This window comes from Eschscholzia californica, unplaced genomic scaffold (genome assembly GCF_041429995.1).
Source record: "Eschscholzia californica isolate CP2 unplaced genomic scaffold, dmEscCali1.0.p SCAF_5, whole genome shotgun sequence".
NCBI classification, from domain to species: domain Eukaryota; kingdom Viridiplantae; phylum Streptophyta; class Magnoliopsida; order Ranunculales; family Papaveraceae; genus Eschscholzia; species Eschscholzia californica.
Window position 1 is genome coordinate 32486138 of NW_028238472.1, and position 116272 is coordinate 32602409.

The 116272-nt window shown below is 37.4% G+C and overlaps 6 protein-coding genes and 1 non-coding gene across 16 annotated transcripts; 5 read left to right on the forward strand and 2 right to left on the reverse strand.

The window, feature by feature from the left end:
• The first annotated feature begins 9716 nt into the window (after positions 1 to 9716).
• On the forward strand, positions 9717 to 13108 carry LOC147538655 (uncharacterized). The gene has a single exon (XM_086644624.1). The coding sequence runs from the start codon at positions 10131 to 10133 to the stop codon at positions 12837 to 12839; it is 2709 nt and encodes a 902-aa protein (XP_086500750.1). The 5' UTR covers positions 9717 to 10130; the 3' UTR covers positions 12840 to 13108.
• A 7411-nt stretch (positions 13109 to 20519) lies between these two features.
• Positions 20520 to 24662, reverse strand: LOC147538656 (transcription factor bHLH79-like). The gene is made up of 7 exons (XM_086643467.1): positions 24582 to 24662; positions 22548 to 23401; positions 22114 to 22317; positions 21680 to 21745; positions 21394 to 21462; positions 21236 to 21307; positions 20520 to 20848 (listed from the first exon to the last, which is right to left on the reverse strand). Exons 2-7 carry the CDS (start codon positions 22881 to 22883, stop codon positions 20735 to 20737), a joined length of 861 nt encoding a protein of 286 aa, XP_086499593.1. The 5' UTR covers positions 22884 to 23401; positions 24582 to 24662; the 3' UTR covers positions 20520 to 20734.
• Positions 24663 to 30416: 5754 nt separating this feature from the next.
• Positions 30417 to 30500, forward strand: TRNAL-CAA (transfer RNA leucine (anticodon CAA)). The gene has a single exon. It is a non-coding gene; the product is annotated as a tRNA-Leu (tRNA).
• Positions 30501 to 34857: 4357 nt separating this feature from the next.
• Positions 34858 to 47093, reverse strand: LOC147538658 (kinesin-like protein). Of its 2 annotated transcripts, none has more exons than XM_086641814.1 (5): positions 46579 to 47093; positions 46373 to 46473; positions 45421 to 45584; positions 45155 to 45268; positions 34858 to 35524 (listed from the first exon to the last, which is right to left on the reverse strand). In XM_086641814.1, exons 1-5 carry the CDS (start codon positions 46959 to 46961, stop codon positions 35366 to 35368), a joined length of 921 nt encoding a protein of 306 aa, XP_086497940.1. In that variant the 5' UTR covers positions 46962 to 47093; the 3' UTR covers positions 34858 to 35365. The 2 variants fall into 2 exon arrangements, with proteins under 2 accessions (XP_086497940.1, XP_086497937.1); XM_086641811.1 differs by having other exon boundaries at positions 45412 to 45584; positions 46579 to 47079.
• Positions 47094 to 60673: 13580 nt separating this feature from the next.
• LOC147538659 (uncharacterized) lies at positions 60674 to 65100 on the forward strand. 4 transcript variants are annotated; one of them, XM_086643653.1, is made up of 5 exons: positions 60674 to 61867; positions 61930 to 63015; positions 63197 to 63285; positions 64002 to 64115; positions 64750 to 65100. In XM_086643653.1, exons 2-5 carry the CDS (start codon positions 62826 to 62828, stop codon positions 64933 to 64935), a joined length of 579 nt encoding a protein of 192 aa, XP_086499779.1. In that variant the 5' UTR covers positions 60674 to 61867; positions 61930 to 62825; the 3' UTR covers positions 64936 to 65100. The 4 variants fall into 4 exon arrangements, with proteins under 4 accessions (XP_086499779.1, XP_086499777.1, XP_086499780.1 ...); XM_086643651.1 differs by having other exon boundaries at positions 60985 to 61142; positions 62800 to 63015; XM_086643654.1 differs by having other exon boundaries at positions 61007 to 61116; positions 62800 to 63015.
• Positions 65101 to 66119: 1019 nt separating this feature from the next.
• Positions 66120 to 71306, forward strand: LOC147538660 (MLO-like protein 4). 6 transcript variants are annotated; one of them, XM_086641595.1, is made up of 15 exons: positions 66120 to 66640; positions 66722 to 66779; positions 66881 to 67128; positions 67605 to 67721; positions 67846 to 67906; positions 68238 to 68329; positions 68912 to 68986; positions 69131 to 69216; positions 69339 to 69398; positions 69495 to 69535; positions 69668 to 69798; positions 69886 to 69921; positions 70250 to 70317; positions 70629 to 70689; positions 70777 to 71306. In XM_086641595.1, exons 1-15 carry the CDS (start codon positions 66512 to 66514, stop codon positions 71134 to 71136), a joined length of 1623 nt encoding a protein of 540 aa, XP_086497721.1. In that variant the 5' UTR covers positions 66120 to 66511; the 3' UTR covers positions 71137 to 71306. The 6 variants fall into 6 exon arrangements, with proteins under 6 accessions (XP_086497721.1, XP_086497720.1, XP_086497722.1 ...); XM_086641594.1 differs by having other exon boundaries at positions 69339 to 69388; positions 69631 to 69798; XM_086641597.1 differs by having other exon boundaries at positions 66333 to 66640; positions 66992 to 67128; positions 69339 to 69388; positions 69631 to 69798.
• Positions 71307 to 95063: 23757 nt separating this feature from the next.
• On the forward strand, positions 95064 to 99240 carry LOC147538661 (26S proteasome non-ATPase regulatory subunit 4 homolog). The gene is made up of 11 exons (XM_086640932.1): positions 95064 to 95195; positions 95326 to 95439; positions 95614 to 95719; positions 95891 to 96005; positions 96117 to 96326; positions 96443 to 96743; positions 96915 to 97035; positions 97495 to 97589; positions 97678 to 97746; positions 98635 to 98707; positions 98990 to 99240. The coding sequence occupies exons 1-10, from the start codon at positions 95184 to 95186 to the stop codon at positions 98671 to 98673; spliced, it is 1182 nt and encodes a 393-aa protein (XP_086497058.1). The 5' UTR covers positions 95064 to 95183; the 3' UTR covers positions 98674 to 98707; positions 98990 to 99240.
• Positions 99241 to 116272: the final 17032 nt, after the last annotated feature.

Genomic DNA, 116272 nt, shown 5'->3' on the forward strand with positions numbered 1-116272 from the left:
AATCTATTTCGCAGTCTGGTAGTCATTCTATGACTAGATTTAGGAGGAGGAGCCAAGGTAGTTTATGAACTCTCCTTTAGATAATTCAAGGGCTCTACCGCTTTAAAAGTACTTAATAGATGTGGAGAAAAGATTCTCATGATCAGTCTTGAAATATTTTAAGCTGTCTGACTTATACTTCAAAGGGTAAATCTATAGAAATCTGCAGAAATCATCTAAGAACAAGATAAAGTACTTGTCTCCTAGGGAGATCAGTTGAGTAGAAGGACCCTTAATGCCACAATGAATCAAGTATACTGGTGACTAGAGCTTTCAGATGTAGGGAATGTTAAAAGCTTACTCTTCACCAGAGAACAAGAATGACAAAGACTCTTGCTTGGTTTATCTTGAATAGAGATAAGTTTGTTTCTGGATAATAGATGGAGAGAATTGTGTCTAAGATATGACCCATCCTTGTATGCCAGATGATGTGACATGAAAATGTCACATTTGGAGAGTCTAACTTAGACTAACTAGTCATTTTCGAGTGTTGTGAATAATATTTTATGTGTTTTTCTTGTTTAGGTACCATATTTGGAGCTAAACATGGAATTCGGAATAAAGAGAGTGAATTATCGCTATCATTTCATGTGCCCAAAATGAGAGAAAAGGACTTCAAGCAAATCATATGAGAAGAGGAGTCAAAGACGAGTCCAACGGTGAAAACGGAAGTCAATTCCGAGTTCGGACGGGGAAGTTGTGAAAGAAAGAAGTCGAGGTTTGGTCTTAAAACAAAGATTTTATGAAGGCACCCCCTTGATTCCTATGTGAGAAGCAAAGCCCAAACCCAAGCCCAAAGTCAAGAATACTCAAAGATGAAGGAAGGTGTAGAGATTCTAGGAGCACTCACTTGGGCCCAAGTCAACAAAGTCTAAATGAATTGACTAAGTCAAGCGAAACCTAGGGTTTTTAGTAGTGTAAACTATTCATCATCTTCTCCATTAAGAAAATACACAAGTTGGGAGGAGGAGAGAGAAGGTGGCTAGGGTTTCTTCACCAAATCATCAACTTTTTAGGGTTCTTAGGGTTTGGTTTAGTAGTTGAGCTAGAGAGGGAAAAAGAGAGAAGAAGGAGGGGTCGGCCAAGCTTTGGCCGGCCATCACTAAGGCCGGCCAAAGCTTGGCCGACAAAGTCAATGGAGCTGCTCGGGTAGTGCACGGGACGGCTAGGGACATGGTGCTTTGGCCCGGATCTAAGTTTATTTGGCCGGATTTCATGGTTGGCCGGAATTTGTGTTTCTTTGACCAGATTTTTCATGGTGTTCCGGCAACTTTCTTGGTCTAAAACCATAAGGCTTTTACTCCCCGTGTCTTGATCTATCTTTCCATGTAATTTGATTTGATTTTGGGTGAAAAATCTTTAGAGAGAGAAAGCTTGGTGAAGCTTTAATGGTGGATGTTCTTGAGATGGAGAAGATGATGATGGGTGCTACGGGGAAATCTGATTTTTACTCGGGGACACCCAAAAGTGCCATATTAAAGGGAAATCCGGAAATTCGCTACGGGGAGATCGACTACACTTAGAGACTTATTTTTCTCGACGAACCTAGCCTCGAAGCACATCGAAAAAGGGGGATTTCTCATCATCTTCTTTACATTTATTATTCAATCACCATGTTAGCTAAATCAAGTGTGTCGAATATATGAGATGAAATGTGATGAATTCGTGATTATGTTTAATATGATTTGATGTTTTGATTATGAGTTGATGTTCATTTGATTCGATTATCGTTTTGATCATAATTTCATGTGTCTTGTCATGCATTTCACATAGTTAGGCGACTAGAATACGATTTCGACGACTCGGGATTAACCGATTTAGGACGTTTATTTAACTAAGTATAATTTCCGGATATACGTAGTACTTATAGACATCACCTTAGGAGTCGAACATCGCTTGTATTTGACACATTAAATCGGACAATCATAGTTGTAGATTTATCATTATGGATTCCCGGATTTCGATACATGAACTCTCGTATTCGGATACTCTTGAAGTATGATTTGAATGTGATGATTGGCTTATTATTTGTTTACATGTGAGTTTAATTGTCTTCGTCTAGTTTTATAAACTAGAAGCCTCGATCTTAATCGTCTAATTGACATGAAGTTCGATAATGTGTACTTAGTGGATAATCGATACTTAGTGACGTTTGATCGATTACACTTAATTGGACATATTATGCTTATTAGTGTCATACATGTTCATTCTCAATCCATTAGATAGTGTGTGTAAGTTTGATAGTCGATGCCTATTGCTTGTCATGTCATGTTGAATCTATGATCTCTTTCTCATTCATGCATTATAATTAGATATTTCATGTTTTTATTAAGTTATTAGATGAAATATGCTTTTTAGATAATGAATGATAGTTTAGGAATTTAGATTCATATGATAGTCAATCAAACATTCTTGATTTTGAGATGTGTTTTTAAAGAATATCTTCCGAAATCTAAATAGTTCATTATGTTAGATTTCGAGTTATATATGACACCTAGGATTGTCAATGTGGGTGAAGTTAATTACATTTTCATGCGAATAAATACATAGTATTTGTCATTGTCAATCTTGTAGATCGAAGTATCCGTCTCACTTAACTTTTGCCCGAATCAACTCTTGCCGTCTCCCGACTCTTGTTCCTCCGACTCTTCTCTCGAATCTCTCTCGCCCGTTTCACTTAGATAGTTTAGTTAGTTCTTTTTGTTTTCTTATTTCTTGCAAATCAAATCAAATTTATGAGTGGGGTGTGTGTGTGTTAGTCTAAGTTAGCTATTGACATTTTGATTATTGGGTTAAACCCGCATTCAATATCTGAAGTTACCTACCTATCTCTTGGGACGATACTCGATCTTACTTTCAATACTATAACTTGACCCCGTATACTTGCGGGAATAGACCTATTTTAGGCCCATCACCAGACTGTGGCAACAATTGCAATTGATAGACCACTGCCAACCATTATAGAAGTTGAGCCTCTATATTCTTGTTGATTCAAAATAGTAGAAGAATCATTGGTCATGTGACTGGTTGCTCCAGTATCAGCCAATCAAACTTTCTCGGTTGTTGTGTGATGGACCTCAATAGGTGTAGCAGAAACTTTATTGTCATTTGAGTGAAGAACTATAACCATGTTTGCTTCTTCAAATGCAAATTCTTCTGAATTATAGTCAAAATTCCTCTCATATACCTCTTCATCTTAAGGAGAAATATTCTCAATTTTATCTTCTTCACTGTATTCTGTAGTTTCATAGAGATGTATTCCAACAAAAATTCTTTTATGTGGTGTATATTGCTGATTATATCTTCTTGGCTAAGCACTATTTTCAATATTAGTTTGTTGAGGTCTATTGTTATCATCAAGTGCATATCTAAACCAACATTTAGAAGCAAAATGACCCCATCTTCTACAAATCCCATAAGGGACAGTGGAAAAATCAAAATCAAAAGCCTTTTCACCTGGTTGAACTGAGTTTTGTTTATTTGAAGAAGTTCCTTTTTTATATTGATTAGTAGGATATTAGTTTATGTGGCTCATATGATTGAGTTTGTTTATAAAGCATATAAGATTGATTTGAAGGTTTAGGTTGAAGTTTCTTTACATAATAGGCTGTATTTTCATGTTCCCGAATTTGTGTATTCATCCATTGCTCATGATGAATTATTCTAGTTTGTAATTCAACAAAAGAGATTGATGATCCTCTATTATGAATAGCAATAACAGATGGCATATATTCCTTACCTAAACCTTCTAGAACAATTCTACTCAATTTCTTATCAGATAATTTCTCATTAACAACAATTAGAGAATCAGTAAGTACCTTAGTTTTCCAAAGATACTCAATAGCAGTAGAATCACCTCTTTTAACATTCTGACTTTGCTCACGAAGATGAGCTATCTTAGCTTCATATTCGTCAATATAATTCATCTCAAAAAATCTCCAAATCTTTCTTGAAGTAGTAAGACCGAGCACATCAGATGAAACAGAACGAGTACATGTTGCCTTCATACATGATTTGCCTTCATACATGATTTGCCTTCATACAGGATTAGGAACTTCAATGTTGTCCACTATAATAGTTTTGATTGGTATAGCTACAGATCTATCTACGAAATCAAAAAGATGATTAGTATAGTCTCGAACTAATATTTCCAAATTAGATAATTCGCACCATCGCCTTTTTGAGATACGAAGCTCGCAATATTAGAGATTGAGGTGTTTGGTTACGAAAAATTAGGAGAAGAAACAGATTGCGATGCAATTAGAGGTCAATGAAGATTAAGATAGTGATTTCTAGAGAGAGAAAGTGATATTGATGAAAAAATTTCAGAAGAAAGAATTCACTAACGTTGTGATACCATGAAGAAAATAGGGTTTGATAGAGAACTCCAGCTTATTTCATTAATCTCAAAAACAAAGATTAGTTTTGAAAATTACAACTTATTTAGCTTTTATAAAAGCTATAAAAGCTAAATAAGTTGCGGTGGTGGTGGTGGTGGTGTAGTTGCGGTGAAAGTGGTGGACTGGTGGTGGTGGTGGAGTTGCGACGAAAGTGGTGGTGATGCAGTTGCGCCGGAAGTGGTATGGAAGTAGTGAAGTGTTGGTGATGGTGGTGGAATGGTAGCAGAGATGGTGGGGTGATGGTCAGAGTTGGTGGAGTGATTGTGGTGGCAGAGGCAGGGTCGTGGTTGAGAATTTGGGGGCCATGTGCCAAATTTGAATACAAACTTTTCGTACAATAAAAAATTACAAGTAGAAGTTAATGAGAGCGCAAGATAATTTAACATCTATATGAAAATCATAGATGAAGCCAGATGTATTTCGAAAAAAGAGTTACAGAAAAAAAAAAAATCAACTTTTTTTGTAGGAAATCTAGTCTAAAAATTCACAATCACTTGTGAATAAAAAAAAACTGTGTGTTATATCTTAGATTATACGTATATAACTACAAATAACACAACGAAATTTCATACTCTTATGGATTGTTTGCGTTTTAATATAATATCGTATTAAATATTTTGTTTACAAGTTAAGATGCAAACAATTTATTAAAAAAAAAGAGTGTAATGGTGCAGAAATTAAGAGTTAGTTAATAATTGTGCTAGAGTTAAAAAAAAAACGAATTTGGAGATCAAGGGATTTGAACCCGAGCCACAAATATGGAATTTAGGATGACTTTTCAATTGATCTAATAGGCTTAATATATCAATTTAACTCTTCCTCTACCTATATATTATGTTATTCAAACTTCAAAAAAAATGGGCCCTTAATGGTGGGGGCCCAGTGAGGGAACGGGCCATGGCAGAGGTAGTGGGGTGGTTGCGATGGTGGTCGATGTTTATTGACGGGGACAAAAAAGATAAGGGTTATTTCCCAATAACCCCCAACTTTGTGACTGGTTTCCTGCCTAGTCCCCTATTTTATCAAATATACTGAGATGGCCCCCTTTTTCAGATTCCGTTACAACACCGTTACCTAGTCATCACCTCTCTCTTATCCAACTCATCGCCTCACTCTACCACCTCATCTTCTCGCCACCTCATCATCTTCCCCGACGAAGGTCGCCGGCCGACGACCTTCATATATTAAAAAAAATTAACTCTCCTTGTAACCCGACGAAGGTCGCCAGACGGGATCTAGTTTGTAACCAGACGAGCTCCGACGAAGGGGGGGAGCCCCTTCGCCGGAGATGGAGAGAAGAAAGAAAGAAAAAGAAAAGAAAGAGAAAAGAGAATAAAGAAAAACAGAAGAGAGATAGAGAGGAGAGGGAGAGAGAGGTGGGGGGGGGAGAAAGATAAAGAAAAAGGGGAGAAAGAGAGAAGATGATGATGTCGCCGACCGTCGCCGGCAATTTCCGATCGACGACTTTCTGGCGGCAACGTTAAGGTGCATTTGGTTTCATCTTTTATTCTTTTTTTTATTTACTTTTTTGACCTTGTTATATCTGATATTATCTCTCTTTAAAAATAATTGTTGTTCTTTCTATTAGTGAAGAATAAGTGTTGATTTTATTATTTTAAAATTGGCTCGTAAGAAAACAACAATTACATCCTATAAGTGTATTATTCATTAGATTATGGGTGTTTTATTTAAATTTAATTTTTCTACTTTAGGTTCAATTGAAAATAGTGTGAAAATTAAGAGTACTTCGCGAAAGCCTTTTTTTTTACAACCGAAAAATTCTACAACCGTTAGTTTTAATGTAAAACTTACCGATGTTGAAGAAACTGTCAACAGAAATGTCGTTGAAGAAATAGTTCGTGAGAAAGTTACGACAAAAACTTGAATTTTTTGTATAGTTAGTTTAAACAGGACCCCAAATTTTTATTCGCTTTAGGCCTCCCAACTACTTGGGCCGGTCATGCCGGTCGGCGACCTTCTTCGGGAAAGATGATGAGGTGGCGAGAAGATGAGGTGACAGAGAGAGGCGATGAGTTAGATGAGAGAGAGGTGATGACTAGTTAACGGTGTTATAACAGAATCTGAAAAAGGGGCCATCTAGATATTTTTTATAAAGTAGGGAGATAGGCAAGAAACCGGTCACAAAGTTGGTGGCTATTAGGGAAATAACCTAAAAGATAAACATTTTATATTATTTCATAGCTAGCTTTTAATAAACAGCTATAAAAAAGCCACAAAATCGCGGCTTGTGCTTTTTGAGAAAATTGGTTTTTCTAGCTTAAAATAAGCTACCGCTTTTTTGAACCAAATGTGCAAAATACAATTGTTGCTAAATGATAAATCTTCTTCTCTCTACATGTATCTCTTTCTCTATCGATCTACTTTATTTTCGCTTTCTATGTTAATCTTTCTAAAGTGAAGAAATTAGGGTTATTTCCCTAATGGCCCCCTACTTTGTGACCAGCTTCCCGCCTGGCCCCCTACTTTACGAGAAATACCCATATGGCCCCCTTCCGTTATAACACCGTCACTCTCTCTCCTCCATCATGTTTTCTCTCTCTGCCAACTCACGCCACATCACCTATTACGCCACCTCATCACCTTCTCCGGCAAAGGTCGCCGGTCGGCCAATTTTCCGGCCGGCGACCTTCAAACTAAAAAAAAAAAAAAAAAAAAAAAAATTTCCTCTCTCTTCCTCTCTCTCTCTCTAAAATTACTCCGGCGAAGGGAGACCTTCGCCGGAGTGGTCTGTTCTTCACTGAACAGATCGAGTCTGTTCTTGAAGAACAGACCCGGGTCTGTTCTTCAAGGAACAGACCGAGGTCTGTTCTTCACTGAACAGACCGAGGTCTGTTCTTCACTGAACAGACCGAGATCTGTTCTTCACTGAACAGACTCGGTCTGTTCCTTGAAGAACAGACCGAGATCTGTTCTTCACGAACAGATCTCGGTCTGTTCTTCAAGAACAGACCACTCCGGCGAAGGTCTCCCTTCGCCGGAGTAATTTTAGAGAGAGAGAGAAGAAGAGAGAGAAAAAAAAATTATTATTTTTTTTTTAGTTTGAAGGTCGCCGGCCGGAAAATTGGCCGGCCGGCGACCTTTGCCGGAGAAGGTGATGAGGTGGCGTAATAGGTGATGTGGCGTGAGTTGGCAGAGAGAGAAAACATGATGGAGGAGAGAGAGTGACGGTGTTATAACGGAAGGGGGCCATATGGGTATTTCTCGTAAAGTAGGGGGCCAGGCGGGAAGCTGATCACAAAGTAGGGGGCCATTAGGGAAATAACCCATTATTTTTTTTATTGAAGTTTTGATTTTCAATCTTTTTGTATCATTTCTACTAGATTAGAAAAGCATCTATTTCGAAGAGTTAGTTGTTATTCATTCTCTGATTTTACGATTTAAATCTATTATTCTTTTTACTTTTCAAAATTTTTTTTGAGATGAGTAAGAGACAATTAGGTGGTAGGTGGTTGCCTTATAATCTTTTAACTAGACTTTACAAATTATGTATATATATATATATATATATATATCTTTGCCGGTAATTTTTTAATAGGATTTTCTTTGTTATAAATTTTCTCTTGATTTCTTCTTTAAATTTCAATAAAAATGAATTTTTTATCACTTCTTTTGAACAATTCGAATTACCTCTTATAAAAGTAAAATGAATTTGTACCTTCATTATACGACCCGAAAACATCTGGGAATTTGTAACTTTTTATTTATGATCTTATGTTCGTCAATGTTCTTCTTTTTTCTTATTGATTTGCAAGACACAATTCGTCAATATTTAAATATCTATATAATAAAATAGAAGGGGAAACGATGACTGGGACAAACATTCTTTTTTAATAAAAGACATTGTCTAGAAGCCCTTCTCAAAATTTAAAATATAGCCCTTCTTAGAAATAAAATAACCTATTTGAAGGAAAAAAATTCGTGTCCTTTAACAAAAATAACTAATTTAAAAAAAGGAAACAAAAGATATTTCAAAGATTAATAAAAAAGGATTTTGGTATAGGAAGAGCATTTTTTAGCAAATGCAGTGCATTAGATAAGGAGAGCACTCTTTTTTGAATAGGGAGGGCTAAACATTTTTGTAAAAATATCTCAAATTTATACTTTGGTCCCTCCCATCAAACTATTTTGGATCAAAAGAGAAAGAGAAGAGAGTATCTTCCAGTTCGACCAGAAACTTTCGAGAGAGAAATAGTATCCTCCTGTACGACCAAAACCTTCGAGAGAGAAGAGATAATCATTTTCAACCTAAAACCTTCGATCAAATTAAAGAGAGAAAAAGAGAGATAAACATCCTGAAAAGGAGAAAAGCCTTAAATCTGTTTGATTCTATCAAAAAGAGAGATATAGAGATAGAAACCTAAACCCTAGATGACTAACACACCACTTATCTCCATAATTCTTGTTATTGCTTGATTTCTTCATAGATTTTTAGAGTTTTAACACTAATTAAATTAACTTTTAAAGATTTCAAGTATCAATATTGCAATGAAGAATACAAACAAGGATGTAACTCAAAAAATATACAAGCAACATTTACACAAAAAGAAATTTCGCTTAGCATAAATAAAAATTCATGAATACCAAAAAATTTTAAAAAAATTCGGCCAGAGCGGTTGAAAAAACAGACTAATTTCAGGCATCTCAACCGAAGTTTATTACTATTTTCAGCGGACCGGTCGAAATTTGTTATCTTTTTCAATCGATCCAACCGAAATTTGTCATCTTTTTCAGCCGTTACAACCAAAATTTGTTGTCTTTTTCAGCCGACCCTACCGAAATTTGTTGTCTTTTTCAGTCGATCCAACCGAAAATTCTTTACGAAAAAAAAACGACCTAAAACTCTAAAACGTTTGTTTAACCATAGAGGAAGACAAGAAAATGATATTTCTTTACCTGAGACATATTATCTTCATTGTAAATGTCTTTGTTTAAGTCGATATCTTCGTTTAAGTCGATGTCCTCGTTTAAGTCGATGATTTCGTTTAAGTCGATGTCTATGTTTAAGTCAAAGGAATCTTCTTTCTTGATGTAGGTTGCCTCCTTCTTCATTAACGGTGGTTCCTCATTCATGAGATCTTTAGGCATCATTAAAAGCTCGAAACTAAGACTATAGTGATGGTAAACTTTGCAAGTTTCTTAATACTCATGGTGATGTTGATAGTAGTGACGATATTAGGGGTTTGGTTGTTTATGTGAGAGAAACTACAAGTGAATAAAATATTAAATTTATTATTAATTTTTATCTAAGTCTGATGCAGGGGCACCCGGCGTGGAGACTATTTCCATGACCGGACCCGGTCATGGACCAACCGGCCAGAGATAGTAGATTTAGAAAGTCCTTATTTTAGTATGAGTATTAATTAATTTAGGTTTAGGAATTATGCTATTTTAATATTTCCAATAATTGGAAAGGTCCAGATTTGAGTCCAGTTATTTAGGCAGTTGCAGTATTTAATTATTTAGGAAGTCTAATTCAAGTCTATCTAGGAAAGTCCAGAATCCTATAAAAGGATATCTAGTTTGTCTATTATTTTCATATTGAAGAGAAAAAACCCCATTGAAGTTAATCAAAGTTTACAGTTTATTCAGTTATTTACAGTTGTTTTCAGTTATTTTGATCGTTCTTCGTATTAGTTTAGTTTATTCTTAAATTCCGCTGCGTTCTACATCATGTGGTATTCAGAGCCACCAAAATTTTGGGTGAATGATTCTGAATTTTTTTTTCCAGACCAGTTACATCAGTATCGATCGTATTCTATCCCGAAAGAAGATTATAATCAACCAGATTATACTCATCAAGAGATAACGAATCGATGTTCATGTTCATCATGTTTTTATGCGAATAACGACTCGTACAATTATCATTGGAATCCGGGAGAAATCTTACGAGAAAACCCTCCACAACCGTCTCCTCGTCAATACCAACCGTCACCACCTCCGTACTCTTGTTATACACCACCACCGTATTCAACAACGTATTCACCACCACCACCTCCGTACTCTTATTATTCACCATCACCTCAATCATCTTATTATTCTACACCTACGACAGTTACTACAACTTTCAGAGCCGAATGGGAGAACATTGAAAAAGAACCCGTAAGAGACATTTCACCACCACCACCTCCGTACTCCTATTATACTCCACCACCGTATTCAATACCAACTTCACCACCACCACCACCTCAATCGTCTTATTATTCTACACATCCATATGCTCCAACTTGCAATTCTGAATGTGAGAATATTAGTCAAGGACTTTCAATAATAACAAAATTGGACAAAGATTGGGCTCCATCCAATGAAGAAGACATCGAAAAGTTTGAGGGCATTCATCACCAACTTCGTGAACTTAAGGATACAATCAAAGATATCGATGAAAAACTTAGCGATATGTGTTCTAACTCAATCCCATCTTCCGAACCAAGCAATATTGTTGAAAATATTGAAAAGAACGAAGATGAGCGACAAGTTCCTACTCCTCGTCCTTTTCGTAGTCTCAACATAGAGATTGAGAAAGACTCATATGTGTCGATGATTATTTTAAAACTCCATCACTCAGATCTCCCAACCGAGAATAATGTTATGTTAGATACTGTGGGTCTTGAGTTGCAGGTTGTGAACAAGAGTGAACATTCTTTTTCACTTAAAGCTGGGTCACTTGTTGTTCTAACTCCTGATCAAGATAAAGAAGCAACTTCAGAGCTCTTGCCAATCAACTACGGTGGGTTAGCTAAGGCTGTGAAGAAAGGAGACACTATCTTTATTGATCAGTATCTGTTCACAAGAAGTGAAGCTACTTCGGTTTGGCTTGAGGTAGATGAGGTGAAAGAAAAAGATGTGGTTTGTGTGATAAAGAATTCTGCTACACTTGCTGGGTCATTGTTCACTTTGCACGTCTGTCAAATTCAATCTCTCAAAACCAAATCCAAATGGAAATCCTCTGATCAAAACTCACTTACAGTTTCTTACTTGATTGAATCATGTGGTCTTTCATTAGAATCATCAATTAAAGCTTCTAAAAAGATGTTCTTTAAAACCACTGAAAGACCAGACTCTGTTCTTGAGCTCTTGAAAAAACATGGATTCACTAAAACCCATACAACAAAACTCTTCACTAAGGATCCACTGATGCTTCTAGCTAACCCTGATATTCTTAAACCTAAATTGGAGTACTTTGAATCATTGGGTATTTCAAGTTCTCATCTTGCTAAGATCTTATCTTCTGATAGGGGTGTTCTTAGAAGTAGCTTGACGGAACGTATAATCCCTAATTTTGATTTCATTAGAACACTTGTTTATACTAATCAGAGTCTAGTTGCTACTTTTAAACAATGTAGTCGAATTGCTACTTGTAGTTTGACTATAATGGAGTCTAACATCTCAACCTTGAAGTCTCATGGTGTTCCCGAATCAGTCTTGGTGAAATTGATCATGGCTCAACCTATAACACTTATGCAAAACCCTAGTCGATTTAATTGGGCTGTGAATCAGGTTAAAGAAATGGGTTTCGTTCCTTCAAGTAGGATTTTTTCTTTTGCTGTTCATACAATGTTGGGTTTGAGCAAGTTGAATTGGGAAAAGAAAATTGAGGTATTTAAAAGTGTTGGTTGGTCTGAGAAAGAGGCTCTTTCTGCATTTAGATTGCAACCTAATTTTATGCTAACTTCTGAGGAGAAGGTTAGGAAAATGATGGATTTCTTTGTTAACAATCTAGGTTTGAAGCCTTCGAAAGTTGCGCAATACCCTAATTTGCTATTATATAGTTTGGAGAAGAGGATTATTCCAAGGAGTTCAGTTCTTCAAGTTGTCAAATCGAAAGGATTGATTAGGAAGGATTTAGGTGTGATTACTGCTTTTCATATATCTTCAAAAACTTTTGCGGAAAGATATGTGACTAGATTTCATAAGTTGCCATATTATGATAGAATTATATTCTATAAACTTCATGAAGATGAACGTGGGAAAGTATATTTTGGGTTTCATATCAATACTACACGTTTCCACCTCGAAATCATAATTGAAGTTCGTTACTTTTATATTTTGGATCTTACTGACAAATTTTGGGAAGATGGCGAGATGAATGTTCTTGAATTTCTAATGTTAATATTGCGAGAATCAGTGGCATATGAGATTGGGAACGAAGTTGGCGATTTCTTGCAATTTAGTATTCTTCACATTCTTTGTAAAATTCGTTCGAAGTGGGAGTTACGAATCGCCTTGGTGGTATTCATCGTATGCGGGTCCATCAAATTAATTTCTTCGTCGAAACGGTTCGGGACGAACCTCGTGGGAGAAGGGGAAGCTGATGCAGGGGCACCCGGCGTGGAGACTATTTCCATGACCGGACCCGGTCATGGACCAACCGGCCAGAGATAGTAGATTTAGAAAGTCCTTATTTTAGTATGAGTATTAATTAATTTAGGTTTAGGAATTATGCTATTTTAATATTTCCAATAATTGGAAAGGTCCAGATTTGAGTCCAGTTATTTAGGCAGTTGCAGTATTTAATTATTTAGGAAGTCTAATTCAAGTCTATCTAGGAAAGTCCAGAATCCTATAAAAGGATATCTAGTTTGTCTATTATTTTCATATTGAAGAGAAAAAACCCCATTGAAGTTAATCAAAGTTTACAGTTTATTCAGTTATTTACAGTTGTTTTCAGTTATTTTGATCGTTCTTCGTATTAGTTTAGTTTATTCTTAAATTCCGCTGCGTTCTACATCAAAGTCCTTCTGTTTTAGCACTATTTATTAAATGACCCTTATAAATCCCTCCTTAAACTAATTTGGTAAAGGAAGAGCAAATACATAAATTGACCTTTCAAACACACTGCCGTTACTAAATAGTGTTCTTCCTATACCAAAAGCCATAAAAAATTTTAAAATTTCTTTCAACAAAATAATAACTTATTTAAGAAAAAGAAACAAAATAAAATAATACCAAAAGATTAGAGTATTTAGAATATAACAATACTAAATATGGAAAGTCGGGTGAAATTAGAGTTAGAATTTCGTCACATTTATGTTCGTGCCCTGGGACATGGGATATACCCTAGATTTTATGTTGACTGGGACAAACATCCTTTATCAAGGTTTTTGGTATAGGAAGAGCAATATTTAGTAAAGACAGTGCATTAGAAATGTCCATTTATGTATTTGCTCTTCCTTTACCAAATTAGTTTAAGGAGGGCGTTATGATCTTTTAATAAATAGTGCTAAAATAGAAGGACTTGGATTAAAAATAATAATACACATAATATTTTATTCACTTATAGTTTCTCTCACATAAACAACCAAAACCCTAGTATCGTACTACTATTAACATCACCATTAGTATTAAAAAAATTCCAAAGTTTACTATCGTTATAGTCTTAGTTTCAAGCTTTTAATGATGCATCAAGATCTCATGGATGAGGAACCATCGTTAATGAAGGAGACAACCTACATCAAGAAAGAAAATTTCTTTGACTTAAACGAAGACATCGACTTAAACGAAGCCATCGACTTAAACGAAACCATCGTCTTAAACGAAGAAGATAAGATAATACTGAGAATACTGATTAAGAATATATCAATGGAAGCTAAAATACAAATTACACAAAGAGGGGGACTTTAAATTTCTTCCAAAACTGAGTTTTCAATCTCATCACTGGAATCAGATGCTGGCACAGGAGGATCCTGCAGTACTGCAATTCTGATTGCATCTCTATTTGGAATTCATTCTTCTTTTGGTTCAATAGGAATTTAGGATTATTCTTAAAAGACAACCATTATCTGGGTGATAATGGAAGCTCTACCCCACCCGTATTCTTCCCTCTTGGATGAAATTTCTCTTCTTTTAACGACTGACTGCTATTTACATTGAATTATAAAACATCCAAATTACAAAGATGAGCAAGTATAGCCAAAAGAAGTAGACAAAGTGAATTTGTGACCTTGGAACCTAAAATTATAGAAATTTACAAAGGTTCCAACTGAAATTATAATCAAAACAAATCAATCACTTCATAAGATAATGAATAACTCTTACCTTTTCTTGTTTGTACTCGCCATTGCAGTATTGATTAGTGTTAAAACCCTAAAAATCTATAGAGAACTCAAACAATAACAAGAATTACAAACTCCTTTAGGGTTTAGGTTTCCATTTTTATATCTCTCTTTTTTATTGAAAGAAACATATTTAGGGGTTTTTTCTCGTTTTAAGAGTGTTTATCCCTCTTCCCTCTCTTTGATCGAAGGTTTTTGGTGTACAGGATTCTCTCTTCCCCCTCTCTCTCATCGAAGGTTTTTGGTGGAGCAGTCTTCTCTCTCTCCTCTTCTCTTTTGGTCGACACTAGATTGAAGGGAGGGACTTCCAACAAAAAAAAATATTGAGGGGAGGGACCAAACCTTAAATTGGGATATTGTAGAAAAAAAATGTATCCCTCCCTATTCTAAAATGAGTGATCTCCCTATCTAATGCACTGCCTTTGCTAAAAACTGCTCTTCCTATAACAAAACCCTTTATTAATAAACGATATTTTCAATCAGTCCTTCCTAAAGTTTACAATACAATCCTTCTATGGAAACAAACTTGGTTTAAAATTGCAAACCAAAATGAAAAAAATCTTAAGTAAATCTCGCCTAAAAATTGGAAACTGGCGGCAAATTGGGCCCACTCTAGACCTCTGCCAATTGGAAGTGACGAATTAGAAACATTTTTTGTATTAAAATTCCATTTTGAATCCATATTTTTGCTACCCTTAAACTTAAGTCCCTTTGAAATTGATTTGGAAGTTTGAAGATCAAAGACCATTTTTAATAGCCCAAAACCTGTCAACAGTTGGTAGCCCAAGTGATTCCAAGGTGTTGACATAAACTCTAGAAATCCACACAACCAACCAAAACGGAATTTCAACTTATTAATGGAATTTCAACCCCTCTCTTTAAACAAAATTAAACTCCATGTGATCTTTAACTTGCCTAAATCAAAGATGGATTTTTTATTTGAAATGGCATTAAAGATGGAATTACAACTTATTAATGGTGTTCACTTTCCAAGGGCTTTGATTCAGATAATGAAATTAGGAATATGATATTTGGAAAAGATGAAGCCCCAAAGTTCCTTTTCATGAAATCTATCTCTCTCCCTCTCTAGATTCTTCTTAATTAACCGAAACCATTTCTTGAAAGAAGTCTTACTTTTCCCATGAAATCTCGGTGTATAATTGGAACTTTTGTTTCTTGAAAGAAGTCTTGAAACGATGGTGAATCAGACAATTAAAATATTTCCTATTACATTTTAATCCACAATGCTTGAACCAAAACAAACATAGTTCAAAACTTAACACAAGATGGAAACATATAGAAACTGTGTATGCATATTTATCGTATATCATAATTTGTATGTGTTGTTGTAAAAGGATATATCTCGACAGATTTTACTTTTGAGCATCTTTGTGTTGGTGATATCCTCATTTAGTTGTTGTATAACCCATCTATAAAACAATTATGGTTGTTCTCCATGTTATGCATCTACGAACAATGTCACCATTTTTTAATCAATGAGATATTATGATATATTGTAGTTTTTGTCGCTTTATTTTGTTTTGATTCAAGCTTATGAATACTGAGACTTAGATTGCTAGAACCTATGGCTATTGGTTGGAGGCAAATCTGGTCCGATATTGTTAGGTGGTGGACCAATGGATAATGCGTCAAATTGATTTAAAAATTTTGTTTAAGTTCGATATGGGTTTCATCTCACTGTTATTAATTTTGCAAGTATCAGGTTGTGAAAACATATTTCAAATTGTATTATGAATTTCTTTCGACATTAAAAAAAATTGTATCATGGACAAATTTAAATGTAAAAGTTGGAGTTTTGAATGAAAACTTATCGAGTGTTGATAAATGAACAAAATTCAAATTATACAGTTCGTCTGTAATAATTGTCCGTGCCCTATGGGCACGGGTTATACGTAGTAATTTAATAAAGTTTAGGAGTTTTATCGCGAAAAGGAAAAAATTATAAAAAAAATCCTAATCAAGAATAAGGAATTTAATCCTTATGCAAGGAAATGAATAACATTACTTTAGCATTCTCTAAATTGTGTTCGTTTAAACTGGTGAACCGAGTCAAACCAAACTGAGCCGAACCATTTCGACCGGCCGAATGATCGGCTCGGCTTCGGCTGAAGATTTACTCGGACCGCCACTTATTGGTTTGGCTTCCACTCGAGCCAAAAAAATCGACAGCTGCTCACTCCTAATGGAGATAGTGTTTGTTTTATTTTTCATGGTCTAAATCTAAATCGGTGGCTGGTTTTGTCTAAATTATCGGACTCAAAATCATCCAAATCAGCTATTCAGATTTCATATTTGACTTACAGAAAACACACTACCTTAACATAATTGCCTACCTCCCTATAAGATCTCTTCAACGTCTCTTCATAGCCAAATAGACTAAGAGATTTTTCCTATGACCATTTTATGGACAATAAGTCTACAAAACCCGCCTCTTTGGACTCCCACTTGAATCGTCTATAATAGAAATAAGGGTTTCTCTCTCTTCTCAGATATTTAGTCACTTGGAGAGAGAAATTTTTGTCTCTCTTACAGGCGGTTCAAGTGGGAGTCCCAGGAGGTGGCGGGTCATGTACACTTTTTGTTTCATGGACATTTCAAAGTAAGTAGGAAGCAGTACCTACCAAAGCTACAAGTTATCATTTTAAACATACCAGGGAAAGTGTGCTCTTTTTTCTTTTCTTTTTTTGTTGCAAAGTGTGCTCTTTCATATTTTGTTCAGTTTAAAGTGACAGATCATCCATTGTCCATTTTCCGTTCCACTTCAAGCTTATTTACAGCATTTTAGGATTAAACACCACTTATAGATGTTGGAATGATTGATTTGTTGCCTCCATTTATGAGTTCCTTTGTAGTCGATACACATATTTTTTTTTTAAGTTGTTTACGTACCATGAGGACATTTCCCTTTATTGAGCGCAGCCCCGATGAGTTTGTTTAAGTCACTCTACATCGGAAAAAAACGAGATGGGAAAGGACTTCGGCCGAGTATTAATTTTCTTTCTTTTCTATTCTTAAAGGTTGTTAAAGGCACTCGGACAAAGTTTCATAAACAGGTGAACAAATGCTTTGACTTGGGTCAATTAACTCTGACCAGTGGGCTCTATTGTCTTCCTGGTCATTTTATGCCCTTGGACTAGTTTGTCCGGGAGATTGTTTACGCTGTCAGACTGTTGACTCCGAGACTTTGCTTACCCTCTCAGACTTAGGGGTGGGAAAACGGTCCGGGAACCCGAGATCCGGCCCAATCCGCCCGGACCGTTAGTACCCGATATCCGAAAGGAACCCGAGCCGGGCATACCCGGCCCGTTATTTCGGGCGGGCTTGGGCGGGACACGGGCAGAGCTCTCTGCCCGACGCCCGGCCCGCTAAGCCCGCCCGCGAAGCCCGCCCGTAAGCCCGAGAATTTAGGTCCGCCAGATTTAGGGTCATGATATCTAATGGCTAAGCTTCTCTTTCTCCAATAACATTTAGGGTTAGACTAAATAGCCATATATAAGCATCACTTTTGCCTAAACCTTCATTAATATTAGGGTATTTTGAAGTGTAAGAGAGAGAGTGAGAGATTTTTCTACAGAGAGAGTGATAGTATTCTCTAGAGGGAGGGAAATCAAAAGACGACCAAAAGATGGAGAAGATTACTACCCTTGTTTTCTCTATTTAGATGAGGATCAAAAGGAGTTCAGAGAAAGTGAAAGACCAACCAAAGGCAGATCAAAAGGAGCTTTCTCTATCTATCTTTCTTCTTTGTAGTCATGTATTATCTAATTTTCTCATCATGTTGTCTCTCTTTGCACTTTCTATGTTCTTGTAGTCTGTAGAGACATTTGTATCTATATTTTTTTGTTTATCTTTGTATCTTTTCTTCTGTAAATAGGCATATATTATCAATTTTATTTTGATAGAAGTGGTGTTTTCATCTTTATCATGAAGTATCAACAAAGTATGAACTCAAGTTTCCTTTGTTTAAATAACAAATCTTTACATTGATTCATTACCTCAACTAGAATGAACTAAAGTTTTGCAAAAGAAAAACCCTAAGAGTTTTTTTAGAGATCTGAAAAAAAAACCCTAGAATTTTTTTATTCTTGCCCGCGACCCGTCCGCCCGAGCCCGCTAGAGCCCGAGCGGGCTCGCGGGCAGAACCGGGCCGCGGGCACACAATTGCCATTATTAGTCCGGCCCGAAATGCCCGATAATCAGAGTGGACAGAAGACTCTCGAGCCCGATCCGCCCGAGTCCGTGGGAATACTGCCCGAGCCCGACCGAGCCCGCCCGATTCCCACCCCTACCCAGACTAGACCAGTTTGAAACAATCCAAAAAATGATAGGACTTGTTTTAGTCCAATACTACTTACAAATCACTCCAGAATCACTTGAAATCACTCCATAACTATCATAATTCAAAAACCATTCAAACCCTAGATTTACAGATACAATGATTAAATATATTGTGACGTTTAGAATGATTCTATAATAAGAACATTAGGTCTTCTGAAGCTGTTCTTTAGTTTATTTCTTCGAAAACGAACTACAGATGATGGTATCCATATTAACACACGAGAAAAAAAAAAATGTCTCTTGCTTATTTTCTTGTATAGTTATATGTAATGTTTTGTGCTTTTCAATTTGAGATGAAGCTTCATTAGATTTGAGTACTAAGAAACACTGTTTTGAAAATTTTGCAGAATTTTCGCCTCAATTAGTTATTAGATACGACGAGTTGAATTCTGAATTTGGTGGATTCATGATAAATTCACGAGACGGACCCTCTTAACAAAAATGGGGAGCCTATAAAACTTCCCTTAGATTTATGCAACTCTGACGGAGTAGATTAATAGAAGAAAAAAAAATGTTAGGAGTTATTTTAGAGGGGAAAATTATAAGGCCCAAAATTCGGGTCAAAATATCAAATGAAGCCCAACCCGGAGTAATAATGCAAAAAAACCCAAAATTTGAAATTGCAAAACATTTATGAAAATTTCTGAACAAAACACAGTTTGCTCTCAACAATTTTGTATTTGCTCTCAACAATTTTGTAAATGTATAAACAAATTTGTTTTTGTTCACACAGAATTAAGAAACATATGTTGTCACATTTTCGAAAGTGTTGTAACAGTTTCAAAAGTGTTGCCAACAATTTAAAAAGTGAGTTTTTTTCGTATTTGGACCCAAATCTTGGGCTTTTCTTACATAGTTTCTTAATTCAGTCGGCTCGTACCAAATGGTCTCTTGTGGATTTGGTGGGCTCGTACCGAATTCGAATTCACAAGGAGGGACCCTTTTAACAAGAATGGCCCCTATAAAACTTTCCTAAATCTAATACCACCATAAATTGGTTTCTTAAAAAATCAGTAACCTTCATTATTAGATAAACTTCATAGCTTCCCTCTCATTTTTACTAGCTGAACAAACGTGCAATTTACGAGGTAAATCACATTTTTTACCCTTTCCCAAGTCTTAACAACTGGAGTTAGGATCGAGAGAGAGATAACCAGATCCTAAAATCTCTCTTCTTGCCTGCAAACAGAACACCTCCTCAATGATTATAACACAGACAGCCAAGCTACAAAAATGGAAGTCCTAGCCAAAAACCCACCGAAAAACCTACTGGAATACTTAAATTTGAATCAAGAGCTGAACTGGACAACAGGTGGGGAAGGAAAGTCCCCACACATCGAGGAAGCTCAAGGAATAGCCCTAATTCACGATGCACTCCTGTCAAAGTGAGCTGAGGCAGAAGTTGCCCAAGGTCCCAAGCCGACCCCAACAAAGTGCAAACCTAGGGATGCTTCCCGGCTGGGATGGGAAGGTGCGGCAAAGGTCGAGGGGCTGAAAGGGCAGTTCTCGACACACGTGCGCCGATCTGAGGGAGCGAAGGAAAAAATTTAGAGCATAAGAGAAGGAACGTCTTAGAACAGTTATATTAATCTTCGCCACAGGATTAGCATAAATTCCAATCCTGCATAATATATGATATTAAAAGAATGCATTTTTCTAATTCAGGAAGTCTATGTTCAATTATATAAACAAAAAGTATAGTTCTTCCACCCGACAGATAACAATATTAAGTTGTGGACTAGGTTCATATATAAGTCTAAGTTCCTTTAAGATAACTAAAGATTTATATTTGACATTATTTACGGTTGATGGGGACACGATAGACACTCTTATTGCCACAACCTGATGATATGTTGATGAATTTTTTTATACTGGCCTTTCGAACCCGCTACCGACTTGCATATGCAGCCATTCTGGTTGTGATCCCTGCCCAAAGTCACTAGCTCCTTGTGGGATATATGTCATACCCGCGTCAAATGTCTGTTCACACAAAACATGTTAATATATCTTCTTAAATGAATTACCAGTCTACCGAACATGTCAATAATGGCAAACTAAGTATGTATATAGATGGAGAGATAAAGTGGAATGATAAATGTACAGCTAAATCGTGTATTACTAGGTTTTTTTTTTTTTTTTTTTGGAAAAGTGTATTACTAGGTTAAGTATGTGACTATGTGATTGCGTGGGTGAACATATAATGGCGTCAAGCAACTATAAGAATGTTTATCAATAGAGAATCTTGATGACTAATCTTGCAATTTGTAACATAAACTTCATGGCCTTTAAGAGGTCTAAAATGGATATGCATAAAGCCTATGTCTTAAATGCTGTGATTTAATCCTAACTCGGAAAACTTAGACTTACATCTTTGGGAGGAAATCCATCAATATTTGGAGCTAATCTTGAATTAACAGCTTCAAGCTTCATCGACAGAAACTGCAGGAATCAACGCTTTCTCTTTTCAGGTTTCTATTTCCAACAAACAAAAAGGCATGCAATACGAGATGTAGAATTTTACGTACCTCAACCTGGCGCTGGAGTGATTGAATGTAATTAATGATCTCATCAAGAACAAGCGCTTTTCCTATCACCTGCTTGAAGAATAATTACCTTAATAAACGTTATATGTATAGAGGAAAAGGGTATAACAATCCTTATAAGTTTACGTAAGAAAAAACTAATCCAGAAGAAAGAAAGGTAAGAACTTGAAGAATATCTTGTCCATTAGAAGATATGGAAATTACCTGAGTATATTAGGTAAAACACTAAGTAAAAGCAACAACATTATCATTAGAAATACTACTTCACCTTATTACATCCAGGGACTAAATCTTGAAGAATCCTCATTCGCTCACTTATCTTTTCTCTCCTAGCCTATAACAAACAAAATACAATAACCAAAAGCTTGTTCAGATTTTGTTCATGTCAACTAATAAGCTATTAAGCTATATCATCTACATCTGATAGGGGTCCATGCCATACAGGGCGAGCAAAAGTTCCGGTAACGAGGGCATGTTTATATACGCCATTCCATTGGATGGACTTACCGGGCTAATTACTTTTGACCCGAAAGGAAAACCTATATGCTCGTCCGGAGGGAACCATAAGTAGACTAGCCCGGTCTACAACTTGGCAACATACTAATAGTTATGTCCCTGATAGTAGATTTAAGATGCATCTTCCCGTGATTTTACGAAAAAAATAAATCATAATTTGATATTAAAAGAAGATAAGAGGATTACTCTCTCAGCTAAGCTATGGCTATCGGTAGCTTGACCCCTTCTCGCTCGAACATGTATATAATCTTGTTTAGGGGGTTCGGGTTCAGAGGGCTGTCCACTTTGTTCAGCTGGCTTATCACCAAGACCCGAATTTGCATCCACTACAGTTTTCGATATACCATTTCTAGATTCAGAAGTTTTCCGACGTTTACTTCCATTACCATTCTGCTAAAAGAAAACCAAATTAGCTTACAATTTTCAAGAACATTAAGAAAAAAAAACTCCAATACCGAAGTTATATCATTCCCAACAAACCTAATTCTCAATGATTCTTCTTGTTTTTGCTTGATCAACTAGACAATTCTCAGTAATTTCATTCACATCATTTCATATGACTAAACTAACAATGAAGATATGAAAAATTTAATCAAATTGATGAGAGAGAGAGAGGGTACCATTTCATTGCCACTACTAGTAGAACCAAGCTTTGATTCATCTTCAGAAACTGAAGTTAAATCTGTCATCCTCTTTCTACTTCCATTACCAATTCTCCCAGTTTGGTCAGTAACATTGGATTCATCAACTGAAACATCTGGATTCCCAATTCCACTCAAATTCTGCTCAAATTGATCCCTCCTTATATTACCCAAAACCCCAGAAGATTCCCCTAAACCAACATTACCACCACCAAGCTGAAATGGCCAAATTTCAGATAAACTAAAAGATGAAGAATTTGCAGAGGGAAATGGTGATTCATCATTTACCAAAGTAGGACGATTCATCTGATCCATAATCAAACCCAAGATTCATGAAAGTAAGAAAATCAATTTCAAATTTTCATTAGAACTTCTACTCACATTTGTTCAAATTGAAGACATTAAAACAAAAAAAGCTAGAAAACTAGTTGGAATGAAGTGAAAAGAAGAGAAACCCTAGTTCCCGGAGGAGATTTTTAAGTGAAAATAAATCATGGGGAGAGGATTAGAAGAAGTTTGGTGAGGTGGGTTCCTTTGTTTTTCTGTAGTGTTGTTCCGTTTACTACTCTTCTGAAAAACGGAAATGAGAGCAGCAAAAAAGATAGTTTTGATCCAATACTTTAATGGAAAATAATCGAGAAAATGACCCTTAACGAAAACGAAAGCCACTGAATGAAGAGTGAGAAAGTAGAGAGAGAGAGAGAGAGAGAGAGAGAGAGAGAGAGAGAGAGAAGAAGAAGCTGTCTGAGCACTGCGTTGCTTCCCCACCACTGGTCTGTTACTCTGGTCTCCCGCTGTAGAGAGATGAAAAAGAAAGGAGAGAGAGAGAGAGCCTCGGGAGTAGGGGTGGGAATCGGGCGGACTCGGACGGGCTCGGGCAAGAATGAGCCGGACTCGGGCGGATCGGGCTCGGATAAGCCGAGCCCGCAGTAGTGAGTCGGGCGGATCGGGCCGGACCAAACACGCCATAATGGTGCCCGTAGCCCGTCCGAGCCCGGCTGCCCGAGCGGGTTCCAACGGCCTCGGGCCGGACGGGCTCGGGTTTTTTTATTATATTAAAAAAAACCAATTTATCTTATTATTTTTTAAAAAACAAATAATTACTCAATAATTTATCTTATATATCTTACAAGTAAAAAACCCTAGTTTTTCAAGTTTTCAACACCAATTTTCTTTAATACACTTTCCTGTATACAAAGATTAGTTCTCAATCTTCTAAATCATCCAGACCTAGTAAAAAAACATCATCAGATCTCAATTTTCATTTACAAGTAAAAATAAAACCTAAGTTCTAAGTTCATTACAAATAAAAAAACCCTAGTAAAAAAACATCTATAGATCTCAATTTTCTTCAATCTTTGATGGTCAATCTTCAATAATCCACCCTTTGTACTCTTTCTCTCTCTGTATAAATGAGTTCTCAATCTTCTAAATCATCTAGACCTTCAAACCAACACAAACATCATCTTTTGGGATCTGCAGTGATTCTCCTCTTCATCCCTTTCAACGGCCTTCGGTTTACAACCATGACGACGATAAAGACAACGAAGAAGATGATGATTTGTATGATACTATGATAGTAATGGACTAATGGTTATGGTTTAATGGAGTTTTGGAGTTATGGTTTAATGGAGGTAGGAGGTTAGAGAGAGAGACGGAGAGAGAGGTGGAGATAGATTTAGGGTTTGGGTAATATGCAGAACTCTTTTATAGGTCCCCTATTTAATCCAACGGTTGAGGTCTCGTTCTACCTCAGCCGTTGGATGTATTAAAAACACGCGGGTCTTAAGCAGGTACCCGGCGGATCAAGTCGGGCGGACTCATCGGGCTCGGGTAACGGACGGGCATAACGGGCCGGGACTCGGATTTGAGGTTATGTCCGAGTCCCGGCCCAATAAGCCCGATTCATCGGGCCGGGTTAGCCCGGCTCGGGTTGACTACGGGCAGCGGTCTCTAACGGTCCGGGCCGAACGGGCCGGATCGCGGGGTTTCGGACCGTTTTCCCAGCCCTACTCGGGAGTATAAAAGAAGTGAGCAAGGCCAAGGTGAGGTTTCGAACGTTAACCGATATTTCGGTTACATATATATCGGCTCGGCTTTCCTTAAGAGTCCGTTTGATAGGTTAGGAAAATGTTTGATGTGAAAATCATCAATTTTTTGATGGGAAAGAAAACAATCTCTTTCTTTCACATTAGAACTTCAAATTAAAGTGTTTGGTAAGTTGTTGGAAAATTCTAGTGTGCGTTTAAGAAATTGAACTTGTGTATGTTGCCTTTAGAAAAAATCGGGTCCCTGAATTGATTTGGATTCCAGATGACTCAGCAAGTGATAAAGATGAAGGACAATTAGGAATTTTCCTAAACCCTAATTTGCTAGTTCAGTTCTTCTTTGATCTTTGATTGAATCAAAATATGGAGAACCTCATTCATCTTATTGATAATCTTCGTTGAAAATCTCACCGCTCCAAATCGATTTTGGTTCCAGATTACTAAGCAAGTGGTAAAGATGAAAATCTGACCTCCCCATTATTTACAGTCATCTTCTTGACAATCTCAACTGGAAATCTCACCACCCCAAATCTCATCACCGTACTCAACTACTCCTTCCAACCACCACTCTGATCTTCGTCACATGTTTTTAATTTGTGTTATTACAAGAACAATCATGAAGATCTTCTCAATTTTATTGTTCTTTGGTTTTTTACCAAGAACACCAATATAATCAACAAGAATTCTAAATCATAGAAATCTCTAGTTTACCAAGAACACCAATATAATTGCAACCATGGAGATCTTACAAGAACAATTATGGAGATCTTATTAAGTTTCTGATTTGGGATTCATACCTTTTAAGAGAGAGAAATAATAAGTTACGATAGAAATGAGGAGAAAGAGCCGAGAAGAAGTTACGGAGAGACGAGGAGAGAGTGTGCATTCTCAAGCAAGAGTGTGAAAACGATTTTCACATCTTTTAGGTGGTAAAATTTATCAAGCTCTTTTCCCACTTTATTTGACTACGAGAACTGATTTTTCTTACATTTTGATTCAATCAAACAGCGGAAACTTTCTAACTCTATTTTCTCACGTATCAAATGAACCCCAAAATGTATAAGAAAAACGAATTTCTAACATTATTTTCCACGTATCAAACGGACCCTAAATGTGTTGTTATTTTACTCCTTAATTCACGTAGTCGATTCTTCTTAAGATTACCGTCTTTATTTACACTTCAAGATAAAGTGAGGGTAAAGATGCATGTAATCACGTATCATAATTGTTAGTTTCATGGTCGTTAGTTGTTACTAACGACTACTTTCAGATTGAAACCGATGTATATCTCACCAATATTGTAAGTATAGTGTATTTTATAATTCAATGATCTTCCTAAACTTCGTTATTTTAAATTTTTATTTCTTTTTTGTTATTGAGCCACTGTATAGTACTTACAATTCATTTGTTGTTTTAAAGGTATTGATTTTTTTTTGACATGGGACTAAGAATCATTACATATTTATTAGGTGATATTGGTACATTGCCCCACTATGTAATACTTACAATTCTTTTATTGCTTTAGATATGAATTCTTTTTACACAGGACCAGGAATCATTATTATTACATGATATATCCTATATATTAAAACAACTCACTTAGTTATGTCAGGTATAAGTATAACCTTTCATTTTTATTGAAATTTTGATAAAGATCACATCCGACGGCTGGTATAAAATCTTATTCGTGTAAATTAAATCAAAATTGAAAGGTATTAGTGTAAATCGACCAAAATCTATTAGGATATCCCTACAATAATTACTATTTCTCGTCCTACCCACGATTTTCTTTCACTATTTACAACTTATTTTGTGAGTTGGTTAAAATCCATTCCCACTCTGTGATCTATGTCACTAGATCATCTCCAATACAAAACTCAAAAAAAAAACTCAAATTGTCCTATGTGTCAAAGTTCAATTGAGTTTCTCTTTTCTAAATGTCAATGTTGAGATCCACAATTCAAAAGATATCTCCAATGCAACACTCTAAAACCATAAAAATAACTTAGGTGTCATTCTCTTGATGGTTAGATTTGCTTTTAATATTGAGTGGACAATTGAGATCCTCAAATGAAATCTCAAATACCGAGTTTCTTCTTGAGATATCTCAACATTTAAATGATGCCACATCATTTTGAGATCCAAATTGAGTGTTGCATTGGAGATAGTTTTTCACTAAAAAAACTCAAAAAATCTAAAGTGGCATTCTGAATTTTTCATTTTGAGTGTTGCATTTGGAGATGCTCTAATTAAACTAAAATAATTAGGGCCATAATAGGAAGACAATATCTATGGAGATTGAACTAGAGAAGTTTGGCTTGAAGGAGAAGGTTGTTTGTCCTCCTCCCAAGAATGTGTAGTAAATTACAAGTGTTAGAGGCTTATACCCACTTTTTGCTAAGATCCAACTAATGTCAACACAAACACTGTGTATTTAATGTGGAAGAGATAAGTTGGGAACTCTTTGCTTCTCTCAATAAGTAATTAATTAAATTCCTTTTCTATACTACTTTTAGTGAAAACTTGTAATTCACTCATGGATAAGGAAAACATAGTATTGATACGAAGACAAAAAAAAGATTTCTACATACACGTACGTACGCGTAACCCTACAATAAATACGGAAATACCATGTCCGTGTCATAATCTAGTGACATAGAACACATGTTTGAAGATGATGAACAAATCATTGTGTAGAAGTGGCATGACATGTTCAAATATTAAGAAACTCATTGTATAAACGAGTTCATTCAGCTTATCTCTCAGTCTTGTTTATGGATAATGAAATTAAGACCGGAAAGTAGACTTGACTAAACCAATATCTTAGTAAATACGAATACCACAACTTTACTTTAAACAAAGAAATCATCCATATACAATTTATACACGTTGTGCCTAACTTGGGATCCCAAAGTATTAAATTTTGATAGGCAAATTTACATAATATCTAGAAAGAATATGACTCTTTTTCCAAAGATAGTAATATTATCTTGTGGCTTACACTTGCTTTGCTCTAACTTCTATGTTATTTACTTATTTTTGTAAACATTATACAAAGAAAGGATGGCAAACATGAACTTTTACTTATATGTGGTAATGTGGACAGATTTTGTGTATGTGCATATATTGCTTCTTGGCTACGTTGAGATTGGTTAGTTTGTAGGAAAATAATGAGAGTTTGCCAATTGACTTTCGTACAGCAAATATAATTGATGGGTCAAAATATGGGCGACCGTAGTCTAGCATCTGATGTAGTTTTTCTTTTTGTTGAAGGGAAAAACCAACCAAGCAAAAACGAGCAAAACAAAAACAAACTACAGCTTCAGTTCTGACATCATCCTCTCCTTCGAGTGGCACGTACGTTTGACCTCATATTTCCTCCCCCACTTAGCTAAAGCATCCGCTAGAGTATTGATCGATCTCGGGCCGAAGTGAAATTGTATTTGATCAAAGCTAGTGCGCAGAGCTCTAATGTCTTCCATGTGATTTAATGATTGCCAATTGATATCATTTCTCTTATCCTGTGGGTGATTAATCAAGTTGCTGTTATCACTTTCAATCATAAGATGAGAAATTTTGAGCTCAGATGCCCATTGAACTGCTCTCAAGATAGCCAAGCATCTGATGTAGTTGGTCTAAAGTTTCTAAGTACCTTTTCTTTTCTAACATGTTTAGAAAATCTGAGCGGTCCACATCAAACAACGGGCTAGGTCCATCCAGATTTTCCAAACAATTCCAAACTGATTGAGGCAAATCATCCATCTTAGACACTAAACAAGTTTGACTTCAGCCCAGATTAACGGGCCTCAGATTTCTTATTTGCAAAACACGACTATCCAAACACATGGGCCATCTGGAGGCCTCAACCGCTCCAACGCTTTGAGTGGTAAAAGGAGCGAGTGATCTCACCAGGCAGTGTTAGAAAATTGTAATACGATAAATAAAATAAAGATACGATGACTTAAAACATGTATTAAGTACATTTCCCCTTAATGCATTATTTGCTCCTTCTCCAATTGAGATTACTTATAAGTTTCTAACAACTTAGATGATGACCTTCAATCCTTTTTAGAGCCAGCTAGGGGTGGGAATCGGTCCGGATCGGTCGGTATCGGACTCTAACTTCATCGAACCGGTCGACTCGGACATAAACTGTTGGTGACCACCTATTTACTCGGGCGAACTCGGACGGATACTCTCAAGAATTCTTTGTCCATTGACCGTCCAAGACCGTTTATTTTACAAATCCAGTCGGACACCGGACGGTCTCGGTCCGGACTTTCCAATAAATTTACTTAATTCAGAACTTTATTTTTATTACCACAAACAAAATTACTTACAAATGAAGATGTTTAGCCAAGAAATCAAAAGTAAATATAAAAAAGAAAAAACACAGTGGATCATCATTTGACAAGATATAATTAAGCCATGCACTAATGTTTGGTCTTCCAGAGGACTATATGACTATAGCCAACGATCACCATATATTCATATGTCTATAAAATTCAACGGTCAACTTCTAAAAATGAGGACATTTTAGTCGGTCAACCTATTCGGTCACTCGTACCGGTCGGTCAGCGGTCGGTCCTTCGACATAGAATTTTGACCGTGACCGTCCGCCAATTCTTTCGGGCCGGTCGGACACTGACCGTTATGACCATCAGGTGTCCATGGACACTTTTTATCTCGGTCGAACGGGTCGGATAGCGGTCTTCCGGATCTTTTTCCCACCCCTAGAGCCAGCCTCATATGCTTATATATATATGTTGCACAACAACTCTTTTTTTTAAAATTCTTATTTATTTTTCGGCCCGTATAAAAAATGTTTAATATTTAATTTTTTGAAGTGTTGTCTCTCTAACAATTTATGTATGGATACCAAAAACAAACTTAAAATCAGTGGGTGTCTCTTTACAAAAACAGGAGACCCTAGTAGGGACCAAACAGTCTTTTTTGTGAGAAAAAAACGGTTTAGGAACACAAACGATTTTGTTTTCGAAATTAAATAACACGTTTTGTCATAGTGCGTCATGATAGTTCATAATACATTATGAAGATTCACAAAAGAAGATTTTGAAATATGATAGTTTTTTTTTGTTGAAACAAGAAATGTGATAGTTCATAATGCAATATGATAAGTTCATAATGTATTAACTGCGATAAATAAGGGATTACTATAGAAAGAAAGACATCCTAAAACCAATATGACATTGTGTGCTATTGTGAACTCAATTTCATAAAATCAAAATCAATAAAAAAGATTGATGAGTTGGTTTTAAATCCTTACTAGATTGGTCGGAGAAGACGAAACCGACGAAGATTGACGATCAAACTTAGAAGATGAAATGATGACTACAAGATTTCTACAGAGAAACTCCAAAACAAATCTGAAATCCTTCGTCACTACAAAAAAAACAATCCTCAAATAATAATCAATAACAAAGATTGATTGACTGCTTTTAAATCCTTGTGAATGAGAGTAACCAGAGAACTTTAAATTGATGAAGTTTGACTGTCAAACATGGAAGATGTCCTGACAAAATTAAGTCAGGACTTGACTCTAATTATAGATTTAAGAGTCTCTTGATTTTAGCTTTTGAGACAACTTCAAAATTTGAAAAGTTTAACAACTATCCAGGATACAATGTTATCTTCATTTGATTGACATTTTAACCATTACTTCAAAGTTCAAATCCCACCCACAACTATGTATTATATAAACTTTTTTGAATGTTTTTGTTTAAAAAATCAAGTTGGAAAATTAAGATAAGATCAAAGCATCATCATCATAAAACAAGAAGTCAGGATGGCCGAGTGGACTAAGGCGCCAGACTCAAGTTCTGGTCTTCGAAAGAGGGCGTGGGTTCAAATCCCACTTCTGACATTCTTTTTTTGGTTTGGTTAATCTAAACTAAGGATCATAGTTTGAGCCATTGTGATAGTCCTTTTGCTCGTGAACCCAGATTATGAATATGAGAAATATAGTTTAATTGCATCTGAAAAGTTCACTTCATTGACAATTAATGAAGCTCTTTGAAGTGCTTTAGAAGTTCTTCATCTTTTTTCTACCAAATAGGGGTGTTAAACTGTTAATGTTCAACCTCATTCCGATAATCCTGCTAAATCCTCGTGATAGAATTATGGGTCTTGATCTTCCTTATAATGGGCGCTTAACTCACCGGTATACATCTGGTGGTAAAAAGATTTCTGAAACCTCAAATAAAAGTGAACGTGGACTGGTGGTCGGGATTTGTAAGTGAAGGTGAAGTGAAGATGAAGGGTTAAAAAACAATCGAATTTATTCTTAACTAAAAGATAAACTAAAACAAATGTGCCCCTAATTCAATCTATATTGACTAAGTTTTTGGATCCAAAGCGGTGCTTCTACAACTTTTTTTTTTGATAACCATCTACAATTGGGAGATTTGTTGTTTGGACTCCCTTTCCTATAATCGACTTAGTGTTTGGACCCCCTTATTCCAGTGTTGTTTTTTGAACTCCCTTTTCCGAAAAAAAAATGTTAAATATAATTGTTCCAAAATCTATTATGGAGAAAAACACTATTTTACCCTCTACATGACCTTACCCAACCTAAATAATTAATCCAGTAGTTTAATAAACCCACAAGCTAATTTCTACTAAAACATCCTCCTTGCAACAAAAAGAAACCTCTAATGACACATCCATTCTCTCTAATAGCTGAGAAACAGAAAGAAAAACCCTAAAATGTGAAATCAATTGAAAATGCGGTCTCCTCAATGGCGTTACAAAATCATACAGAAGTGTAACTACAATGGTAATTGATCACTCATCAAAAGGGGAAGGAGCTTACATCATTTTCTCTCATCTCCTCAAAGAACTAATTATTTGTATAAGTGGTCCAATCTCGGACGAAACATCTTCAATTGTAGTTACTCAACTTCTCTTACTCGAATCAGAAATAAGAGAGATAAAGAGACAAGTTTATAAACATCATGTGGGAATTCATCGCGATTGGTAAAGGGAGCTGGAAATTGTTGTTGGGGAGTTGTAGTACAAAATCAGCTCCCCATACCAATTTGATATTGGGAGCTATTCTTTTACGAATTTAAAACTAAATAATGAAATAAAGAGGGATTAGAAAAAACAATTAAAAAATTTTAATGGTAATTTTTCTTTTCTTTCTTAAACCTTAAATATTTCTACAATAAGACCTATCTTTTCTTCTCCACAATCACGTTACAGAACAACCATTACCAATATCTCAAGATATATATTTATGATGTTGCTTCTTTAATGGAAGAAAAAGATATTTTCAATCGAACCTACAATCACCAACTCAATCAAACAGTGTTATTATAGATGAAGATCTCTCTCAAGATGTAAGGAATTCGCAAGACAATTATTTTTGGTTAAATTTTATTTCTCTTTTTTCCTCCAACTTTAAAAATTTGCCCAAAAAGAGGCAGAATTTTTCGCTTCGTTCAACAATTTCCCTGGAAAATTTTTGATCGAGAATAATTTTCTCTAAACAACATTTTCATATTTTCTATCGTTTGGTGCGTCCAAATAAAAAGAAATTATTTTTTCAATTTCTATTTGCCACTTTTTGGTTCACTAGGAGATATTTTAGTTCCATTGGCATCAGGGTCGTGCCTGAGAATCAGGGGGCCCTGTGCGAAATTTGAACATGGGCCCTTCGTGTAATAAAAAATTACAAAAAAAATAAACAAATACAAGATAATTCATTAGTCGATACATGAAATCATAAATGAATACAATAGCATTTTAAAGAAAGTAGTCGTAAGAAAAAAAAAATTATTTTAAAGTTTCTTTTTCTATTAGAAATCTAGTCTAGGAATTCACAATCACCGATCAGTAGACAGATTTATTTAATCTATCTTGATTACGTATCAATGCATCTAATTATTATAGAGTCTCTTTCCCTTATAGTTGTTTAAGGTGCCCAATTACAATTTTGTACCCAAATCGGTGTTCTATAGATCCTAACCACTAACCAAGAAAACAAATAAAAATGGGAGCTTGATTAACCTAGTCCAATTACAAAGAGAATGCCGAACACAGTTTAAGGCGCCCAATTACAGAGAGAATTTTCAATTTTTTACTCAAATTGGTGCCAAACACAATAGCAAGGGGCCTATAGATCCTAACCAAGAAAACAAATAAAAATGGGAGGTGCGGCCTGTGGGAGTCGAACCCGCGTCTACCACATGAAACGCCAATCCACTAACCAATTATGCTAGCTGTTTGTTTTGTTTAGACTAGATATCTATCATTCTTATACTACTAGCATCTATAAGAAATAAAAAGTGGGCCCTTTGTGTTAGGGGGCCAGTGCGGGCGCCCTGCCCGCACGGCCCTGATTGGCATATACGTAAGAGCATAAATGGTTCTAGTTTCATCGGTAGTTGTTTGTGCCAATATGGGGATCAAATGTGAAGTATATAGGAATGTGAAAGTAAATTAACCAGAGAGACTAGCATATAAGAGAGACAGACACACATGAAGCCATATTGGGTTGAATGATTCTTCCTCCCAATAAGCAAATTCTTCTCTCTCTCTCTCTCTCTATATATATATATATATATATATATATATATATATATAATAAATTCATCAGAGGACTAGCATATAAGAGAGAGAGAGACAAACACAAATGAAGCCATACTAGATTGGAAAGAAACAGAGAAGGAAAAAAGGAGAACCTAAAAAAACATAATTCAATCCATCCGATAGGAGATTTAACTCTTATTCATACTTGAATAGAAAAATTTATGAAATTACTTCCAACCTCCTATCAGTAAAAAACAGACTGATCTGGTTTGTTCTTCAACAGACTAGAACTCCGGCGAAGGGAAACCCCTTTGCCAGAGTTTAAGAGAGAGAGAGAGAAAGTGAATTTTTTTTATCTTTCCAGGTCGCCGAGCAGAAAATTTTCTAGCCGGCGACCTGGTCGGAGAAGACAGAGAGAGTCTTGTGGAAAGAGAGAGGTGAGGTGGAGAGAGAGAGGTGAGGTAGAGAGAGAGAGGTGAGGTGGAGAGAGAGAGAGGTGAGGTGGAGAGAGAGAGGTGAGGTGGATGGTTTTTTATTTTTATTTTGAAACATATTCCCCATAAAATATGTTTCTCCGCAAAATTTAGCTTTCTCCAAAGCGCGGGCCTTATAATTATCCGCGCTAACTAACACCTCAATTAACTTCCCCAGATACTTAAAACAGCTCAAATACTACTTTGAGACTCACTAATACTAGAGAGAGAGAGATGAACAGTTAAGAGAGAAAGAGGAAAAAACCTCAACAAAAGTTTGAACAATACACTGAAAAAGAACACGACCTTAAAAATTCCTCAACAAACGAATTCTATAGAGTGAAAGAGAGATATGCATTGATTTTACTACATTCTACTTGAACATTGTCGATCTTATCTTTCTTGGTTGAAGTCCGGTGATGAGGTTTAGTCAGTGCAAACTGGGACGATTCTACGGACCAAAAATTTTGACCCGCCATGTCCGTACACGTGGCAACAATCTATTACTTGAGTTCAATAAACTAGGAGCCCAAACTGCAATATTGACTATATGAGGGTAAAGTGAGAACTTTTTTTAAATACTCCCTCCGTCCCAATTTGTTTGTAGTTTTGGAGAATCCAACTTATTAAGGAGACCTTATTTATTGTTGACAAAAAAGAAACACTTTCCTAAACTACCCTCATTTAATTTAGAGTATTTCATTAAATATAACATTGGTAGAAGTGTAGAACCAATTAGAACCTTTTATTGGTATTGAAATTAAAGGGTAGTTTTGGAAGTGTCATCATTTTAATATTTGAATGAATGTTATAAAAGAAAACTGATCAAACATTTTGGGACATCAATATAAAGAATAACAACCAAACAAAATGGGACGGAGGGAGTATAACTTTACAGATAGAATATTCTCGAAATATTCCATCTAAAGAGACTCCGAAGTGCAACTCTGGAATAAGAGGGTCCAAACAACAACTTAATTATCGGAAAGGGGGTCAAAACAGCAAATCTCCCACAATTATACCTTTTTATCTTCACATTTGGAAGTTGGAATCCAAAACAAAAAAAAAAATTCAAATGCGTGAAAAGAAACTGATTTTGGCATTAATCCACCTTTTTGAAGAGGTAGGGTAGCCAGTGTTTTGGTTAAGCCCAAGCTATCAAAGTACCAATTCAAAGCAGCAAGGAGTGCAGGTGAAGTGATAAAGATGGTCTAATTTGATCACAACAGTTGAAATATGATTCTAAATTATGAGTAGTCAAAGGTGAATCTACCATCACAGAGTACACAACTCTAATAACGAAGATCGCGTGAGATAACACAGAAAATATTACAGAATAAACCATTATAATATTCCTTCCTACAAAAATAATCATCTATTACCATGACCAAAGATAAAATATACTTTCCTTTTCCCTGCATAGGCTTTTCCAGGTCAATTTTTCTACTAATTTATATCACTCTAGTGTTGTAAATGCTGAAATTACATTTGCCAATATTAGACAGATAGGTCTACTAATGCATACCTTCATCGAGTTCGATAAGACCATAAATTATTTATTATTTTCTAAAGTTAGATTTCATACCTTATGTTCTTTGAGCATCAAAAGTGAATAATGGGATTCAATGTGACTTTCAATGGGCAACAACCGGATTATTCCCCTTCAACCTTAACTTGCTCCTTGGGAATCATCTACTGATGTCCTTCCTTTTCATTTTTCCTATCAGAATTGCTCACTTGGCATCTGTTTTGCCAGAGAAAGAAGGAAATGTCGGAGTGATTTCTTTGCACCCACCAACGCCTTGTCATTTGTATCTTTATTTTCACTCGTAAGACTTCTTTCTTGATTTGAATGTAAATTCCGAACAAGTTTTCGTAGTTCCTGTTAAGTGGACATCATCAAGAAACATTGTTGGTAAAGAAAAAGGAACTGCGGAATACTGGATCAACAACCATTAAAACTAAAACCTAACATTTTATATGCAAACATCAAACTAAGCTTTGGGATAAGTTCAGCAAGACATGAACTAGCAGACCCTTCAAAGACACTTCGAGTTTGACACAGGCCCGGCCCTGGGCCCAAGGCAGGCAAAGCCTCGCTTTGGGCCACCACCTGATAGGGGCCACATTTTAGTAACCGATTTTAAAGGCCCCCACATGCTATAACTCTTATAGATAGACTTTAAGGGCCCCCAAAAACTTTAGAACATGATGAGAGGGGCCACAATTTAAAACAAGTGTTAGGCTCCCAATCCTTTAGTTCCATACCTCTTCTCCCCAAATTTTTATCAACAACCCACCACCGTGAAAGATACCAACAAGATCTACCCCGAAAGGTCACAATCATCCGTTGTCCAATCCACCGATAAACCACTCATCCACTCTTTCTAACTCCATCACCACTTCTCCGCATTTAATATGTAGGACGTGTTTATTTATATTATTATATATTACAATATTAGATTTTTTTGCTACAAACTTATAATATTAGTTAGTATTATATTATATTGTAGAGTCGATACAAAAGAAATAATCGTTTAGCAGATACTTAACTCTTTTTTTTTACCTCACTACTAAGTTATTTCATTAATGTTCATTACTTTTATTGTTATAATGTAATAAGGATGTGATAATTTGAATTCTATTTTATTAATTTTCGTCTTGTTGTTAAAACAAAATTAATTTAAGTTTTATTTTTTGGATTGTTTCTAATATTTTTTTATGTTTTTAGTTATTTCTAATTAGAGTTGCCAATAAGCTAGGGTATTTTCAACCCTCCTAGATACTAAAATTTATTTAGAACAAATCAAATTCTTCTCATAATAGGAAGTTCAGAATGTGGTGGCCGGTAGCAAAAAAACAATTTGATCTTTTCTCCGACAGTATAAAGCGTAAAACAATGTTATATACACAATGTATTTGTCATCTGAATTAGATAAATTTTATTTTGCCTTCCATGAACTTAAATGACCATTATTGTTAGGAGACATCTACATGCGATCTAATATGAGATTTTGTAGACACGTACTTTAAATTATGTTATGTAGCGATAGCTCTTGCGACCATATAATCAAGGTAATTTTGGAACTAAAATTACTTCTTTGCTTCAAGTCATTGAACAAATCCCTAAACTTTTCATGCTTAAACCAAAGGGTGGGGGAAAAAAAAAAAAGATGGACCAAATATCTCCTATCCCATTTTAGCATCACACAAGGTGAACCATGTCTCGCAGGCAAACTATTGATTAATTAACGGGAATGATGTTATATATGCATTTTCGAACGAAGTTTGGATAATGGGAAAGATGTTAAGTTTTTAATTATATTTTCATAGGATGGGCTTAGGGTCGACCTTAGATTCGGAGAATTTTAGAGGAAATTTTAATTTGTGTATAATATAGAAGGCCCCAATTTTAGATTTCGCTTCGGGCCACCAAAAACTCAGGGCCGGGACTGGTTTGACAACTCACTTACCAAGTACTTACTTTGCGGCTTAGCCTACGATGACATTTTTGTGAGAATAAGGAAATCACTTACATGACAATCAAGAAATTACCCATATATGAGTAGTGAAACAAAGTTACTTGACACTGGGAAAATGGTGTTGGGTTTAGACAATAGTTGGGCCCATTTGGGTGATTCCATGGTTGGGCCCATTACCATCTAATAATTAATTGACAAGTGAGCCTCACCCACTCACTACTAGTCAAGACAATTTGTCTTCTAGTTAGCACATGGGTGGGGTCCACCTCTAGATGTAAGATGGCATTCAAAGCTCTCTTTCTCTAGACAATTAATGTCCCACATCTCTCAACTAGTGAAACTAAATGTGCCTTATAATAAGTTGCTTGACAACTCATTGTAAAGCACATGGTGGAGTAGAGAAGGCTCCCACACGCGCGCGCACACATGTGAGGCATTTGGGCCTTTTAACCAATTTGGTCTCTTTGGCTATTTGGGCTATTTGGACCACTTTGGTTATTTGGGCTATTTGGGCCACTTTGGTTATTTGGGCTATTTGGGCCACTTTGGTTATTTGGGCTTATGGGCCTTTGGGCCTTTGGCCCTTTGGGCCGTGGCCCGTGAGCCCGTGAGCCCGTGAGCCCGTGAGCCCGTGAGCCCGTGAGCCCGTGAGCCCGTGAGCCCGTGAGCCCGTGAGCCCGTGAGCCCGTGAGCCCGTGAGCCCGTGAGCCCGTGAGCCCGTGAGCCCGTGAGCCCGTGAGCCCGTGAGCCCGTGAGCCCGTGAGCCCGTGAGCCCGTGAGCCCGTGAGCCCGTGTGCCCGTGTGCCCGCGTGCCCGTGTGCCCGTGTGCCCGTGTGCCCGTGTGCTCGGGTGCTCGGGTGCTCGGGTGCTCGGGTGCTCGGGTGCTCGGGTGCTCGGGTGCTTGGGTGCTTGGGTGCTTGGGTGCTCGGGTGCTTGGGTGCTTGGGTGCTTGGGTGCTTGGGTGCTCGGGTGCTTGGGAGCTTGGGAGCTTGGGAGCTTATAGTGAAAAGACTCTTTTGCCACGAAGAGTAGTTTTACTCAAACTCGGATTTTGACTAAGTCGGTGGGATTAACCTAATCAGTATTTGAGTATATCTCTAACTGATTTCGTAGGGTTAATCAGTTTCCGAGTTTATCTCCCACTCCCTTAACTTCTCTACCACGTTTCCTAGGCGGTTAGGGTTTTCTCAGAGGCTATATATACCGGCCGAACTCAAGAGAGAAAATACACAACTCAATTTCGGCTATCTTCCTCTTTCTGATTGTTAAAGCTTTCGAGTTCTGTTATCTCCATTACTATCTCTGTTAGTGCAGACAGAGGAAGTAAGCTGTGGTCAATCCTTGGGGAGTGATCGGAATCAAGTAATTAGCACCCCGGTTACTCCGAAATCACTTTCAAGGCAGTGGCCTCCATACCACGACACAGTGAATCAGTTGTTTTCTATCCGACAGTTCCATTGATCTACCCCAGTTTTTCCAACAATTTGAAAGTGATTTTCTGATCAATGGCTGCTGTTAATCTCAAAACCCTACCTGATATGTCAAAGATGATCCCTCTTGATGGAACTAACTACAAGAGGTGGTCACAGAAGCTACTTATCTTCTTCGAACAACTCGAAGTTGATTATATTCTGTTCGAGGATTTATCTACTGGTTCTTCAATCGACATCGACATTACCCCTGTTAAGGATAGGTCTTCTACTTCGAACGGTGATGTTGTCAAAAAACAGAAAGACAACAAAATCGTTCGAGGACATCTGCTGAATCATATGGACAACAAGTTATTCGACTTGTTTGTCAACTACAAATCTGCTAAGGATATCTGGGATACCCTTCAAAAGAAATACGGAGCTGACGATGCTGGAAGGAAGAAGTACATCGTGGGAAAGTGGTTACAGTTCCAAATCAACGATGACTCTTCCATCATGGAGCAGGTTCATGTCTATGAGAACCTGGTTGCTGAAATACTTGCTGAAGGCATGAAGATGTGTGAAATCCTTCAAGCCAATGTTCTGCTGGAAAAGTTTCCTCAATCCTGGAGTGACTACAGAAACCATCTGAAGCACAAGAAGAAGGACATGTCCCTTCAGGAGTTGATCAGTCACATGAGGACTGAAGAGGCAAATCGCCTCAAGGATAAGTTTGCTAACCTCTCTTTGAATTCCCCTTCTGCTAATTTAGTTGAATCTGTTCCCTCTGGAAACAAAGACAGGTCCAAAACTAATAAGAAGAAAAAGAAGTCTGGAAAGAGTAAGACTGGAGGAGTCAAGTCTAACTCGAAGATCCAGAAATCGAAAGGTCTCTGCTATGTCTGTGGAAAATCAGGACACAAAGCATACCAGTGCAACCAGAGGAAGGACCAACGCTCAAACGTTGCTGTACTGAATATCGCTGAACCTGAAGACATCATTGCTGCAGTAGCCGAGACTTGTTTGGTGGAAAGCAAACATGAATGGGTGCTAGACACAGGAGCTTCCAGGCATATGTGTGCAAACAGAGAGATGTTTCAGACCTTCGAGGAGATGAACGATGGATCCAGCGTCTACATGGGCAACTCTGCAAAAGCTGGAATCGTGGGCAAAGGAAAGGTTCTTCTGAAACTCACCTCTGGAAAGAATCTGTCTCTGAACGATGTTCTCTACGTGCCCACCCTAAGGAGGAATCTGATCTCGGGATCTCTTCTCAACAAAGCTGGTTTAAAATTAGTTTTTGAATCTGATAAAATTGTAATTTCTAAGAATGGAGTCTTTGTTGGGAAGGGATATCTGAGTGGGGGCCTTTTTGTAGTGAACGTCGATTCAGAAATTAATAATACTTCTAGTTCTGCTTATATCGTTGAGTCTTCTAATTTATGGCATGGTAGACTAGGACACGTTAATTACGCTTCTATTAAGAAACTTAAAGAGAATGGAATCATCAGTGCAGATGATCTTGATGATCACACTAGATGTCCCATATGTGTAGAAGCTAAACATGCGAAACTGTCCTTTAAGAATGTCACAATTAGAACGACAGAACTTTTAGAACTAGTACACTCAGACTTAGCTGATTTCAGAAACCTAGCTAGCAGAGGAGGTAAGAGATACTATATTACCTTCATAGATGACTACTCAAGGTACACGAAAGTTTACCTCTTGAGGTCTAAGGATGAAGCTGAAGAAGCTTTTCTGAATTATAAGGCTGAAGTAGAAAACCAACTAGACAGAAAAATAAAGAGGTTTAGGTCTGACAGGGGAGGAGAGTATAACTCTAACACCCTTAAATCCTTCTGTGAAAAACATGGAATCATCCATGAATTTAGTGCTCCTTATACGCCACAACAGAATGGTGTTGCAGAGAGGAAAAACAGGACACTCAAAAACATGATGAATGCCATGCTTCTAAGCTCAGGATTACCCGATGAACTGTGGGGGGAGGCGATCTTATCTGCCTGCCACATACTCAACAGAGTACCCCACAAAGGGCTAGACAAAACACCTTATGAATTATGGAAAGGTTATGCACCTAACCTGAAATTTCTAAGAGTGTGGGGGTGTCTGGCCAAAGTGGGTATACCTGACTTTAGAAAAGTCAGTGTCGGACCAAAGACAGTTGATTCTGTATTTATTGGTTATGCTCAAAATAGTGCAGCATATAGATTCATGTTATTGGAAGATGAAACAATAACGGAATCTAGAGATGCTGAATTCTTTGAGCATGAGTTTCCTTTGAAACTACCTGTTGAAAACATGCCTATGAATGATTCGTCACTTACTGGTTTACCCACACATGAAGGAGTGCCTAACAGTATGCTCCCATCTATCTCCACCACAGATAGTGTAGAAGATGGAACAGGACTTAGGAAAAGTAAGAGACGTAGGATAGAGAAAACTTTTGGTCCCGACTTCATTACTGCTTTTCTATCTGAAGATGTAGACTGGCTTAACGATGAGTTTGTATCTAGTTTCTTGATTGAGACTGATCCAAAGACTTATCATGAAGCCATAACTTCAGTAGATGCAAGCTTATGGAAAGAGGCCATAAAAAGTGAGCTAGACTCTATCCTAGTTAATCATACGTGGGAGCTGGCCGACTTACCTAAAGGGTGTAAACCCATTAGCAGTAAGTGGATCTTTAAGAAAAAGATTAGGCCAGATGGGACCATAGATAAGTATAAAGCCAGACTGGTGATCAGAGGCTTTACACAGAGAGAGGGACTTGACTACTTTGATACCTACTCCCCAGTGACTAAAATCACCACAATTAGGTCTCTTATCGCGTTGGCTGCCATGCATGACCTGGTAATACATCAGATGGATGTTAAAACGGCCTTCCTGAATGGAGATCTAGATGAGGAGATTTACATGTCTCAACCAGAGGGATTCGTAATCCATGGTCAGGAGAGTAAGGTATGTAGATTGAAGAAGTCCCTCTATGGTCTAAAACAGGCACCCAAGAAATGGTATGAGAAATTCGACGATACCATGTTGAGCAATGACTTCACTGTGAATAACTCAGACTCATGTGTATATTCTAAACGGTGTACGTCTGGATATGTCATCATATGTCTGTATGTTGATGACATGCTCATCTTTGGTGCCAATGAAGATGATGTGAATGAGGTAAAAACTTTTCTGTCATCTAAGTTTGAGATGAAGGACTTAGGAGAGGCAGATGTTATACTAGGGGTTAAAATCAAGAGAACCCTAGATGGCATCTCTCTGAGTCAACCTCATTATGTTGAACAAATACTGAGAAAGTTCAACTCCTATGATGTGAATCCTGTGAGAACTCCCTATGACCCTAGCACAACTCTGGTGAAGAATGAAGGACCAGGTGTCTCTCAATCCGAGTATGCTAAGATCATAGGAAGTGTGATGTTTCTGATGAATCACACAAGACCTGACATTGCGTTCGCAGTAAATAGACTCAGTAGATACACACACAACCCTAGTGAAGAACACTGGAGAGCACTTCATCGCCTGCTTAAGTATTTAAGAGGCACAATTGATCTAGGCCTGCATTATGGAAAGTTCCCAGCAGTGCTGGAAGGCTACTGTGATGCTAACTGGGTCACTGACAATGATGAAGTCAGTTCAACTAGTGGTTATGTTTTTGTGTTGGGTGGAGGTGCTGTGTCATGGAAGTCTTCCAAACAGACATGCATAGCACGTTCCACTATGGAGTCTGAGTTTATTGCTCTTGAACTGGCAAGTCAGGAGGCAGAGTGGTTGAGGAGTCTCTTGGGAGACATACCACAGTGGGGAAGGGAAACTACACCAATTTCCCTTCATTGTGACTCACAGGCTGCCATTGCTGTTGCAAAGAACAATGTGTTCAATGGCAAGAAGAGACACATCAGGATAAGGCATGCTGCAGTGAAGCATATGCTGAAAAATGGTGTAATAGCCTTGGATTATGTGAGGTCAGAACAGAATCTGGCAGACCCACTTACTAAAGGCTTAACGAGGAGACTAGTTCTCGAGACGTCTAAAGGAATGGGGCTAAAGCCCCTGTGCTGATTTTCCATTCCTGCGACGTGGAGCGGAGTCAACTAGAGTAAAGACTAGCAGAGCTCCATTAAGGGGTCAGAGTTGGACCTAAGGATGAGCCTAAGGCTCTTAATGTATTCATAGCCCTTTGTGGTGGTTCTAATGAGACGGACTTGATGAATACACCGATAGCTAACATATCCATTACCGTAATGGTGGTCCTATTGAGACGGACTATATGGTGCTTAGCTGCTGATGATGATGATGAGGATGAACTTCCAAAGTTCTTAATGATTTCAAGACCCGAGTAAGGGGTCAGAGCCTGCGATGAGGTAGACTCAAGGAGATCACCTAAGTGAGCCCGAGGGTGTAAGGCCGCCCTCTATAGAAGACAGACAGCAGTCTTCTTAAAACCTCACCAGTCCCAAGGTATGTTCAGGGCCTATTTAATGAACATGAACGAATCGCGGAGAACGCAGAACTCACCGGGTATCGTATGTGTTGTGGGGGTCTCAGCCTGAAATCTCCAAGTTCAAGAGTAATTTCACTTGGTTGCTTTATTTTTGGTTGTTGCCTCACTCCACTATGTGTCAATTCAAATCGAAAGATATTGAACACTTAAGTACATGTCCCACTTCCAGCTTAGCAGTCAGAAGTCTTTGATAGCCATCTTGTGGGGGATTGTTGGGTTTAGACAATAGTTGGGCCCATTTGGGTGATTCCATGGTTGGGCCCATTACCATCTAATAATTAATTGACAAGTGAGCCTCACCCACTCACTACTAGTCAAGACAATTTGTCTTCTAGTTAGCACATGGGTGGGGTCCACCTCTAGATGTAAGATGGCATTCAAAGCTCTCTTTCTCTAGACAATTAATGTCCCACATCTCTCAACTAGTGAAACTAAATGTGCCTTATAATAAGTTGCTTGACAACTCATTGTAAAGCACATGGTGGAGTAGAGAAGGCTCCCACACGCGCGCGCACACATGTGAGGCATTTGGGCCTTTTAACCAATTTGGTCTCTTTGGCTATTTGGGCTATTTGGACCACTTTGGTTATTTGGGCTATTTGGGCCACTTTGGTTATTTGGGCTATTTGGGCCACTTTGGTTATTTGGGCTTATGGGCCTTTGGGCCTTTGGCCCTTTGGGCCGTGGCCCGTGAGCCCGTGAGCCCGTGAGCCCGTGAGCCCGTGAGCCCGTGAGCCCGTGAGCCCGTGAGCCCGTGAGCCCGTGAGCCCGTGTGCCCGTGTGCCCGTGAGCCCGTGAGCCCGTGAGCCCGTGAGCCCGTGAGCCCGTGAGCCCGTGAGCCCGTGAGCCCGTGTGCCCGCGTGCCCGCGTGCCCGTGTGCCCGTGTGCCCGTGTGCTCGGGTGCTCGGGTGCTCGGGTGCTCGGGTGCTCGGGTGCTCGGGTGCTCGGGTGCTCGGGTGCTTGGGTGCTTGGGTGCTTGGGTGCTCGGGTGCTTGGGTGCTTGGGTGCTTGGGTGCTTGGGTGCTTGGGTGCTTGGGTGCTCGGGTGCTTGGGAGCTTGGGAGCTTGGGAGCTTATAGTGAAAAGACTCTTTTGCCACGAAGAGTAGTTTTACTCAAACTCGGATTTTGACTAAGTCGGTGGGATTAACCTAATCAGTATTTGAGTATATCTCTAACTGATTTCGTAGGGTTAATCAGTTTCCGAGTTTATCTCCCACTCCCTTAACTTCTCTACCACGTTTCCTAGGCGGTTAGGGTTTTCTCAGAGGCTATATATACCGGCCGAACTCAAGAGAGAAAATACACAACTCAATTTCGGCTATCTTCCTCTTTCTGATTGTTAAAGCTTTCGAGTTCTGTTATCTCCATTACTATCTCTGTTAGTGCAGACAGAGGAAGTAAGCTGTGGTCAATCCTTGGGGAGTGATCGGAATCAAGTAATTAGCACCCCGGTTACTCCGAAATCACTTTCAAGGCAGTGGCCTCCATACCACGACACAGTGAATCAGTTGTTTTCTATCCGACAGTTCCATTGATCTACCCCAGTTTTTCCAACAAATGGATTACCGGGAAAGAAATCAGCTGATGTGGCACTACCCTTAATTTGATACTTCATGGTCACTATAGTACATATAATCGTAAAAGAGTTTCAGAGATTCACTTTCTCAGTTAACTATGAAAGTAAACCTTCACATTGATGCGGATCTACTAGAAAAGGACTTAAAAGGAGAGACACCGTCTGATATGGGTCACTTTCGTAAGTTGTTGGGGTATCCCCATGAGCATAATATTAATTGTTAAGTAAAATTTATTCGTGTTAAAAGTAATATAATATTTTGGATTTATACAATATTTTCGTGAAAAACCTGGTCTTATCAGTGTCATAGTACAAGTATAAACTCAACTGTATCCAACATAAGTATAGTAACAGCATTCCACGATTGACAATTAGGCAATAAGATGATTTATCAAACACTAAACTAGGAACAGTAGTATTGGCCTTTCATGGTAAGTCATGTTAGAGAATAATTAAAAGATGCTAAGGAATATCTTAACTATTTTTTAAGACAGTCGGCAGTTGTTTTACCTGACGATCAAAATCGACACTGTGAATAGAATACACTTCATTCGTAATGTCTGAATCCTTATTGATAAAGCCTTCTAACCATCTTGTCGCTAATTCAGTGTAGTTATGTGACTCCTGAGTTTGCACAAGGAAAAAAATGTATCAGTTTTTCTTGGCAAAAATATCCATTATATAACCCTCAAGAGCTCTCACTAAGTTATGAGTATTCATGTAAAATTAAGTTTGAACTTTGAACAAAACTATGTCGGCGTACTTACATAGTTTACCTCCTCTTCATTGTCAGATTCAGTTTCTTCCAACTCTGCCTCGTCCTCTCCGATGACCGATGCCACTGTACTAGATAACGCTTCCAGTCGATTATTATCACCATCCTTTGAAGCCTGGATTAAAGCCTCCATCAGTTCTGGCTCAACATCCCGTAGCAAACTTCCTAACATACATTAAGATAAAATATGGATGTAAGACAGAAGAACCTAGGACAAGGAAGAAACACAAATCTGACTGAGAGGATTAAAGAGTCTTCACATAACAGAAATACAGGAGTACGAGAATTAAATACACTAGCTAGACTTCAACTAAACCTATGAGAAATAATTTATAAATCTCTGTTCATCTTTATTATAGATTGAATTCCACAGTGATCATTAGACATTTAGACTAGTTCTCTACATACCAAAATAACTGGTGCTTAAACCCGGCTGGCCGGCGCGAGAAAGGAACATGATTAGGAGGAATGGGAATCCCACAATGTGATTCCTAGTAATCGCAATACCTTCTTATCCTTATGCTACATTGCTACTGTTTGGTTAGGCCAGTGGTGTAGATTGATTGTGTTTGTAATTTACGATTCCAAGGGAAAGGGAACCACCACAAACACGCTCACCCCAGGTGGGGTTTGGGATTCCCCCTCCTCTCAAGAGGAATCCTGTACCTCTGAGAATGTGACTACTTACCGTTGTGTATCAAATACCATTTCAAACTGTGATTTCTTGAAATACCATTTCAAACTGTGATTTCTTGAAATACCATTTCAAACTGTGATTTCTTGAAATACCATTTCAAACTGTGATTTCTTGAAATCCCATTTCATTTTCTCACACCAAACATAACAATAAAGTTTCCACCTTTAACAAGTTTTCATCAAAGTTTCATAGATTATGGATGAAGAATCTTAACAATGATAAATGGAGATAGATTTGATGAAGTAGTAGTACTAACCTATATAATTGAATTGCCTTCGTTTGCCTTCTTTAACTTCAGGACCCAATTTTTTCACCAACATCAAAGCCTCAAATACTTCTTTCTCTGTTGCCGCTACCCTGTCAGTTTCCCCCAATTTCAGTTGAAATTTAAAAAGTGAAAGATAAAGAAATATTTGGGGAAAAAGAGGGTTTTTTTTTATTTAGTACAAGAAAGGAAGAGACCTGAGTATTTGTTTAATCTGAGGGTTTGAGAAAGAAGCAAGCTCAATTGCCCATTTTACAGCTCGACGAGCTTGTCGTTTCTTCTCGTTTCGGCTTCTCTTCTCAGCTGAATCCGAATCGCTGTCGTTACCTTGTGAATCTGATTGTAATGGATGTGATTCAGCTAATCTTAAACCCTTTGATCGGAAAGTATGATGTCGGGCAGAGAGAGGAAGAGTGACGAAGGTTGTGAGGTATCGCCGCCGCTGTAAGTGGTGGTTGTGTTGTATTGGTGAAATGGAAGAAGATTTGATAGGGAAGAAAGGTGAGATGAGATGAAGAAAGTTTGAGCATGAACAGGTTATTGGATGCTGTGTTCTCAGAGGCCTTAATGCCTGAGCCATTCTCTCTCTCTCTCTCTCTCTCTCTCTAGAGTTTGTTACTCAAAAGTTCAGAAGCGTCTGAAGATGAAGAAGATGATGGTTGGGGACACTAAAAATGTTTGCGTTATTCATCTGGGACATCTCAAATGTCCCGAAAGATCTGGATTATTTGTTTCAGACATTTCAAATGTCCTGAAATATCTTGAAATGTCTGTATTATTCGTTCGAGACACTTTAAATGTCTCTCAATATCTGTGTTTTTCATTCAAGACATTTCAAATATCTCAATGTCCTTGTTATTAGTTTGGGATGCGAAATCACAAATATTTCAACACAAGTTGGTTTAATTGACATTCGTAGCCATTTTAGTGTAAATTTGGAGAGCTTTTGGAGAAAGATATTTTGAAAACTTGGAAGACACTTGTAGATGTTTTGTAAAAAAGATAATAAAAGTAAATAATAATTTGGAGGGCTCCATCGGGATTTAGTCATTTAGAGAAAGAAAGAACGACGGGTCTATATCGTCACAAAAGTGACGAACGAAACTTGGTAGATATACAACAGTGATAACTATATCAAAATTCCGGTCAAAATAGGTATCCTATCAGGATTTAGTCATTTAGAGAAAGAAAGAAACCCCACTAAGAAAATAAACAAACTATTTTATAGTGGAAGGAGGCCCACTCATGCCATTAGATTTGATTAGTGGGCCCACGAAGGGAGGCCCACAAACAAAACGACTTAATTTTTTAGGTTTTGTAATTTTGTTAGTTTTTCGACCAAAACTTGGGAAACTTGAAGGAGGAAGAAGGTTCGGCAATGGCGAAAGTAAGAAGAATGAGGTCCAATGAGTAAGTTATATCTCATTTACCTAATATCAGTTGTTCGATTTTGATCACATTTCATTACTATCAATTTTTGGTTCAAAAATGTAATTTACAGAGTACCTTTGTCCACTGAGATTGTTAATTTGATGAAAGTTGCATCGCTTAATTGATTGGTTATGAACGATTTCGTAATTCCTACTCTACAAAGGGTAATGGATAAAGGGAAACCGGCACACTCTTCCCTCTCTAATGCGACAGTGGATGATTCGAGTAACGACCAAAATTTAAGTTATTCGTCGGGAGATTGTATAGTTTGTTCAATTCAGTGTGAATACGAAACTTACAACGCGTATCTTACGACAAGCTTCTTCATTGATCCTCACGATATGCAGTATATGGCATACATCATTATCTTAAAGCTCAACGGGTCGTTATCCGAGCTTTCAAGCGAGGAAAAAGGGAAACGATGCTTATAAAGCATCGCTAAAAGTTGTGGAAAAATATTGTCCGCGGTTCCTCTAAGAGTTGCCGTCAAATGCTGGAAAGGAATTTTAGGTCCAGACTATGCCTCAGAGATTATTTTGGATGCCACTAACGAGACCGTTCTCGAAGTAGGAACGATTTTCTATGTGACATTCGGATTCAGTGATGTGGAAGCATTCACTAAAGATTTACCAATAGCAATCACTCTATGGGTTTCTGATACAGTTGTCCTGACAAAAGAAGGTCGGGAAATTGTAACTGAAAGTGCTCGAAAGACATAGAAAAGGTTACCTACGCATTTCCAACAGAATTTTCGAAAGAGGGAATCAAAGAGACTGCTACAAAAAAGTCGGATACTGCGATAGAGTCTCTCGTCACTCAAGAAGACGCAACAATTACACTATTAAGTCTTTGTATCCGACAACCTTTGGAGGGAAGGACGACAACCTAGGTGGTACATTAACAACTTATTTAAATGGGTTCCGCTTTTTAACATCCAAGCCAGATAAATGGGTCGAAATTCTGTTTTAGAATATTAAACGCGCTTTAGGAGGAGATTCTTCTCCACTTCTACATGCGCAATCCAACAATAGTTGGAAAAACAATGACAAATGATGTTCAGTTTTACTTTAAACTACGCCGACCCTTGAAAAGCAACAAAACATCAGGGAGAAAAATAGAAGTGGAGAATTTTGTTAAGCAAGTAAATGCCCTCTGGAAACGTAAGGGTCTTGCTAATAGATTTGCGCAACCGCAGAGGAAATTAGGATTTCACGGGAAATATAAAAAGCGACCAACCTTTATCCTTACAACTGAGGATTGCTTTGTAAAGATTAACCGGGAGCCTTTCCATTATCCTTTATAGAGCATCAATTATCAATATTCAAATTCCGATCAAAATAGGTTTTGTAATTTTGTAAGTTTTTCGACCAAAACTTGGGAAACTTGAAGGAGGAAGAAGGTTCGGCAATGGCGAAAGTAAGAAGAATGAGGTCCAATAAGTAAGTTATATCTCATTTACCTAATATCAGTTGTTCGATTTTGATCACATTTCATTACTATCAATTTTTGGTTCAAAAATGTAATTTACAGAGTACCTTTGTCCACTGAGATTGTTAATTTGATGAAAGTTGCATCGCTTAATTGATTGGTTATGAACGATTTCGTAATTCTTACTCTACAAAGGGTAATGGATAAAGGGAAACCGGTTTCACACTCTGCCCTCTCTAATGCAACAGTGGATGATTCGAGTAACGACCACAATTTAAGTTATTCGTTGGGAGACTGTATAGTTTGTTCAATTCAGTGTGAATACGAAACTTACAACGCGTATCTTACGACAAGCTTCTTCATTGATCCTCACGCTATGCAGTATATGGCATACACCATTATCTTAAAGCTCAAAGGTCGATATCCAGGCTTTGAAGCGAGGAAAAAAGGCAAACGATGCTTATAAAGCATCGCTAAAAGTTGTGGAAAAATATTGTCCGGAGTTCCTCCAAGAGTTGTTGTCAATTGCTGGAAAATGAATTTTAGTTCCAGACTATGCCTAAGAGATTATTTTGGATGCCACTAACGAGACCGTTCTCGAAGTAGGAATGATTTTCTATATGACATTCGGATTCAGTGATGTGGAAACATTCACTAAAGATTTACCAATACCAATCACTCTATAGGATTCTGATACAATTGTCCAAACAAAAGAAGGTCGGAAAGTTGTAACTAAAAGTTGCTCGAAAGACATAGAAAAGGTTACCTACGCATTTCCAACAGAATCTGCGAAAGAGGGAATTAGAGAGACTGCTACAAAGAAGTCGGATACTGCGATAGAGTCTCTAGTCACTCAAGAAGACGCAGCAATTACACTATTAAGTCTTTGTATCCGACAAACCTTTAGAGGGAAGGACGACAACCTAGGTGGTATATTAACAACCCATTTAAATGGGTTCCTCTTTTCAACATCCAAGCCGGATAAATTGGTTGAAATTCTGTTTCAGAATGTTAAACGCGCTTTCTTCCAACTAGGCGAGGAAGAGATTCTTCTCAACTTCTACATGCGCAATCCAACAATAGTTGGAAAAACAATGACGAATGATGTTCAGTTTTACTTTAAACTACGCCGACCGTTGAAAAGCAACAAGACATCAGGGAGAAAAACAGATGTGGAGAATTTTGTTAAGCAAGTAAATGCCCTCTGGAAACGTAAGGGTCTTGCTAATAGATGAGCAACCCCAGAGGAAATTAAGATTTCAAGGGAAATATAAAAAGCGACCAGCCTTTATCCTTACAACTGAGGATTGCTTTGTAAAGATTAACCGGGAACCTTTCCATTATCCTTTATAGAGTAGGAATTACGAAATTGTTCATAACAAAACAATTATGCGATGCAGCTTTCATCAAATTAACCATCTGAGTGGACAAAGTTACTCTATGAATTATATTTTTTAATCAAAAATTGATGGTAATGAAATGTGATCAAAATCGAACAACTGATATTAGGTAAATGAGATATAACTTACTCATTGGACCTCCTTTTTTTTACATTCACCATTGCCGAACCTTCTTCCTCCTTCAAGTTTCCCAAGTCGAAAAACTTAAAAATAACAAAATCTAAAAAACTAAATCGTTTTGTTGGTGGACTTCCCTTCGTGGGGCCACTAATCAAATTAAACGCCCTGAGGGAGACTCCTTCCGCTATAAAATAGTTTGTTTATTTTCTTAATGGGCCTTCTTTCTTTCTCTAAATGACTAAATCCTTAGAGGATACCAATTTTGACAGGAATTTTAATACTCATATAGTTATCACTGTTGCATATCTACCAAGTTTCGATCGTGCATCCTATCACTTTTGTGACGATCGATATAGACCCATTCGTTCTTTCTTTCTCTAAATGACTAAATCCTTATTGGGCTTTTTCTTTTGTTGGAGATCTACCAAATTTCGTTCGTGCATCCTATCACTTTTTTGACGATATAGACCCGTTCGGTCTTTTAAGAATTTATATATTTATGAGATATTGAATCTTACATATTTAGTTTAGGGTCTCCATATCATTAGATTATAATTAAAGAAAGCTCCATCAGGATTTAGTCATTTAGAGAAAGAAAGAACGAACAGGTCTATATGGTCACAAAAGTGACGAACGAAACTTGGTAGATATACAACAGTTATAACTATATGAATATTAAAATTCCGGTCAAAATAAGTATCCTATCAGGATTTAGTCCTTTAGAGAAAGAAAGATACCCCCATTAAGAAAATAAACAAACTATTTTATAGCGGAAGGAGGCCCACTCATGCCGTTAGATTTGATTAGTGGACCCACGAAGGGAGGCCCACAAACAAAACGACTCAGTTTTTTAGGTTTTGTTATTTTGTAAGTTTTTCGACCAAAACTTAGGAAACTTGAAGGAGGAAGAAGGTTCGGCAATGGCGAAAGTAAGAAGAATGTGGTCCAATGAGTAAGTTATATCTCATTTACCTAATATTAGTTGTTCGATTTTGATCACATTTTATTACTATCAATTTTTTATTAAGAAATGCAATTCACAGAGTACCTTTGTCCACTGAGATGGTTAATTTGATGATAGTTGCATCGCTTAATTGTTTGGTTATGAACGATTTCTTAATTGCTACTCTACAAAGGATAATGGATAAAGGGAAACCGGTTTCACGCTCTGCCCTCTCTAATGCGACACTTGATGATTCAAGTAACGACCAAAATTTAAGTTATTCGTCGGGAGATTGTATAGTATGTTCAATTCAGTGTGAATACGAAACTTACAACGCGTATCTTACGACAAGCTTTTTCATTGATCCTCACGACATGCAGTATATGGCATACATCATTATCTTAAAGGTCAACGGGTCGTTATCCGAGCTTTAAAGCGAGGAAAAAGGGAAACGATGCTTATAAAGCATCGCTAAAAGTTGTGGAAAAATATTGTCCGCATTTCCTCTAAGAGTTGCTGTCAAATGCTGGAAAGGAATTTTAGGTCCAGCCTATGCCTAAGAGATTATTTTGGATGCCACTAACGAGACCGTTCTCAAAGCAGGAATGATTTTCTATGTGACATTCGAATTCAGTGATGTGGAAGCATTCACCAAAGATTTACCAATAGCAATCACTCTATGGGTTTCTGATATAGTTGTCCTGACAAAAGAAGGTCGGAAAATTGTAACTGAAAGTGCTCGAAAGACATTGAAAAGGTTACATACGCATTTCCAACAGAATTTGCGAAAGAGGGAATCAAAGAGACTGCTACAAAAAAGTCGGAAACTGCGATAGAGTCTCTCGTCACTCAAGAAGACGTAACAATTACACTAATAAGTCTTTGTATCCGACCAACCTTTGGAGGGAAGGAGGGCAACCTAGGTGGTACATTAAAAACCCATTTAAATGGGTTCCGCTTTTCAACATCCAAGCCGGATAAATGGGTTGAAATTCTGTTTTAGAATGTTAAACGCCTTTCTTCCAGCTTGGCGAGGAGGAGATTCTTCTCCACTTCTACATGCGCAATCCAACAATAGTTGGAAAAACAACGACGAATGATGTTCAGTTTTACTTTAAACTACGTCGATCCTTTAAAACCAGCAAGACATTAGGGAGAAAAACAGATGTGGAGAATTTCGTTAGGCAAGTAAATGCCCTCTAGAAACGTAAGGGTCTTGCTAATAGCTTTGAGCAGCCCCAGAGGAAATTAGGATTTCACGGGAAATATAAAAAGCGACCAGCCTTTATCCGTACAACTGAGGATTACTTTGTAAAGATTAACCGGGAGCCTTTCCATTATCCTTTATAGAGTAGGAATTACGAAATCGTTCATAACAAAGCAATTATGCGATGCAACTTTCATCAAATTAACCATCTGAGTGGACAAAGGCACTCTGTGAATTACAAATCAAAAATTGATAGTAATGAAATGTGATCAAAATCGAACAATTGATATTAGGTAAATGAGATATAACTTACTCATTGGACCTCCTTCTTCTTACTTTCGCCATTGCAGAACCTTCTTCATCCTTCAAGTTTCCCAAGTTTTGGTCGAAAAACTTAAAAAATAACAAAATCTAAAAAACTAAATTGTTTTGTTCGTGGGCTTCCCTTCGTGGGGCCACTTATCAAATTAAACGGCCTGAGTGAGACTCCTTCCGCTATGAAATAGTTTGTTTATTTTCTTAATGGCCTTTCTTTCTTTCTCTAAATGACTAAATCCTTATAGGATACCAATTTTGACCAGAATTTTAATATTCATATAGTTATCACTGTTGCATATCTACCAAGTTTCGATCGTGCATCCTATCACTTTTGTGACGATCGATATAGACCCGTTCGTTTTTTTTCCTCTAAATGACTAAATCTTTATTGGGCTTTTTCTTTTGTTGGACATCTACCAAGTTTCGTTCGTGCATCCTATCACTTTTTTGACGATATAGACCCGTTCGGTTGTTTAGGAATTTGGATATTCATGAGATATGGAATCATACATATTTAGTTTAGGGTCTCTATATCATTAGATTATAATTAAAGAAAGCTCCATCGGGATTTAGTCATTTAGAGAAAGAAATAACGAACGGGTCTATATCGTCACAAAAGTGACGAATGAAACTTGAACGAAACTTGGTAGATATACAACAGTGATAACTATATGAATATCAAAATTCCGGTCAAAATAGGTATCCTATCAGGATTTAGTCATTTAGAGAAAGAATGAAACCCCATTAAGAAAATAAACAAACAATTTTATAGCGGAAGGAGGCCCACTCACGCCGTTAGGTTTGATTAGTGGGCCCACGAAGGGAGACCCACGAACAAAACGACTTAGTTTTTTAGGTTTTGTTATTTTATAAGTTTTTCGACCAAAACTTGGGAAACTTGAATGAGGAATAAGGTTCGGCAATGGCGAAAGTAATAAGAATGACGTCCAATGAGTAAGTTATATCTCATTTACCTAATATCAGTTGTTCGATATTGATCACATTTCATTACTATCAATTTTTTATTAAAAAATGTAATTTACAGAATACCTTTGTCCACTGAGATGGTTAATTTGGTGAAAGTTGCATCGCTTAATTGCTTGGTTATGAACGATTTTGTAATTCCTACTCTAAAAGGATAATGGATAAGGAGGAACCGGTTTCACACTCTGCCCTCTCTAATGCGATAGTGGGTGATTCGAGTAACGACCAAAATTTAAGTTATTCGTTGGGAGATTGTATAGTATGTTCAATTCAGTGTGATACGAAATTTACAACGCGTATCTTACGACAAGCTTCTTCATTGATCTTCACGATAGGCAGTATATGGCATACACTATTATTTTAAAGCTCAATAGGTCGCTATCCGTAAATGCCCTCTGGAAACATAAGGGTCTTGCTAATAGATTTGAGCAACCCTAGAGAAAATTAGGGTTTCATGGGAAATTTAAAAAGCAACCAGCCTTAATTCTTATAACTGAGGATTGCTTTGTAAATATTAACCGGGAGCCTTTCCATTATCTTTTGTAGAGTAGCAATTACGAAATCGTTCATAACCAAGCAATTAAACGATGCAACTTTCATCAAATTAAATATCTCAGTGGACAAAGGTACTTTGTGAATTACATTTTTTAATCAAAAATTGATAGTAATGAAATGTGATCAAAATTAAACAACTGCTATTAGGTAAATGAGATATAACTTACTCATTGGACCTCCTTCTTCTTACTTTCGCCATTGCCGAACCTTCTTCCTCCTTCAAGTTTCCCAAGTTTTGGTCGAAAACTTAAAAAATAACAAAACCTAAAAAACTTAATTGTTTTGTTCGTGGGCCTCCCTTCGTGGGTCCACTAATCAAATCTAACGGCCTTATTGGGACTCCTTCCGCTATAAAATAGTTTGTTTATTTTCTTAATGGGACTTCTTTCTTTCTCTAAATGACTAAATCCTGATATGATACCTATTTTGACCGGAATTTGAATATTCAAACAGTTATCACTGTTGCACATCTACCAAGTTTTGTTCGTGTGTCCTATCACTTTTGTGACGCTATAGACCCGTTCTTTTTTTCTTTCTTTAAATGAATAAATCTTGATGGGGCTTTTTTTTGTTGGATATCTACCAAGTTTCGTTCGTGCATCCTATCACTTTTTTGACGATATAGACCCGTTCGGTCTTTTAGGAATTTGGATATTCATGAGATATGGAATCTTACATATTTAGTTTAGGGTCTCCATATCATTAGATTATAATTAAAGAAAGCTCCATTACCATTTACTCATAAAAAAACGAACAAACGGGTCTATATCGTCACTATAGTGATAGGGCGCACGAACGAAACTTGGTAGATATGCAACAATGATAACTATATGAATATTCAAATTCCGATCAAAATAGGTATCCTATCAGGATTTAGTCATTTAGAGAAAGAAAGAAGTCCCATTAAGAAAATAAACAAACAATTTTATAGCGGAAGGAGGCCCACTCAGGCCGTTAGATTTGATTAATGGCCTCACGAAGAAAGGCCCACGAACAAAACGACTTAGTTTTTTTTAGTTTTGTTATTTTTTTAGTTTTTCGACCTAAACTTGGGAAACTTGAACGAGGAAGAAGGTTCGGCAATGGCGAAAGTAAGAAGAATGAGGTCCAATGAGTAAGTTATATCTCATTTATCTAATATCAGTTGTTCGATTTTGATCACATTTCATTACTATCAATTTTTGATTAAAAAAAATGTAATTTACAGAGTATCTTTGTCTACTGAGATGGTTAATTTGATGAAAGTTGCATCGCTTAATTGCTTGGTTATGAACGATTTTGTAAATCCTACTCTACAAAGGATAATGGATAAGGGAGAACCGGTTTCACACTCTGCCCTCTCTATTGCGACAGTAGATGATTCGAGTAACGACTAAAATTTAAGTTATTCGTCGAGAGATTGTATAGTATGTTCAATTCAGTGTGAATACAAAACTTACAATGCGTAGCTTACGACAAGCTTCTTCATTGATCCTCACGATATGCAGTATATGTCATACACCATTATCTTAAAGCTCAACAGGTCAATATCCGGGCTTTGAAGCGAGGAAAAAAGGCAAACAATGCTTATAAAGCATCGCTAAAAGTTGTGGAAAAATATTGTCCGGAGTTCCTCCAAGAGTTGTTGTCAAATGCTGGAAAAGGAATTTTAGGTCCAGACTATGCCTCAGAGATTATTTTGGATGCCACTAACGAGACCGCTCTCGAAGTAAAAAATGATTTTCTATGTGACATTCAGATTCAGTGATGTGGAAGCATTCACTAAAGATTTACCAATACCAATCACTCTATGGGTTTCTGATACAGTTGTCCTAACAACAGAAGGTCAGAAAGTTGTAACTGAAAGTTGCTCGAAAGACATAGAAAAGGTTATGTACGCATTTCCAACAGAATTTGCGAAAGAGGGAATCAAAGAGACTGCTACAAAGAAGTCGGATACTGCGATAGAGTCTCTCGTCACTCAAGAAGACGCAGCAATTACACTATTAAGTCTTTGTATCCGACCAACCTTTGGAGGGAATGAGGGCAACCTTGGTGGTACATTAACAACCCATTAAAATGGGTTCCGTTTTTCAACATCCAAGCCGGATAAATGGGTTGAAATTCTGTTTCAGAATGTTAAACGCGCTTTCTTCCAACTAGTCGAAGAGGAGATTCTTCTCTACTTCCACATGCTCAATCTAACAATAGTTTGAAAAACTACGACGAATGATGTTCAGATTTACTTTAAACTATGCCGACCCTTGAAAGGCAGCCAGACATCAGAGAGAAAAACAGATGTGGAGAATTTTGTTAAGCACGTAAATGCCCTCTGGAAACGTAAGGGTCTTGCTAATAGATTTAAGCAACCCTAGAAGAAATTAGGGTTTCACGGAAAATATAAAAAGCAACCAGCCTTTATCCTTATAACTGAGCATTGCTTTGTAAGGATTAACCGGTTCTCCCTTATCCATTATCCTTTGTAGAGTAGGAATTACGAAATCGTTCATAACCAAGCAATTAAGCGATGCAGCTTTCATCAAATTAACCATGTCAGTGGACAAAGGTACTCTGTAAATTATTTTTTTAATAAAAAATTATTGTAATGAAATGTGATCAAAATTAAACAACTGATATTAGGTAAATGAGATATAACTTACTCATTTGACCTCCTTCTTTTTACTTTCGTCATTGCCGAACCTTCTTCCTCCTTCAAGTTTTCCAAGTTTTGGTCGAAAAACTTAAAAAATGAGGAGGAGTAGAGTTGCTAGGAGTGGGTGAGGACTGAAAAATAGAGAGAGCCCTGTTAGGTCGGGAGTATTGTGGCTGGGGTTGATCTCTGTTGGAGTAACTTCTTGAGGAACCTGAGATTTGATACAAGGGACTGAGGAATGTTCAATCATCCGAAAGATGTGGCAAATTGCCTTAAGATACTTGAGATAATTGAAGTTTACAGGTCTTCCACGATCTGTAAAGATAGAATTAAGAGTGGCTAACAAGGGAGTCCGAACATCATACATAAACTGTATTCGAATATAAGAATTGGTAACCATACTGAAGTTCCTAGGTTGAATTTGTAAGATACACCCCATACAAGAGAAAATAATATCAAGATAATGCATGTTCTGGATGGATGATGGGAGACCTGATAGGCTGCACCACATGGGTTCATACAACAGCTCGGGGATCTTCTCTTAGATAGGAAGATCGGCTTGATGCATAACTACCAACATCCCTCAGATATCCAGGGTTTGCCTTGATTAATCTCATTAAGTACTATCAGATTTCTTGGCTTGATAAGAAAGTGATTAGGACCATAAGGGGCTGACACTATGTTGCATTCTCTGAAGAAACGGGATTGAGCAAAGAGATGCTTCCTGATGAAACCTATACCAAAGTCGTATGAGCAACAAAGTCTGGCTACAAAGCCTGAATCTATTTCTAAAAGCTCCTTGTTCCTAGAAGGTTTCGGGTAGGAAATGGTCAGGGTTTCCCTAATCTGAGAGGTTTAGCTGAATTGTCATATGGTTGGAGAGAGAATGGATTTCTTTGTCAGAAGAGGAGGTCGACATTAATAGAGTAGATGGAAGAGGAGAGGGCAAGAGATAGCCACTCAAAAGCAAGCCCCAACATATAAAATATGGAATGAGAAGAGTTACGGTCATGATTATGCCTCGGAACTAAACACATGCAAAACAGACTACACACCTAGCAAGACATCATGAACAAAATATAGACTCCTAGGGGAGATGAAACGAGGAGAGACCAGTAGGCCACTTGTTCGAGATCAAAAGTTTTCACCAGTACAGGAAAGCCTGAAGTAAATAACTATGGGGGTGGAGGCGCATGCAAGGGTTTGGTGGGTAGATCAGCCCTTTAAAGTCGGATTTAGTTAAGACACATGTTCATCAATGAGTATTTTGAGCAAAAAGTAATTATGATTAAGCGTAAAGTTTGAGATACTTCCCTGTTTTCTAGATCTACTCCTACTCACGTTCTGACATTTGATGATCTGCTCTGGTGGTAGCCTCAGTACCTGTCTTTTGTTGTTGTCTTTCGTTGTTGTCTTTTGGGATGTTTGAAGTCTCTAATGAGTGATTAAAGCTCTAATTTGGATTGTTCTGGGCTTTATGAGGTTGAGATTGTGGGAATCAGTGGTTGCATGATTGATTTGGTGGTTGAAGGTTGATGGATTGAGAAGGTTTTTCAGGCGGTTGAGGGTTTCGTTTTGGGGAAAAATGAGGGGGGAGGAGATCACCTGCTGACGTCAGGCAAGACTCTCTCCCTCTCCTAAAAAACCCACCCATCTTTTTGGATGCCACAAAATTGTCAATTTTAACTTTTCGTTCTTGAATTCCCAAACAGCCCTACCCTAGGCTAGGGGTGGGATTCGATCCGGACGAGCGGGAAACGGACACTTACTCAATCGGTCCGGGCGGAACGGGCACAAGTCCTAAGTGCCCATTCGGACATCCGGACAAACCGGGCGGACCGGTCAAGCGGGCACCGGTCACTAATGAACAAATAAAGAAATTTTTATTCAAAATTAAAACGGTTTAGTAACAAAATACAAATTTCTAAAACTCCCATTTTACAATTCGAAAAAGTAAATGAATGCCAAATTAAAAGATAATCATTGAGATTTCTCATGGACCACGATCGGTTATATTCTTCTTCTCATGGGTTACGATCGGTGCATTGTGGATTCTTGGTTTACTGACGAGATATTAAGATTTTGGAGGAGAAAGAGACTAGAGAAGTAGAGAGGCGAAAACAAGATTTAGAAAAGTAATTTATCGGGTTCTATATTTTTACTCTTGAAATCTAACGATTGTAGCTAACCCTACCAATCTAAAGGCTTAAAAAATCAAGCATATAGGCAGGGCGGGTATAACAGGTAGGATAAACGGACGGGTATGGACGGGTTCGGTCGAGCGGACTATATAAGCGGGAGGACTCGGTCGGATTACCTGTTAAGGACTTATGCCCGCGTCCGTCCGCTTAAGCTCAACGGTAGGAATCCTAAAGCTCTATAAAAAGCAAGAGCTTCAATCAATTGATGATGAGGTTTTGGGAGGGTTGAATCAAGGAAGTGAGTTCATTGTTGCCAAAACGATGGGAGGAGGAGCTAAGTCTAGTTCATCAACTGAGGTATACTCTGTTCTCTTCAATTTTTGGTTGGGGGTCCTTCCCTAATTAATATATTTACAGTGGGGTGTTATCTCAAAAGTTATGAGTTATTTTCGTTTTCAGGAAGTCTTGTGTCAAATTTGTGAGATGAAGACTCATGTAGCTTTAAATTGTCTCTTTCTTTACTCGACATGTACGAAGAGAAATTCCGATGACATTCTAAAAGTGATGGTGTCGAGTACTTCAAGAAACCCCGGAAGAAAGTATTTGAGGTGCCAATACCTCAAATGTGAATGTTTTCAGTGGCTAGATGAAGCCATGCTTGAATATCAAACTCAACGTGTGAAACAACATCGAGTAGTGGGTTGCTATGGTTGTGGAGATCCAAATCACTGGAAGAAAGATTGCCCAATGAATAAGGAAATAGGAGAGAAGCAGAGTAATCCTTCCCAAACTCAAATTGTGATCACCACTACCCTTGAAGAGATTTGTAACAAGTCTAACAATGTGAAACTTTGAAGTTAACATTCAATAAAGTTAAAAGTTAAAGTGAAGACATATTTGTAGCAACAACAAAAAAAAAACTAACATTCAAAACATAACCAACTTTTATAGTTCTAAAAGTGCATGTTACATAAACCTAACAAGCCTTAACATAGTTCCTGTTAGATGGACCTAACACATCTTTCAAAAGTTATCAACTTTCCAAACCTACTTTTCTTCATAAAATGATCAACTTTCCTCTTCTTCAATGTTTTTATACCCTGTCCAACTGGGGTTGAGTTGAGTGGTGGATCGTGGTCAAGAAACAACTGTGTTCTTCCTCTTGAATCAAGGTCCCCTTCAATCCACAATGACCATGTTAGCAAATCAGGCGTGCAATGGTCATCGTTGATCACGAGATGAAATGGTCACCGTTAGATTAGATGGAGGATTATACGGGGGGTAGTTTCTCCACGAATCAGGCGTGTGTTTCACACGCGAACCATTTTACGTGAAAATGACGGAAAAAGGGGAATTGAGGGTTAACGCCAGAACACTTTTGATTTCGGGGGTGAAGTCCTAATATCACTAAATAAATGGGGTCTGTGTCAAGTTAACCCTTTTTCTTTCTTTCTAGACTCAACTAAAGAAAGCCCTAAACTCTCACTATACGATCTTCTTCTTCTCTCATTAACTCTATCTCTCTCGTTAACTCTATCTCTCTCTCCAGAGATTTGCCCTAGACGATCTTTATCAGGTGATTTCCTGGATTGTTCTTCTTAGGTAAGTCATCATCTTCTTGAATTTTGGTTAAAGATTTGAAGCAAAATATTTGAATAACTTGCTTAATATGAAAAGGGGCTTCTGGATTTTGGGTTTCAAAATTATTTGAAGATTCAAATTGAAGCTAAACAAAGGCCCATTTTCCCTAATTCAATAAAACCCCTGAAACCCTAGACAAATTAATTTCCTTATATGTTTTGGTTAATTATAATTTTCTGATATATTTTGAACTTAGATGTTGATGGTAATATGGTGAATTGTTTAGAGTTAATTGTTGATACATTTAGCCATGACCATATATGCCTTCAATGTGGTTTTCTAATGAGTTTGTATGGCACGTAGTACACAACAAAGAGGGCAACCAACCTAGACTTCTAATAGACTACTTCGAACCGCAAAAATAAATTATCACGAATTAGAGCAACCTGGCCAAAATTAAAGTCATCGTAAGTTGGTTTATTTTGCTAATGCTGTTTGTTCTCAAATCACTATTTGAGTTCTTAAAGAAACAAGAGGAGGTCAAATTTTAGGCCCAATGTGGGGGAAGTTGTATATACTTGTTCATTTCTGGAATTTCTTATGAATGTGGAACATTGTTTTCTGTGATTCAGAGCAAGTAGAAACACTTGGTCATAAGATGAACTATTGTCTGAAAGTTTCATTAGTTTCGGAAATCGGAACTATATCTGCTTTGTAAGATGAACTATTGTCTGAATGTTTCATTAGTTTCGGAAATCGGAACTATATCTGATTTGTAAAATGAACTATTGTCTGAATGTTTCATTAGTTTAGTACCTGAGGGGCTGCTTCATTTAATGTAACTAACTACATACCTTTTTTGTACCTGCCTGTTGATGAATGGTAGTTTCTTTTTCCCTCTTTCTAATTTCATTTGGCTCTTTTCTTTTCTTCCATACTTGTTGATCTATAATGCAATACCCTCCCTCTATGATAGTAGTAGTAAATTGGGCTCTTCTTAAAACCAATGTAACTTGTTATTTAAATGAATGAATTCTGATTTTAAGTGTGATTTCTATGATTCTTATTATTTCCAGGGACAGTTCTTGTATTCCATAATCTTCTTAGACTCTCACTAATGTTTCTTATGACTCCATTTAATTGTTCTACAATGCCTCTGATTTCGGAATCATGTATTCCAAATCTAGGGTATCTGTCTTCAATAGTGATACGGAAACCGAATAGAGTTTTGAATTCTCGGGTATTTCTACAAATATTTCTACTTTGTGATTTTTTAAATCTAGGGTATTTGTTACAATCTGTTCTAGGGTATTTGTTACAATTTGTGTTTGGGTTTTGTGACTTGTTAGAATTTATAATTTTGGTTCCTACCACTGAAATCTACTCATTACCAGTTACTATACGACTGAAATTTTCTTGTTCTTTTTAATAGTGTGAGACCATAGGACTTGTTAGAAATTATAGTTTTGGTTCTTGATACTGAAATTTCGTCATAATCAATAACTATAAGACTGAAATTCAGTTCCTTTTTAATAGTGTGAGAGTATAATTCATGTAGTTATTAAATCAAACAGTCAGGCCTGATTTCAGAATCATCCTCGATTGTTGTAGTGATTATTGAATTTCTCCTCCTTTTGAACTCTAACCCTAACCGTTCTCTTCCTTCTCTCAATTGAAGGGTTCTTACTTCTTACATATACACTCATGGAGCCTCCATCCCCTGCTCAATTTACAGAAGAATCAAAGGCTATCTTTGCCGAAGGTATAGCCCTAGTTCTTTCCAGATGGGCGTCTCTTCAGATGGCAATTCAAAATGAATGGGGTGGTCGGAATTCTCTTCAGAAATCTCACCAATTAGCTTCTGATATCTTCTCTTGGTTTTTCCAAAGTAAAGGTATTAAGATCTCACTCTCCCTGTCAGCCTTTTTTTTTGTATAGGCAGAACAATTAGGGGTTTTCAGTTCAAGGGTTTTCTTGTAATTGCTTACTTGAAGATTATTATGCATCCTTTTAGGGCAAACAAATACTCTTTATTGATCATACAATTTCGGGTCGTGGGTGTGATTGATTGGCAGATTTTTATATTGATGATTTGGAGGATTTGCTGTTTGAAAACATGAGAATCTTGTTTAATGTAGAGCTTGATGATGGCAGTGAAGAAGAGGTATGCATATGATTGTATGCTATTGGATTAACTTACTTGAAATTTTTTTAACTACCATTTGCCGCGAATATTACTTGATAGAATCATAGAGTAGGGATTTAGCAGTTCAGCTTCAAAATTGATATGCATTTCTCTTTTTTTGAACCTACTCTAAACTCTAACCCCTTAAGGCCTTAATGTTTGGATTGTTTTGAACTGTCAATAAATCATGTTTTACAAGTATTAGCCTTTGGAAAGGTTGTGTTATTCGTTTGTACCTCTTAATTCAGAGTAAATCGAACTCCCGGAGCCAGGGGTTCAACAATTTACTCGCTGAACTTGGGCGAGTCTGGCTGAGGTCTCAAGCCCTAGATAACTCTTTCTTCCTTTGAAAATGAAGCTCGACGAACTAGGGTTTTAATTAAAGAAGTTTTAGAGGGAGCCCCTTGTTTGCTTCAGCAGAATATATATTATCTATAGTGGGAGCTTAAGATTAGAATGCATTATATCCTGGGTCATGACATAATCTTGTTAAGTGTATAGTTTTGGAAGTTATGTTTTGAACTTTGATATGTTATGAATCATTTTCCTTGGACACCTTTTGGTTGGTAGCTTGGTGCAATATAGGGAGGGATAATTAGGCTCACATTCACTGTAAAGGTAACTGTTTGAAGAATTTGAAAGACCTAGATGTTGATTTTTTAATGTGTTTTTGTTTTTTTTGTTGTTTCAATCAGATAGCTGCTGATTTGACGACTATGTATGAAGAGTGTCTTCTACAAACTTATGAGACAGTAATAAGATTAAGGGCATCAAAGACTGGGGCAGAAGCAGTTGCTCGAAGCGGACAGGTACTTAATTATCCTCATGTGTCATATATTGTTGGAATTCTATTCTTTTTCTCTTTACACAAGGTTTCATGGTTGCAAAAATCCTCTATCATTGAACTTTAGTTGTTAGTTACAAAATCGAATTAGAGTCCAAAGTACGTATTTGATGAACTTGTGCTGAATAATGTAAGTCAATTTTACGAATTTGGGAGGCAAGTACCGTCATATGTTGCAGAATGAACGTTACGGAGAGAGAATAGTATGATTGTGTTCTAGGTGACGACTACTGATTATCGGCTGTTTGTTTTGGACTCTGAAGGTTTATCCAAAGACTTGAGGTTTTTGATTTTCACCAAATCAGATCTAAAATCTAACTTGAGGGGCAAATAGACTCGAGTGTGATTCTAGATGTTTGTTTCTATCGGACTCATGATGTCTGACTCGTCAGAATGTCTGATTATGGGTCCATTTGAATCAGAAGATTCAGTTCAGACAATGAGAGAAACAGAAAATTACCACCTTAGTCCGTGACTCGATGAAAAGATATACTAGGTCTAGCTGTTATGCCTAGACTCTAAGGTCCTCGCCCACTTGAGATGATTTCATATACTTGTCAATTTAATTAGAATCTGAGTTTTATATTGTTATGTGCCAGTTGGTAAATGAAGATGAAACTGATGAGAGCTCAGATGATGGTAACGATGCATCCGACATGGTAATGGATGAGCAGAAAGATGTTTCTATAAACAATCAAGTTCCTCCGGTAGAGCAAGCGCCTGCAAAAGCGGATGATGGATGGACTGTGGTACCATCAAGAAAAAATAAGGGAAACCGACGGTGATAGATTGAATCTCGTCGTTGAATCGTTGAAGACTTTTTATCCATCTCTATGGTAACATGCACCCGTTTGTTTGGTTTCAGCTCGGTTTCGTAAATTACTATAAATTATAAAATTTTGAGAGTTATATGTACTACAATTTAATGTTATATTCTGCTTTATTTACATGATCTTTCTTTTCTTTATTGTGTTTTTTACCTTTCAGCTTGGATCAAAGGTGAGAACATCATCTTTATAGTCCGCCAACACCATAGAGCTCTAAAAAATGAAATTTAATCCTATAACTGCATGAGCAAAGATACAACCCCTCAACTACTACACAACTACTCAATTTTGTATAGTGTATTTTCAAAGCGTAATCTAAGGTAGATAAATATTAGAGTTTACATACCCGTACAGATGACACCCCTCGCCACTTCCCACTCGTCTCTCTAGGTGGGTATGACAAGATATCCACATAGACACGGACCGACCCTATGCACACTTACAAAATTTGATAAATATTAGAGTTTACATACCCGTACAGATGACACCCCTCGCCACTTCCCACTCGTCTCTCTAGGTGGGTATGACAAGATATCCACATCGACACGGACCGACCCTATGCACACTTACAAAATTTGAATGCAATTGTGTTCGGGAAAAAAGCTCAATTATCCATTCTTCTATAAAGGAAAAAACCACATCATGATCAAAATCTGAATGCTTTTGACTTGAAAGTAAAGTAACTTGCTCTTGAAGGAAAAACAACTCAATTTTGGTGAAAAATATGAGGGCAAAAACACGTTCCTTTTAGGGGGAATTTCAATTTTTTTCTAGGGTTCCTCACTTCTTCTTTTCTCAACATTCCCACAGAGTGGCTAGCAACTCCCCGTAACTCTCCTTCTATTTCTTCTCAAAACAAGTGACGTTTCATAATTTCACCAAAATATATATCCGCATAAAAGTATTTCAAAAAATTCTCAAATCTTTCGTTTAGTGGTTAGACACACCCTCTAAAATTTGAAGTAATATGATCAAATTTAGCGAAAAATGTTTCTCCCGTGATTTATCTCATGTAATTGAGAGATGAATAAATTAAAGATAGGAGCGTAGAATGATTTAATTTAACTTGTATGGCCTAAGATTGGTTGTATTGCTTATTTAATTTATGTGATATAACGCAATGGGTCTTGGAGCCAAATGTCAATAGAAAAACATCATAATGCTATGCAACTTAAGAATTCACTTGTTGATTGTGGGAGCATTCTAACATTTTAACATTCTTCAAACACCATGAATGAGGGAATTAGGTTCAACAAACGACAGAATAAAAAGATATTAACACGTTCCAGAAGGCCAATTCTTTCTTTTATAGTTTTTCAAATGAGGTGTCCATTACCATCCCAACAATCACCTGCACGTCTTTAACTGGTACGTTCATTTCTACAACCCAACACAACAAAATCTGATCGACTCTACCCCACCATTAATGGCTGCTCTTCAATTCAAATACCCACAACCAGATTGATCACCACTTTAGGGTTTCTACCTAAATATATCATCACATTTAGTAGCAATTTTTGTGGAATTTTCATAAATGGATGAAGAAAATCATTCAGAAGGAAAGTCATTGTTTGAAACCCCAACATGGGCAGTAGCAACTGTAATTACTGGCATGGTTATTATTGGCACCATTGTTAATAGATCTTTAGAACAGATTAAAACTGTAAGTAAATCAACATTCATATTCTTTTATTTTATGGGTTTGGTGTTGTTATTTGATTTTCAATCTTTTTGTTTTGAGCAGTGGTTTGCTTCATCTAGGAGGAAAGCTCTTCTTTCTGCTCTGGAAAAGATCAAAGAAGGTAAAATTATGAGTAATCTAAAATGGGTTTTTTCTATTATGAAATTTTATGTGAAATTTCCAACATATGTTTTTGATTATTTTGGATTTTGTTGGTATCAGAGCTCATGCTATTTGGGCTTCTATCTCTGTTAATGTGTCATTGGACAATTTGGATATCAAAGATTTGTGTAAAATCTTCATCTCTTAGTAGCAGATTCTTCCCATGTACAGTTGAAGCATATGAAACAACACTAAGGCCCCATAAATTATTGCAAATATCAAATTTTCAATCTTTGAATCACTCAGTTTTCATGAAAGTAGAGAATGTGCAGGAAACCCATTTATCTACTCATGAGCTCTGTCCTGAGGTAATAACTAACCCACCATTCCTAATCTTCTTTATCTGGGTTTTAATCTCTATATATAGATGTAAATAAGGTGTGTGTGTGTGTGTGTGTGTGTGTGTGTGTGTGTGTGTGAAAGTGGCATTGATCATTCAATAATCTGAGGAAGTGTTCAATATGGGATTGCCGAGTTTCTAACAATCGGGTCCCTATCTTCACCACCCGAAGGGAGTAGCATGGTTCATGACAATTCCTCTTACTATTGTAGTACAGTTGCCTTTTATAAAGTTGTTCATCCCCAGTTATACTTTTTTCTCATGGTTCAATGTTGTTTGAACAAAACATCAACCTTGGTTGAGTTCGATTTGGAGTTTTAATTCAATTGAGGCGGAGGCCTGTTTATTTGTCGAAGAGAAAATCTTGATTTGATGCAAAACTGTCGACAACATTCGAGGAAATTAACATGTAATCATGTTTCATCAGAATCTATAATTATGCAGGGCCACGAACCCTTCGCTTCATATGAAAGTCTTGAGCAACTTCACCGATTGTTGTTTGTTCTTGGTGTAATTCATGTTACTTACAACTTTGTCACTATCGTTTTGGCCATGATCAAGGTGAGTTTGGAATCTTTTGATTTTCCAAAGCTTAGAGTATAAGGTTTTTTTTCCTGATGTGGTTCTCTGGTTTAGGTTGTTCTTTTTTATTGACATATACAGTAAGTTTTTCTATTTGTTGCAGATACATAGTTGGAAAACATGGGAAAGTCAAGCATTGTCAATGGCTAATGAGGGATTGAAAGGTGAAAATCTTCCTTGTATTGTATACATTTGCTTGATAGTTGAGACCAAAGTTAAAATCTACAAAAATGTCTCTCTGCCCGAAAAAGTGGGCTGGAATCTGAGGTGGACGGTCTGATTTCACCCGGTGGCTTAGAGAAAAAGATACTTCGTTGAAACCGTGAAATCAGGCCCGCCCATCTCAGATTTCGGCCGGACTCCAGCCAAAATTTTCGGGCAGAGTATCAAGGTTTCTTGTATGAATTTCTTTATTTATTTGATCGGTTATCTTAACATGCTCACCCTGATGTTACTTTCCTATATAATTTCTATATTCATATTACCGATTTTCAGGCACTGGAAAGAAGAGCTTTAAGCGTCTTTCAACTTTCGTTTTCCACCATACGTCCCATCCGTGGAGCAAAGACCGCGTTCTCGTTTGGCTGGTACCTTTATATGTTCAAATTCCTATCCCATTATTAGGTTTATTATGTCTTTATTTGGTCTATTACATCACTATCTTTGTTGGTTTTCCATCACCCGTACTTATTTAATAATGTGTGAGGATAGTCCCACATAGACAAAGGGAAATCTCTTGACCAACAATATAATTTCTAAGACCGTTCCACTCAATTCCAAATGGTTGTGAGTCCGAAAAAAACTTAGTGTGGTATCAGAGTTAGAGCTGCACGTGATAGAAACAATGTCACACATGCTCTACGTCTGTAACACCAGCCAACAGAAGGACACATGTTAGGGACTCTGGTCCAAAGGACATCATTCGTAGACAGAGGAACGTTTCGTGACCAACAAAACAACATCTAGGGCCTCTTTGCTCATTGCCTAATGGATTTGAGTTGGATCTCCACAAGCTGAATAATATGTTCGTATGTTTAACTGTATACCAGACTTTATATCAATTTCATGAATCAGGCTCTCGGAGCACATACTACTTCATTATATTTTCTCTTGTTCACTTTGTATGGTTGGTGTGGCCAGAATAATTCAACTTAAAGAACTTTGTGCAGCTTTGCTTCAGCCGGCAATTTTGGAGTTCCATCAATAGAGCCGACTATATGGCACTTCGCTTGGGCTTTCTTACAGTAAGACTTCGTATCCATTATAGTATAACTTGTTAAAGCAATCCTCTTTCAGCATGAATGACATCTTCTTTAGTATTTTCTTTATTATGTTAGATTCATTATTCTTATTCTTATTAATTCTCTTTCAACTTTAAATTGTTGTAGAATCACGAACTTCATCCGTCATATGATTTCCATAATTACATGCTTAGGAGCCTAGATGATGAATTCCGTGATATTGTAGGCATAAGGTACCACTCTATTTTCACTCTTCGCCTACCACATAAATCTTTTGCTATTTGGTAAAATAAAATGATCCCAAACTTTGACAGACGAGCTAAGTACATTACTTAATAACTATTTCTTTCGCCAGTGTGCCGCTTTGGGTGTATGCCATATTTTGCATTTTTATAAATTCCCATGGTAACTTCCTGTAAGCTTGTCCTCCTCTCTCTCTCTCTCTCTCTCTCCTGATTTGATAGATACGCTGGTCGGTTCTTCTAAGGCATTTTATTTCCCCGTATTTCAGGGACCTACGCCTACTTTTGGCTTTCATTTACTCCAGCTATTGTAAGTCTAACCTTGCTTAAGCTTTCTCAGGTCTATGAATGTTGTAATTTATTCCTCTGATCAGTTTCTTTGTCCCTTTGCCATTATTATAAAAGTTAATCCTTCTGGTTGGTACAAAACTGCACCATATAGTGGTAAAACTGGCTCTTGAAGTGGAAGACTCAAACCCATGCAGTGGAAATCAGTTTAACCTAAGAGACGAACTTTTTTGGTTTGGAAAACCCAAACTCTTGTTATGGCTAATACAACTTATCTCATTTCAGGTGAGTGGAAGCAAAATCGTTCTTCGAATAATTTGAAACTTCCTCTTAACAAAGTTCTTATCTTTTCATGGGCTTCTTATTTTGCAGAATGCATTTGAAATGGCGACATTTATTTGGTCCTTGGTAAGAATTTGCTGATATTAATACAATATTTCATAAAATGGGTACCACCATAGGCAGAGCCACAAGTAAGCTAGGCCTAGGCTTGCCTACTAATGGTTCCTGTAGTCCTGTTGAGAGGCCAAACATGTGTATATTGGTTACCGGGGTCAGTCTGTCCATTAGAGTAGCCTACATAACCTTCCCTCAATCAAGATTTGTGGTTTGGCCCTTGGGTACCACCACACACCAAAATCAGTGGATCAAAATTGGTTGTTTGGGTTGTTTACAAGTAATGTTTGCACAAGATAATCTGCAACATGCTGACTTACTCCTTTTTTTTTTGGTTCAGTGGGAAATAAGAGGCCCTTCTTGCTTCATGGAGAATCGGCTGTTTCTTGTTATACGCTTGATATCTGGGTAACTTCTATATAATGCCCCAATGCTCGTTTCTAGAAGTTTTTGTGATGAACCGGTAGGAATCTAGAAATTTCTGAGTTTCTTGTAATATCCAACATCGCTTGGGGGACAAAACCTTTTACCCAGTGGGTTTGGGCCTAAGTTGTAAAAGTGGGGACAATGTTGATACTGTTAGTGCTGGGGTTTAATTTTTTCTGTTCTCGAGCTTGATTTTTGAGTTATGTAAGTCATACCCATAATATATAGAAGAAGCCGAAAGAACGTCGGTAAGACTATAAATTTGATATTCTTATTGATTGTTGGTTTTGTAGGATTACATTCCAATTCTGGTGTAGTTTCATCACGTTCCCACTATACGTTATCGTTACTCAGGTTTGAACTTTATCCTTTTTTAACTTGATTTCTATGTACTAAATGCATGAATTATCTCCTTATTGTCACTGGTTTTACTCCATTTAGATGGGATCGAAGTTTAAGAAATCAGTTGTTTCTGAAAATATACGAGAATCACTGAAAGAGTGGCAAAATAGAGCGAAAAATTTGAAACAAAATCAGGAGAAAGCGATCCTTTCGACTGAAACATCTTGTGCTTCTACCGAGTCCACGAAGGACGAGATAGACAGAAGGAATGGTCATCCCTCGAGTAGCATTCTTACTAGCTCAATCAAACCAGTCATTCTCACAGAAGGTGAAAATTGTGAAATATCTCCAGATGATCCAGAGGTTTCACATAGTTCTGGTCTTACGTGTGACAGTTCTGAATCCTCTGATGTAGATGATAAAAGTAGAAAAGATGAATATTCTTTTCTTCCACTTTAGCAATGTTTCGATTTTCATTTTGCTAAAGGATGTAATTCTCAATTGTACTTCCTGCTAATCATTTCATTACTTCCCAGATAGTACTGGAAAAAATCTTCTCTTTGTAGTACATTCAAGCTCTCACTTATTGTACCTGGATAATCTGGTAATCGTACTCTAAATTTTGGCAATCATTTTTTTTAAATTTTGATTTGGTGGGTGGAAATAAAATTTGATTAGCAGGAATGGCGTTAAAAAGTAATGGTCTTGCTGCTCTTGCACACGGTAGGAGGGCTTGTCTCTTCTTTATATTAACTCATTCATCCATATACTTACTTTGATTGTCTTATAGTTCTCCATTCTCTCTTTTAAAGTTATTATTATTATTGTTATAATTATTATTATGAAAGTTCTCTCTTTTAAAGTTATTATTATTATTATTGTTATAATTATTATTATTATGAAGAGAGAATACCAAAAACAGAAGAAGGTAGAGAAGTTCTGAGTGTATACACTGACAGTACACAGCTGACTGGTTTCATCAGCTGTGTACAGTCGTTAATTCGTTCCCGAAAGTATGGTACAGATGAAGTTGGCTTCAAATCTTCAGGTAAGAAGTAAGTTTTTGCAAGTTGGTTTAAGTGACCTAAGAAAACAGTGAAGTAGGATATTAGTTTCTGATTCTATTTGGTGTTAGTACTGATGAATTTGAATTTGTAATTCCTTGTAAGTGGGCTTAAGTGACCTGAGAAAACAGTGAAGTAGTCATGTTTTTAATTGTGTTCATTCGATACACAGAAACAAGGTTGACAATGATGCATTATAGTGTGGATTTTGATTTTCGATTTGGTTTTAAATCAATAAACATACACAGAAACAAGGTAAAATTAATGTGGGCCATGAAGAACTTTCGAAAGTATGGATATAGCAAGACTAACATCGATATGTTTATTGATTTAAAACAAAATCGAAAATCAAAATCTACACTATAATGCATCATTGTCAACCTTGTTTCTGTGTATCGAATGAACAAAATTAAAAACATGACTACTTCACTGTTTTCTCAGGTCACTTAAACCCACTTAGAATCAGAAACTAATATCCTACTTCACTGTTTTCTCAGGTCACTTAAACCAACTTGCAAAAACTTACTTCTTACCTGAAGATTTGAAGCCAACTTCATCTGTAACATACTTTCGGGAACGAATTAACGACTGTACACAGCTGATGAAACTAGTCAGCTGTGTACTGTCACTGTATACACGCAGAACGTCTCTAGCTTCTTCTGTATATTGTTGATTTCTTTGGAGAGAATATGGAAGAGAAGAGATGAACTTAGCTTTTCTCTCTTTTGCTTTCTCATTCATCACTTAAACGGTGAGTATCTTTTTTCTTCATGTAGGTGGAGTCCCTAAGTTGGTTAGATTTGAATTTTATTATTTCTTGATAGCAAGGAGTAGAGCATTCTTTCAACAGAAAAAAAAAAAGGAGTAAAGCATTAACTCATAAAGAAAAGGTGTAGAGCATTAAATATTCAATCCCAACGGATCATATAAGTTTTCCCCATCATACATTGCTTATGCCTAGTTAGAGAAGTACGCATGTGATCTCTATGATCGAGACTCTCCATCTTTATATATATATATAGGTATGTACATGTGATTGAGACTCTCAGTCTTTATATATATATGTATGTACATATGGTTTTGTTAGTGTTGCTAAATGAGTTGCAAAATAAAAGTAAATGAATAAGTTAAGATGTTGGTGAGAACTGAAAATGAAAGGGAGTGTGCCACAATTTAATGGTTTTGATTATAAGTGGTATACACCGTCCATTTTTTGACTTTAAAGAACTCCCATACAAAGTAAGAAGTATTTGGAGGCTATTATTATTGAGGTAGGAAATCAAAGTAGTAATTAAGGGTGGTAATTTGGTCAAGTCGTTTTCACCCAAATTCCATGAGCAATGACTTCTTAAAGAAAAATGTTCTGCACTTGGAATATCAACCACACCATTCTTTTGCCGAATGAAGAAGAAAAAGACTCACACATATATAAATTTTTTTCCGTAGTCCGCTCAGTTCTAAGTTTTACAATAATCAGGCAGCATAATTATTTTCGAACATAATAACTGGGCCGTGCTTGAGAATTCGGGGACCTAGTGCCAAGATTTAGTTAGGACCCTCTTGTACCATAAAACATAAAAATAGTGCATTTTGAAAGGAAAATAACGAACAAGTTTCTTGCCTCTTCAAATTTTCACACTTGTGTTTTTATGTGGCATAGATAAAACTATACAAATGAAATAACAAATCAATCATAAAATGTTTAAAATTAAAAAATAAACCCAGTCCAAAAACCAACTAAAGTATGACCCAAAGTCCAACTACATTATTTATACCTTAACAATAGATGCAATTATGGCGCTTAATAATAAAAATAAAAATACCAGTATAAGATGAATTTGATAGAATTGTTTCAATAAGGATACATATTTTTTTTCTGTTCCACTTATTTGTCAAAGTTACAAAACTTGAATGATGTTGTATGTAGGAAGACTAAAGCCAAACTTATAGGCTACAATAAAACCCCAATTCTTTTTTCTAATCTAAAAAAGATAAACTAGTAATTTATATACAGATAGTTAAAAATCTAATATTTCGGCATAATAATAATAATAATAATAATAATAATAATAATAATAATAATAATGATAAGTGGTAATAATATGTTTACAAACATAATTATAATTTTATAACTTGAAACAACGGGAGAGGTTAAAAGAACTGAGATTTTTTTTCTCTTTTTGCATAATAGAAATTGGAGTTATGGTAGGTTTTCCCCACATGCAATGATGCACCAATAGAATAGGGAGAGAGAAACAAACTTCCCTACCTACAATTAATAGGTTCTGTAGAGAGAGAAACACCTTTTCGAATCCACCCGAGTACCAACACAATCATCTATACAATCGGACGGATCTTATAACAAGAAAAGAAAAATTTGTGGGCCCATACCAGTGGGGGGCCCAGTGCGGGCGCCCTACCCGCACGACCCTGCATATTAAAATGTCCTTTCGATTTTCTCCATTCAAGGGCTGCCTGAACTCAAAGCAACCAAAGCGGATGCTTTGACCCCAACATACCTAAGGCCCCTTCGTTGGAGTTTAATGGGCTAGTCTTGTTCAAACATATACAATTATTGACAAAATTAAAACTATAGCTTTGGTTGTTACAATCTTGGTTTGAGTTGTGATGGTGTAAGGTACAAACCCACTGTCAAGCAAACATGGGCCGACCCTATCCCCATTTTTGTAGTCTAAAATTATGATAAAGCAAGCCCAATAACAGATGAAGCTTTGTTTTTATTTTGATATAAAGATTAACTCGACCGAAAAGCTTACTACATATCTACCATAATTACGGGATGGGAAGGTAGAAATATTAATGTAACCACTTTGTAAACATTAACCTACACTTATAATAAAGAGAAATAATTTAGATGTGGACTTTTATTTATCATATTTAAACATATAGATTTTTAATTTTCATAAGGTAACAAGGTAAGCACACTATTATGAGAGTCCACAGTTTCCCTATACACTAAAAAGGCCTCTTATAATGTATTAGTGAAGTGGATTTTCGGTTTGATTTTTCTTGGTTATCTTATTGAAGAAAATAAATAAAGACCGGGTAAATCTTATAGGCACTCTAGCCTATAATTCTTTTTAGTTTTGACATGAGTGTTGTAGATGGTAAAAATATCTACGGGTCGGAAAATCCAACAGTCAACGGGTTGACAGTCAGAAGTCTTGTCGGGTCGTGGTCGGATGCTGCGGGGACCTGCTACGTGTCGAAAAGAACCTGCACACAAAAAGAGAGAAAAATCGTGAAGCCTCCGGGACACCGGGATGGTGGTGGCCTAAGGGGGCTCCGACGGTCAAGTCAGATACTCGGTCAAATATAAATAAGAAAGTCAAAGTGGGCGATAGAAGGGTAACCGTCGTCGGAGTACTTAGGTGTCGCGGCTCGTAGAGTTGTCGGAACAGATCTCCACGGTAGTGATGTAGTTACTGTAATATAGAGGGTGATGAAATTGATATTGTGACGATAACCTGCTGGTCGTAAGTGGGTTTTGTGGTAGGTTGCTGGTCGTAAGTGGATCACGTGGCAAGGGGCTGGTCGTATAAGAACGGTGTTGATACGACCAACTCGCTACTGTTGGATGAGAGATGGATCGGACCCGAGGGTTACATGATCGCGGTAAGGTGGTGATCGCACGAAGATGGTGTTGATACGACCAGCTAATTACTGTTGGATGAGGAACTATCAAGCTCTTATCTCCCAACTTCTAAGACAATAAATCAGAGACTTTTGAGAGAATGAGATGCTCTTTGAGATGCTTATCAGAGAATATGTTAGAGGGAAGGTGGAATAGACTGCTAGAGTATTGTTGTCGGATATTCCATGATCGATCTGGGTGTTGCCTTCGCTCTTTATAGTGTCAGAGAGATTCGTCTTGATGACGACCAACTTGTAACCAGAGCATTTACTTCGTAATGTTTGCTCGCGGGAGGTGATAAAGGGATAAGGTATCTGATGTATCGACCATCAGATGAGTGTTTGAATTTCTCGAGGGATGGCCAGGATGTTACCGCGTGTGCGATAAGCTAATGGCCGGTAACTTCCATCTTTAAGTGGTAGATACGGAATATTTATCACCAGTGTGGTTACGGATTGCGCAATAACTCTCTGGTCGTAAGAGAGCTTAACACTGGCAGGTGGCTATTGTGTGACACGTATCAGATATGTTTAGTGTCAAGCGGGTATGGATTCGACGGTCAGAGTATCGACTTGGGCCATTATCGGGCCTTGTGATCGGGCCTCGCGGATTTTATCCTTACTAGGGGTGGCAATTTGGTCCGAACCGGCGGGTTTTTTCCTAAATCCGCCCCTAATGGGACGGGTTTTACCGCCCCGTTAATTAAACGGTTCGGGTTTGGTATGAAGTTAAGAAAAACTAATCGGGTTCGGGGCGGGTTTGGTATTAGACAGTAAACTCCGCCCCGAACCGATTAGTATGTTATATATTAAATATATGTTTTATTTATGGTTATGTTTCTAAAACTTTAATCTTATATTATCAATTTAATTATTTTATGTTTTATATTATTTAAGTAGTTGTAGTGTTTATGCAAAAACTCAAAGTCTTACAAAATTTTGTTAACAATTGTTATGTTACTTCAAACTAAAATAACTTTTGTGAAACAAAATACTTTGAACCCGACCCGACCCGACTCGTTTTATATTAAACGGGGCGGGGCGGGACGGTAATGGTTTAAAAAAAAATTAATTGGGACGGTTATGGTAATTGAATATCCACCCCGATTAATTATTGGGACGGTAATGGTAAAACCCGTTTACTAACGGGACGGAGTTGGGAAGGGGATGAACCGTCCCAAACCCGCCCCGTTGACATCCCTAATCCTTACGAAATAGTTGTTCCTTTATTTTACAGGCACCTCGTTGGGCAAATATTTGCCCATACAAGTGTTACAACAGGATATATATAAATATATATATATAATATATAATATATATATATATATATATATATATATATATATATATATATATATATATATATATATATGTGTGGTCTTGTAGAATGATGGCTTCCGATTATGACGGAGTGATACTTTAATTTGATCAGAAACCTCCTTTGGATTGTTATGTAATAGCTTTCTTCGCATGCTTGTGCACTTACCTCCTGGGTTTTTAACATAGTGCATCATCCTATTAAATTCTATTGGTTCCATGCTTGGTTTTATATGTAGATTACAGTCATGAGCTGCTGCGAACACCTACGGATGGTTGCATTTATAGAGGATTGCTCGACATTATTATAAAGTGATGATTGCATCCTAACGAATGAACAGTCTATATGCAATTGTCACTCGGATTTGCAAATTCTCAAGTACTGCTCGAGTCCAGCTTCTAAATAACATGTTAAGGTGAGAGCTATAACTTGTTGACAAGTGTAGTCCATAATATGCAAGCCTAAAAGTATAAACAAACACTTATACACGTCTAACAAGTACAATGGTGCATGTGTTATATTTAATAATCCTAAATTTTTAAATGATCGAATAAATTCTTATTGAGTGGGAAAACTTTTGGAGGGATTTTGTTTACCAATAAGTTTCTAGTTGAAACACAGACTTTTAAATCTGATTTTTCAACAGTAGTTTATTTCTATTTTAACTACAGATTTTTAAATCTAATTTTTCAATAGTAGTTTATTTTTACTTCAATTACGAACTTCTAAATCTGATTCTTCAACAGAAATTTTTCCTATGGAGTTTCAAATCCGAATTTTCTACAACAGTTTTTAATGGTCAATTTTTAAGTTAATTTTTGCCTTTAATGCATTGGCTACAAAAGAGGATAGTCCAAGAAATATTCCCTAATGGCTAGTTTGACTGGAGTAAATTCTGAATTTAATTTATTTCAATGTTAACCCTTAGATCATCAGTTTCAAACGATTGAGAATCGTTGGATCTTTGTGAAGGATTTATCCGTTCGGTCTGAAGGAGATGTCCTTCTGAAGGAGTGTCCTTCGACCAAGGTGGCAATGTGATCAATTTGTCATTTAGGATAACGATGACCACACGTGAAGATCATCCAGTCCGGTCCAATTAGGGGTCGTAATGCTTTGCTAGAATCCAACTACGATCGTCGGATCAAGGAGTTGATTCGCGGCTAACATAGACCGGATCCTACAACGGGTTACACATAAGAGTGGTAGCTTGATCGGAGAGACTTGACTAGACGGGAACAGGCTAAAGTTGGATGGGATCCAACTAGAAAGGCCGAAAGGGTCCGAATGGAGATTCGGGACAAGATAGAAAAGAAGGCTCATTGGGTCGGCCATGTGATGGGCGACCAGAGTAAGTGGGCCGTCCATATAAAGCCCATGGTGGGCTGCCCTGGCCGACCACACTTAAGGGATTATCAAAATACACCAAAAGGGTATTTTGGTAATTATCTTTTCTGTGACCCGAAAATAGAAAACCTAATCTGAATGGGATTCTAATTAGGGTTTGTCTATATATTGGGTCAGTTGAGAACAGAAAAGGTGTGGATTTTTCTCTAGTGGAAAAATATACAGCTCTCTCTCTCAATATACAGCTAGTGGAGAGAGAGGAATATAGAAAAAAAAGCTCCCGTTCTATCAATCTAGTCAAGAAGAAGAGTTCTTCTCAACCTTCTAGTAAGTCCTAGCAGTCTGAAAGGAAGGGAGATCAAGTCTATTCACTCGGTGTCTCAAGTAGAGGAGCTACAATTGGAGCTCTCGATCTTTGCATGCGATTGGAATGGTTCGAGGGAAAAACGCGTTAAGGTATTTATCCCTCTTCTAGTTCATTGATTAGTTTATGCATATGATCCTGGGAAATCTAATGTTAACATATGATGTTTGAGATTCCGCTTAGAACACTAGATAGTGTATAGGATACACAAAACCCTACAGTGGTATCAGAGACGGTTGCATGAAACTATCTCTGACTAGTCGAATTAGATTCGAGCTTGATTGATTAGATGATTTTATGTTTAAATAGGGATTTAGACATGAAATTGATTAGTTTAAATTGGATTTAGACTTAATCGGATAGAAAATTGAAAGAGTTTCAATGAGAGAACTTTAAAATTTTGAGTTTTTGAAAAGAGTTTTCAAAAGAAAGTTTTAAAGTGGATGGTTTTTTTTAAAAGAGTTTTCAAAAATTGCTGGTTTTTGGATGAATTTCATCAAAAACAGCAGCAAAAAGTGGGAAGAAAACGAAAATTGGAAGGGAAGAAGGTGCTGTCTAGGAGCCGGACTGACCAGGACGCGTCCCAGTCCTTCCCGGACTGGGAATTCGAGAGTGTCTCGGACAGGACGCGTCCGAGCTTCTCTCGGACAGGATGACGCGTCCGAGATCGTCTCAGACTGGGAGTCCGAGAGCGTCTCGGACTGGGATCCCGAGGGATCCGCGTCTGGCACTTGAGGCCGCGTCTTCAGGACGCGACCACAGAGAAGTCCAGACGCGTCTCGGATTGAGAATCTGGATGCGACCGGGACTGTACTTTCCAGAACGCGTCTGGTGAATCCAGGAGCCGTCTCGGACTGGGAGTCCGAGATGGAGAAACTTGGACAGAGCGTCTAGGACGCGTCTGTGGGGCTGGGAAGCGTCTGGCCTAGGGCCACGACGCGTCCACCCGAGGGACTTGGCACGGTCGGAACGTGCCAATCCGGGTCCGACCTTGGCTCGGACCTTGACCGTGACTTGACTGGGTCTAGTCAAAGGGGTCCTTGACCAAGTTTGACTTAAGTCTTTGGAGTTAGACTCGGGTCTTTTGGGCCTTGACTGAAGTGGGAGGTTTCTATTTTCTTCTTCCGACTTTGACCATATTTTTTTTTCCGAAAGCGACCTGGGCCAATCAAAAGCCTAAAACGGAGTTTTTCCAAAACGATTTTATAATCTTTTAGGATAAAACCAAAACGAGCCATTAGTCAGAATTTTGAGAAAATTAGACTTAAGGAACGTTAGACATAGAGATGTCGGTAGTATCTCCCGAATAGCTATCTAGAACATAGCAAACCTAAATTCGACCTAAGGAAGCGAATCTCAAACATACTTGGGTGTTTTATGAGTGTCATATTATTATGTATGTATGAATGTGAATGCGGGTTCTAGTATGGCCATAGAATTGTTCTATCTTGTTTTTAAGCACGGATGGGTGCCCGATGTATTTAATTTAATTTCAAGTTTTATACGATCTGCGAATCGTTGAGTCTTGTAATTAGAGTTAAGGGTCCAAAAGAGTCCATTGAAGACCAAAGGATGAGATCGTGGTTCGAGTGGGAGAATTCAATGGATGTTCGAGGATGGAGATCCAGGCGAACGGAGGCTAAACAAGCAAAGAACCTAAGAAGATTAGATCTTTTAGGTTAGGGGCCATACTAGGATCATGTCTGCTTGATTTATTTTCTCGCGCGCATTTACTTATTTACGTTTTATGTGGTGTATGATTATGTTAGAGTTCACAGTAATGCATGCAAACAAAAACGTTAGAGTCCCCAAAACAAATTTTGAGTAATGCCTACCCAGATTAAGACACCTGTTGAGCCCTTGATCATTGATGTTGGGTCATGCCAAAGCAGGGTGCCATCTTTTACCTCGGGAAAATATGGGTAGACCTATGAAGAGGTCTACATGTCTAAATGGTTATTCTCAACGAGTCAGCAAAAGGGTTTTGGATTTCGAGGCAAAAGGATGAATTGAACACATAAGTGTTATTCATCAACCAAGAGTCATATGAAATATGATCAGTAAGGAGTTACTCACCCAGGAGGGTGAAGTTAAGGGCAGTGCCAAAGTACGCTTAACTTCACAGGAATGGGATCTTAGAATCATATTATTCAAAGGGGGACGGTTTTCACTGAATAATATGACAAAAAAAAAAAAAAAACTATTTTTGCAATGATAATAAGTTTTAGGATTTTGTTTTATTTTCTTTTAAAAGTAGAGGATATATGACTATTAGAAAATAGTTTTCCAACCTTCGTTCATTCCTTCAGAAGGAATTAAACGAAAATTATTTTCATGATTGGAAAGGAATCCGAGAAACGTTCTCGAATTCGAAATAAAGAAAACGTCCGAGAATATCTCATTCCTAATGTTCATTGGTTCTTCAGACGACTGAGGATATGATTATCCAAAGTCTTTTGTGAACATCCATAAAATTCTTCACTCACGTAGGGATTAATGATATGGATGCGTGCACAACCATTCGACAACTGAAGGAAGAATTCCACTAGAAGTCGTGAATGAAGAGGATGGTGCCTCTAAGAAAGTCGTCTTGATAAGAACATTGAGGAAAAGTGAATCTAAGAAACGTTCTTAAGATTCAATTACCGAAAGAATATAAGAAGAGTTCTTATGATTCAAAAGGTTAAAGGGTCGACGTAAAAGTTTGGCTAGGCCATTCAAGGAAACTACCCTGAGTACGTGGAAGACAAAAGAAAAGGAATTACGAATTCCGATTCTTATATCTTTGTTAATTAAGTTAATCTAGCAAGTTTTGTAGATTCCCTTCGTGGAAATAACATACTTGACTGAAAGAAGAAAGGATCTAATAGGGAGCAGAAGCAAAGAGTTCCTAAGGATGCTGAAAGGGATCAAAGTCTTCTTTTAGACACTAATCTAGGTAGAACTTAATAAGCGTTATTATGTTCTTCTAGAAACATCAGATGTTTTAAAATAGTGCTAAATTAACGAAAGGTTCTTAGAGAACCAAGAACATTAACAATGATACGATAGGCTATAATCAAAGGATTCAGAGAGGTCAACTCATGTTTTGTCATTGGTCAAATTGACATAAAACACATGAAGAAGATCCAATGGTATTGATTTCTAAGTCTAATGATTTTGAATCATACAACACATGTCAATTTTGTTCAACGTGGCCATTTGACAAAGTCACCCTTTAGAAAGGGAGAAATGACTAGTAAATTAATAGTCTTTGTACATACAGATGTACGTAAAACTATTAATACACTAACTAGAGTTAACCTGAATCCACTTGACGAAAATATAAGTCATTCGATTGGATCGAGATGATGAATATTTGAATCAGAAATTTGATGACCATCAAAAGAAGTTGAGAAATAGTTTCTCAACTTGCTCCACAAACACATCATATGGATGATGAGTCTAGTGGGAGTAATCGAACATGTGAGACATGAGTCGATCAATGATGGGTTAAGGCCAATCTTCAGAACACTTTCTAGGATATATTCTCAAACACGGTCGTTCTTCCTAGCTAACCATATTCCGTCAAAAGCTGAAAAGACACCATAAGAGTATGGGTTTGGAAGGGTTCCAAAATTGGTCTTTTCTGAAGGTCTATAGATATGAAACGTAAATAGTTTCCGAGAACCAAGTTTCAATATCAAGAAAGAATATTTATTTATGGGATAAATGAATATTAGAGATTCTTCCACAAGCAATCAGAGAACAAGGAGGTTGTTGCTTGTGATGGTGTCTTCCTTGAAATAAGAGTTATTTCAAGAAGACAAGTGGGAGAAATATTAGATATCGAAGAAATTCGATCTGAGCAACAAACTGGCACCGTTGTACCGATGTCAGAAGTCGCGATTCCTAACTATTCTGAGCCGATAGAAAAGGAAAGAGAGGAAGAGATGGTAGATCTCGGAGATCCTCCCGCGCAGGGCGAATGTGATTCGCAGGAGAACCCTCAAGGAGTTGAGAGTGTCTCAAAGTTGCTCACACCCCTTATAGACCTTGAAAGCTCATAAATCTGTCTCAGAGGATGGAGATCCGGATGAAGAAGAAAATGAGCTAGCTACACAGAAGCTATGACGGAATCACTCCGAAACATGGCTTGGAGCCATATGATCAGAATGGAATCCATGTCTGAAATCAAGCTTGGAACTTGGTCTATTTTGCTTAAAGGAATGGTTCCTGTTAAGTCCAAATAGGTTTTTCAAAGTGAAAAACAGACAAGGATGGAAACATTGGTGTTTTCCAGAGCATGACTAAAGATCTAGGAGTTGAAATCTTCGATTCAGCAAAGTATACAAGAGTTGTTTTCTTTGGGAATGAAGAGAAATCTTGAATTTAAGAAGTTCAAGAAGGTTAGTGGGAGTGACCCAGTTTTCTTTGGTCCGGTATATAGACGACATACTAGAGATTGAGAAACAACATTCTGATGTTGAAAACAGTTTAGAACTGACTCAATAAAAGGACCACGTAAAGGTGAAATGCTTTTTGGGCACCAAAGATCTATGAAGATGGATCGAGAGGGTGATAAGACTTGTTCAAGAAAAGGTCTCGAGAAGTCCAATGTGAAACACTCAAAAGGAGTATTTCTACCCAAGTCTCATGGCACACAGCTTAGCAAGACTCGAAATCTGAAGGATTCTGATGAGCAAGCACGCATGAGAAAGATGATTATGCAAAAGGCATAAAATCGGTCATGTGAGACATGATAAGCATTCGCCTCGACGTCGCAAAGTACTTGGAGTATTTATGGTCGTCACCAATCAAATTCAAATGAGTTGATCTGGATCACACAATGTACTTGAGAAGAACTTGTGAGATCTCTGTATGAAAATAAAAGGTTGAAAAGTCATATGTTGCAAACTTCCAGAATAAGATGACAATCTTGACTTGGAAGAACAGTAAGCTGGAAGGGTCCCAGGCAGAGACTGTTGCAAACTTTACAAATAAAAGAAAATAGTTAAAACTTGGGAAGTTTTAATTTAGTATGGTGATACTAAAGATTATCATCGGATGATAACAAGCAAAATCCATAAAGATTTGATCTATTAACTAAACTGTCACCTTCGACTAAGTATGGTGGTAATACTAAGGTCGTAGTCATTAAGCTTTCCTGAAAAGCTTAGACTGGTAAACTTGAGGGTGTAAGGAGTTACACGGGAAGGCTCAAGATTTACAAACTCTTATTATCAGAAATAAGTTAGTTATTCCGTCGTTAAATCATGGTTTAGTATTTAATCGACAGTCCAAAAATAATGAGGCATTCCAGGTAGGTTTATCAGATACGTGATCTGGTAAATGGAACCCTACTAAGTGAACATGGAATAGATTCATTATTGAGTCCCTAGTCCAGGTCATTGCATGGACAACAATGACTCAAGAAGACTAGCATGGGAATTGACTGATAACGCAGTTCCATGGGCTATAGGAATATCGTATTTAAGTCAATTACATGGGTGTATGATTGGGAATCTACACTGGATAACCCAAAGATGAGAGTTTTTCAAGGAGTTGAAAAACGTCACAAACTCTCATAGGCAAGATTGGAGAGATTCCGTAAACATGAGTGCTCCACTCATCTTATGAAAGGAATGTCGAACTTTGGTACCGTCAAACGCCGCGCCGTAAAAGGAGGTTATAAAGGCGGCATACTGGGGGAGACAGGATAGACATGAAGTTAAGTGGGAGTACAAGACTGGACGATGTCCTCCTATTAAGTTAGGAATAAGTATCTCCGGGCCACTTGAGGAGAAGCAACTGGAAAATGTGTGGCCACACTCAAATGGATTAAGAGTTAATCATTTGAATTGACAGTTGTTCTCCAGATCAAGAAAGTCTGAACGGTGTGACGTATCAGATGAGATACTAAGCGACATGGGAATCGAGCATTGCACTTGTTCTAAGTACAAGTGGGAGACTGAAGGATTTATCCGTTCGGTCTGAAGGAGATGTCCTTCCGAAGGAGTGTCCTTCGACTAAGGTGGCAATGCGATCAATTTGTCAGTTAGGATAACGATGACCACACGTGAAGATCATCCAGTCCGGTCCAATTAGGGGTCGTAATGCTTTGCTAGAAGCCAACTATGATCGTCGGATCAAGGAGTTGATTCGCGGCTAACATAGACCGGATCCTACAACGGGTTACACATAAGAGTGGTAGCTTGATCGGAGAGACTTGACTAGACGGGAACAGGCTAAAGTTGGATGGGATCCAACTAGAAAGGCCGAAAGGGTCCGAATGGAGATTCGGGACAAGATAGAAAAGAAGGCTCATTGGGTCGGCCATGTGATGGGCGACCAGAGTAAGTGGGCCGTCCATATAAAGCCCATGGTGGGCTGCCCTGGCCGACCACACTTAAGGGATTATCAAAATACACCAAAAGGGTATTTTGGTAATTATCTTTTCTGTGACCCGAAAATAGAAAACCTAATCTGAATGGGATTCTAATTAGGGTTTGTCTATATATTGGGTCAGTTGAGAACAGAAAAGGTGTGGATTTTTCTCTAGTGGAAAAATATACAGCTCTCTCTCTCAATATACAGCTAGTGGAGAGAGAGGAATATAGAAAAAAAAAAGCTCCCGTTCTATCAATCTAGTCAAGAAGAAGAGTTCTTCTCAACCTTCTAGTAAGTCCTAGCAGTCTGAAAGGAAGGGAGATCAAGTCTATTCACTCGGTGTCTCAAGTAGAGGAGCTACAATTGGAGCTCTCGATCTTTGCATGCGATTGGAATGGTTCGAGGGAAAAACGCGTTAAGGTATTTATCCCACTTCTAGTTCATTGATTAGTTTATGCATATGATCCTGGGAAATCTAGTGTTAACATATGATGTTTGAGATTCCGCTTAGAACACTAGATAGTGTATAGGATACACAAAACCCTACACTTTGGGCAATTAGATTTTGAGTCTATTCTATACTTAGAAAAAAAATACAGAAAATCTTTTTCCTCTCTACTTCTCTTTTCCAATCTTCTTTATCACTCTGTCAAGATCAGTAGAGCAAGAACGAAATTTGCTTCTTCAATTGCTGTTATAAAACAGTTGAATCCTAGGAGTGCCCGGATACTGCAAAAACAATACCTAATTCACTGGTAGCATGGACGTTTTAAGTCTCCTCTACAAGTGTCAGTCTGAGGGGGCATTAAGAGTGAGAACGGGCCAAGAACAATTTACCTGAGTGCTTATAGATCACCACGCTTTTGTTGATCATTGAAAATTGAGAAAGAGCTTTACATTTTAAATTTGAGAGCACCCAAACAATCTAAGGAGATAATTACAATTTCTGAGTCATTAGGGACTGACTGCAACTGCATGTGTCAACAAGTTCACACATGTGTTCATCATCTGTCCTTTAACTTGTGGCATGCCCTCTACCATGATCAAATTTCCGTTGGGTTTGTCATTTGGTTTTAAGATGAAATTTGTTATTTCTTGATTCATGCAAGTTTCCCCTATCATGCATTGTGTATGCCTCATAAAACATGTGTAACTCGAATGTAATTTCTATGACAGAGAGATACTGATCTGTCCTGATTTTTCACCGTGTATATATGCATATCTTTGATTTTGCTAATGTTTCTCGATGAATTACAAAATAGAAGTAAATGAACAAGTTATAAGATGTTGGTGAGAACTAAAAACTAAAGGAAGTATGCCACAAATTAATAATTCTAGTTATTAGTTGTATATATTATCGATGAGTTCTACCTAAGTTAAAATCTATTTCGAAGTTGGGCATCTATTTTTTTAGAGATGGGTTTAATAATTATTATTATCATTCATTAGGTTTTTCTTCTTAAGTTGTCAGCGTGCCTCGAACTCTTAACCTGTAAGGTGGAAGAGTACACTACTTATCATTCCAACCAAGGGTTTTTGACGATTAGGGTTTTGGTCATATATTTTTTTTCGAAATAGGTTGATATTCTTGATTAAGGGTGGTAATTTCATTTTTTGATCATCACTATTTCTCTCTGTCTTTTCTATGTCTAAGCAATGACTGGGGATTCAGTAGTCCTCCCAAATGTTAGTCAACGCACCTTTATAAATCTCCCAGAAGATAATCTTCTTAATGGAAGAGTGGTGTTTGGTAATGGACTTCAACATCCATGAATTCTCCGTTTTTGCCTTGTTAGGAATAGAGGTGTTGTGAAAGTAGTCACCTTTGAGAAATTTAACCTAGATTGCATCATGTTCCTTATTCAGACGCCAAGCCAATTCACTAAGGAATACTTGGTTATCTATATCAGAAAGCCGAAGCTGAAGGCCAAGACCTTCTTGTTTTCTCGGGAGGCAAATGGAAGACCATTTCATGGTATGAATGGTTTTGGATTTTTCCCACCAAAAAGACCGTTGGGCGGCCTCAATGTTTTTACTTATGCCTTTAGGAAGGGCAAAATATTGCATCTGGTATCATAGAACCGCTGCAGCTACAGTCGAAATGATTATAGTGCGACCAGCTTGGGATAAAAGATTTTGGTGCCATTTGGCCAGTTTTGTCTGAATTTGAGTAAGAATAGTGGAGAAGGTTTTCCTCTTTTTAGCCCCAATAAATAATTTAGTGCCAACGTATTTATCTGAAATCGCGGACGGACTAAATTTCAGGTTTCTGATGAGCATCCTTTTGAATTTGGGATGAGTGTTTTTAGAGAAAAAGATGTTGGATTTGGCATAGTTGATCATTTGCCCGGACGCTGAACAAATATGTTCAAGATTTGTTTAAGATTATGAATGTTTTCCAGAGAGTTAAGGCCGAAAATAAGACAGTCATCCGCAAAGAGGATGTGTGTAATTTCCATCGTAGAATGCAGAGTGGGGAATCCCACAAAGGAGTAAGGACCGTTTGGGTTGTCCAGCACTCCACTAAGACCTTCCACGGAAATGGTGAAGAGAAATGGAGATAGATGATCTCCTTGTCTAATGTCCCTGCTGACATAAAAAACAAGACCTAGCCTACTGTTGATTTGCACAGACATAATAGAGGTAGTGCAACATGATGTAATGAGATTTGTTCAGTGGTTAGAGAAACCAAGTCGTCTCATGATTTGGTTGAGGAAATTTCATTCAATGCGATAAAAAGCTTTCGACATATCACGTTTGAGCCCGAAATAACTTTTATCGCCTTTTTGTTTCTTGTAGGAGTAGATAAGTTCCTGACTGAGAATGATGTTATATGTATATGTCTACTAGGGACATACGCAGCTTGAAAAGGGCAGATGAACGAGGGAAGCAACTTTTTCAGTCTGTTAGCCATAATCTTAGTGATAGTTTTATAAGTGGTGTTCATAAGGCTGATAGGATGAAAATCTATTAGGGTTTGGGGTGTTTTGGTTTTCAGAATAATACAGTTGTGAGTGCAGTTTGCTCGCTCTGGGAGTTTAGCGGTATGGAAGAACAATTGGACCATATCAATGATATCATGGTGTACAGTGTCCCAATTAGCCTGATAGAAATAGGGAGGATAACCATCCGACCAGGGGCTGCTTCAGCTTTCAAAGTAGCGGTAGCCACTGAATTTCTTCGAAGACCGGGATAGCTGTAAGCTGGAGATTCTGGTTGTCTGAGATTTGATTATGGAAAAGATGCAGAATATCATCCGAAGTAGTAGTGTTGGTGGAGATTTGCCCGAGATGATTAGTGAATATGTTGGCGATATTTCTCTCACGTTAGACCTAATTACCGCTCTTGTCCTTAATGGAATGAACTTAGTTTTTCCTATTTCTTTGGACCGCGAGCGAGTGAAAGTACTTTTTGTCACCCAGAGTAATGAAGGCATTGCGAGACTTTTCCTTCCAAATACTCTTCTGATTAGGATAAAGTTTCCCAAGATGATTGTTTAGTATATTATATGAGTCTCTATCTTTGACAAATTGGAGAAGCGAGGTGAGATTTTGATCTGCACATCAATGTTGTCGAAGACTTCTTTGTTCCACTTGACAAGATTGATAGCTAGGTAATTCAGCTTAGAATGGATAAAAGCTTGAGATTTAGGCCAGATCGTCTCAATAAATTTGTGACCTTCGGGATGAGACATCCAAGTTCTGATGAATTTGAAAGGCCTGGGATTGTGATGTTGAGTAGCCTTGATGGTGAAGAGAATGGGGTGATGGTCAGATCCTATTCTCGGTAAGTGGGTAATTTTGGAGGACGGGTAACTGAGGATCCAATTATGATTAGCAAGCCCTCAGTCTAACCTTTCTTGGATATGGGTGCCATTGAATTGCTTGTTAGACTAAGTAAAGGGGTGCCCCAACCCAGATCTTTGATTCTTATTGAATGATATATTATGTTTCTCATATAAATTGTCATCACCACCATTTTTAGATAATCCCAATCATAAACCTTGAGACGACACAGACACCTCCGTGAGGAACCACCTCACAATATGAAAGCAAGTGAGAAATGTGGAGATATCGAAAGGAATATAAAAAGATCAAAAACTGACATGAACTAAAACATATAGAAAAAAATAATGTAAAACAAAAGAATGAAAGACCAGTATCTCCTTTGATGAGCTTTTCACGTTAGTTTATCGTTATGGATACCTAAATAAATTGAAACAGATGAGTGAAAACCCATCACAGAGAAGAAACACTTGTGGAGATCGATTGCTTACTGATCCAAGAATTATTTTTCTTCTCCAAGGTAGGAACGTTTTAGAGAGAGAGAGAGAGAAAGTTCTTCAAGGTAGGATAGAATAAAACTACCTTTCTTCAATTGTTGTTTTTATATTATGCTTAAAGATAAAGAATCAACAATATCAAGGTATAAAGAAGTAAAAAAGAAAGGGTTATTTCCCATATGGCCCCCTACTTTGTGACCAACTTCCCGCCTGGCCCCCTACTTTACAAGAAATACCCATATGGCCCCCTAAAACCGTTAACTTTAACTTTCCGTCACTCTCTCTCCTCCATCTCTTTTTCTCTCTCTGCCATGTCACGCCACCTCATCTGTTAGGCCACCTCATCACCATCTCCGGCAGAGGTCGCCGGCCGGCCAAATTTCCGGCCGGCGACCTTCAAACTAAAAAAAAAAAAAAAAAAAATTTTTTCTCTCTTCCTCTCTCTCTCTAAAATTACTCCGGCGAAGGGAGATCTGTTCTTCAAGAACAGACCTGGTCTGTTCATTGAAGAACAGACCAAGGTCTGTTCAGTGAAGAACAGACCTGGGTCTGTTCTTCACGAACAGATCTCAGTCTGTTCGTGAAGAACAGACCTTTTTTAGTTTGAAGGTCGCCGGCCGGAAATTTGGCCGGCCGGCGACCTCTGCCGGAGATGGTGATGAGGTGGCCTAACAGATGAGGTGGCGTGACATGGCAGAGAGAGAAAAAGAGATGGAGGAGAGAGAGTGACGGAAAGTTAAAGTTAACGGTTTTAGGGGGCCATATGGGTATTTCTTGTAAAGTAGGGGGCCAGGCGGGAAGCTGATCACAAAGTAGGGGGCCATATGGGAAATAACCCAAAAAGAAAAGAACCTTACTTTTATCGTATACTTGTGTAAAGCATATCCTAGAAAAGGGTTTTTATGTTATCAATCAAAACACAGGAAAATATGAACTGTCCCAATAACGTAATGAATATATGGATTAAATGGTTATTTTGACAATCAAATAAAATTAAATAAAAGAACAATATTTGAGATAACACTAAAAAAAGAATAGATTATTTAATCTCACCTTGACTCGTTCGCTCAACTCTTGACCAGCAATCGACATCAACTAAAACTGGGTCTGGATTACCAGATGCTAATGATGGAAGAGGGAAGAGGTGATATTCGATCGAAATGCCGTTTGGCAATGGAGACCAAATATGAAGATCACAATGCAATCAAAATCAAACCCTTAATATTCAAAAAAAAAAATCCTAAATTTATCAAGAACCTTCAAACCGCGAAAATTGGATGAGTAGAATTGTAGAAGGGGGAATTTTCTTGAGTTCTGTGACAACCCTAAATTTCTGCACAATGAACCCAAGAAATGAAGGAAAATGGTTTTAGTGAGAGAGAAGATGTGTCCGCTGACAGTTATGATTGGGAACTGAGAAGATGTGCCCATGTGGTCACTTAATAAGAATGCAAGGGTTTATATTAATGCTGATGTGGATCGAATGATTAGATTTATCTAGGAGTTTGTCCCAGTCAACATCCATCCACCTGTTTTATTATGTGGATTATTATTATTATGAAAGTTCTCTCCTTATATTTTAAATTTTTAGTTAATCTCTTTAATTAACTCATCTCGAGTGCATCAAGTGGTATATATAGCTAAATTTTCTTAGGTTCATTGTGGTTGCCACTTCTTCAAGCATGTCTAATTCTTCCTCAACTACTCCAACTTAAATTCTTGAAAAATCTTTTACATTCTCTTCTAATATAAATTAGGTAAGTTGGACATCTTAGTTTTGGCGTATTAACTCAGCGAGTTGACTCATATAGTTTCTTAACCGTGTCACTTATGAAATTGGTTCTTACCTTGATTTTCTTAGTAAATCAATCGAAAACAATTTTGTTCGAAATTAACGGAGGAATACAAATGAAGCGAACAATTCGATATCTTTCATATTTCTAACTAATAGTGGTTGTTATTCTAGACGATTTGTAGTCAAATCTCACTATAGATTTAAGATTGTAAAGAAGATTTTATTCTTTTTGTGTTTTCCGATTTATTACTTTAAATGATTCGAAAATTTAGAATGTCTTTGATTTAGAAATTAAAAGAAATAAGGGATTAGAATAAGAATATTTTAATCGAGACAAAGTATCCTTCTTTCCTCAAGACAATTGATGTCTAGTATAGTACCAGACAGTTACCAACATTTACCTTCCAAGATACAACGACTAACCTTTCGATTTATTAGTACTTCAAATTAAAAGAATTCTAACTTAAAAGTTTACTAACCTATGTGAATGGACCACATGCTTCTTTTTAAGCTCTCTAAAATGACTAATGATGCTTTATGATGTGGAAAAGGAAGAATCAAATTTGGAGTTGATTTGAGTCTTATTTATACAAATTAAATAAACACTATGTTTTAAGGACACAACTGTTCAAATTGGGACGCATCTGATGATTGTTGAGTGAACCAAGGCGAGGGTTCGTTCAAAGGAAGTGTCGGCTGCGATTAGGGCTGGGAAACGGTACGGGCGGGTCACCCGCGGGTAGAACAGTAGACGGTCCGGGCGGGTGCGGGTCAGTGGCGGACCCAGAAAATTTTGTTGGTGGGGGCACTTTTAGTTATAATAAGTTGTGAGTTATCTAGAAATCTTGGTGTGATGTCCAAGCGAGTGATTTGAACTATACATTACCGTTATAATCTAAGCCAACTCAAGTACTTTTGAATAACGAGTTGTGTTAAATGTAACCAATATAAATAAGTACTCGTAACAAATTCGAATTGTATAAAAGTAAAGAGGTCTCTCATTTTAGAAATATAGTCATTAAATGATACACACACGCATACACACACAGACATATATCTAAGAAAATAAAATAAAAAGAAGGCTAAGAATGATACGAAGAAAAATATCTTTAACAATGTTTACATGTGTCAATAACAAATTCACAATGTAAAAAGGCTAAAAAGTCAATTCTTCTGCAAATACGGGGTTAAAATAGAGTAATATAGGTGTAATGCAATAATTAATTACAACTCAGGGGGCATGTACGAATTTTTCAATAAAAAGAATAAAAAGGGAACTCTACAAGACTCGAACTACTGACTTCTTGCGCGGACACCGCAAGCAATCACCACGGCGCCAACTATCTTTTGTGTTATACTTGTGGTTTCTATTTATTTATTTCTTTACCTTTGTTTTGATTTTTTACTAGTGGTTTAGTTTGGACCCGTGGGGGCACGTGACCCCACGGGTCCCAACGTGGGTCCACCCCTGGTGCGGGTAACTATAGGTTTGGTGACCGTTAGGGTATTCGGACGGTCCGGGCGGGTAAAATATAAATTTCAGACCGCCATTACCCGTCCGTGCCTGCTAAAACAGTTGGGTAAATCGGGCCAATGGGCGGGTTCGGTCGGTTTGCCCGATTTGGAAATTGAAAATAGATTGTCATTTTTTTAATTTTCAAAGAAATATTAGATACCAACCTACTGACCATAAAACCAACTTCCAAACTTAGATAGATTGTACAAAAATAAAACAAACGTAGACAGATTGTATAACATTGAAAAACAATAACAAAAAGCTACAAAATCATCACTTGGCACGATCCCATGAACATGGTTGCGCATTTTCAGAGATTTCGATCATTGCCACAGTTTTGATAAGCCATCGTAATTTTAATGTGTTTCCTGTCAAGAGACGCATCACACTAGAGATATTTGGCCCACCAGAAAACTGTGGTCGATACACGAACTCCTGTAACACGGCCATAGACCATCACAACCATCAGAATACCCTACAATTACACTTAGCAGCAAGGCACTAAGGCAGTAAGAGTCATATAAAGTGAAGTAGCTATTCTCATAAGTTATAAACAACATCAACAAAAATACAAAAGACTGGGTTGAAGTATTACTCAAAACTCAAGTTGAAGACAACAACAACAATTTCCTTGCCTCTTGTTACATCACCATGGTTCGATCGCTATAAATTTATGACGAAAGAAACTAAGGATTGAAGAAGATGCAGATTAAAGGTGGCTCGGGTTACTGTTGAGATCTTGGTGTTGGTAATAGTGGTGCTAGGATCTCGTTGTTGCCTGGTAATGGTGGCGCTAGGATCTCATGTTGGTAATGGTGGCGCTAGGGTTTTTTTGAAATCTAGGGTTTTCAAATGTGAAATGTTGAGATTCACATATTTGGTAGAGACTGGAGAGTAGACAATAGAGAGAGAGAAAGGTCGGCTGAGACTTGATGAGAAGTTTATATAGGGGGAGGAAGGTACTTGGCTGGATAAGAAGACTCTAGATCGAACGGATGAGATTTATTCATTCGACGGTCTAGGCCAAAAGCCTTAATGTTTGGTCGGGCGAGTTTCTCAGACGGGTGGGTACTTGTTCCGGGTACCCGCGTGGGTATATAACGGTTCGAGCTCGGGCGGTCAGGTGGACAGAGCTTGCAACCCGAGCCCGCCCATTTTAATCATTCGGTCCGGTCGGGTTCTACCCGTACCGGTTATCGGGCGCCGTTTAACCCTGCGGCCAGCGGGTACCCGATCCCGGTCTCGGGTCCGTGGGCTTTTATCCCACCCCTAGCTGCGATATACAACCTTGGATCTTCATGAAATAAACGGAGATAATTCGAGCCATTGGTTTTGGGTCAGACCCAAAAGTAACTCAAAGCTTAAAAACATGGAGTTTTACACCTACTTCTACAACCCATTTGATGATCCAAATTGGTTCGATTCCAACAATCCCCCACATAAATGAATATTCGAGATTTTTTATTATGTAAACTTATTCGAATGACACACTGACGCTGACAGAAATTAGATACAGAATTTCGCTACAGATAGATAGACAACTTGCGACTTTGGATATTTCATGGGGAATAGCCATCGCGTTTACAAAAACCTTACTAAACTATGTCTTGAACTGGATCCCATAAGTTGTACTCCGACGAGTAGCTATCACCCAACTAGTTTCTTACTTTTGAAAGCTATCGGTTGTGTTTATTCGACCTTTAACAACTTGATTTTCATGTCTTCTCTAGAAAAGTTGTTCATTACGACTTTCTAATAGAGACAACATCAATTCATACACACATAGATTACCTTAATAAAGTTATCATAACTTACATTAGAAGTAATTTTGTAGGTTTTGAGATTCATTAAAAGCATTAAGTCATCCTAGGCTTATGGAAGAGATAAATTTCTTTCAGTGTTATGGTAGTGACTTAGTATATAACTTCAGTTTTTTTCGTTGAACCTTTTGTGGGATCTCTAGTCACATAGGTTGAGTTTCCGTCACGACTTTAATCATTTATTTTAGGAAAAAGTCCCATGATGAAGCCATTTTCACTATTTAATCCTTTTGTAAATGGATCGACTAAGTTATCCTTGGATTTAACATAATAAACTATTAAGACTCCTTCTGAGGATAATTCCTTTATGGTATTATGTTGCCGACAAATGTCTAATGACTTACCGCTATACATTTTACTATGTGGCGTTGCAATAACAGTCTTATTATGGCAGTGTATATTTATTGTCAGCACCGGTTTAGCCTATACAGGAATATCCTCCAAGAAGTGTCCCAACCACTTTACCTCTTCTCCTGCTTTATCCAGTGCAATGATTCTAAATCCGTTCTCATTCTAGCTATGCAAGTATACTTTGAGGATTTCCTTTATATGACAGTTCTAGACAATGTGAATACACATCCACTATTTGGCTTGGAATCAACAGTATTTAAAATTTAGTTCGCATCCGCGTATCTCTTTAATATTTCAGGATACTTGGTATACAATAGTCCGTACTCTTTAGTCTGCCTTAAATACTTGAGTAATCTTTCTACACCAATTTAGTGTTCTTTACTCGGACCGCTTGTAGGGAAAAGAATAGAACTATACAGAGATACGACTATACGAGTTAGACAATCTATGGGGTCCAAATTGCAAGTTAATCACATGAGGGGGGCCAAACAGGAATTTATCTTAGAAAGTTAGAAACAAGGGAAAGAAGCCCAACTATATATTTCCCCTTCGTCTCTGAAACTTCGCTAGTGATCTTTTCCCTAACTTGTGTTTATTTCTTCGGTGACAATCCAAATCTCACAAAAATGGTTCTCGAGGTTAGCCAACTACTACCCCTCTAATCCATTGTCACTAAAATTCCACTTCAGTTGTTTTCCTTTTACTTTCTTTATATTTATATAAATTAGGGTTTTATCTGATCGCTTTCGTTTTGTTTTTGTTCATCAGGCTACTATGATTTGTATTGATAATTCAGAGTGGACAAGAAACGGTGATTATTCTCCCACTAGATTTCAAGCTCAAGCTGATGCTGTAAATCTCATCTGTGGTGCTAAAACACAGGTGATTCTGATTTTTCTTTTTTTTCATTATAATTTGTTTTCGATAATTAGGTATCAGGATTGACAATTTTTCTAGGGTTTGTAGAAATTTTTGAAGTAAATAATTGTTTTAGGGCTTTGTTTAGTGTTTTTATGGTTGGATTTGGGGAATTTATGGTTTTTTTGAACTTTGCAGTCTAATCCTGAGAATACAGTCGGAATTCTGACAATGGCTGGCAAAGGCGTTCGTGTCTTGGTTACTCCTACTAGTGATCTTGGCAAGATACTAGCTTGCATGCATGGTGATTCTTCCTCTTTTAATTACTTTTGAATTCTCACCAGTTTTGGTTGTTTTCTTTTATGGGTGATAAGCCTTGTGTTGTTTTACTTCTTGCATCTTTGTTCTTAAAAAACTGAGATGGAAGTGACTTTTTGAATTAAAGCCTGAAAGTACGTTTTCTTTGAACATTTAGGGTTAGAAGTAGGTGGTGAGATGAATCTCACTGCTGGAATTCAGGTTGCTCAGTTGGCCCTGAAGCATCGCCAAAACAAGAAACAGCAGCAGAGGATTATAGTTTTTGCGGGGAGGTAACATATTTACGTTCAATAGGGACGGGGTGGGGGAATATGTTTTATACTGGAATTAGGGTGACTCTTCCAATTTTTTAATTCAATTGTTTCTCTTATTGTGTTATTCAGTCCAGTGAAATATGATAAGAAGGTATTAGAAACAATTGGAAAGAAGTTGAAGAAGAACAGTGTCGCTCTTGATATTGTTGATTTTGGTGAAGAAGATGAAGGGAAACCAGAGAAGCTGGAAGCCCTTCTTAATTCTGTAAACAATAATGATAGTAGTCACATTGTTCATGTTCCTCCTAGTGCTGGTGCTCTTTCTGATGTCCTTATAAGGTAAAAGTTTGTAATAACTTTCTGACAAGTTGATTGGGTGATTTCTGTTTTATGTAATTTGGTTTCATGTTTAGTCTTGTTAGTTTGAATAATAAAACTCCTTTTATTGATGCCAGCACTCCCATCTTCACCGGAGATGATGGGGAAGGAGGAAGTGGTTTTGCTGCTGCAGCAGCAGTGGCATCTGGTGGTGCTGGTGGTTACGATTTTGGTGTGGATCCCAACTTAGATCCTGAGCTTGCTCTTGCCCTTAGAGTTTCCATGGAGGAGGAGAGGGCAAGACAAGAAGCTGCTGCAAAGAGGACAGCAGACAATTCTGCTAGACAAGATCAACCTTCTAATTCACAGGATGCAACTATGGCTGAAAAAGTTGGGTCAACAGCTGCTGATAATGAGATCAAGAGAACGGATGAAATGGTTAATCTCATATCACACAACAACTCCTTCCATTCTTTGATATTTTAGTGTTTGTTCTTCGTTCATCATTCTCCTATTTATATTTTTTATTTACTTATAAAAGTGATGGCTTTTACCTCGTGAGAAGCTATATCTTATGCTGTATTCAAACTGTTTTGGATTGGATAACAGGATGATGACAGTGCATTGCTAGCCCAGGCCCTCTCAATGTCCATGGATCATGAAATGTCAAGTCAGTCTAGAGACGCTGATATGATGGAGGCAAGTACCGAGGATCAAGAGCTAGCCATGGGTGAGTCTCCTGAGTCCGCTTAGCATTTTCACTTTAGTTAGTGTGGTGGTATCTCAAACTTATTATAGCCAGTAAATCATCGCCCGTGAAACTCTACTTTATGTAACATGTGTGTGAAACTCTACTTTATGTAACATGTGTACGTTGTTTTATTGACCTGTTACAAGTCCATCACTTGCTGAGTTGCTGCAGGGACAATTTGTGGAACTCTTCATAAACACATATTAAATTGAGTTAAAGACTGATCAGAGTCTTAGGAAATCTTATATTTTACGGCTGATATTGTTAAAAATTTGATGCTAACTTGACCTGGTTGCATTTCATTTTAAAAGTTTGTGGTACTCTTAAGATCCCGTTAATTAAAATTGAAACTGATTCAGTCATGGTTTAAATCTTCCTGATGTTCACTTTTGGTTTTTCTTATTTACTGGGTTGTTTCCCATTTGCTGCTTCTGTTAGCCCTTAAAATGTCTGTGGAGGAAACTGCAAATCAAACAGGGGAGTTGAACCAAGTGCTGGGAGATCAGTCATTCATGTCATCTATCATTAATTCGGTACATACTTCAAAGTTTAACTGCAGTTACCATATTTCTTAAGTGATTTGGTTTTTGTTTTATCCGAGGATTTTTTATGCTGTCACAGCTTCCCGGAGTTGATCCAAATGATCCTTCAGTGAAAGATTTGCTTGCATCTCTGCCAGGCCAAGGAGAGGTGAGTATGAGATGTTAACAGCTAGGACTTCAGATGATCTAATCGTTAGATTTGCCATCCATTCCCTACACTAGCTGCTCTATTTCCACTTCGAAAATGTGATCGCTGGTTTTCCTTTTCATATTTTTCCTTAAAGAAATTACTTGACCTCAACTATATCATGACACTGATTGATTGGGTTGGATTATAATAGCTCAGTCCACGAGTAGAAATATATTACGACTGAAAAAATAAAACTTCTCAACTTGAAAATGATACGTAAGTTGGGAAGAACAAATTGTTTTAAGAAACTTCACATAACCATTTCATCATTACTTGATGACCCTAGAAGCAGAGAAAGATGTAGATTAGGGCCTAATTTGAACTGAAGTAGGGACCTTGGGCTCTTGGCTCCTTAGTCCTTGCTAATGGACCTGGTAACTTGACTACTTCAGAAAGCTTAACTCGGTGAAATTTTAGATGCACACATCATTTTTTTTTATGTGCACACCCATCTAGGGCTGTTTTTGTCAAACCTGAGGTAAGTGTGCATATACCAGATATGGTGCGTGTGTTTGTGTTTGAAGTTACCCTTGACTAAATTTGGAACCTGATGAAAATGGTTAAACAAAAGTTACTTATGAGCACCTTGACTGTAACGTTAAAACAAGAAAGCTTCTCAGAATGATCTCTGTAGTCTGTACTGTCATTTTCTTATTACTCATTAGAACTAATAAGAATCCATTTCAAGACTAAGCATGAGTGCAGCTAATAATCTAGTATGAAAGATCATACACAATTGAACCATTGATGTTTTTTTTTCTAAACAAACCATTTTACTCACTGAGTAAATAGTTTCATACTAAATGGTTGTGTACTTGTGTTAACTTTTTAAATTTTATTACCCAGTCAAAACAAAAGGATGAAGATAAGTCGGAAGAGAAATGACAAAGGGTTGCAACTGTTGCCAAATACACAAGAGGTCAGTCTCTAAACTTTCTATTTCGACCGAAGCCCCAAAAGCTCCGAATATTGTCTCTTCTTTTGCCACCCAGCCGGCCCTAAGTTCAATGGTTACAGGGTTTTGTTCTTGTCAAATGCACAATGAGCACAGGCAAAACGCTTCAACATTTGCCGTGGGCTTGGAGCTATAGCCAATCTCTTGGCGCTTTCTCAAGCAATATGGAATATTACGTGTTCTACTTAATGTTTTTGGTTACTGTTTAGAGTCCATCATTTGAGTATCGTTGTATTTGTTTTGCAGGGTGGACAAACTTGCAGAACATTATTACAAGATCTGAACATTGTTGTTGCAAAAACTTGGATCGTTCTTGACGGAAATCTAAGACTATCATGTTTCTCTATTAACTATTTTCGTTCTGTTCACTGGTTATCTTTTCTTAAAATTGATGGTATCAAGAAATTTTGAATTTCAAGTGCTTGTAGGATGATATGGAAGTAAAGCAGTGATAGGCTCTCTTAAGATTAGCTTTGGGATTTGAATTCATTACCAAATAACAGTCTTGTGAAGAACTCATTCATCATTATGTTATGGAGTACAAACATACCTAAGGAGCTGGTATAAAACAGCATAAAATGTTGAGAACTGTCGTAGGAGTCGAGAGAGAGAACCCTAGGCAACTATTAAAAAAAAGAAGAGAAAAACCTTAGTATTGACACCAGGCAACATGGAATTGGAATGTAGACAATATATTTAGGGGCTCAACTTCTCATTGAAGAAAACAAATCCAAAGTCTTCAATTCTTGTTGTAAGCTGGCTGCACTATTGTTATGTCAACAGTAGCCGCGACCAAGACATCTATGCTAAGGCCTGGGTCCAAATTTGTCTTCCACAAAGAGCAAGTGGTCTGGGGATAAACAAGCTTTCCTGTATAAGTTAGGTTCAGTTTTATGTAAGTTAGGTTGGCGTCTTAAAACTGAACCCAAGGTTATTTGTACGAGTTACTTAAAGTTAAAATACTTTCGTCATATCAGTGAACCAGGTCTTTTTAAACAGGTTCACTCATGGACCTGGAAGTCCATTCATAAACAATTACGCAAAATTAAAGCCACACTATCTAGAAAGTGCACACAGGAAACAATATCGACATCAGGAACGACTACTAGAGCCCTCACCACCCTCCACCCCTAACTAACCAATATAATTCAAACTTAAATTTGGTTCTCTACTAGTTCTTACTAATCAACGGAACGATTCCATACTTTCTAATACTTTTGATCCTAACATTGCAATTATATTAGATCTATTAAGATCCAAGATAAGGGATAAGATAAAATACTTTGGTCGGTCACAAAATCCGGTAAATTTTCAATTCTTTCAACTTATCAGCAGCTGGTGATGCCACGTGCACTAACTCATAATGCGAAAGCGCAGTGGAACTTCATATGGACAATCAAAACTATTTTTCGTATAAGTTTATATCTTTGGAACTGTTGTTTAAATAGCCTTTCGGTAGGGAGCGGATCGGTAAATACATTGACAACAATTTAGATCGTACAACGTGTAACTACCCTGAAACAACTGAAAACGCGTTATCATTGCTCTTTTCCTTAAAAAATTCTTATTTGATTTTAATATCTAGTCTAATAATATTTGATTTTATAAAAAAATGGATCACATCTTGAAAGACAGGATGGCGGTAATAACCCACAGATCATCTTGCATGCCACTATTCTATGGTTCATCTGAAAGCTCAACGTGATCGCTGCTTCCAACATTCAATAGTCTCACCCAAACAAGTCATTGCTCAGATCATAACATTGCCAATATTCAAATCAACTCATAATACCAATGAACAAGCAACCAGTATATTTAGATGCCCCCCCGAATGGACCCTTATGTCAAAATTAAAATAGATGCTTCATTTACGAGCATTAATGAAATCATGGGACCAGTTGTATCTTTCATGATATCATGACACACTTTGTTGCGAAAAAAATAACTACCTCCAGAGCAAGGAGCGCAGATGAAAGTGAAGCAAAAGCGATTTTACATAACATACAATGGACGGTGGAAAGTCCTCGGCACATTTCGAAACATCGAGAAACTAAAAAATCAATTCCACGACATCAAATTCAATCACATTCAGAAGCAAAGCAATGCTCATTCTGCCCAAAAATTACACTAGGGACATCAACGATTAAGTGTCCGTTGAGACGTCAAATCCAACTAGGCGCACTCGTTCCTGTTTTGGGCCCAACCCAAAAGTCTCTCATTGGGCTCTTCTCGACCAAACCCCTAGAGCTCATGTCGAGGCCAAACGCATACAAAGAGTTTCCACGTGCACAAAGTCCCACGTGTCTGAATCTCTACACGTCTAAAGCTCGACGCATCTTATTGATTCTATCAACATTCTTAGATATAACAGAATTTTGAAATTTTTCTAGCATTTTATTGATTTAAAAACACAATTATTACTTACACGCAAAAATACTTCTAAGTTTTTAAAACAACTTAGGTGATGAATCGACGTAACAACAACATAATAATGTATGATTTTTTTCGGTCTTACTTGCATTATGTTAACAAAATTTTTAACATTTCCCTAGCATTTCCTTTATTCTCCTGTATTACTTAAGACCGCGGTTTTGGGGAATAAAGAAAAAAACTCCGGGGAATAAAGACTTATTCAGTCGGTATTGACTTAGAGAACACAATTATCTCTTAGTCCAAAAATATACTTGATTGAAAATTGCTCCTTAACCTTCATCTTCTCTCCACAACAAAGGGAAATATTCCATTTTTATCATCTTCTAATCGTTCAATCCACCATTCTTCTCACCTGAGTCAACCACTGTCCTCCTTCACAACAAATAATTCCATCTTCAATCCTCTTCTTATCAATGACTCATTCAGAAAAACTCATCCCCAAATGCTCAATTTAGGGTTTCAATCTTCCTTCACTTTTCCAACTTTGTAAGTATTATTTAACTTTGTTCTGATTCTTATCAAATACGGGGAGGAAGAACTAGGTTTCCTATTTTGGTTTGGTAATTGTTGATGAATTTTACTTGTTCAGTTGAATCAAAGTCGTCATTTTTCATCCAAAGAGAGGAAGCCAAAACCATTTATTCCAATTACTTCAAAGTTGAATTGAAAACTAAAATGAAATCTTATTAGTAGGTTTTTCAATCATCTCTCTCTATACGTGGGTTGTTTGTCAGTATAAACCTATTATTACATCATGTTTTTTCTGATGTTTTGTGATGATTGATTATGTTTTGTAGATCATTTAAGTCGAGATTTAGGGTTATGAAAGATGCATAGATTAGGCATTATAGAGCTGGAAAACATCATTACCCACATTTGAAGGTATTATCATTTGGTACTTTTCTATAATTCATCTGTTTGTATGAAAGATTTATAGAGAATTGTAATTTATACCATACTTTTATTGTTCAAGATTTAAGAAAGAATGATTCTTCAAGGTAAGTTGAAAACTATAAAGAGCGAACAATTAGTGAGAAATAAATATTCGTATGAAACCATTGATAGTCGAGAGAGAGAGAGATAAAGATTAGTGGGCAAATTTTAATCAAGTAAATATTTGGACTAAAAAATAAGTATACTTCCTAAGTCAAGGTTTATTGACCAAGTCTTTATTCCTCGGAGATTTTTGTTTATTCCCCAAAGTTGCGGTCTTACTTAAAGTAGGAGAACAACATTTTAAACATTTTTCTAGAATTTTCTTTATTCTTATATATATAACATATTTTTTGAGTTGCCTAAATTAAATTAAAACAATTTTTAATATTTTTCTAGCATTTTATTGATTTTAACAACATAATTATATATAACATTCATTATTACTTGTTAGAGCAGGTGAATAAAAGTTTGATCATTTATCTAGCATTTCAGATTCCAACAACACACTTAGGTAGGAGTACATGTTTATTGAGTTACTTAGTTTAGATTACTAAAATTTTCAATTTTTTCAGGAGTTTTACTGATTTTAACAGCAGAATATCTTAGAAAAAAATTCAATATTGTGTTTCATCTAAAATATGCATTTACACTAATATATATTTTGCTGAAATTTTCATTATTTTTGTAGCATTTTGTTGATTCGAGCAACATCATATGCTTTGTTAAAATACATGCTTTGTTAAAATTTTTACATAAATTTTCTTCTAACATTCCTTTGATTTTTTATATAAATTTTGGCAACTCTACCAACATCTTCTAAACTCTGAAAAATGTATCATATTTTTACAAACATAGATTAGTTGGATTTAACTACTTAAAGATAATCAAAGAATATTGTTGACATCGTTGTGTTATTTCTAGCACTTCTGTAATATATTTTTTTTTACCATTTTCCATTAACTCTCAACATTTTTTACGTCTTTCACGATATTTGTAATAAAACTTAGAGTAATTAAAATTAAGAGAAACTCGAAAAAACATAATCAATTACAATATAATCCATTACAAGAACTAATAATTTCAAGATTTTTCTTCCATTTATCCTTCAATTCATCCAGTAACAACCAAGTCAATTCAACCCTCTTCCTTTACGCTTGTATTGATAACTCTTTGGCTAACATCCCGTGTGAAAAATGCTTATAGTTAGATTTTATCACAAGTTTATCCACGTGCAAAATAACATACAACGACAATCTCGCCTATAAATTTGTAAAATATATTAGTGTTCAAACAAGTGCTTGTAATTCATAGAATGATAAAATAAAAAAATGTTAAAGAATCGAAATGTACAACTTCACAGAAAACCTGTATAGTTGTCGATAAATTCATTTTGAGAGTGACGTTGTTACTTTTGTGAAATATTTTATTTTTTGTCAGACTTTAGAAAATGTTGGTAAAATTTTCACAATTTATAAAAATCAACAAAGTGGCACAAGAAATTTGAGGACGTTGCCGACTGCAAAAGAAACTCGCTTATTCAAAATTACGAAACGTAAATGATTTTTTGGGTAAGTTAGAAAATTACAAAACATAAATATGTTGTTAGAATCAAGAAAATGATATGGATAATATAAAAACAGTTTGCGAAATGTATAATTACTTTTCATGCAAATTTTCTAGAGAAAACAAGATTGTAAAGAGAGAAACAATGAGACAAGATCTGAAGGATTTTTTTTAAGAAAAAGATTGATATCCTAGCTTTAAGAATAAGAACAACAAAACCATGCTCGGTGAAATAATTGATGCACCCAAAAAGGTTCGAACCCAAGTGGAGGTATCAACTAGTACCCGATAAAACCGGGTCGATACATAGAGACGGCAAGTGTAACTAAGATACGGGCTAAAAAGGATAAAATTGACTAAAAACTAATTCGAAACAAGTAACGAGGGTTTTAAATGAAAAAATGACTAACAGAACTAAACAAACCAATAGCCCAAAAATAACAAACTAGATTATCTAAGATGCAAAGAAAAATGGAGAATTTACGACTTTTCAAGAGTGAGAAGGGTTGGGGATTTCAGGAATTCATCTTGAAGTGATCATGTGTGTGTTTGTTTCGGTCCGAATTTGGATACAAGCAATTCTTGACTCCAAGGTAGGCAACCTAAATACTAGCGTATATCTCGTGATGATACCTAATTAGAGGATGACATGTTTAAGTAACATCGAGTCTTCATCGAGAATAATACCTAATGAATAACTATGATGGATGCATGACATACAACATGAAATTGGTTTAAACATTTAATCGAAAATGAGATATGCATTGAATTCAAGAATCATATTTAAATAAACACATACCATAGCATATCAAAACTTCATCCCTAGACCTCAACAAATTGATTAGCTACTCATGTTCAAACAAATATTGAGATTCAAAGTTAAAGAAGAAACCACACACATGATTTTATAGTTCGGAACACACAAAATCTCAATTAAATTGATAGCAGTAACTTAACACAAACTAATGTGCTCTCAGAATAATTGAATAAGATGAAGAACAACTAAAAATGGAAGAACAAGAGACAAAATAGAAGATAAATGGGGCTTTCCCAACTGAAATTCAGTTTCCACGGCTTGCACCAAATGCTCCATTGAAGTAGATAATTTCCCAGCTAGCGAAACAGATGTCCAAAGGAACCTTAGTGCTTATTCCTTGCTAGTTTTTCAAAACCGCCTAACAATTTCTCCCCCATGAAAACCGCCTTCTAAATCTCTTCACCAAACGAGATTTCAAAAACTACCCAGCCAAATCCCAAAAACCACCTTCTCAAGAAAACTGAACCACACAAAACCGTCCTCTTTCTAATCCTCCTAGTAGTGGCCAACGGGTCGTGTCGGCCCGGAAACGGCACGGCACAACCCACTTATAAGGCAACACGGCACGGCGCGGAACGTCGCGTGCCGTGCCGTGCCGACCCGTCACGGGTCAAGCGGGTCGTGGCGGGTCTGGGATTTTAAGCTCTCAGACCCGTCAGACCGTGGCGGGTCGTGTTTCCGTTCCTAACGTGCCGTGGTTGACGGGTCTTAATTAGCTTTCCAATAAACAAAAGAATGGGTCGTGTTTCCGTTCCTGACGTGTCGTGCCGTGTCTTAATTAGCTTAATTAATACACTACATATTAAGACATTTGATACTTTCCAATACAAAAATTGAGTTTTCCAATAAACAAATCCATTCTTTTTTATTAGAGTTAATTCCTATATGGCCCCCTACTTTGTGACCAGCTTCCTTTATGGCCCCCTTTTTTTCGTAAATTCAAATATGACCCCCTATTTTCAGGTAAATGTCATTACTACCCTTCTTAATAATAAATTTAAAACGTTAAAAAAAATATTTCCACCTCACCCCTCTCTCTCTCCACCTCATCTCTCCCTACACCTCACCCCTCTCTCTCTCTCCAATTCACCTCTCTCTCTCCAACTCACCTCTCTCTTTCCAACTCACCCCTTTTTTCTCCGGCAAGGTGGCCGGCCGGCCACCTTTAAACCTAAAAAAAAAAAAATTCTCTCTCCTCTCTCTCTCTAAATTTTTTTTTTTTTTTTTAAATCTCTCAACTCTCTCTTTCTCTAAAACTCCGGCGAAGGGGGTTTCCCTTCGCCGGAGCCGTGAACAGACCAGATCTGGTCTGTTCACGAGCAGACCTTTAAAGGTCTGTCGTGCTCCGGCGAAGGGAAACCCCCTTCGCCGGAGTTTTTAGAGAGAGAGAGAGATGAGAGGAAATTTTTTTTTTTTTTTTTTTTGGAGGTCGCCGGCCGGAAAATTTTCCGGCCGGCGACTATAATCGGAGAAGATGAAGGTGAGTTGGAGAGAGAGAGAGGAGTGAGTTGGAAAGAGAGAGAGGTGAATTAGAGAGAGAGAGGGGTGAGTTGTAGAGAGAGATGAGGTGGAGAGAGAGAGAGGTGTGAGGTGGAAATAAGTTTTTTTAAATGTTTTAAATTTATAATTAAGAAGGGTAGTATTGACATTTACTTGAAAATAGGGGGCCATATTTGAATTTACGAAAAAAAGGGGGCCATAAAGGAAGCTGGTCACAAAGTAGGGGGCCATATAGGAATTAACTCTTTTTATTAATCTAGTTACTTTTAATTATTATGGTCAAATTTGATTAACTCACCAACTAAAAATAAATAAGGGTAAATCTGGAAAAAGAAAAAGTATGAAAATAAGTTGGATTACCAATATGGGACTCTTAATTTGGGACGGAGGGAATATTATTTTGTTGAAAATAGTTATTAATTAATAAAATCAATAGTTAATAATATTATTAAGTAATAAAATAAACATAGATTCTAAAGTTTGAACAAAGATCACAACGTTTGAATTGAAAATTATTTAGTGGTTCATTTTGTTACGTTTGGAAACAACTGGCCCGTTAGCCACGACCCGGCACAACAACGGCCGGAACCGCCACGGAAACGGCACGACAACGGTTGGGTCATTGCCATGGGGCGTTTCTGTGCCCAGACTTTGTGGTCTGGGAACGACACGGCACGGCACGACTCAAAGCCGTGTCTGGCACGACCCGTTGGCCACCACTAAATCCTCCAGGCTCCAAGCCGCCTTCTCAAGAACCCAGCAAATTGCCTAGCCCTTCTCTCTCTCTCTCTCTCTCGTTCCAGCCTCCCATGTTCCAGTTGTTAGCCTCCCTTTGTGTTGTGTAGAAGATCCACTTTTCTCTCTAACTTCAACTTGTTATATCCTAAAACCCTTGACTTGACTTGGACCATTTTGACTTGGACCCTTAAAGAAGGGTGCTCCTAAATTTTCCCCTTTCTTCTTCTTTTTTAGGCTTTTGGGCTTGAGTTAGGGCTTCAATTAGAAACCAAGGGGTGCCTTTATCTTTGTCTCTACATATCTAGTTTCAAGAAAAGACCAAATCGCCCTTCAAGCGTTTTTCTTCCATTTTTACTTGTTTTTGTTGTTCAACTCCACAGATAATACCTAATCAAGAAAAGTGGATCATTGTATTAGAATAACACCTCAAAACAGACTAACTCGTCTAAATTAAAGGACTCAAATGTGACATTTTCATGTCACATCAATAATCTATCATTGAAAAAAAACGAGAATATGGTATAAGGAGATATATAATCCATTGAACATCATTTTCTTTTTGTTTTCTCCAGCGAAGACTAAAAATCGTGGGTGGATTTTTGCTACAATTTCCTTAGGTTTTCTCTCGGTGAACTGAAGAAGAGAGAGTTGTCATCGATTTTCTTTGAGTCAAAAGATTAGAGAAACATTCCTTTAAAAGAAAAAACAACTTTTTGTAGAGATGCAAACTTCTTATTCAAGAATTATTTTCATGAAACTGAAAATGCTATTTATATCATATAATTTGGGTAACTTTATTTAACATAGGATAGGTTAGGTAGTAGTAGAGAAAAGAGAGGGTAGACATTTAAATTACTCCTAATAGATTTATTTTCTATTTCATATTATTATCCATTGACCCTGAGATTTTGGACATAAAACCCATCCCCCCAAATTATATTCTTACCATTTTATGATCTCAAAATGATAATTTTACTCATATGTAGTCAGAATGATATTTTTATCCATTATGTTGTAACAAATGACAATCTTATCCTTACGTTGCCAACCTGACATTAAACTTATATTATCAAATTGGTATTTTTACATTTTTAAATGCAGAAAATGTCATTTTTTTACCTTTATGTTGTCAAAATAACATGTTTATCCCTTACGCCATCAACATAACATTTTTACCAACAAGTTGTCAATGTGACTTTTTTGCCTTATTATTGTAGAAAGCTATTTTTGCCGTTAATACTTACAAACTTACCTTTCTATATTAAGAAAATAATATTTTTGCTTCTAGGCAAACAATGCCTATGGAGTTGGCTTACATGGAAAAATTACATCTCAACCAGGTGGCCTGTAACTTTGCTAAAGTCGAGTGAAAATCTATATGATAAGGAAGTGGGGTATCTTTTTTAGAATACCCTCATTTTAAATGGCTAACTTATCTGCAAGGGTTGAGACATCTCCCCAACTTATCTTCACGGTTGAGATTATATCTCCCAAACTTATCTTCAATGACGAAGATTGCACCTCTAAAACTTTGAAGGGGACGCCCTTCGACCAAGCTGACAATGTGCTCAATTTCATGGACATGATAAATGATGAGAAAGATCATCAAGTTCGGTCATTTTAGGGGTCGTAATGTTTAGATAGAAATCAACTACGATTGACGATTCACTCGGATGATTTACGGCTAACTTCGACCTGATCCTACAACGAATTACACCAAAAAGTGTTTACTTAATTGAAAAATATGACTAGAGGAAAGGGATGCAAGGGCTCTTATTAGATGGGTCTAATAGTACTGATGAGAAGCATAAATCGTTTTTGTTTCTTTAAATTCCTAAAGCCTAAAGCTTGGAAAGAAGAAAAACTAAATTATGCAAATTGGAGTTTAGAAAGCTTCCTAATGTGCAAACATTTATGTAAACACCTAATGTGCATCAAGTAAAAGAACTCCCAGACTATAAATTGAGGTAAATCTCGAACTTCTTAAGCTTCCTAAACTCTTGATTAGACACCAATAATATGAATAGAACAGAGAAGAAGTTTACTACAAATACAAATATATATATATATATATATATTATATATATATATATATATATATATGGACTAGTAATTATAATTATCGGTTATAAAATAAGTCAGTTAATCCAAATATAAATTCCTGAAAGATAACAAAAATCTAGTCATTAATTTAGAAGAAGGGTTAGTAACCTTTGAACTGTGGTGGAAGTATTTGGATCAGTTTCTCCCGTTTAAATGAGTTTATTATGGGGAAGTTGGAGACAATGGAAATCATGGAGGAGGTTGGAGGATATATCATTGTGAAAACAGAAAATCGCACCTTGAAAGAGGAAGTGGTTGAACTAATTTGGATGTTGTGGGAGATAAGAGTCGAAAGAGAAAATCAGGGATCATGGGGGTGGGTTGTTACATAGTGTTTTTAATCAAGGGACATGATTTACCAATGAAGATTGTACGATCATGATTTATAGACAATGTTTATGACATGACAAAAAAACCTAGCTGAAATGTTATATAGATCTAGGACGTTGAATTTTAAATTGTGAATCTTAGTCGTTGTCAGACAAGCATCAACCCATCGCACCGTTATAAATTAGTAGCAAGATACAAGAAAAATACTAACTACATCCCCTTCTTAAGCTTTAATCCAACCGTTTTTAAGTTCTGTAACTTAGGAAATACAACTACCTCCCCTACATTTTGATAACTACCCAAATTTTTTGAATTGTAGAAGGGAGAGAATCGTGGGAAGGAGATAATTGTATAGACCATAACTGAAACCCCTTTTTTAGTAGTAAGAACTTCGTGAAGACTTCAGACGTAAATAACCAAAATATTTCTCTTAACTTTGCTAATTACATTTCTTATTTTTCTCCAACCATTTTCAAGGTTTTTGCCAGTGATTTCTTTTCTTTTCTACAGGATCTCAATGGAGTAAACATAAACACTTCACTTTCACTATTTCTTGCTCCCATTTTTATGGTAATATTTTGTTGGAATCGGAGCCTATTTTGGCTCGAGCCGACTCGTCAAACTCAGAAACGGAACGCGCCATTGCGTTCGTCTCGTCGAGCTCTACAATTTAGAGCCAAGAATCACTCAAATCCGATTCCGGATGAATGAGAAATTCAAGGTTAAAGTTTGAACGAAAAATCGGTTGAAATAGGTACTAAATTGTCAAAGAGGACAAGTCACGTTGGGGGGCATTCGCGCGAAGAGGACGCGCTCAGATCTGGACGGTGGGCGTTCTTTCCGCGGGATTGCGCGAGATCTAATGGTCCGCGTTCCCTCCGCGTCCGGACAGAAGCGGGACTGTGCGTTGACGGACACGTGGCTAGCGCGTGGGATACTTTCGGGACAGATCACGCCCATCTAGCGGCTGCTGTTTCACCCGAGTTTTTGAGCCAGATCTGATGGCCTAAAATCCACCCGAAATTCCCAGTTATATAACCAACTCTTCTCAAAGAGTTGTGTCCCTAAAAACCAAGAGTTTTGTCCCCAAAACTCTAGAGATGTGTCCCAAAAGTTTATACCTATTCAATTCCTATAAATACCACCCAAACTCACTTCATTTTTAATCAATCAATTCAATTCATTCTCTTCTTCTCTTCCCTTCTAACAATTAGAGGTTCTGGTTAGCCTAGAATATCTAATTAAAGAAGTATTTTCTAGAGGTTCTGGTTAGACTAGAATATCTGGAAAAGGAAGAAAGAAGTCTCGAGTGAAATTTGAATTTCAGAAGCATCTAGAAGATCATCCGCATTAGTCCAAGAGCTCATAATATTGACAAAGGTTCGTCCGCTTTCAGAATATAGAAGTACCATCTTAAAATTCTGAAAGGTTAGTCGTTGTATCCCGAAGGCATTCACCCTAACGTTTGGTACTGTTACGGGGGTGTAAAATGTCTTAAGGAAAGAGAATTTATTCTTGCCTCGACTACATTAACACCTATCTCGGTTAGTCCGAAAGAAGGAATATTAATTAATTATTATTCCTTATTAGTTTATTTCTCTATAAGTTAGAGAAAGGAAACTCTGTCTAAATCAAGCCAAGACAGAGAGAAATCGACTTATCGATTAATAACCAGAGAACAACAATCTTAAGACATTTTATATTATTTCTCTAGTTATAAGAAATTGATTTGTTTTAATTTCTGTGTGTTTCAGAAATGGCAAGAACAAGAACCACTCTACGGGTTATTCCGCCTAACACCACGAATGGGGAAAAACCAGAGAAGTTCAAGGGAACTGACTTCAATCGTTGGAAATTGAAGATGATGTTCTACCTCACAACATTGGGCCTGGTTAAATATTTAACCGAAGAGAAACCCACCCATGCATAAATAGAGGATGAGGCACAACGTACTGCTGAAATAGATGCATGGAAACAAGAAGACTTCTTGTGCAAGAACTATATCCTGAACAGTTTAGATGACGGACTCTATAATCTATATTCGGTTATAGAAACGTCTAAACAACTGTGGGACACCCTTATCAATAAGTATAAGACTGAAAAGGCGGGTGTCAAAAAGTTCATCGTAGGACGATTCTTGGACTACAAGATGACTGATTCAAAACCAGTTATGACCCAAGTCCAGGAACTGCAGAGTCTCCTACAGGAACTACAGGCAAAGAACATGATAACAAATGAACCTTTCCAGGTCCGAGCTCTGATTGAAAAATTACCCACGGGGTGGAAAGACTTCAAAAATTATCTCCGCCACAAGAATAAGGATATGAGCCTTGAAGAACTCATCCTAAAGCTTCGAATCGAAGAGGACAGTCGCACTGCCGAGAAGAACTCTGAAAGACTCTCGAATGTGAACGTCGTAGAGACCGGTCCAAGTAAGAAGCGTAAGCATCTATCTAAAGACGGAGGAAAGCCGAAGAAAAAGACGAGGTTCGGCCAATGCTACAACTGTGGCAAACGAGGCCATATGGCAAAGGATTGTCGTTCCAAAACCGGCAAAAGACATAAGAAGTCGAATGACCAAGCCTCGCTGATAGAAGATACCGAAACTCAGAATCTATGTGCTATGGTTACTGAAGCCGAAGAAGTGACTGAGAAACTTCAGAACTTGAACCTCTGTGCTGTGGTATCTGAAGTCAACCTGGTTAACAACCAGAGAGAGTGGTGGGTCGACACCGGAGCAACTCGTCACATTTGTGGTGACAAAGGCCTCTTCTCCTCTTATAACGAAATAAGTGAAGGAGAAACCCTGTTCATGGGAAACGACTCAACTACCCAGGTCAGAGGAAAAGGGAAGATCATACTAAAGTTTACTTCAAGAAAGGAAGTAACTTTGAACGATGTACTTCATGCTCCAGATATCCGAAAGAATCTGGTTTCTGGTTCTCTTCTAAGTAAGAATGGGTTCAAGCTAGTCTTTGAGTCAAACAACTTCGTCTTGTCTAAGAATGGGATGTATGTTGGGAAGGGCTACTTATGTGGGGGGTTATTTAAACTAAATGTAACCTCTGTAACGCCAAAGGCGTCTATTATTATTAATAAAATTAATAATTCCGTTTATATTGCTGAGTCCTTTAATATTTGGCATGAAAGACTAGGACATGTGAATAACAAGTCATTAAAGAAATTAATGAACTTAGAGTTAATTCCGAAAGTCGAAATTGATTCAAAACGAACATGTCAAACATGTGTAGAATCAAAGATGACTAAGACATCGTTCAAATCAATAGAACGAGACACAGAACCTCTAGATTTAATTCACAGTGATATTTGTGACTTAAAGATGGTTCAAACCAGGGGTGGTAAAAAGTACTTCATCACTTTTATCGATGACTCCACTCGGTTTTGTTATGTTTACTTACTAAGGAGTAAGGATGAAGCAATCGATAAGTTCGAGCTTTATAAAACCGAAGTGGAAACTCAACTTAATAAAAAGATTAAGGCTTTGAGAAGCGATCGAGGTGGAGAGTATGAATCTCCTTTCGCCGAGATATGTGCGAAGAATGGCATAGTTCATCAAACGACGGCTCCTTATACACCTCAACAAAATGGTGTAGCAGAGCGGAAAAACAGAACATTAAAAGAAATGATGAACGCTTTCTTAATAAGTTCTGGTTTACCTCAGAACTTGTGGGGGGAGGCGATATTATCGGCGAATCACTTATTAAATAAGTTACCCCATAGAAAAACCGGTAAAATTCCATATGAATTATGGAAAGGAAGGATGCCATCCTTTAAATACACGAAAGTGTGGGGGTGTCTGGCAAAGGTATTAGTTCCTCCTCCTAAACGGGTCAAGATAGGACCTAAAACTGTGGACTGTGTATACATAGGGCCCGCAATAAATAGTGGCGCCTATAGATTTCTAGTACATAAGTCTGAAATCGAAGATATACACGTAAACACCATTCTGGAATCGAGAGATGCTAAGTTCTTTGAACACATCTTTCCTTTCAAACAGAATTCAGAAGTCTCATCTGAAAGTAGAAAACGTGTAAGAGATGAGGAAGAGGAAAATCTAGAAACATCTAAAGAAGATGATATGGAAATCGAGGAAACAACACTCGAACCTCGAAGAGGCCAAAGGACAAAGAAAGCTAAGACATTTGGTCCTGATTTTCTAACCTATATGGTAGAAAATGAACCTCAAACTTTCACAGAAGCAATGACTACTCCAGAAGCTCCATTCTGGAAAGAAGCTGTTAATAGTGAAATAGAATCCATCATGCAAAATCATACATGGGAGCTAGTAGACCTCCCACCGGGTTGCAAGCCTCTAGGCTGCAAATGGATTTTCAAAAGGAAATTGAAAACGGATGGATCTATAGACAAGTATAAAGCAAGACTTGTCGCACAGGGATTCCGACAAAAAGAAGGGTTAGATTATTTCGACACCTATTCTCCAGTTAGTCGAATCACCTCAATAAGAGTGTTAGTAGCTATAGCATCCTTGTATAATCTAGAAATTCATCAGATGGATGTGAAAACCGCTTTCTTAAACGGACAACTCGAAGAAGAGATTTATATGAACCAACCAGAAGGGTTCATAGCTCCGGGACAAGAAAAGAAAGTGTGTAGGTTAGTGAAATCACTATATGGGCTAAAGCAAGCTCCAAAGCAGTGGCACTTAAAGTTTGATGACACATTATTATCAAACGGATTCAAGATCAACGAATGTGATAAATGTGTCTATACAAAGATCACTGCGAAAGGATGTGTTATTCTATGCTTGTATGTAGATGACATGCTAATTATGGGAAATAATTTAGATGTCATCAATACAACTAAAAAGATGCTTTCGAAAACTTTCGATATGAAAGATTTAGGGAAAGCAGAGGTCATTCTTGGAATTAAGGTTTCCAAGACGGCTGAAGGTATAAGTTTATCTCAAACACATTACGTTGAGAAAATCTTAGAAAAATTCAGCAAAGATGACCTAAAAATGGCGAACACTCCGATAGATCCAAGTATTCACTTAATGAAGAATACAGGGAATGCAGTAAGACAATTAGAGTACTCTCGGATTATTGGAAGTCTAATGTACCTAATGAACTGTACTCGACCAGACATAGCCTACTCAGTCAGTAAGCTAAGTAGATTTACGAGTAACCCGAATAACACACATTGGAACGCCATAACGAGAGTGTTACGGTATCTAAGAAAGACGAAGGAGTACGGACTCCATTATACCACATATCCCGCAGTCTTAGAGGGATATGCAGATGCAAATTGGATATCAGATACCGACGACACTAAGTCAACCAGTGGATATGTGTTTACACTGGGAGGGGCTGCCATATCTTGGAAATCTTCGAAGCAAACGTGTATTGCTAGATCAACAATGGATTCAGAATTCATTGCTCTAGATAAAGCAGGGGAAGAAGCAGAATGGCTGCGACAATTCCTTGAAGATATTCCAATATGGCCAAAGCCGGTGCCTGCAATCAACATACACTGCGATAACCAAGCAGCGATTGCACTGGCACAAAGCAAGATGTACAACGGTAAGTCTCGACACATTCGTCGGAGACATAATACCGTTAAGCAACTTCTCTCTGAAGGGATCATAACTATAAATTATATAAGATCCAAAGATAACCTAGCGGATCCATTTACAAAAGGGTTATCTAGAGAGTTAGTAGTTGCATCATCAAGGGGAATGGGGCTAACGCCTAAAGTAAATGAGTAAAGGCATGGTGAAACCCTACCTAGATGACTGGAGATCCCACGATCTAGGTTCAAAGGGCAACTGAAGCTATATCCTGACTCGACAGTAACACTGTAAGAGATGTCTATCTCTTACCCATTCCTAGGATGACAACAGTGTTACCTGCATTGAGAGGTTAAGCATTAAGCTTTTAATGAATCCGAAAACTTAGAACTTGATTCTAACGTGAGGTATAGCAGGATACCTTATTACGGATAACCTATATGTGTGTGAATTGATGCCGATTCTATGGGAAGGTCGTCTAGGCCGACTTCTCTAAAGCACACACGAAATCGGGAATGTTCAGGGCCGAAATGAACACAACCGAGAACCTAAGTTAGTAAAGGATTAGCTGTGTGATAGCTATTTTGGATTACAATTCCCAGGACTCAGTTCAAGACGTAAAGTTCACTGCCGTCCTTGTAGACCTTGTAGTTATTCACTAGGAAAGGTTCAAAGTCGAAAGACTACCTTCTTCCGATGCAGCGAAGTTCCGCTTATGAGCTCTGTCAGTGTCAGTCTGTCAGTATAGTATGTCTGCATATATCATAGCATAAAACCTCAAATTTTCATTCATGTGGGGGATTGTTGGAATCGGAGCCTATTTTGGCTCGAGCCGACTCGTCAAACTCAGAAACGGAACGCGCCATTGCGTTCGTCTCGTCGAGCTCTACAATTTAGAGTCAAGAATCACTCAAATCCGATTCCGGATGAATGAGAAATTCAAGGTTAAAGTTTGAACGAAAAATCGGTTGAAATAGGTACTAAATTGTCAAAGAGGACAAGTCACGTTGGGGGCATTCGCGCGAAGAGGACGCGCTCAGATCTGGACGGTGGGCGTTCTTTCCGCGGGATTGCGCGAGATCTAATGGTCCGCGTTCCCTCCGCGTCCGGACAGAAGCGGGACTGTGCGTTGACGGACACGTGGCTAGCGCGTGGGATACTTTCGGGACAGATCACGCCCATCTAGCGGCTGCTGTTTCACCCGAGTTTTTGAGCCAGATCTGATGGCCTAAAATCCACCCGAAATTCCCAGTTATATAACCAACTCTTCTCAAAGAGTTGTGTCCCTAAAAACCAAGAGTTTTGTCCCCAAAACTCTAGAGATGTGTCCCAAAAGTTTATACCTATTCAATTCCTATAAATACCACCCAAACTCACTTCATTTTTAATCAATCAATTCAATTCATTCTCTTCTTCTCTTCCCTTCTAACAATTAGAGGTTCTGGTTAGCCTATAATATCTAATTAAAGAAGTATTTTCTAGAGGTTCTGGTTAGACTAGAATATCTGGAAAAGGAAGAAAGAAGTCTCGAGTGAAATTTGAATTTCAGAAGCATCTAGAA

What these genes read in the sequence shown, in the direction of transcription:
- LOC147538655 (XM_086644624.1), top strand. Translation starts at nt 10,131, where the DNA reads ATGTGGTATTCAGAGCCACCAAAATTTTGGGTGAATGATTCTGAATTT.
- LOC147538656 (XM_086643467.1), bottom strand. Translation starts at nt 22,883, where the DNA reads ATGGATCAGATGAATCGTCCTACTTTGGTAAATGATGAATCACCATTT. An exon ending in CTAGTAGTGGCAATGAAATG is followed by an intron (nt 22,318 to 22,547) that starts GTACCCTCTCTC and finishes TTCTTTTAGCAG; the next exon opens with AATGGTAATGGAAGTAAACG. An exon ending in ATGGATTTCCTCCCAAAGAT is followed by an intron (nt 20,849 to 21,235) that starts GTAAGTCTAAGT and finishes TTGTGTGAACAG; the next exon opens with ACATTTGACGCGGGTATGAC.
- LOC147538658 (XM_086641811.1), bottom strand. Translation starts at nt 46,961, where the DNA reads ATGGCTCAGGCATTAAGGCCTCTGAGAACACAGCATCCAATAACCTGT. An exon ending in AAGGCAATTCAATTATATAG is followed by an intron (nt 45,585 to 46,372) that starts GTTAGTACTACT and finishes AATGTATGTTAG; the next exon opens with GAAGTTTGCTACGGGATGTT. An exon ending in GTGTCGATTTTGATCGTCAG is followed by an intron (nt 35,525 to 45,154) that starts GTAAAACAACTG and finishes TCCACTTAACAG; the next exon opens with GAACTACGAAAACTTGTTCG.
- LOC147538659 (XM_086643653.1), top strand. Translation starts at nt 62,826, where the DNA reads ATGGAGCCTCCATCCCCTGCTCAATTTACAGAAGAATCAAAGGCTATC. An exon ending in ATGATGGCAGTGAAGAAGAG is followed by an intron (nt 63,286 to 64,001) that starts GTATGCATATGA and finishes TGTTTCAATCAG; the next exon opens with ATAGCTGCTGATTTGACGAC. An exon ending in CAGTTGCTCGAAGCGGACAG is followed by an intron (nt 64,116 to 64,749) that starts GTACTTAATTAT and finishes GTTATGTGCCAG; the next exon opens with TTGGTAAATGAAGATGAAAC.
- LOC147538660 (XM_086641594.1), top strand. Translation starts at nt 66,512, where the DNA reads ATGGATGAAGAAAATCATTCAGAAGGAAAGTCATTGTTTGAAACCCCA. An exon ending in CGTGATATTGTAGGCATAAG is followed by an intron (nt 69,217 to 69,338) that starts GTACCACTCTAT and finishes TTCTTTCGCCAG; the next exon opens with TGTGCCGCTTTGGGTGTATG. An exon ending in GTTATACGCTTGATATCTGG is followed by an intron (nt 70,318 to 70,628) that starts GTAACTTCTATA and finishes TTGGTTTTGTAG; the next exon opens with GATTACATTCCAATTCTGGT.
- LOC147538661 (XM_086640932.1), top strand. An exon ending in GATACTAGCTTGCATGCATG is followed by an intron (nt 95,720 to 95,890) that starts GTGATTCTTCCT and finishes TTGAACATTTAG; the next exon opens with GGTTAGAAGTAGGTGGTGAG. An exon ending in CTCTGCCAGGCCAAGGAGAG is followed by an intron (nt 97,747 to 98,634) that starts GTGAGTATGAGA and finishes TTTATTACCCAG; the next exon opens with TCAAAACAAAAGGATGAAGA.